The following is a 130,640-nucleotide window of genomic DNA, read 5'->3' as shown; positions in this document are numbered from 1 at the left end:
TCCCTTTGCTCTCTTGTTTCTATCTGAATTTAGAAGACTTTTATATCTTTCCAAATATATATGTAGTTTCCTCTTTATCTCCTTCCCATAAATCTACACAGTTTTCTCTACCCTTAATCCTATTTCCTAACCTTTATTTCTTTATAAATTTAGAAGATTTATTTCCTTCTCACTATATATGTTATTCTCTCTTAAGGTTCTCTCTAAAAATTCCTCCCTTATCTGCTCTTCATCTACATATTGTTTTACCCTCTTATTTCATTCTGAATTTAGAAGAATTTTATATTCATGTATATGTATATATATTTCATCTTTAATCATTCCTGATTGGATTAGAATTCCAAGAACTATAAGGCCTCTTCCCCCATCTAATTCCTCTGTGCCAGTTCTCGATTTCATATCTCATTTGTATAAAATAACAACTATTTTTACCTTTTCCTACATGGTTTTACTTTTTTAGAACCACATCATGCTCAACTCTACTCCAATCTCTCTTTAGAATGACCCAGTTAGTCATGATAGTCTTAGACATATGTTTCATATTTCCACAAACAAAAAGTAAACAGTATGTCCTTACTGAGTCTTTTGTAATTGGTCTTTAACATTCACCATATATTTCTCAGATCTTGCATGTCAAAATTTTTGTTAGTTCAGATATTTCTGCAACAAAACACTGAAAGTCTGGCAATTCATTTACTAAATGTCCTTTATTTTCCATTTAGGATGCTGCTTAACTTTGCTGGATATGATATTTTGAGGTGCAACCCATTTTTTTTGGTTTGTTTTTATTTTTTGATATATATGTGTATACACACACACACACAGATATATATAGATATATAGATATATAGATATATAGATATATAGATATATAGTGTTAAGTCCAGGCTAGGTCCCTGGAGGCCTCAGCATCAGTCAGAGTCAGGATAAGTAAAAGTCCTTGGTCTTTGTGGGGAGAAGCAGGCAAACTGACAAGAGTTTAGCCAAAGATCTCTTCTCGATTCTGGAGTCTAGAAAGAATCTCCCCTTTTCTTCTCTTCATCCTGCCACCAAGTGAGACTGGCTTGTCTCACTCTACCCTCTAATCCTTGCCTGCAATTATCTGTATACACCAAACATTGAGCCAGCACCAAACATTTTTTCCAAACATATATAATAGAGTTATTGTCAAATAGGTAATTAGCCTTAAGTGCTGGGATGTCTGATTCAAGTACACTTTTTCAGAGTTTCAGACCTTTACAATATAATGTTCCAAGAACTGAAGTCTTTAATGTACTGTTGATTGATCTTTTGGATATGCCATATTTAAATTGCTTTTTTTTCTCTTATTGCTCCTAATATTTTCTCTTTGATCTGGGGACTTGAGGATTTGTCTATGACGTTCCTCTAAGTTTTCCTCCTTGGATCTCTTTTTTTTTTCAGTTGTTGAACATTTCTTTAACTTCATAGCTTTTGGCCATCACAAAAAGAGATGGTGTAATTTTTTTTTTTTTTATCATCAACAATCAATTTTTTTCTTTAATTGAATTATTTTAGATATGTCTAGCAGAAGTATAACTGAGTCAAATGGCTTACAATATTTAGTAATTTTTTGTACATATATTGTATCTATTCATAAATCTACTGTTCATCAATGTACTTTCCACTTCTCTAGTCTCAGCAATCTTTAACATTTTCCTTTTTTGTTATCTTTGCTATTAATTTTACTAATTTGAGGAATGCACATTAAAGCAATTCAGACATTTGATCTCATATACTCTATCCTGTGAAGGATAAAATTAACGAGACAACCCCCTAATTATTAGCTTTTCTGCTTCTTGCTCACATAGAGATATCCTCAAATAAGAACTAGATAACTTAATTTGGGGGCAGCTAGGTGGAATAATGGACAGAGCACTGACACTAATCAAGAAGTTCAATTTTAGCTTCAGTCACTTAGCTCTGTGACTCAAGGTAAATCACTTCACCTTGTTTGCCTCAGTTTTCTTATCTTCCAGAGAGACATTCTAGTTAGGTGTCTTATTTGATTATATGTTAGTCATAACTGTGAGGTCAAATTTGCCTCTCTGTATTCAGGATGTCACTTCATCCTTTTAAGCCACAATTTGCACCATTTTACATAGATATCTAAAGATATGGATTGTATAACTGACTCTTTTCTTGGATTTTGTCTCCTGTAAATTCCTAGGCATCTCTACTGTTATTTCTCTCCCAGTATTTTACTTACTCTTTATAGTATCTATATATATTTACCCAGATTTATACTTCCTTTTTTCCATTGCAGCTTAAAGTCATTTTGACTGGATTTGTACAACTCCAGGGTAATATATTATTACAAATCCTCATTTGCATATACTCCATCTCTGGCCAAAAGATTTCTATATTGTAAATTGTTTTCCAGAAATTCAATTTCCATTCTTAAATCTCATCTTCTTTACCATATGTTTCATTTCCCAAATCTGATTTTTACTTCATAAAATGCCTTTAAGTGGCATCAGGGATAATTTAACCTGTGTCCCTCAGGTTTCTTGCCAAGATTTCTTAATCTCTTTCATTGCTTTCAGGATTCATCCTGGAAGTATTGTTTGCATCCATGTGGGTCACTGAAAAATGAGTAGTATCTGTTTTAACAAGTTTTATGAGTTTCTCTGATACAGCTTGACTAAGGGCCTACAGCAACATTTCTGTTTTGGAATTGAAAAACAACTATACCTTATCAGTAAAGGGAAGGAGACAAGGATTTGTTATTGTTTTATGTGCTTTACAAATACTGTCTCATTTAATCATGACAACAAACTTAATAGATAGCTGTAATCATCATTGCCATTATATAGCTGAGAAAACTGAAGTAGAAGAGGTTAAATGACTTGCCCAGCTGGTAAATATATAAGGCAGCAGTTGAACTCAGGTCTTTCTGAATCCAGGCCAATCACTCTATCTTCTTCAACCCCATCTGCCTCTAAATCTCATTACCTGCCACATGATATTCTTACTAGATGATTTCTTTCCTGGGAGCACCTGTAGATACACAATGTTATTCTTGGAGTTTAAGCAGCTGCTTTTTCATCAGAGCAACCAACTCTTCAGGAAGAATCTAAATTTTCTTTCTGAGCTCTATGTATTCTGTGGTTAATTCTACAAAGTATCATTCATTCTTTCTATCCTTGACTTTTTGCCCATTCTACAATGTGTCATACATCAAGATTCTCCTTTGCCTTTTCAAGTACTTATTCTTTTTGGTTTTCTACCCAAAACCTTTCTTCTCATTTTGTTTGGGGTTGTTGTTGGTTTGTTGATATTTTAGTTGCTGTTTTTTAAAGAAACTTTAACTTTTAGATTGTGTTCACTTTAAAATAAATATTCCTCTTTTTCTATTACTTATACTAAAAATTATTCTTCTCTTAAATTCAGATTTTAGTCATTCCTGAATCCCTTCATCTTCTCTTCTATAAGAAATAACTGTCTGTCCTTTGATCATAGATAGCAGTCCCACACATATGAAAGAAGTAGAAATATTTAGTACAGATCATTATAAATTTCTTTCTTTTCCCCATACTTAATAAAGAGCAGAGAGCTTTAGTCACTTAATTTTGTTGATAGAATTTCACAATCAGAACAATTATGGCAAACAACCTATGGGCGACTTAAATTTCCCTCACACTTTTAGCTCTTTAACAGTTAACACTGATATATTTCTTTGACAACACTTAAGACCTTTACAATCACAATCCATTTTCTTTATTTTATTATACTTTTACATAGTCTTACATAGCTAAATGACAAAGTGAATGAAAGATTTAATTTGGAATTAGAAGGAACTGAGTTTTGATCCTACCTCATTTGCTAATTTTAAAGTGCTCTATAAACATCAAGGTGCTGGATAAATGCTAATGATCAAAAATATTGTTTTACTAATTTGTTAACATATTTTGTTCCATAAATTATCTTCAGCCTGGGTCCCAAATTATTCTTCAAATATTCAATCTCTTAACTTCCTCATAATTCCAAAGCTTTCCAAATCACTTCAGAATGCCTTTTCTTATTTTAGTTTGTCTTTCTTCTCCCACCTCCTACACAATGTTATGGACTAAAAGTCATAAATAGAATTATATATGAAATACAAGTATATTGTTTTAAAAAAATGAAACATGAAACCTAAAATAAATCTTTTCTTGTTATTGATGCAAAATGTAAGTAAAAGTATTTCCTGTTGAAACAAGGATTATTTTAAGAAAAACAGTGTCGTAAGTCTGCTAATATCAGTTACTACTATAGGATACCATTGAAATATAAAAGGGGGAGAAAGTGAATGGGAATTCTGAAACAAAAAAGTAAAATATAATCTGTATGATCATTTTTACTAGAGATTTACTATTTACAACTTATAGAATAATAACAATAAATAGTTTTTAAATTTTTAAAGATAATCTTGTTTCCTTAAGATATGTTTTCTGCCTAAAGCTAATATAACTGACAAATCATGAATAGTTTTGTGTTTTTTCCTAGTCCCAATAGGTTAAAATAACTAGCTTGGGATCCAAATACAATTTGTCCTCAAGAATCAACATAAAAAGCAAATCTTTTTATATGTGTTTATATTTACATCAGTATGTGTAATTTAAATTTAGTCACATGAATATGATTATGTGAGTGAAAGAAAATTGGTTAGGAACAGTGATATCCCAAACAGGATAAATAACAGTATCTACTTCACTGGGCTGTTTATGAGGATTAAATTAATTATTTAATTTATTTAATAATAAATTAATTAAGTTAATATTTGTAAAGCACTTAGCACAGAGCCTGGAGCACTATACAAATGCTTGTTCTCTTCCTTGCCTTCCTCAGTTTTCAAATTGTGATATGGGAGGGGTTAAAATAAGGGGCCAAGTAAAGAAGTAGATATTTAGAAAAGTAGAATCCCTTCTTATAGTCCATCTAACACTTTTAAAGTGTTAATAGAAAACACTGTTGATATGTGAACACCTTGACAAGACAAATTCCAAGAAACATATTGGGACATTAACTATATTTCAGAGTTACTTGCTAATAAATTAGAAATAAGTAAGTTAAGGATAGAAGTGTGCTAGAGGAAGCTTAAACTAGAAAAGCCTAATAGTATATTTTCATTGAGAACATTTACACCTCAAAAATTAGGAAATGTCACAAATCAGGGCTTGATTTATTGTTTGTTGATCTTTTAGACTTAAGAAAGTGGTGGAGAAAATTTTAATAATATCCACTGAATTTAAGTCTGTGATGAATTTCTCCCCTCCAGAGAACTTGTTACTAAACTTTTAATAGCATATCACCTGGCTATAGGAGAAATGTAGAAAAAGGCATGTGCTGGTTTGCATTATACTATTCTTAAAAACTAATAAAAGCTCATTTGCTTTCCTTAATTACATGGTAATCTCAACATAATATTCATCATAATCGTTGTCTTAGAATAAGCATATAACAAAAGAAAATTCAGTGTCATATTTCTTCTGTATTTTTGAAAAATGATGCATATTTCCATGAGCCAAAAGTTATCTTATATTCTTGTGAACTGATACTATCTATATTGATTATAAAACCATATACATATTATATGTATGTCTGTATATATATGTAGATAGATAGATACATATATAAATAGATAGAGATATAAACACATATATTGATTCATCCATTAAATAGCATATATATGTCCTATTAGAAAAGTTTTTTTTTTTTAATCCACTGAAGTCCTTTGATAAGTCATTATTATTTATTCTTTATGGTCATCTATAATGATAGGCCCACCCCTTTCTCGCCATCTCTGACAGAAAAGAACCACTACAGGTCAATTTATTTTAATGAATTAAAAAGTGACAAAGGGTCAAATAAATTCTTAACAATGAAATTCAAAGGATAATTCCTTTGTAGTAGGTAGTAATCCACCTAACCCTAGAAAAATTATTTTCTAAATATTCAAAATAAGATGCCTAAACATCAGGTTCTTGCAAATTAATTATTAATATATAGAACAAATATGCAAATATCAGTTATCTTTGCCTAAAAAATAATGAAATAAATGAATTATGAAGCAAAATTCAAGACTGTGATGTGCATTAGACATCAGCAATATATAATCATTAGAGTGTTAGCTATGGAGTATGTAAGGAATGATATTAAATATAACCTCTGACATTTATGACCACTGTGATTATGGGCAAGTCATTTATCTGAATCTCCATTTTCTCAATTTTAAAATAGAGACGATAATTACTATAATAACTACCTCCCAAGGCTGTTATGAAATTGAAGGTAGATAATGTATGTAAAGCATTTTGCAGGCTTTAAAAGCCTCATATAAATGTCAGTTGCCATTTCCTAGAATTTAGCTGCTCTAACGAACAAGAAATAACATGTAAAAATCATGAATAAATTATCAGAATCACTTGATATATTTTTCTTTCATTGGTAAATTACGCATATTTCCATGAGCCAAAAGTTATCTTATATTCTTGTGAACTGATACTATCTATATTGATTATAAAACCATATACATATTATATGTATGTCTGTATATATATGTAGATAGATAGATACATATATAAATAGATAGAGATATAAACACATATATTGATTCATCCATTAAATAGCATATATATGTCCTATTAGAAAAGTTTTTTTTTTTTAATCCACTGAAGTCCTTTGATAAGTCATTATTATTTATTCTTTATGGTCATCTATAATGATAGGCCCACCCCTTTCTCGCCATCTCTGACAGAAAAGAACCACTACAGGTCAATTTATTTTAATGAATTAAAAAGTGACAAAGGGTCAAATAAATTCTTAACAATGAAATTCAAAGGATAATTCCTTTGTAGTAGGTAGTAATCCACCTAACCCTAGAAAAATTATTTTCTAAATATTCAAAATAAGATGCCTAAACATCAGGTTCTTGCAAATTAATTATTAATATATAGAACAAATATGCAAATATCAGTTATCTTTGCCTAAAAAATAATGAAATAAATGAATTATGAAGCAAAATTCAAGACTGTGATGTGCATTAGACATCAGCAATATATAATCATTAGAGTGTTAGCTATGGAGTATGTAAGGAATGATATTAAATATAACCTCTGACATTTATGACCACTGTGATTATGGGCAAGTCATTTATCTGAATCTCCATTTTCTCAATTTTAAAATAGAGACGATAATTACTATAATAACTACCTCCCAAGGCTGTTATGAAATTGAAGGTAGATAATGTATGTAAAGCATTTTGCAGGCTTTAAAAGCCTCATATAAATGTCAGTTGCCATTTCCTAGAATTTAGCTGCTCTAACGAACAAGAAATAACATGTAAAAATCATGAATAAATTATCAGAATCACTTGATATATTTTTCTTTCATTGGTAAATTACGCATTTTGATTTTCATAAAATCTGAAAGTAGACATTTAGAATGTTTTTGAAACATATAATCCCTATTGAGTTTTTTCCAAACTCCATGATTAAAAATAAAAATCAATAGTAATAGGAATTCTATTGATGAAACCATTGTGTATCCTCAACTTATTTCTTCACCTAAGAAGTGGATTGAGTAGAAAGTAAATGCTATAATTTCAACTGATCAGCTTATTTTGTCAAAACTTAATATCCTAGGCCGAGCGAATATAATCAAAATGACAATACTCCCTAAACTAATCTATTTATTTAGTGCTATACCAATCAGACTTCCAAGAAAATATTTTAATGATCTAGAAAAAATAACAACAAAATTCATATGGAATAATAAAAAGTCGAGAATCTCAAGGGAATTAATGAAAAAAAAAATCAAATGAAGGTGGCCTAGCTGTACCTGATCTAAGATTATATTATAAAGCAGCAGTCACCAAAACCATTTGGTTTTGGCTAAGAAATAGATTAGTTGATCAGTGAAAAAGGTTAGGTTCACAAGACAGAATAGTCAATTATAGCAATCTAGTGTTTGACAAACCCAAAGATCCTAACTTTTGGGATAAGAATTCATTATTTGATAAAAACTGCTGGGATAATTGGAAATTAGTATGGCAGAAATTAGGCATGGACCCACACTTAACACCATATACCAAGATAAGATCAAAATGGGTCCATGACCTAGGCATAAAGAATGAGATTATAAATAAATTAGAGGAACATAGGATAGTTTATCTCTCAGATTTGTGGAGGAGAAAGAAATTTGTGACCAAAGATGAACTAGAGACCATTACTGATCACAAAATAGAAAATTTTGATTATATCAAATTAAAAAGCCTTTGTACAAACAAAACTAATGCAAACAAGATTAGAAGGGAAGCAACAAACTGGGAAAACATCTTCACAGTTAAAAGTTCTGATAAAGGCCTCATTTCCAAAATATATAGAGAATTGACTCTAATTTATAAGAAATCAAGCCATTCTCCAATTGATAAATGGTCAAAGGATATGAACAGACAATTTTCAGATGATGAAATTGAAACTATTACCACTCATATGAAAGAGTGTTCTAAATCACTATTGATCAGAGCAATGCAAATTAAGATAACTCTGAGATACCACTACACACCTGTCAGATTGGCTAAGATGACAGGAAAAAATAATGATGAATGTTGGAGGGTATGCAGGAAAACTGGGACACTGATGCATTATTGGTGGAGTTGTGAATGAATCCAACCATTCTGGAGAGCAATCTGGAATTATGCCCCAAAAGTTATCAAACTGTGCATACCCTTTGATCCTGCAGTGTTACTTCTCGGCTTAAATCCCAAAGAAATACTAAAGAAGGGGAAGGGACCTGTCTGTACCAAAATGTTTGTGGCAGCCTTGGTTGTAGTGGCTAGAAACTGGAAATTGAATGGATGCCCATCAATTGGAGAATGGCTGGGTAAATTGTGGTATATGAATGTTATGGAATATTATTGTTCTGTAAGAAATGACCAGCAGGATGAATACAGAGAGGCTTGGAGAGATTTACATGAACTGATGCTAAGTGAAATGAGCAGAACTAGGAGATCATTATACACGTCGACAAAGATATTGTATGAGGATGTATTCTGATGGAAGTGGATTTCTTTGACAAAGAGACCTAACTCAGTTTCAATTGATAAATGACGGACAGAAGCAGCTACACCCAAAGAAAGAACACTGGGAAATGAATGTGAACTATTTGCATTTTTATTTTTCTTCCCGGGTTATTTTTACCTTCTGAATCCAATTCTCCCTGTGCAACAAGAGAACTGTTTGGTTCTGCAAACATATATTGTATCTAGGATATACTGCAATATATTTAACCTATATAGGACCGCTTGCCATCTAGGGGAGGGAGTGGAGGGAGGAAGGGGAAAAATCGGAACAGAAGCAAGTGCAAGGGATAATGTTGTAAAAAAATTACCCTGGCATGGATTCTGTCAATAAAAAAGTTATTATAAAATAAAACTAAATTAAAAAAATAAAATAAATAAATAAAAACAACAACAACAACAACCAAAAAAAAACCTTACTATCCTAATCCATGCTTATTTTCAGGTGATATGGTTGGTTCCTGTGGAGATCCAGGCATTCCTGGTCATGGGTCCAGACAGGAGAGTGACTTTAGGACCAAAAGTGTTGTACGCTTCTCTTGTGAGACTGGTTATATTCTTCATGGCTCAGAAGAAAGGACTTGTTTAGCCAATGGAAGTTGGACAGGAAGACAGCCTGAATGTAAAGGTAAATTCCAGCTGAAGCAGAATCTCTACCAAGATCTCTTATAATTTGTGAATATACAAGTCTGTAAGTAGAACAAGGGAATAATTTATTTTTGTGTTACATATAAGTATGATTTTAACAATTTTATATAAAATATCATGCACAAACATTTAAGTACTTAGTATTTTTTTCTTTGTGTTTGTTCTGTATTTATTGCATTATTCTGCAGCATGTGTGTGTATTTCTATATCTACTATTAGAAAAAAGCTCCTTGGGGGGCACGAGTTGCTTCATTCTTTGCATATAAAACATCTAGCATAATGCCTATCATATAATAAGCCTTTAATATTTACTAAGTTGTCGATTGGTCAATTGATCTATTGTGCACAAATCATAGTGCAAGATGCCAGCAGAGATATAAATGTTAGATTTGATACCATTACTCTTCTCAGTGATCATATATTCTACTAAAAATAAAGGAGAAAAATAAATGGATGAAATATATGAAATTATAGCATATAATAAGTGAACCAGGGGAAAATTCATTGCTGACTAAGGAGGATCAAGGATGCATAAATTCCTGGAGGAGAAGGTATTAGAATTAAGCTTTACAGAATGAGTAGAAATTTTAAGCAAAGGGACAACTTAAACTAAAGCATTTTGAACTTAGACAATAAGAAGCTACTGAAGATTTGTTAGTAGAGCCGTGATATAACTATAATTGTAATGCCAGAGAAACTGAGTCAAGATAGAGATTAGAGAATTTTTAATATTTTATTTGGATTTCTGAGAGGGAGAGATTGTGCTGGGGGCAGAGTGCCCCCAGGGCTGATGTCCAAAGCATCCAGCAGCTAACTTGTGCTTCCCATGAAGTATATATACACACGTGACTCAGCTACAGGGGTAGACTGAGGCAGGGGCAGAATCAGAGCACTGAGAGCGGGAACGGACTATCAATCCAGTTCTGACAGGGTGAGGGGAGGCACAGGACATTCTGATAAGTTGGGATAAAGAACAATGACAGAATGGGGGGGGGGGTGGTAACCATAAATCCTTGATGACTTATAGGAATTAGGAGCCAGGAAGTCTGAACTCCCCTTTATCTTGAGTTTACACATTGACAATTTATAACTTTAGTGTAAGTAGACCTGAGTTATTTCAGTATTAATGAATTGGAGGAGGGGCAGGGTTTGCAACTAAGGGGATTGAGGCAGAACAATTCAGGGAAACTGAGGCAGCACCAATTAGGGAAACTGAGTCAGGACAACAAAAAGGAATTGTGGCACAACATAACTTTGTATATGAAAGGATATTCTGGCCACAATATAGAAGAAGGAATTAAGAGAAATAGAATGAAGGAAGATATGTAAAAGAAGATGTTGCAAAAGACTAGATAAATTGTAATATTGAAATAGCATGGTAACCATGAGACTAAACAGGAGAGCAGAGATTTTGGAGATATTTAAGCAGCTAAAGTAAAGACAGTGACAATTCAAGAGAGTTAAAAATCAAGAATTAAGTCCTCAGGTATTTATTTCCAAGAAGAATTTGCCACTACAATTCATCACAGGATATAACCTCCAGTCTTTTGCAACATAGAACCTTACTTCCAGCAAGTATGGAAAACAAGAATTACTGAGAGACTATTAGAATCCGCAAAGTGATCTTTTTGCCATGTTCAAATAGGTTCCATCAAGTCAATACATACTCACTTACCAAGTGAATCTCCAGATTATCAGGGAGAATGAAACAAACCTTTATACATCAAAGAATGTTTTCCAAGTGAAAAGAAGGATCTAAAGAGGCAGAAGGAAATTCTGACCAGTACTAGGAGTTATAAAAGGGAAAATAGAAAGAGATGAAAGAAAACATAAGATGTGAATTCTTTAGAGGGGAAAGAGTAACTGGGACTTGTAAGAAGATAATTGTTAAAAAAAATTTGAATTTACAAATGCCATCCAGAGATGTCATTCATTAAAAGTCAGAAGAAATCAGTGTTACCAATTAGTTCCTCACTACAGAGCTAGCCAACAGTTGCACTGATATTCGTAATAGAAAAGATTTCTATACTTTCCCAAACCTATGTTCAAGATGTGATCAAGAACCTCGCAAAACTTGTCAGAACTGATCACTACTATCAGCTTCTGGGGATTCAGAGAAGTGGATGGGAGAAAAGGGGAAATACAAATGAATCTAGGAACCATGCTATGGAATGTGAATCAGTGGGCAAGAAACTGACCTTAAGGGCAGATAAGAGCTTTTTATCAGTGTTGTTCATCTAAGGCAGGAGTGGAGAACTTCTGGCCCTCAGGCTGTTTAGGCCCAAGAAATCCTTTGGTCTGGCTCTGTGAGGGCAACCATCAGAACTGATGAGTTGAAAGCTAGGTACAACAACCTCCCACTGCTAAAGTCTTTCAGTTGATAATTTCGTTTGGCCCTCCAATGATGTTATACATATTCAAAAGTGTAATGTCCTCTTCTCTAATAATGCAATTGTTCTCTGTGAGCAGGCTTCTTGGGGAGCTTCTGGAGGCAGCCTTAGTTTCACTCCAGTTCAATAATCACTTCAAATGCAGCCAGGAGTTAAAATCCAATCCTTTATTGTCTCCTTCAAAATAGCCAGATTAGCTTTCTTAGAGGCCTACCTCTCTCCTTGGTTCCAAGATTTCTTGCAGCTTGTCCTTTGCCTATGCCAGCTTCAGACTTTAGCTTTCTCAGATTCCCAAACCTCCAGCTCGCACAAAGGTGATATATATGGAATAAATTGACTCCTCCTCCAAGAGTGGGATTGTGGGTTCTCTCTGGGCTTGTGGGAGCTCCTGGACTGAATCCTGACTCATGAATCTCCCAAAGTGAATCCTGACTTGTGAATCTCTTGGACTTGTGAATCTCCTGGAATGCCTATCGATTCCAGTGACTTAGCACCAACACAAAAGGTCTTTGGCAGGAAAAAGGTTCCACACCCCTGACCTAAGAGCAAGATTTTACAACAAATGAATTTTGGGAGTAAACAACTGGCTAAGAAGATGGTGTCTGTTAAAAAGATTTATTTTTCTGGACTACAGTTTAAAACATAAGAATGTTGAGCTCTGGGCTGGAGACAGAATTCATCAGTGAGGAAACAGTTTCAAATTCTTTATTTTATTTTATTTTTTTTAAATTCTTTATTAAAAGAGATAAATTCCTTAATGGGAAGGGAGGAATACAAAGTGAAATTTACCTAATGTAAAAACAAGATATTAATATTTTTAAAAGACACAGTAAAAATATTAAATAATTATGGAATTATAATACCCCTGATCATATAAACATGGACAGTTCCATGGATAATCCTGTGATAATGCCTACATGAAAGGAAATATGACTCCTGACTGACTAAGAAATCATTGTATTTATGATGCTGTTTATGATGTATATCAAAGCTTCTTGAACTATGGGTTGCAACTTCATATGCTGTAATGTAACTGAATATGAAAAGTCATGAAAGTATGATTGAGTAGTATATCTACTTTATATACCTATAAATGTTTTTTGTTTTTGTTTTTTTAATTCTTGAGTGAAAAGGAATCACAAGTGGAGAGACTTTTAGAAGCCCTTGCAAAAGGGACGTGAAAATCCAGATTACTGGAAAGTCAAAAGAAGGGAGAAGCCAAATTTAAGAGGAGTAATATGAGATTCAGGGCATGAACTTTGAGTGGCACATGTGAGACCCACAGAATTGAGGGGGAAATTGGCTGAATTCCTGCACCCTCAGAAACTTCCTGGAGTAACTTTGTTAGGTGAAATCCTTTTATTGAGCTAAAATTTCCTCTCCTCAAGTCAAAAATACCTCATCCTTGTGGATATTTTACTGTTTAACTCAATTTGTAAGACTTCAGTTCTGAAAGGAGAAAGATAGAATAAAAGAGGGGAGAGAGAGAGAGAGAGAGAGAGAGAGAGAGAGAGAGAGAGAGAGAAAGAGAGAGAGAGAGAGAGAGAAAGTTGAACCAGCTTTTACCTTCACCTTTGAAGTGGCCAGGGAAAATGGCTTTTACTCTGGTCCACAAAATTAGATTATATCCCTAGAATACAATGACACATAATAATTCTAGAACAATACCTCTTTTGATGGTAGGAAAACCATCATAGAGCGACTGCCTAGTCACAACAGCCCATCTATTTTATATGAAGGCAGAAATTGTAATCTTTCTGGAAACAAGACAAGCCAACCTGAATTATATCTATTTCAACATAGACCCTATATAAACATTCCACCTTAGTGTCTGTGACTTGCTTTAAATGCTTGTAAGTGAGAGCTGGTTCATGAGAATAATTTCAAATTAATTCTTGGATATTTTCTTATATAACAGGATATGGTGTCTCATTGATACACAGGGGTATGAGTCAAGCAAGTTATTGGTTAGGATTGGCTTTAAATGGGGTTTACCTATTGAAACTACTGATTACTCTGTAGATAGAGAAAGGGAAAGAGGAAGGAAAGACAATGAGCTTTTATATAGTTTCAATTAGATGTCAGTCATTTTACAAATATCTTTTTGGAACTTTACAGCAACTCTGGAAAATAGTTGAGGAAGTTGAGTCAAACATGAAATAAGTGACATGCACTAGGCCATGCATCTAGTTAGTATTTGAGGACAGATTTGAACTCATATAATCCTGACTCCAAATCTACCACTCTATTCACTGAAGAAACCTAGCTATAATAAAATAGAGGAAACAAATGGTTTAGTCATTAATAGGGAATATCTGGTTGCTGTGGAGTAGAAATGATGGGAATCTTGAAAGGAAATGCACTATGACTTATACTTTTTATTATAAAAGGAGAGGAAAACCACAGTTTGATTTGCAGCCTATTTTTTTGGAGTACAAATTTCAAACAATGAGAAAGTAGGATCGCATGATCCAATATTCAACAGGAGAAATCAACCAAGGATACATAAGATACAAAGAGACGCAAGTATAGTGATAGACAAAAAGGACAGATTTATATTGAAAGACCAATATATATGCACAAAAAACTTATCAACAGAATCAGGTTTTTTTTTTGTTGTTGTTGTTGTTGTTTGTTTTTGGCTGAGGCAATTGGGGTTAAATGACTTGCCTGGAGTCATATAGCTAGTAAGTTTAAGTGTCTGAGACCAGATTTGAACTCAGGTCCTCCTGAATTCAGGGTTGGTGCTATATCCACTGTACTACCTAGCTTCCCCTAGAATTAGAAATTTTAAAAAGACATGTACAGATAAGGTAAACGAGCATGGAAAAACTATCTGAGCACATTAGCTCAAAATGAACTAAGAATTAGCAGAAATCAACGAAATGACTTCTGAAATGGTTAAATGAAGGAGATCTAGGAAGAACTAAGACTGTGACTTGTGTTGGATAAGACAATGGACATTGGCGACAGAAATCAGAAGTCTTCAACTATTATGTGTTTCTATATCTGTGAAGAAGAATAAATTTTGGATTATAAAAGTCAAATAAAGAAGACTAATAAAAATAAGTAAACCTATGATAAGTAATTTTATAGTAATGGAGCCACTGACTTCTTGATAAGTTTAAGGATACAGGTCTTATGATGATGAACTAGATTTCAAGGTACTGAAAGAAAATGGAAGATATTATCTCCAGATCAAAGAGAAAATTTTGCAAAAATGAAGAAACAAAAATGGGAGTTCTGTGGGTGGATCCAAGTGGAAGCAAATGGAAAAAAAAATTATATGAGACATCAAGAATCGGTCAAATAAACTAGGTTAATAGGATCCTAGAAAAGCTAGATATGATAAACCTCTGGACAAAATTGAATAGAGACAGAAATGAATATACATTTTTCTTGATAGTTCATGGCACCTACACAAAATTTGATGATGTATTAGACATAAAAACTCAAATGCAGAAAAGCAGAAAAAGTAAGTGCTTCTTTTTCAGACTACAAAGCAAAATTATATATATATATATATATATATATATATTCAATAAAGGTGCAGGGAAAGAGACTAAAAAACAACTGGAAATGAAATAATTAAATTCTTAAAAATGAGTGTGTCAAACAACAAATCACAGAAACAATCCATAATTTCATCCAAGACAATGACAATAATGAGACAACATACCAAAACCTAAAGGATACAGCCAAAGTAGTTCTAAGGGGGAATTTTATATCTGTTAATAGATACATGAATAAAATAGAGAAAGAGGAGATCAATACATTAAGCATTCCACTAAAAAGCTAGAAAAAGGAAAATTAAAAGGCCCCAATTAAATACAAATTAGAAATTCTGAAACTCAAAGGAGAGAATAACATTGAAATTAAGAAAACTATTGAACTAATTATTAAATTAAGAATTTGTTTTATTAAAAAACAAAATAGATAACTGTTTTGTTAATTTGATTAGAAAATGGAAAGAAAAACAAATCAGCATCAAAAATGAAAAGGATGAAATTAACATGAATGAAAAAGAAATTAAAGTAAAAATTAAAAGCTATTTTGTCCAACTGTATGGCAGAAAGTCTAGCAATCTATCAAAATGAATGTTTACCAAAACATGAAACAGTTATAGTACTGATACTTATGAAAGGCAAAAGAGACAACTTGGATTACATTAAATTAAAAAGTTTTTGCACAAATAAAACCAACAATAACCAACAATATTAAAATGGAAGTATAAGCTGGAAAAAATCTTGACAGCCAGTATTTCTTTTTATTTTTTAATTATAGTTTTTTTATTGACAAAACATATGCATGTATAATTTTTCAAAATAGACCCTTGCAAAAACTTCTGTTCCAACTTTCCCCCTCCTTTCCTCCACCCCCTCCTCTAGATGACAGGTAGTCTCATACATGTTAAATATGATAAAATATATGTTAACTAAAATGTATGTATACACATTCATACAGTTATCATACTGCTCAAGAAAAATTGAATTTAGAAAGAAGGTAAAAATAACCTGAGAAAAACAAAAATGCAAGCAAACAATAACAGAAAGAGTGCAAATGCTGTATTGTGGTCCATATTCATTTCCCAGTGTTCTTTTGCTAGATGTAGCTGGCTCTGTTCATTACTGATCAATTGGAACTGATTTGAATCCTCTCATTGTTAAAGATAGCCACTTCCATCAGAATTGATGCTCATATAGTATTGTTGTTGAAGCATATAATGATCTCCTGGTTCTGCTCATTTCACTTAGCATCAGTTCCTGTAAGTCTCTCCAAGCCTCTCTGTATTCATCATGCTGGTCATTTCTTACAGAAAAATAATATTCCATAACATTCATATGCTATAATTTACTCAACCATTCTCCAATTGATGGGCATCCTTTCAATTTCTAGTTTCTAGCCATTATGAAAAGGGTTGCCACAAACATTTTTGGACATAAAGGTCCTTTTCCCTTCTTTAATATATCTTTGGGATATAAGCCCAGTAGTAACACTGCTGGATCAAAGGGTATGCACAGTTTGGTAACTTTTTGAGTATACTTTCAAATTGCTCTGCAGAATGGTTGAATCCATTCACAACTCCACCAACAATGAAGCAGTGTCCCGGTTTTCCCACATCCCCTCCAACATTTGTCATTATCTTTTCCTGTCATCTTAGCCAATCTGACAGGTGTGTAGTGGTATCTCAGATTTGTCTTAATTTGTATTTCTCTAATCGATAATGATTTGGAACATGTTTTCATGTGACTAGAAATAGTTTTAATTTCTTCATCTGAAAATTGTCTGTTCATATCCTTTGACCATTTATCATTGGAGAAAGACTTTATTTCTTATAAATTAGAGTTAATTCTCAATATATTTTGGAAATGCCTGTATCAGAACCTTTGACTATAAAATGTTTTCCTAGTTTATTTCTTCCCTTTTAATCTTGTCTGCATTAGTTTTGTTTGTACAAAACCTTTTTAATTTGATATAATCAACATTTCCTATTTTGTGATCAATAAATGGTCACAAATGCTTCGCTCTCTACAGGTCTGAGAGGTAAACTCTCTTATGTTCTTCTAATTTATTTATAATCTCTTTATGCTTAGATCATGAACCCATTTTGACTTTACCTTGGTATACAGTGTTAAGTATGGGTCAAGCCCTAGTTTCTGACATAATAATTTCCAATTTTCCCAGCAGTTTTTCCCAAATAATGAATTCTTATACCAAAAGTTGGGGGCTTGTAAAGATCTGAAACTCTTGAGTTAATGCACTGAGGTCGGATAACCAAGCACTTCAGGCTAATTACCAATTGGATAATATCTATAAGCATATGCTTGGAAAATGCCTCTTCCTGCTATCCTGTGCTGGCTCAATAATTGGTGTATACAGAGAACTGTAGGAGGGACTGGGGGGTGGAGTAAGACTAGCCTGGGTCACTTGTGGGCAGGAGATGAAGAGGAGAGGTTGTGGAGATTCTGCATACACCCAATTCACTCCTACCTTTAAAGACCAAGAATAAAGACCAAGGACTTTTGTTTATCCTGACTCTGGCTGATTCTAAGGTATACAGGGTGCTAACTCGGTCTTCACAAGGTCTTTATATTTGTCAAACACTAGATTGCTATAATTATTGACTAGTTTTTGCCGTGAACCTAACCTATTCCACTGATCAACTAATCTATTTCTTAGTCAATACCAAATGGTTTTGGTGACCATTGCTTTATAATGTAGTTTTAGATCAGGTTTAGCTGGGCCACCTTCATTTGATTTTTTTTTCATTAGTTCCCTTGAAATTCTTGACCTTTTGTTCTTTCATATGAATTTGCTGTTATTTTTTCTTGGTCATTAAAATAGTTTTTTTGGGGGAGTCTGATTGGCATAGCACTAAATAAATAGATTAGTTTAGATACTATTGTTATCTTTATTATATTTGCTCAATTTATCTAAGAGCACTTAATATTTTTCCAATTGTTTGGATCTGACTTTACTTGTGTGGAAAGTGTTGTGTAGTTTTGCTCATATAGTTCTTGACTTTCCCTTGGCAGATAGATAACCAAATATTTTATACTATCGATATTTGAAATTCCATTTAAAATAAATGGAAGTTCTCTTTGTATCTCTTGTTGTTGGATTTTGTTAGTGATATATAAAAATTCTGAGGATTTATGTGGATTTATTTTGTATCCTGCAACTTTGCTAAAGTAGTGCATTATTTCTAATAGCTTTTTAGTAGAATCTCTGGGGTTTTCTAAGTATACCATCATATCATTTGCAAAGAGTGATAATTTGGTTTCCTCATTACCTATTCTAATTCCTTTAATCTCTTTTTCATCTCGTATTGCTGAAGCTAGCATTTCAAATACAATACTGAATAGTAATGGTAATAGTGGGCAACCTTGTTTCACTACTGATATTTTTGGGAATGGTTCCAGTTTATCTCCATTACATATGATGGTTACTGATGATTTTAAATAGATGATACTGACTATTTTAAGGAAAAGTCCATTTATTCCTATACTCTCAAGTGTTTTTAATAGGAATGAGTGTTGGATTTTATCAAATGCTTTTTCTGTATGTATTGAGATGAAAATATGTTTTTTTTTTTGTTAATTTGACTATTGATATAGTCAATTATGGTAAGTTTTCCTACTATTCAACCATCCCAGCATTCCTGGTATAAATCCTACTTGGTCAGAATGTATTATCCTGGGCATGATTTTCTGTAATCTTTTTGCTAATATCTTATTTAAGATTTTTGCATCAATGTTCATTAGGGAGATTGGTCTATAATTTTCTTTCTTTTTTTCATCCTACTTGGTTTAGGTATCAGTACCATGTCTATGTCATAAAAGGAATTTGGTAGGACTTCTTCAATCTCTATTTTTTCAAATAGTTTATATAGCATTGGAGTTAATTGTTCTTTAAATGTGTGGTAGAAGTCACATGTAAATCCATCTGGTCCTTGGGATATTTCTTAGGGAGTTGATTGATAGCTTGTTCTATTTATTTTTCTAAAATGGGACTATTTAACTAATTTACTTCTTCCTCTGTTAATTTGGACAACCTATGTTTTTGAAGGTATTCATAAATTTCATTTAATTTATCAAATTTATTGGCATAAAGTTGGGCAAAGTAACTCCTAATTATTGCTCTAATTTCCTCTTTATTAGTGGAAAGTTTTCCCTTTTCATTTTTAAAACTAACAATTTGATTTTCTTCTTTCCTTTTTCTAATCAAATTTACCAAGGATTTATCTATTTTGTTGGTTTTTTTCCTAGAACCAACTCTTAGTTTTATTTATTAATTCAATATTTTTTTTTAACTTTCAATTTTATTAATCTCTCCTTTTATTTTTAGAATTTCAAATTTAGTGTTTGGTGTTTTTTAATTTGTTCTTTTTCTAGCTTTTTATTAGTTGCAAGACTAATTCACTGATTTTTCTCTTTATTTTATGCAAGTAGGCCTCTAGAGATATAAAATTTCCTCTTATTACCACTTTGGATGCATCCCATACATTTTGATGTATCATCTAATTATTGTCATTCTCTTGGGTGAAATTATTAATGGTGCATATGATTTGCTGTTTCACCCATTCATTCTTTAGGATGAGATTATTTAATTTCCAATTACTTTTTGGTCTATTTTCCCCTGGCTTTTTATTGAATGCAAATTTTTATTGCATTGTGATCTGAAATTGTAATAAATTTACTATTTCTGCCTTTCTGCATTTGAATTTGAGGTCTTTATGTCCTAATATATAGTCAATTTTTGTATTGGTTCCATGAACTTTAGAGTGGAAAATGAACTCCTTTCTGTCTCCATTTAATTTTCTCCAAAGATCTACCATACCTAACTTTTCTAGTGTTCTATTTACCTCTTTAACTCCTTTCGTATTTATCTAATTCTGAGAGTGCAAGGTTGAGATCTCCCACTATTATAGTTTTACTGTCTATTTCTTCTTACAGCTCTCTTAACTTCTCCTTTAGGAATTTAGATGCTATTCTACTTGGTGCATATATGTTTAGTATTGATATTGCTTCATTGTCTATGCTACCCTTTAGGATGATATAGTTTCCTTCCTTATCTCTTTTAATTAGATCAGTTTTTGCTTTTGCTTGATCTGAGATTAGGATGGCTTTCCCTACTTTTTTGACTTCACCTGAAGCATAGTAGATTCTGCTCCATCCTTTTATCTTTACTCTTTAAGTGTCACTCTGCTTCAAGTGTGTTTCCTGTAAACAACATATGGAGGATTCTGGCTTTTAATCCAGTCTGCTATCCACCTCCAATTTCTGGGGGAGTTTTCCCCATTCACATTTATGCTTAAAACTATTAATTCTGTATTTCCTACCATCTTGTTACCCCAAATTATGCTTTTCTCTTTCCTAACCCTCTTATCCCCTCCACAGTATTAAAATTATGAGCACCACTTGCTTCATGCAACCCTCCCCCTTTAGAATCCCTCCCTCCTCCATAGAGTCCCTCCCCCTTCCTTAAACTTTTCCCTTACTATTTCTATATTCCCTTAGCCTAACCCTTTCCTTTTTGCTTTTCCCCTCCCACTTTTCAATGAGGTAGAAGAAGTTTCTCTGTAAAGAGAATATTTTCTTTTTGAGCCAATTCTGATGAGAGTAAGATTCACACTATGTTCGATCCCCTCCCTTCTTTCCCTCATGTATACTAGATTTCCTATGACGCTTCATGAGATGTAGTGCCTTCACTTGTCCCCTTTTCTGGTACAATATGTTTTCCACCTCTAAATTTTTTATATTGTAACAGTAAAACTAAATTGTACATATACTTTTTATGTATACCCATAATTGAAACACAGTTCTCAAGAGTTCTTTTTACATTTTTATGTTTCTTTTGACTACTCTATTTGGAGGTCAAACTTTTTGTTTAGCTCTGGTTTTTTCTTTAGAAATAAATGGAATTCACTTATTTCATTGAATGTCCATCTTCTTCCCTGGGAAAAAATGCTCAGTTTGGCTAGGTAAGTTACTCTTGGTTGCATACCAAGTTCCTTTGTCTTTCAGAATATCAGATTACAGGCCCTTTGATCCTTTAATGTGAACGCTGCTAGATCCTGAGTAATCCTTATTTGTGGCTCCTCGGTATTTTAATTTTTTTTCTGGCTGCTTGTAGTATTTTTTCTGTGGTCTGATAGTTCTGGAATTTAGCCACAATATTTCTCAGAATTTTAATTTTGGAATCTCTTTCAGTAGTTGATTGATGAATTCTTTCAATGGCTATTTTACTTTCTGATTCTATGACATGTAGATTGTTCTCTTTGATGATTTCCTGAAAAATAGTGTCTAGGTTCTTTTTCTTCATTATACTTTTCAGGGATTCCAATAACCCTTAGATTATCTCTCCTAGATCTATTTTTTAGGTCTGTTTTCCCAAGTAGGTATGTAACATTTTTTTTCTATTTTTTTATTTTTTTGGTTTTTGCTTGACTGATTCTTGGTGTCTCCTCAAGTCATTCATTTCCATTTGTTCAAGTCTGGTTTTAATGATTTTTTTTTCATTTTTTAAAAATTTCTTTTTGTATTTGTCCAATTGAGTTTTTAAATGAGTTGTTTTGTTTTGTGGAATTTTTTTTTTCCATTTCACCAATTTCATTTTTTAAAAAAGTTATTTTCCTTTTCCAATTCACAAATTTTGCTTTTCAGGAGTTGTTTTCTTTTTCCACTCTATCTTTTAATGAGTTATATACCTTATCCAGACCCTCTTGAAAAGCTTTCCTTTTCTTTCCTCATTTTTCTTCTAGCTCTCTTTTAATATTTTTTTTAAATTTCTTCTATGAGAGCCTTGTGTGTTAGGGAACAGATCATATCCACCTTTGGATTTTCATCTAGAGACACACTGTCTTTAGTCCCCTCAGGGTTTGAAATCTGCTCTCTTTCAGTATAGAAACTATCTATAGTTAGAGCCCTCTTTGCCTTTTTATTCATTTAAAAATAATAATAATAATTTTTAAAAATGCTGCAGTCTGCTTATGGGGTAGTGAGGTATTTCCAAGTTCCCTCTTTAGACAACAGGAAGTGGCAGTGAAGTGGCAGTGGGACAGCAGTGGCTGTGCTGGGATTAGCTGTTGCCTGCTGAAATTATGCTGAGTCCCTCCTGGTGCTGTGTGGGTATGGACAGGTCCCAAGAGGCTCTACCATTTTGAGGCTATAATCTTTACCCTCTGTGTTTATAGCTTCTCTGCTGATCTAATGGCTTGCTGCCAGGGCACAGTAGCCAATACTATTATAGCATTCTCCCCACAGATTTTCTGCTGGCAGAGACCACACCCCGCCTCTCTCTGGTCTGCTCACTGTGAGCTATTCTCCATGGTCTCACTGCTTATCTGCTTGCGCCTGGGCCTGGCCTAGCCCATTCTGTCCCTGCACACCAGCAAAAACAGATCTTTTCTAGCGAATTTTGAGATTATCTTCTGTTGGTAATGTGTTGTACTACCAATATTCATGGGTTCTGACAGTCAAGCCAGGAACACATTGTACATATTAACAGAAAGAATGTCTGATGATCAAGTATGAAATCTTGGTTGCTCTTAGTAGCTCAGCAATCAAGATAATCTTCATAAACTTTGGATGGAAAATTCATCTGCATTAAAAAACAAAAAACAAAAAAAATTGGAAAATGAATGTAAATCTGTACATGCTATATTCACTTCTTTTTTAAGTTTTCTTCCCCTCTCCACTAGCTTTTCCTTTTTGTTCTTATATTTATTTCCTCATTGCCTATTCTAATTCCTGTAATTTTCTTTTCTTATTGCAAAGTCAACATTTCTAGTACAATGTTGAATAATTGTGGTGATAATGGGCATACTTATTTCATCCTTGATTTCATAGCAATGTATCCAGTTTCTTTTCATTACAGATAATGCTTGCTGTAGGATTCAGATAGATACTGCTTATTAATTAAGAAAGCTCCCTTTACCTCTATACTCTCTAGTGTTTTTTAATAGGAATCCATGTTATATTTTGTCAAAAGCTTTTTCTGCTTCAATTGAAATCAGATTTTATTAATTTTGTTATTGATATGGTCTATTGTGTTGATATTTTCCTGATATTGAACCAGTTCTGCATTCATGATATAAATCCCACTTGGTTATAGTGTATTATTCTGCTGAAAAGTTGCTGGAATCACTTTACTAATATATATATATATATTTTTTTAATCTTTGCAACAATATTCATTAGGGAGATTGGTCTGTAATTTTCTTCTCTGTTTTGATCCTTCCTTGTTTAGATATCAATACCATATTTCTGTGATAAAAGAAATTTGAAACTGTACATTCTTTGCCTTTGAAACTATTTACAAATAGTTTACATAGAATTGGAATCAATTGTTCTTTAAATGTTTGGTAGAATTCACTTGTAAATCTATCTGGCCCTGGAGATTTTTTTTTTTTCTTAATTTATTAATGTCTTGTTCAATTTCTTTTTTCTGAAATGGGACTATTTAATTGTTTTTTTTTTTTTTAATTTTAATTTATTTTATTTAATTATTTTAAAAGTATTTAAGTATTTTATTTCCTCTTCTGTTAATCTGGGCAATTTATCTTTTTTGTGAATATTTATCCATTTTTGTTAGATTGTCAGACTTGCTGCCATAGAGTTGGGCAAAATAATTCCTAATTATTGCTTTAATTTATTTTTTTTTGTTGGTGGTAAGTTCACTTCTTTCATTTTTGATGCTGATGATTTGTTTTGTTTTTTTGTTTTTTGTTTTTTCCTTTTTTTTTTTTTGATACAATTAACCAAAGGCTTAACTATTTTATTAGTTTTTTTTTCATAAAAACAACTCTTAGTTTTGTTTATTAGTTCAATAATTTTTTTCATGTTTATTTTATTACTCTCTCCTTTGAGTTTCAAAATTTCTAATTTGATATTTAATTGGGGGGGTTAATTTGTTCTTTTTCTAGCTTTTTTAGTTGTATACTTAATTCATTGATCTCTTCTTTCTCCATTTTATTTATATAGTTATTTAGAGATACATAATTTTCCTTAAGAATTGCTTTGATTGCATCAAATTAGTTTTGGTATACTTTGTCATTATTGTCATTTTCTTAGATGGAATTATACATTGTTTCTGTGATTTGTTGTTTGACCCACTCAATTTTTAGAATTATATTATTTAATTTCCAATTGGTTTTTAGTTTATCTTTCTCTGGACCTTTATTAAATGTAATTTTTATTGCATTGTAGTCTGAAAAGAGCACTTACTATTTCTGCCTTTCTGCATTTGATTGTGATGTTTTTATGCCTTAATACTTGGTCAATATTGTGTAGATGCCATGTACTGCCAAGAAAAAGGTATATTTTTTTCTATCCCTATTCAGTTTTCTTCAGAGGTCTATCATATCTATGATTTCTAGGATGCTATTAACCTCTTTAGTTTCTTTCATGTTTATTTTGTGGTTAGATTTGTCTGATTCTGAGAGGGGTGGCTGAGGTCTTTTATTAGATTAGTTTGGCTGCCTTTTTCTTCTTGTTACTGGCTTAATATCTTCTCTAGGAATTTGCCTTTTCTACCACTCGATGCATACACATTTAGTCCTGTTACTACTTCATTGTTGACAGTACTCTTCCTCAAAATGGACTGTCCTTCTTTATATCATTTAATAAGTCCTATTTTTACTTTTGCTTTATCTGACATCAGAATTGCTAGCCCTGCTTTTTTTTTATTACTTCAGCTGAAACATAATACATTCTCTTTCAGCCTTTTATCTTTACCCTATATGTGTCTCTCTTTGTCAAATGTTTTTCTTTCAAACACCATATTGTAGGATTCTGTTTTTTAAATCCACTCTGCCATTTGCTTCCATTTAATGAGAGCATTCATCCCATTCACATTAACAGTTATGATAGCCAGTTCTTTATTTCCCTCCATCCTATTTTCTCCACAGTATATACTTTTGCTCTCTCTATTCCGTCCTTAATTGTGTGTGTGTGTGTTTTTTTACTCACTCTACTCATTAACCTTTCTTTCTTTCTTTTTTTTTTAATAGCTTTTTATTTACAAGTTATATGTATGGGTAATTTTACAGCATTGACAATTGCCAAACCTTTTGTTCCAATTTTTCCCCTCCTTCTCCCCACCCCCACGCCTAGATGGCAGGATGAGCAGTAGATGTTAAATATATTAAAGTATAAATTAGATACACAATAAGTATACATAACCAAATCGTTATTTTGCTGTTCAAAAAGAATCAGACTCTGAAATATTGTACAATTAGCCTGTGAAGGAAATCCAAAATGCAGGCAGGCAAAAATATAGGGAATGGGAATTCAATGTAATGGTTCTTAGTCATCTCCCAGAGGTCTTTCACTTGGCATAACTGGTTCAGTTCATTACTGCTCCATTGGAACTGATTTGGTTCATCTCATTGCTGAAGATGGCCAGGTCCATGAGAATTGATCATCATATAGTATTGTTGTTGAAGTATATAATGATCTTTTGGCCCTGCTCGTTTCACTCAGCATCAGTTTGTGCAAGTCTCTCCAGACCTTTCTGAAATCATCCTGTTGGTTATTTCTTACCAAATAATAATATTCCATAATATTCATATACCACAATTTATTCACCCATTCTCCAATTGATGGGCATCTACTCACTTTCCAGTTTCTGGCCACTACAAAGAGGGCTGCCACAAACATTCATGCACATACAGATCCCTTTCCCTTCTTTATGATCTCTTTGGGATATAAGCCCTGTAATAACACTGCTGGATCAAAGGGGATGCACAGTTTGATAACTTTTTGAGCATAGTTACAAATTGCTCTCCAGAATGGTTGGATGTATTCACAATTCCACCATCAATGTATCAGTGTCCCTGTTTTCCCAAATCCCCTCCAATATTCCGCATTATCTTTCCCTTGACTTTCTAGCCAGTCTGACAGATGTGTAGTGGTATCTCAGAGTTGTCTTAATTTGCATTTCTCTGATTAATAATGACTTGGAGCATCTTTTCATATGGCTAAATTTGTTTCAATTTCTTCATCTGAGATTTGTCTGTTCATATCCTTTGACCATTTATCAATTGGAGAATGGCTTGATTGCTTATAGAGTCAATTCTCTATATATTTTTGAAATGAGTCCTATATCACAACTTTTGACTGTAAAAATATTTTCCCAGTTTATGTTTCCCTTCTAATCTTATCTGCATTAGTTTTGTGTGTACAAAAACTTTTCAGTTTGATATAATCAAAATTTTCTGTTTTGTGATCAGTAATGATCTCTAGTTCTTCTTTGGTCATAAATTCCTTCCTCTTCCACAGGTCTAAGTGGTAAACTATCCTGTATTCCTCTAATTTATTTATAATCTCATTCTTTATGTTTAGGTCATGAATCCATTTTGAACTTATTTTGGTGTATGGTGTTAAGTGTGGGTCAATGCCTAGTTTCTGCCATGCTAGTTTCCAATTTTCCCAGCAATTTTTGTCAAACAATAAGTTCTTATCCCAAAAGTTGGGATGTCTGTGTTTGTCAAACTCTAAATTGCTATAGTTATTGACTGTTTTGTCCTTTGAAGTTAACATATTCCACTGATCAACTAATTTATGCCTTAGCCAATACCAAATGGTTTTGATAACTGCTGCTCTATAATATAATTTTAGATCTGGTACAGCTAGGCCACCTTCATTTGATTTTTTTTTTCATTAATTCCCTTGAAATTCTTGACCTTTTGTTTTTCCATATGAACTTTGTTTTTATTTTTTCTAGGTCATTAAAATAGTTTTTTGGGAGTCTGATTGGTATAGCAGTAAACAAATAGATTAGTTTAGGTAGTATTATCATCTTTATTATATTTGCTCACCCTATCCAAGAGCATTTAATATTTTTCCAATTGGTTAGATTAGACTTAATTTGTGTGAAAAGTGTTTTGTAATTTTGCTTATAAAGTTTCTGATTTTCCCTTGGCAGATAGATTCCTAAGTATTTTATACTATCAGTATTTACTTTAAATGGAATTTCTCTTTGTAACTCTGACTGTTGGATTTTGTTATATATAAGAATGCTGATGATTTATGTGGGTTTATTTTGTATCCTGCAACTTTGCTAAAGTTGTGGATTATTTCTAATAACTTTTTAGTAGAATCTCTGGGGTTCTCTAAGTATTCCATCATATCATCAGCAAAGAGTGATAATTTGGTTTCCTCATTACCTATTCTAATTCCTTTAATCTCTTTCTCAACTCTTATTGCCAAAGCTAGCATTTCTAATACAATACTGAATAGTAATGGTGATAGTGGGCAACCTTGTTTCACTCCTGATCTTATTGGGAATGGATGCAGTTTTTCTCCATTACATATGATACTTACTGATGGTTTTAAATAGATGCTGCTGATTATTTTAAGGAAAAGTCCATTTATTACTATACTCGCAAGTGTTTTTAATAGGAATGGGAAGGGGGGGAAAGGGGAAAGAAGGGAGAAAAGCATAAACCGAGGTTAACAAGATGGCAAGTAATACAGAATTGGTCATTCTAACCATAAATGTGAACGGGGTAAACTCCCCCATAAAGAGGAAGCGGTTAGCAGAATGGATTAAAAGCCAGAATCCTACAATATGTTGTTTACAGGAAACACACCTGAAGCGGGGAGATACATGCAGGTTAAAGGTAAAAGGTTGGAGCAAAATCTACTATGCTTCAGGTGAAGTCAAAAAAGCAGGGGTAGCCATCCTGATCTCAGATCAAGCTAAAGCAAAAATTGACCTAATTAAAAGAGATAAGGAAAGACACTATATCTTGCTAAAGGGTAGCATGGATAATGAAGCACTATCTATATTAAACATATATGCACCAAGTGGGGTAGCATCTAAATTCTTAAAAGAGAAACTAAGAGAGCTTCAAGAAGAAATAGACAGTAAAACTATAATAGTGGGAGATCTCAACCTTGCACTCTCAGAATTAGATAAATCAAACCACAAAATAAATAAGAAAGAAGTCAAAGAGGTAAATAGAATACTAGAAAAGTTAGATATGATAGATCTCTGGAGAAAATGTAATGGAGACAGAAAGGAATACACTTTCTTTTCAGCAGTTCATGGAACCTATACAAAAATTGACCATATATTAGGACATAAAAACCTCAAACTCAAATGCAGTAAGGCAGAAATAGTAAATGCATCCTTTTCAGACCACGATGCAATGAAAATTACATTCAACAAAAAACCAGGGGGAAGTAGACCAAAAAATAATTGGAAACTAAATAATCTCATACTAAAGAATGATTGGGTGAAACAGCAAATCATAGACATAATTAATAACTTCACCCAAGAAAACGATAATAATGAGACATCATACCAAAATGTATGGGATGCAGCCAAAGCGGTAATAAGGGGAAATTTCATATCTCTAGAGGCCTATTTGTATAAAATAGAGAAAGAGAAGATCAATGAATTGGGTTTACAATTAAAAATGCTAGAAAAGGAACAAATTAAAAACCCCCAGTCAAACACTAAACTTGAAATTCTAAAAGTAAAAGGTGAGATCAATAAAATTGAAAGTAAAAAAACTATTGAATTGATTAATAAAACTAAGAGTTGGTTCTATGAAAAAACCAACAAAATAGACAAACCCTTAGTAAATCTGATTAAAAAAAGGAAAGAGGAAAATCAAATTGTTAGTCTTAAAAATGAAAAGGGAGAACTTGCCACTAACGAAGAGGAAATTAGAGCAATATTTAGGAGTTACTTTGCCCAACTTTATGCCAATAAATTCGACAACTTAAATGAAATAGAAAAATACCTCCAAAAATATAGCTTGCCCAAACTAACAGAGGAAGAAGTAAATATCCTAAACAGTCCCATCTCAGAAAAAGAAATAGAACAAACTATCAATCAACTCCCTAAGAAAAAATCCCCAGGACCAGATGGATTTACATGTGAATTCTACCAAACATTTAAAGAACAATTAACTCCAATGTTATATAAACTATTTGAAAAAATAGGGATTGAAGGAGTCCTACCAAACTCCTTTTATGACACAGACATGGTACTGATGCCTAAACCAGGTAGGCTGAAAACAGAGAAAGAAAATTATAGACCAATCTCCCTAATGAATATTGATGCTAAAATCGTAAATAAAATATTAGCAAAAAGATTACAGAAAATCATCACCAGGATAATACACTATGACCAAGTAGGATTTATACCAGGAATGCAGGGCTGGTTCAATATTAGGAAAACTATTAGCATAATTGACTATATCAATAACCAAACAGATAAAAACCATATGATCATCTCAATAGATGCAGAAAAAGCATTTGATAAAATCCAACATCCATTCCTAATAAAAACACTTGAGAGCATAGGAATAAATGGACTTTTCCTTAAAATAGTCAGGAGCATATATTTAAAACCATCAGTAAGCATCATATGCAATGGGGAAAAACTGGAACCTTTCCCAGTAAGATCTGGAGTGAAGCAAGGTTGCCCACTATCACCATTATTATTTAATATCGTATTAGAAACACTAGCCTCGGCAATAAGAGTCGAGAAAGAAATTAAAGGAATTAGAGTAGGCAATGAGGAAACCAAACTATCACTCTTTGCAGATGATATGATGGTATACCTAGAGAACCCCAGAGATTCTACTAAAAAGCTATTGGAAATAATTCATAATTTTAGCAAAGTAGCTGGCTACAAAATAAATCCCCATAAATCCTCAGCATTTTTATACATCACCAACAAAACCCAAAAGCAAGAGATACAAAGAGAAATTCCATTCAGAATAACTGTTGATACCATAAAATATTTGGGAATCTATCTACCAAAGGAAAGTCAGGAATTATATGAGCAAAATTATAAAAAAGTCTCCACACAAATAAAGTCAGACTTAAATAATTGGAAAAATATTAAGTGCTCTTGGATCGGCCGAGCAAACATAATAAAGATGACAATACTCCCTAAACTAATCTATTTATTTAGTGCTATACCAATCAGACTTCCAAGAAAATATTTTATTGATCTAGAAAAAATAACAACAAAATTCATATGGAACAATAAAAAGTCGAGAATCTCAAGGGAATTAATGAAAAAAAAATCAAATGAAGGTGGCCTAGCTGTACCTGATCTAAAATTATATTATAAAGCAGCAGTCACCAAAACCATTTGGTATTGGCTAAGAAATAGATTAGTGGATCAGTGGAAAAGGCTACGTTCACAAGACAGAATAGTCAATTATAGCAATCTAGTGTTTGACAAACCCAAAGCCCCTAACTTCTGGGAAAAGAATTCATTATTTGATAAAAACTGCTGGGATAATTGGAAATTAGTATGGCAGAAATTAGGCATGGACCCACACTTAACACCATATACCAAGATAAGATCAAAATGGGTCTATGACCTAGGCATAAAGAACGAGATTATAAATAAATTAGAGGAACATAGAATAGTTTATCTCTCAGACTTGTGGAGGAGAAAGAAATTTGTGACCAAAGATGAACTAGAGACCATTACTGATCACAAAATAGAAAATTTCGATTACATCAAATTAAAAAGCCTTTGTACAAATAAAACTAATGCAAACAAGATTAGAAGGGAAGCAACAAACTGGGAAAACATTTTCACAGTTAAAGGTTCTGATAAAGGCCTCATTTCCAAAATATATAGAGAACTGACTCAAATTTATAAGAAATCAAGCCATTCTCCAATTGATAAATGGTCAAAGGATATGAATAGACAATTTTCAGAGGATGAAATTGAAACTATTACCACTCATATGAAAGAGTGTTCCAAATCATTATTGATCAGAGAAATGCAAATTAAGACAACTCTGAGATACCACTACACACCTGTCAGATTGGCTAAGATGACAGGAAAAAATAATGATGAATGTTGGAGGGGATGCGGGAAAACTGGGACACTATTGCATTGTTGGTGGAGTTGTGAACGAATCCAACCATTCTGGAGAGCAATCTGGAATTATGCCCAAAAAATTATCAAATTGTGCATACCCTTTGATCCAGCAGTGTTTCTATTGGGCTTATATCCCAAAGAAATACTAAAGAAGGGAAAGGGACCTGTATGTGCCAAAATGTTTGTAGCAGCCCTGTTTGTAGTGGCTAGAAACTGGAAAATGAATGGATGCCCATCAATTGGAGAATGGCTGGGTAAATTATGGTATATGAATGTTATGGAATATTATTGTTCTGTAAGAAATGACCAGCAGGATGAATACAGAGAGGACTGGCGAGACTTACATGAACTGATGCTAAGTGAAATGAGCAGAACCAGGAGATCATTATACACTTCGACAACGATATTGTATGAGGACATATTTTGATGGAAGGGGATTTCTTTGACAAAGAGATCTGAGTTTCAATTGATAAATGACGGACAAAAGTAGCTACACCCAAAGAAAGAACACTGGGAAATGAATGTGAACTATCTGCATTTTTGTTTTTCTTCCCGGGTTATTTATACCTTCTGAATCCAATTCTCCCTATGCAACAAGAGAACTGTTCGGTTCTGCAAACATATATTGTATCTAGGATATACTGCAACATATCCAACATATAAAGGACTGCTTGCCATCTAGGGGAGGGGGTGGAGGGAGGGAGGGAAAAAAAATTGGAACAGAAACGAGTGTCAATATAAAGTAATTATTAAATAAAAATTTAAAAAAAAAAGAATTTTATCAAATGCTTTTTCTGCATCTATTGAGATGATCATATGGTTTTTGTTAATTTGGTTATTAATATGGCCAATTATACTGATAGTTTTCCTAATATTGAACCAGCCCTGCATTCCTGGTATAAATCCTACTTGATCATAGTATATTATCCTGGGGATGATTTTCTGTAGTCTTTTTTCTAATATCTTATTTAAGATTTTAGCATCAATATTCATTAGGGAGATTGGTCTATAATTTTATTTCTCTGTTTTCAACCTACCTGGTTTAGGTATCAGTACCATGTCTGTGTCATAAAAGGAATTTGATAGGATTCCTTCATTCCCTATTATTATCAAATAATTTATATAGCTTTGGGACCAATTGTTCTTTAAATGTTTGGTAGAATCCTTACTTTTCTGTTGGAATCCTTACTAACTACTAACTAATTAGAGTTGATCTAATCTTACAAGAAGATGTTTTGGCCAGAACCTGAAACAAGGTACTAAGTAGAACTAATCAAGACAAGGCTTGTGTTCTCACCTTTACTCATTGGAGTCCACAAGTATGCTAGCTTCACAAAGTAGACTTTCTACTTTCAGGGAGTTCATACCTCCCTTAAAACTCATTGGGACAGAGAGCACTATGGGAGAAAACCCATAATCCCATTCTCTCAGAAGAGGCAGATAAAAGGCCAGCGATCAGGGATCTATGGCAGAATACATTTTTTCCTCTTGGCTGGCTGATCGCGCTGGACTCGAGAGGAACGACTCTGCTGCAGAGAACATTTTGACAGATTTCAGTGGAGCTACACCAGAAGTCCTCTCTCCGCGGCAAGTTGGTGGCTGGGCTCCCCAGAAGGAGATAAGAGAGACCTTCCATCTCTGTCTTGGTTGGAGGCAGAAGAAAGCAGAGGCAGAGGCTGAAGGACAGAACCTTTGGATTTGGAGACATCCGAAGGGCTCCAAGCCTCTAAACCGGCTGTGCTTTGAGAAGAACAAACTCCAACATTTGAACTCTAACATTTTTCTTCAATCAAGGCTTACCCCCTTCTCTTATCGTTTCCCCTAGTGATTCTGTCTTCTCTTCTCTCCCTTCTCTCCCCTCCCTTTTCTTTTTCTCTTTTTCCTCCTATTTCTTTAGAGGGTGAGATAAATTTATATAGGCAACTGAATGATTAAATTATTCCCTATTAAAGCCAAAACTGATGAGATCAAGTTTTAGCCAATACTCATCTTCCTCTCTTCTTTCCCTCAGTTGTAATGTGCACCTCTTCATATGAACTTATTGTCCCATTATACCTTCCTTTGATCTTTTTCTAGTACAGACCTTTTCCCATCACTTAATATCTTTTTTCTGTGATGTCATCACATTAGAATCCATTCACAAACACTCAATTCATGTGATACCTACCCCCCTCTATCTGCCCTAGTGTACCAGATACAATTCTCAAGAGTTATAGATATTGTTTTCTTATCTAGGGATATAAGCAGTTCAGCTTTTAAATATGTATTTTTTTACATATTTATGATTCTCTTGAATCCAATGTTTATAGATTAAATTAGATTAATTTAATTTATTTAATTTTTTTCAATAGAAATGGTTGAAAATCTCTTACCTCATTAAAGTTCCATCTGCTCCCCTAAAAGATGATGCTGTCTCACTAATAGTTAATTCTTGGTTGTAACTCCAGATCCTTTTCCTTTCCAGAATATGGCATTCTAGGCCCTCCGATCTTTAATTGTAGAAATTTCCAGATCCTGGATAACCTTGACTGTTGTTCCTTGAGACGTGAATTGCATTTGTGTGGCAGCTTACATTATTTTTTTCCTTGAGATTATAGTTTTGGGTTTGTTTTTTGTTTTTTGTTTTTTTTTTTTTTTGTATTTTTTAGTTTTGCAACAATGTTCCTTAGGGTTTTCCTTGTGGGAATTTTCTTTCATTGCTGGATTCTCTCAATCAGTATTTTTCCCTCTGTTTCTAGAATATTGTGGTGATTTTCCTTATTGTCCTCTTAGACAAGCCAGCTATCCAGGCTCTTTTTTGGTCTTGGCCTTCAGGTAGGCCAATAATTTATAAATTTTCTCTTCTGGTCCTATTTTCTAATGAGGTATTTCACATTTTCTTCTATTTTTTTTCATTCATTTTTGTTTGTTTGTTCCTTGCGGTCTCACAAAATCACCAGGTTCCATTTGCTTTGTTCTAGTTTTTAATGTGCAATTTTCTTCAGTTATCTTGTATCTTTTTGTTTGTTTGTTTCTTTTATTCTCCTGTTTAAGGAATTGTTTTTTTCAAATTTTTTTTCCTTCCTTTTCCAAACTATTGACTCTTGCATAGACCCATCATTTCTTTTCTGATTTTTTTCTTCTATCTCTCTTATTTGCTTTTTGAGGTCTTTTATGATCATTTCCAAGAAGCCTCTTTGGACTTCAGACCAATTTATCTCTCTCTTTGAGATTTCTTTTGTGCACATTCTGTCTTATTATGAGTTTGTGTTTTGGTCTACCCTGTCACTATTGTAGCTTTCTATGGTCAAAGTTCTTTACTCATTTTTCTTCCTTTTCTTTTGTTATTTCTTTTTTTTTTTTTTTTAATTTTAAAGATGAAGTTCTGCTTCTGGGGTAAAGGTGGTCTTATCCTAAGCTTCCTGTGTAGCTGAATTTTAGCTTTCAGTATAAGGACCTTTTGTTTTTATAGGGAGTAGCTTTGCATGCTCTGTTTAGGAAACAGTCTGATTTCCCAGAGCTTCTGAGTTGGGATTGGAAGCTTCTTCACTGTTTTATTCCTCTACTGAGCCTGGACTGAGGGTCTTAATTGCTGATTTGCTGGGATTAAGACCCTCTCACTGGTTTTCCTAGAATCTATCTGACCTGGGATGAACACTCTGTACACTCCACTGAGACTGACCTTTTTTGAAGATTTTTTTTCAGTCTATCTTGTGCTGAAGAATGGTTTCATTCCATAAGACTCTGCTCAGAAACTTGGTTTCATCTGTCTTTTTTTTTTTTTTTTTTGAGGGAAACTGCAAGAGCTCAAGCAGCTTCCTGACTTTATTCCACCACTTTGGCTCTACTATAATGAGAATTGTACAGCACTTTTCAGTAGCCACAATAAAAGACTGCAGGACCTAGAATCATATATACTAGCAATTAAAAGAAATAGGTCTGTGACAAAACATATCATAATCCACTTATGCATAATATTGAATGAAAAAAAAAAGGACATTCAATGAAGTTGCAGATTTTCTGGGCTTTCTCTCAATCAAACCCCAACTTAATAGAAAATTTAACATATAAGAGTTAATATCAATAATTTCAAGGAACTTAATGTAGACAAAAAAAGCAGGACTAGTAATCATTAATATTAGAGAAAGTCAACTTTAAAGATTCAGACAAAAGACATTATATATCAGCCACATTATTATTGTTTTAAAGTCATCTTTTACATATGGGTAAATACATAGGGATATATATGTGTCTGAGAATCTGTAGGAATATATGTAGATTTATGTATGTGTTCATATAAACATATGTATATTGTGTGGGTCTGTGGGTTGGTGTGATTGTGTGATTATATATCCATATATGTGTGTGTATGTGTGTGTGTGCTTAACTGCAGCCTTCTTTGAGGATCTGTGCTTAACTGCAGCCTTCTTCAAGGAGATGAAGTGATAAAATGGAAAAAAAAAGGATAAAATAAAAAGTGATCAGCAGAGAAGAAAATAAGAATCTATAAGGAAGCAAAATAAAGATGAACATTCATAAATATAATTATTATTACATATGCTTTCTTGAAATGGAATTTTATGTCATATATTATGAATTCTATCTGATATTCTGCTGGGCACATCACAATCTTTTGTATTGTTTTGTCTTTTAATTTTACTTTCCATTCTTTTTTTATTCTGTTTTTTTTTTTAATTTATTTTGTTCAATAAATTGAAAAAAGGAAAAAAATGGAAAATGGAGGATGGTGTTGCATAACCACTGTTAAGAATCTTTGAAAAAAACTTAGAAATAAGGGAAATGTCATTAGAAGAGAATAGGCTTAATAACCCAGTTTTCAAAAAAAAAAAAAGAAAAAAAAAGAAAATAGTCTTTGCATTAGAGGACAGTGAGATTAGTTTTAATTCTTAACAAGAATTAGAATATATTATTTTATATATATATATTATAAAGAATCAATATGGTTACATCAAAAGCAAGTCATGGCAGATGACATCAGTCAAAAAAATGTGATTGTTGTATGAATTGAGAAGCATTCCATGACTGCAGACAAGGTACTTGTGTTGTATGCTTTCCTGCTGAAATAATATTGAAAATATTGTTTCGCTTATCAAAGAAAAATAATAGTACCACACTCTGAATTACAGATAGCCAATAAGCTAGTCAAAAATAATTTTTTGACTAATTCAAAATTAATCTAAATTCAAACTTTGCTGTGTTTGAGAACAAATGTCCATACCAACCCAGCTTTCTTAAGCTTTTACACGGATTTCTCCCTTACATTTTTGAAGTAGCATTTATAGGATTACTTAATAGAAGACAATCTCACAATATAATAAATTATAATAAATATAACTCATAAATTGTATAATCAAGTAAATATAAACAATAAATCTAACAAAGTGTTAGTTAAAAGTCAATATTTTGCTATTTAAATCTAAAATAATAATCATTTAATCTTAGAAATTCATTGAGTGAATACTTCTCAAAGAGTCATACCTCCTATTTCTCTTAAAGGACAATAATTATCTTAATCCTTTCAAAGGAAAGGGGGAAGAACTATTTTCTGTTCTAAATCCAGTTATTGTGTTTAGTCCAATTGCATGAGTCCTGGATTTTGTTCTTAATTTTAACCCTATGGGAGAAAAAAGAGCTTTTTGAACTATTTTTTTTTGCCTGGCTGTGTGTGCACACGCGCGCGCGCGCGCATGTGTGTGTGTGTGCTTGTGTGTGTGTGCGTGTGTGTGTGTGTGTGTTTTCCCCTGTGAGTGTCTGTGAAGGACTTTAAAATAAACTAGGTGATACAGTGGACAGAGACTTGACTTGGTGCAAAGAAGATCTAAGTTCATTATTGCCATAAACAGTAATGCTGGAGAAACTGAGGCAAGATAGAGATTAGAGAACAATTTAATATTTTATTTGAAAGGGAGAGATTTAATGGGACCAAATGGATTCATGGTTTGATCCCAGGGCTGAATGAGACTATCATCTCCAAGAATTCAGCAGCGACTGTCAGATACAAGATTCTTTTATAGAGGAACAAGAACGATGACATAATGGGAGAGGTACTTGAGATGGGGATGATCTAATGAGGATGACTTAATAGGGAGAGACACCTAGGATGACATAATAGAGGTAGATACCAGGAGAGGCTCCTGATATTCTAGCGATGTCTAAAATGGACAAACCTTTATTCTATCAAACATTAAGAAGGAATGGTTATAACCTGAGACAGAGAAACAATTAGCAAAACTGGGTCAGGACATCAAAAGGAAACTGTGGCATAGCAAAACACTTATTAGTTGAGTGACCCTGATCTAGTCACTTCTCTGCCTCAGTTTCCTTAGAAATCTTAGAAATGGATATAATAAAAGCACCTATATCCTAGCCTTGTGATAAGGATAGATTGAGATAATATTTTAAAAGTACATTTCAGATTTTAAAGTAGTTGAGAAATGATGGTTAACATTAATTTAAAAATGAAAAATATACTTCTTAACACTAAAATCTTTTCAAAATTAAAATTGGCTTCTTCATGAAGTAGTGATTTCCCTTTCATTAAATGTTTCCAAAGACTGGGTAACTACTTGTTGAACAATGTTTACATATGCCTTAGATTGTGGTCACTAAAATTTTGAGATAATTTTGGCAAGATCTATAAACTAGATATGAGATAGGAGGGAGAAGAATACTCATGACTAATCTCAAGGCCATAAAAACACTGAAACCTAGGCAAAAGATAGTCCAAAAGAGGAAGGAATGGTAACAATCATGTTTAGGAATATTGGGCCTTGTTTAGAATGCCCTTATGGTGATATTCTATAAACTGTCAGAGATACAAGTCTGGAGCGCAAAAGAAGTCTGTCTGCATACAGATCATAACTTAGACCATAGGAGTAAGAGAAAAGCAGGGCCAAGGACAAATCATTGGGGAGAAGATTGATGTTAAGGGGTTTTGCAGTTGAAGAACCACCAACAAAAATAGAAAAAGAGCAATTAAAGATATAAAAGAAAAATAATGTTTGAACAATAAATCCTAAAGAAGACTAATTGTCTAATAGGATAGAATGATTAACAGTTTGAAAAACTTCAGAGAAATCAAAGAAGATGAGAAATGAAAAAGTACTATTATTGAGTTAGAGTATTTTTAAATAAAGAACTTATAAAGGTATTTGCTCTGGAACTTCTGAGTACAAAGTCTGTTATATTTTACCCTCATCCTCAAATATTCTCCAATATCCTGAAAGAAGTAAGAGAAAGTGTTTCTCATCTTTGTCAAACTCATATTCAATAAACTGCCATGATTCTCTATTATCGCATGTATCAGATCGAAAATCTTTTGGAATTCAAAGTCCTTTAATATATAGCTTCCTCCTACCTATCTAGTCTTCTTACAACTTAAATGTATGTGTTAGGTCTTTTCAGTTATATCTAACCCTTCATGGATTTTTGTGACTAAGATCTCGAAGCAGTTTGACATTTATTTTAGCTCATTTTATAGATGAGTAAACTAAAGCAAACAAGGCTAAGTGACTTCCCCAGGGTCATATACATACTAAGTGGCTGAGATGAGATTTGAACTTCAAGCCCAGAATTGTGTCCACGGTGCCATCTAGCGTTCATCAAGGTAATTCCTTAATTTTTGTAACTTGAAAAAATTCAGGGGCATAATTTTTCATGGAGAAGCTTTGTTCATTGATGAGTTATCCAACTTGATGAGATTAGAGAGTCTGGATCTTTGCTTATAGGGAGTAATTTCCAGGAAACTAGACATATACTCTAAGAACTTATTGAGAGGACATGATAGTGACCTCATTTAATTTGTCATCAGTGATGAGAGTTCCAGATGATTGACTGACTAAGGCACAAACACATATTCTGCCTATGGTCTATCAAGGTAAGCTGTGAAATGACTCTATTCTTTTACTTCTTTAGTTTTTAATTTTGAGATAAAAGTGTAGTAAAGATAGAGAAGATTTTTACTCTTCCTTATAGCAGGAAAAAATAAAGTATTAGTAGGAACGCAGTTTGACCTGTGTTTATCTAGGCCAATTTGAACATGGAATTCTTAGATCTTCCAATTCCTCATTTCCTCTTTCTTTTATGTTTTCTGAAAATTAGATAGCAACCAGAAATCTCATTTTTTATTTCATTTTTACATATATTTATTATCTCTTTCTCTCTCCTCTATCCTCCCATTATAGTCTCCAAAACATAAAAAAATAAAATAATAAAATTATAACAAAAATGTATCATTCAATAAAACACATCACTACATGTCTCATTCTGCATTTTCGTTTATCACTTTTGGTAGGAAGCAAGTAACAAGTTCTATCTTTAGTCCTCTGGCAATATAATTTATCATTGCATTGATCAGAGTTCTAAAATCTTTCAAAGAGCAACTTTTGAAATAATTATCCTAATAAATGGTCATTTTTAGCCTTCTGGATTACCTCAGAGGTAAATTCCAAGATCCAAAATATCTCCTCCCCCTATAGCCCACTTGGGTACAACCCAGAGAATTTGACCCTCAAGGGATCAAGTTATCTTTGACTTATTATTGTATACATTAACGAATAAAACTATAGAAAATTTTCTAGAACAAATTTTGTATATTATCTACATCTAGGTTTTCCCCAAATGTGAATAATATACTCTCTAAACACTCAGTATACATATGTGTATTGTACAGTATATGGGGTTTGATATACAGGCACCCAATGTAAAATATGAAATGGAATTTTTAAAAATAATTTCCTTCACTATAGAAAATACAGAAGAGAAAAAAGAGAACCCATTACTGTCATCATTTTATCCCAAAAATGTAAGGATATTATGTGAAAGTCCTAAACAGATATTTTTATATTCCTCATAGTCCTTCACTCTCTGAGTAATCCAAAACAGTTATTGTGGATACTTATCAGTATCTATGCAATTCTATATCTTTAGCCCCTTTCTAATGTCTTTAGTCTTCCAGAGTTAGGGCAATGATCCTGTTAATAGTCCTCCTCTGCTTTGAGAAGCAATTTGTTAAGAAAATGGGTGCCTGGTTCTTGATTTTAGAACTTGGAAACCCTCATTCAAGATTACCTTCAAGGTGTGTTAGCAAGGTATGTCATGGCATGAGAAAAAGAAGTCACTGAACTGTTAAAACTATTTTGATAAAACTTACTTGGACAATTCATGTCTGATGCACAGCAGATTGTCTCTCTAATGACCCCAACTTTTTTTTTTCTTTTCATGAAGAATTCAATTGGTTAGAGTAGTCTCTTAAGTGAGTATATGAATCTCTAGAGTAAAAATGGTGTAGATGAGTGAATTGTCTCTATCAACCCCAAATTATTTTCCTTCATAAGTGGATTTCAAATCAGTGTTTTCCAAGTTTATGAGAGGATATAGGGCCCTAAGAAAAAGTGGAATACATTCAGAAGGGAGACAGTAAATTGATTTTGGGCTACAAATCACATTTACTTTCTTTGTTTTAAAATTAAAAATAAAACCAAGATTTTTCTATATTCATTAAGATTTGTTATGGAGGTTTGAATAGGGATTAAGAACCCCTTTGCCTTTGTTTGCCAAAAGGAACAAATTATATATAATCTGCAACCAAATTATGTATTCATTATTCTCAGATTTTCCTGAGGGAACTATAAAATGGGCAGAACTGGACAGAAATATGATTTATGGAACTTACTATTCCAAGGTTGGACCAAGTCAATTTATACTTAGAATATAAGATTTCTAGACCATAGGTAAAGTTAATATTATCTAATATAGTTTTTTTTTTAATAACAAAAAAGGAACATCAGTGAATGTCAGGAGAAGACATAGGCATGTCTATTAAAATTAGCTGTTTGATCATTTCGCATGTAAGATAATTTTTTTTCACCTTTGGGCTCCTGTGAAGGAATTATTCAAATTTTCTCTCTCTATAAAATGTCCAACTCATTTTATTGTCATTTATAAGTTATATGATTTTGGTATTACAGCTGGTCTACTTTGTGCTTTTAAATATCATAAATCAATTTTTCCTATTATTTTTTGTAACCATAGACAAGAGCACTCCTGGTTTTTACTTGGTTCTCCTAATTTTAAAGATGATTTATTTGTTTTCCTTGCTTTATACAAACTTTATTTTTATTAAGATTTGGTTATCTGATTATGTTATAACTTGATTATTTGTACTTAGAATAATTTTCTCCATTTTGCTCCAGTTCCCCATATTACCACTGGAACTAACTCCAGAATATGATACCTTAACTACCAGCTGGGTATTAGGAACTACTATTCCTAATTTTCAGTTGTGTTCAATTTTTTGTAACCACATTTGTGATTTTCCTGGGAAAGATCCTGGAGTCATTTGACATTTCTTTTTCCAGCTAATATTACAGGAAGCTGAGACAAATAGTATTAAGTAACTTAAGGCTCATATAGCCACAGCCAGAGGCCAGATTTGAACTCAGGAAGATGAGTCTTCCTGCTTCCAAGTCCAGTGTTCTATCCCCTGCACCACCTATCTGCCCTGGTATTGGGGGTAGAGGGGGGGGGAGGTCTGATTATGTTGTACAAGTAGGGGGAGAATGTATAAGGTATAACTAGGAATGAATGCTCTATGTATTATCCATATATATTACAATGGATTTCTCTTAGGTTCTTCTTTTATTGGCATTATTGAGGTTCTATATTTAAAGGCTGATTATTTGTATTATTGTAATATTTAGGGCATTTAAGTGGCCAAATGAATAGAGCACCAGGCTTGTAATTAGGAAATCAGAATGGCCAGAGTTCAATTTTGACCTTAGATGTTAATTAGCTGTGTGGCCCTGGACAAATCACTTCACCCTGTTTCTCTCATTTTCCTCATCTGTTAAATGAAGTGGAGAAGGAAATGACAAACTACTCCCTTTTGGAAAGAATTTTTGCAAAGAAAATCCCAAGTGGGGTCACAACAAGTCAGATATGACAGAAATGAATGAACAACAAATTGTAATGTTAAGGAAGGTGTATGGGGGTGGGGAGATGAGGGAAGAATTGATGGGGAATTAAAGAAATGGGAAAATTGCTGTTTCCAGAAGCCTGAATGAGCAAGAAGAAAAATGATTTCTTTTGGATATCTGCTATGTTATTTTTCACATATATATGTATTAGAAAAAACTTAATTAACATATAAACAAGATGATGTTCTGCATTTAGTTGCATTAGGAATTTATTGACATGGGCCAAAGGCCGTGGCAAGATTTGCAAAGGGATTAATAAATTAAAATTCATTTCTTAAGCCTTTAATACTTGTACTAAACATTAATTAGATGATGGGGATACAAATAGAAAAAATTAGACAGTTCTTAATTTTAAGGAGCTCATATAAATTGGAAGAGTATTGCATGTAATAAAGCTCAGCTGCAGAGCAAATGGAAAGGCCTATAATTCCTAAAGATTTATTGGTGGGGTAGAAGGCAAGTCCTAAATTTCCTCAGGTTAAATAAATAGATCAAATGATACAGTGTCAATGGATGGCAGGGAATAGGTAGAAAGGCCTTCAGGTAATTATCAGCTAATCAATCGGGTAAAAAATAAGGTCTAGTGGCCTTCCATCTGGTAAAGAAAGGAGTTGTTGACTTCTATCTCATCCAAGCCTGGGAGCAATCAAACAACTCTGTCAAAGTGGAAAGGCTAGGAAGAGTTTGTCCCAGTTGATTTCTGAGAAATAAAAATAAGTGTAGTATGATCAAAGCTGAACAAAGTCAGATTGAAATTTTGAAATAATATATCATTATATTTTAACTAAAGTATATAAAATAATTTTAGTTATAATTTTAGAGTGGTTATCACATAAAAACTAATAATAAATGATTTGTCCATAGTGAGAAATTTATAATTTATTTGTTTTAGTCTTTCTTTATATTTTCAGCATATAGCACATACTTGTTGCTTCAAAACTGTTCATTGACTTTATATATTGTCTTTTCTAGGAATAATACTAATTAATTTTATCCTTAAAATATACTGTGGCTGCAATAATAAATAAATAATCTAGAAAGTTTTTCTGTTTTAAAAAAAAAATCAATTAAAAACCACAAAATCCAATATTCTGTTTTTGGCTATTAGGTCCATAAGTGGCAATCTTGGTTGGTTTTGGTGTGAAAAGAAAATCAGGTCTCTTTACATAAGAATGGCTTTTATGAATAATATCTGCAAAAGCTGAACTCAGTAGTATGAATCAAACGTATAATGAATCTGAGGTGTTTCTGGCAGTTCTTGTTGCATTGTTGCACTGTGCATTGTGTAACTTCACTGCAGCCTGGACACAATGGTTCTGAACATACAATACATGTACTTTGCATTAAGCATATACACATTCTTCCAGAAACACTTTAGCTGAGATTTGAAACTGGGTAGTATAAAAATTCCTCTGGCAAAAAGAGGTTGTGAGTAGAAAAAGTTTAAGAAGCTTTGCTCCAGGCAATTGTCTGGGAATATAAATTGTAGAGAATCTGCCAAAGCTGCCAACTTTAATTGGTAGGGAAAGTGCCCTCATTCAGAAATTCCATATATTATTCAAATCATTGGTCTAGTTCCTATCCTTATTGTATTATATGTCACTGTAAGGGTATCTAGAAGCTCTTGCCTTTAATGAGTTTACATTCTACTGGTGATGAATGATGTGTGCACAGAAAAGTAAAAATGAAGCATAAAAATATAAAGCACAGGTCATTTCCAGGAAGTGTTCTAGCAATTAGGATAAGGAGAGATTCAGAAAAGCATCCTTTAGAAGGTGGGTCCACTGCATTTTGAAGAATGCTAATTACTTCTATGTGATAGAGGTCTTGGGAGAATGCTTTCCAATTATTAGAGACAGACAGCTTAGCCAAAGGTATCACTGTGTCTTTAGGTGATGGAATTTCATATATAGCAAAATAGCAAGTAGGCCAATTTGGCTGAAATAGAGGGAATATAAAGGTTGCGTAATGTGCCATAAAACTGGAAAATTATGAACAGTTTTAAAAGCCAAGTGTACAATATTATTAGGGTAAGAAAGTTATCAATATTTCAATGGATTATATGACCTTTGAAGTATCTAAGGCAGAGGTTCTCCCAGGTACTAGAGAAGTAATTGAATATAATTTTTAGTATTTACTTTTCTTCACTACCCATTTACTTCACTTGTGAGATGCCACTTGTTTTCCCTAAAAATACCTCCAGAATATTTATTTTTCCTTTATTAATTGTTCGACGACACTTTTGAGAAATAATTTTACAATAAGGAACTAAATTTTATGTCTATACCTCCATCTACTATTTTTTTTACATATAGATTTAAAAACATCCTACTTTGTGCAGAATACTTTGCTCACCTTAGAAACGCAAGAAAACTCATTGTCTAGAAGACACAGTTGCATTATTGTCCTGTTACATTTTCAGTAAAGTAATAGGCAGAAGGCACAGATAATATCCTCTTCTTGTAAAACAAAACAAAACAAAAAGACAAGATTTTAGGTGCATTCAATACAAAAAAAAAAAAAATGGAAAAAAAGTTAAAATACTCTGCTGAGCTAGAAGTATTTCCAAGTCCTTTTAACAAGCTATGGGTTTCTACTTCATCCCAAGACACAAACCACTCTCAGCAAGAGGGATGACCAAAATATAGTTTTTTCCTCTAAAGAAGAATTTGATGGATAATGGGAGTCAGAAGCTGCCTAGAAACAAAAGCCAGAAAATTCTCCATCTGAGAAATGGATACTGGTTCAAAGTAGATGTTCAATCAATTATGAGCTGATGGAAATGAAAAGAATTGCCTACCCCGAAATGAGTTTAACATGTCCCATGTTAGGAGTGATCTTAGGAGTGATCTACCTGCCTAAAATTTAGTTTGCCTGAGTGTATCTGCCTGCCATGTTGTGGGGGCAGGGTAAAGTTATTATCCTATTGCTTCTTCATTCTGTTTCCTGCCTCTTTTCTTTTGCTCAACTTGCATTGCTACTCCAGTCAGTTATCTATTCTATTTGTACCTTCTTTATTTGCTAACTGTACTGTGATAAAAGATTTTGTCAGATAAAGATAATCTGGCTTTTGTTGTATTCTGTATGTTTTTTGTGAAGCAATGAATCATGTAAGGGATGAAACATGGAACCTGTGACCAGCTGCCTTAGTTGAACATCATTACAGCAGCCTAAGATATATTCTGCATTATTAGCAATATTTTAAATTATGTTCTGTATATTTTAATATTTAGTTGTGTGACTTTGGATGAGTCATTTTGGTCTTAGTTTTCTCATCTATAAAATGAGCTAGAGAAGGAAGTGCCAAACCATTCCAGTGTCTTTGGTCAAAAAAAAACAAAAACAAAAAAACACAATGGGGTATGAAGAAACAGACATTACTGAAAAACAACTAAGCAACAACAACAACAACATTCTAATTTTGTGAAATATATCTATATATTATTTAAATGATCATTGGTTAATGGAAATTAACCAGTAGTTAAATTGATCAGCATCTTCTATCCTTAAAACTTTCTACATATATGGAAATATATCAGAAAGATATCTAGTGCTATAGTAAAGCACTGGTCTCAATTAGGAAGACATGAGTTCAAATTTGTTTGCACAAATGCTTACTATGTGTATAATTCAGTCAAATAGTTTAACCTCTATTTGCCTCAGTTTCCTCAAGTATTAAATGGGCATAATAATAGTATCTACCTCAAAGACTTATTGTAAAGATCAACTGAGAGAGTTCTAAAAAATGTTTATCACAGTATCTGATAAATGTTATACAAAGTTTAGATATTGTATATATTAATTATTATATTGTATTTTCTTCCCTCTATAAGTATAAAACTTATTAAGAGTTTATTAAAATGCATTATGGGAATTTAATTACAATTATTTTAGTTTATGTATAGTAAATTTTGTATTCTACCTATTTAATCTTGAAATAGACCTCCTGATCATTTAATAGAAATGTTTCATATCTATATAAATCACATCATGAATGAAAGTTTGTAATATTTAAAAAGCATATTTTTATAGCCCTCCCATATAAGATATAAAATAAAGACTAGCTTCTGCAGAGCTCAGTATTATTACAAAGCTTATCTTCTAATTTTACACTAGGTATAGTTTTAGGATAAGGCACAGAATTTTATAATTCTTTCTTCAAGGATTTTTTGGAGTCCTGAGGCTATGCTGTTGAGTAATTACTGCACCACAGAAGTTTTTCACTCAATTCAACAATAAAAGTCTGAACAAGTAGTCCATAATGCAATTTACATTCTTAGTAATTAAACTAATAAAATCTACATAAATTCATCTTGAATTTCAAGTAATTCTAAAATATGGTGCTTTGTTTATTTTTAGGGTATTTTACAGCTCCTTTGGGTAATTTTTAGTAATTATTTAGTCATTAACTTTTTGTGAGAGCTTCTCTAATTGCTGTGTTACATACACTCTTATCAATTTGTTTTATAGCTGTTCAATGTGGTAACCCAGGGACTACTGCCAATGGGAAAGTGTTCCGTATAGATGGTACAACATTCTCCAGTTCAGTCATTTATTCTTGCATGGAGGGATACATACTTTCTGGATCATCAGTGAGGCAGTGTATAGCCAATGGAACATGGTCTGGATCCTTACCCAACTGTACAAGTAAGTTGAATTTTCAGTAACTTATTTGCAGATCTGTTATTAATAATTTAGGGGAAATGCTTTGATCATTTCTTATCACATAATAGTATGTTTATAAAGAGAAGTATATTCATGATTTAAAAGGTTTTAAAAATGGAAAATACCCCACTTGTGTTTCAGTGTTCAAAGTACCCCATTTGTGTTTCAATATTTTTTTCCTCACAAAAATGTTTATATTAATACCCAAAATTTAAAGAACTGAATCACTTCTTGAAAATTTCTTGAAAATAATTTTTTTGAAATTATTAAGTGCCACTTGTTGTTCAGCTCCAATGTTCAGGACACAATGCTAGAAGATATGTGGATATCAGTATGAATAAGGCATGGTCCCTGATTTCAATAAGCTTATAATATAAAATATAAAGATACCAAATAAAATAACTATGTGATAAATTGACAACAGTAAATTTTTAATAAATACTTTGTTCATATAAGCCATGAAGAAGATGTTACAATAAGACTAAGTTAATAAAGTTTTGGGAAAGTAAATCACTTCAACAATCACTTATTAAGCACCTACAAAGTGTCAAACATTCTGCTTATTGCTGGGAATGCAAAGTCAAAAACATTCTTACCTCTCAAGGATATCATTGTCTAATTGAAAAGAAAACTCTAAAGCTATATTCCTATGACTTATGAAGATAACTTTTTAGAGCCATCATTCCTTTCCCACTGTGCCACTTAACAATTCACAATTTTATTATAAAACCAGTTTACAAAATCTACCATTACAGAGTTATTAACTGATTGAGTTAGTACACAAAAAGATCTTCTAATTCACAGTTTTGTTCTGTGTACTTAATGTTCTGCTGATCTTCAGAGAACAAAGTACAGTTATTCCTACAGAACTTCAAAAATTCTAGTCACAGATACTTCAATTCAGATAAATAAGGTATTAATATATCAAGTACATAGAAAGTTCTTATTTCAGAGAGCTCAAGAAGAGTGAGGATTGAGAAAACAATTAAAAGATTATATAGTAACTTCAGAGAAAATAATTTCATTTGAATAATGAGTTTGGAAGCTGGATTACAAAGATTTAAGGAAAGAGTGGGAGGAAAGGAAGTAGAGACATCTATTTTAGATGGCCTCTCCTTTAGGTAGATGTTGATCTAGATTATTCCTGTGGTACTTTGCAAGTGATTTCCTATAAGCACAGATATAACCATGTTATGAGCCTACTAAAAGAGTTCCAGTGTTTTCCTATTTTCTAAAGCCCTTCACAATCTAATCTCAGTGTAACACATTACTCTCCTTCCTATTCTCTACAATTCACCCAAATTGGTCTTCTCTTTGTTCCACATTTAAAGCACTCCATTTCCTATATCCAAGCCTCTGAACCTGCAGTCTCCCATGCGTAGAACTAATCAACAAACATTTATTAAAGAACTAGTCCATAACAGGAATTTTGTTCTGCAGACCTTGATCAAAAACAAATATTTCTGAGATTGCTTTAGTAAAATCAGTGCTGTTTTGGTTATCAAAGAACATCAATTTGAATATTAATTGTATTTCTTAATCATGTGTGACTTTGTTCATTTAACATCTCTGGGTCTCAATTACTCATTCTTAACTCTACCAAAAAGAATTCCCCACTCGTACAATTAAAGCATTACCTTTTACATAAACCCTTTTCTAATCACCTCTAATTTTTAGCACACTTTCTTCCAAATCAACTTGTATTTATTTTTATTGATTCTTGAGTATATAGGGTGCTTAGGGAGGACTAGCACTTCTGGTGTAAGGGTTTGATCAGTCCCTTTTGGGGCTGCTTATCCACTTTTGCTGTCCATTTGGCACTCATCTCTTACCTGTGATTTCAAGAAGCTGTATCATATGCAGCAGTCATATGCCAGTTAAAATCATCTTGCTTGATGGGCCAAACCAGCTTGTGGGTCAACAGTAGACTTCAAACTCATTGGTGAGTTAGAGGGTTGTCTATTGTAAACATGTGATGACTTAGAGTAGACAATAAAAAACAATTTGGTCCAGGGGTCAAGAAGATGGCTGAAACAGATCCTTTGAAAAACTTAAAGCATGGTCAGACACAAAAGACATCAAGACCATCCATTGCATCCCAAGAAATGGACAGTCATCTTGTCTTTCATGTTGCCACAAGACTTACATGACTTTGGAAGAGAGCATAAAATTGACAGGTTTGTGCAACTCTGCTTTACTTCACACTCAAGTCAAGGTATCACTCCATGATATTACTGATCCTCTTGATAAACAAAGAACTAACGATGTTATGTGCATATTATCTTCCAGTAACAAACTATAAAATTCTTGAGAGTTGGATATGTTTCATTCTTGCCTTTCTGTACCCAGCACTTGACATAGTGCTTATAACAGAGCAAAAAGTTAATAAAAACTGTTTTATTGATCTCTGAGATTCTGCAATTGCTTTAAATGTTATTTCTGAGGTATCCTTAAAGCACTTTTTTATTTCTATTTTTTTTTCCTTACTTTCATCTTGATAGACTTCTGTCTGTCAAGTATTTTTTTTTTCCTATCTCTTTTTTTCTGGCAACTTCTGGGTACGAATAATCTATACAGTGTAATCAAAAATAAAAGATTCAAGAACTTTTCCAGTCAGCAAAACCATTTCATAGGAATGTAGGCAATTGATTTATGGAATCTCAGACACCAGTTGTGTGTTTTTTTTTTTTATTTAATCCAATTTTATTCTGCAAATAGAAATGTGTCAATGTTGGAAAATAAATGAACAGTATTATTTCTGTGCCTGTTCTACTTTGGCATAGCTTTACAAAATAGATTTAGAAATTATCTCTTTTCTCATCAATAATCATAAGGAAAAATCATCAACCATACAAAATTTTAATTAAAAAGAAGTTATAAGTAAGTACTGTACTCAGTGGTGTGGTTTCAGCAGACTGTGTTGAGGGCTGGGGGAAATACCAAGTAGGGAGACTATACTGCATACAATTTTTTTAACTAAAAAGATAGTTCAAAATCTTAATTCCTCATAATTTACACTGATTAGAAAAGGACAAAAGGAATTTTTTCTTGTATCATTTTAGTGGTAAATTAATGATGAAACAATTTAATTTCAAAACTGTAATGTACACATGTATCTAAAGTCTGTATGATGCCTTAATCCTAAAATTTGTTGAATTTAAATATAGTTTATGTTAGACATCTATTTCTTGTTATCTTGTGAATGATTCATGAAAAGATCTCAACAATAGTTGCTGAGTCAGAAGATCCAAATTAAAATCCCAGTTTTGACTTTTACTTGCTATGTGACTAGTAAAATCACTCAATGTTCCAAATTCCATTGTTAAAAAGAGAAGGCTAATATTAGCAATTAATTATATAGGACTAACATAATAGTTTGCAGATTATTTTATGTATATTTTCTCTTTCAATTAAGTGACATGGACAGAGTCACACAGTTAATTAAGTATCAGCAACTAGATTTAAACTGTCACTACTCGAATGTATCATCTAGATGTCTTTTCTGTCTTGTTGTGTCATGTATGCAAAATAAATTATGCAATATAAATTTGAACTATTAGTTCAAAGAAATAATATGATGAATAAATAAATGCATGTTCTACATGCTTTCTCTCATGAGAAAGCAAATAAATATGCCTTCGTTTTGAAAGAAACATAAATTTGACTTCTTTGCACAGATCAGTTTAATTTCATAAAAACATGTATTCTCTCTACTTCATTAAAAATATTATTTGTGGGTCAGCTAGGTGACATAGTGGATAGAGCACCAGCCCTGAAGTCAGAAAGACCTAAGTTCAAATTTGAACTCAGACACTTACACTTTGTAGCTGTGTGACCCTGGGCAAGTCACTTAACCCCAACTCTGCCTAAGGGGGGGGAGTTATTTGTCCTATTTTATCCTTTTAAATTTTAATTTATGATAAAATGATTACACACGAAACTGCAAATCTGTTATGTACTATAATGTCTGAGCTAGCTCTCTGGAGAGGCTCAGGATCAGTCAAAGTTCTTAGTCTTTAGGAGAAGATGTGAAGAAGGCAAACAAGCTGCCACACGGCTCATGAATCCTGGACTCTCGAGTTTGGAGCCTGAAGTCTTGTCTCCTCAGCGTACTGTGGCAGAGAGACTCTTATCTCTCTTCCTTAGCCTTCCAATGCTTGCTTACAATTATCTCACCACCACACATATAGCAAGTGCCAATCATGAGGAGAGGTATCACATTCCCATATCATCTAAGTATATGCTTATAGAACCATTATCTCACATTGAGTAAGTAATTAGTCTGAAATGCTCCACTGTCTTGGATTCAAGTACACCTTTTCAGAGTTCCAACTCTCTACATCTCCAGCTTTCTTTTGTTTTAGAACACAGGTGATTGTGATCACACTCTCCCTGACTTTTCAGGAAAGGGGATGAAAACACCAAAAAGGAGTTAATAATGCCCTCCATCCTGACTTCTCAGGAAGGGAGTTGAAAACACCAAAAAGGAGGTGATCATATCCTTTCTGACTTCTCAGGAAGGGAGATAAAAAATACCAAAGGGAAATGGGGAATCAAACAAGATATTGTTAGTGGGTTTCGGGGCTGAAGGGTCTTATTAGAAACAGGTATATATAAATGTATCAGCATGGGAGATATTACACAAGCACATAGCAATACAGCACACTCTAGCATTGATGACTCTCCCCACAGCCGGTGCAGGCTCAGTATAGTGTAACAAACATGAATTGTACATGCAAGTAGTGATATAACAAACAATATGAACCAACATGGTATTGTAAAATATTTCCAGAAGTCCTAGAAGGAAGGTGTAGAAATAACAATCATATCTCTTTCAGCAAGCAAGAGATAGTCCCAAATCAATCTATTGTCCATTGCTTCACATGTCAGGGCATCCAATGATTCCTGCAGATTTTAAAATCCTGCAACAGTCTTATTATGTCTCATGGGAATCCAATGATCCCTGAAGGTTTTCAAGTCCTGCATCAGTGTCATTAACAATTTGATGTCCATGAGTCAATTGCCATAACTGCCATGCTCTTTCAATGGTGGGCACAGTCAGAAATGGAGTCACCCAGTTTTTCATGGATCTTCTCCTTTGTTTCAAGGGTCCTCTCTGTCACTCTCCAATGAACAAGGTGAAAATGGCTCGTTGGCACCCATCTTATTCCTTTTTCACCTGTAGAGATACAAGCAAATCCTCTTCCCCAAGCAGTTAACCTATCTGGTTCCTTCCATTTACCACTTTCTGGATCTCTCCACATTGCCTGGCTATTATCTAAAGTGTCCAGCTCACACTGGACACTGCCCTTCCAGTATGTAATAAAACCCGTCTGCCAGAGCCAGAGCATCCTTCTCAAAAATCAAGAAGTTAATTACATAAAGACCTAAATTTAGAAGTTCTCTAGGATTACCTGTGGCTCCCTTTTTCTTTTGTTTTTGGGGAGCATCTTGATGTTTCTGTTTCTCCTCTCTTCTACTGCCTGTCCTTGAGGATTAAAAGGTATGCCAGTGGTGTGTAAAATCTGATACTATACACAAAAGAGAACAAAATGTTTAGAAATATATGCAAGTCCATTATCTGTGTTTATCGTTTGTGGCACACTCATGATTGCAAAAACTTGTACAACGAATTCAGTGACCACTAGGGCTGTTTCTTACTGCTGGTATTGCAAAAGTAAATCCTGAAAAGGTGTCTACCACAACATGGATAAAATACAGATGACAAAAAGATTTATAATGGGTCACATACATTTGCCAAATTTCATTGGGTCTCAAACCATGAGGGTTCTTCCCTGGAGGCAGTGTAAGAGCATGAAAAGGAAGGCAAACTGCACAGGCTTTTACTATACAACTAGTTTCCCCTTTTGTTACCCCAAATTGCAAACATAAAGTTCAAGCAGCCTGATACTATTTAGAATGAGATTCCTGGGCTGCCTGAAATAAAGGAGTATTGGCTAACATGGTTAGAAGTCTATCTGCCTTTGAATTTCCATCAAAAATAAGACCTGGAAGTCCACTATGTGAGTGGACATGGAAGATATAAATCTTACCTGGATGCTTTCTCATTTGCTCTTGAAGTTCCTTAAAGAGCTGATATATATTAGAGGCTACAAATTTTATTTGGGCTGTGGCAATTCTTTGTACCACACCTACTTAATAGGCCAAATCAGATATTATATTTAAATCTTCTGGATAATACATAAGAGCTAGTATGATTGCATTCAATTCATTCTTCTGAGTGGACTGAAAAGGAGTTCTGAGTACTCTCTTTATAGTTAAGTCATAAGAGTATATAGCACAAATATTATGTTTGGATGCATCTGTAAAGATAGTTGGTCCTTTAGGAGGAACCTTAGAAACCTTTTCTTCAAGAATCCAATGCCAATTATGTAATAGTCTGGTTATCTTTAGTGGAAACCCATGTGTAAAATTTGGAATTGTGGCCAATAAAATTTGCCACTCTGGGATGGTTTTATAGCATACATTAATTTGTGCATTGGTATAAAAAGTGTATATCTTGTCAGGTCTTATCCCAGATAATTGTATTACTTGTTTAAGGGCCTTCAATAAAATTCTACTCACAAGCATTGAGTAAGAAGTAAGGCTTTGTTCTGATTGTTCTGGAAGGTTCATTCAGTCTATCATACTGTCTCCTTGATGAAGGAGTCCTATGGGTGCCTCTTATGTAGCAAAAACTGATATTTCCAAGGGTTTTTGAGTGACTCTTCCAACCACATTGCATAAAGCCAGTTCAACATCTCTTAAAGCTTCTTGAGCTTCTTTTGTAAGCTGGCATGGTGAGTTTAAAGCACTGTCTCCCCTTAAAATGTCATGTAATGGTTGTAATTGATAGGTAGTCAAGCCTAACACTGGACATATCCATTAGATATCTCCTATCAATTTCTGAAAGTCATTTAAAGTGTTTAGCTTCTCTGTTCTTAAGGAAAGTTTTTGTACTATGAGTACTTTAGGATTTACTTCAATGTACAACTTCTCATTCTTTTTAAACATGTAATAAAGTTGTCTTACAATTTCTTTTTTTTCCCCTTTTCCCCCCTCCCCTTTAGCTGTTCTAGAGATGGCTCCATTAGATGAAGATGTGTGTGTAAGCGTGTGTGTGTGTGTGTGTGTGTGTGTGTGTAAAATTACTCTATAGATATTTCTATTCATTTCTTTCTCTAGATGCAGTTGTGATTAACTTGGGTATTTATAATAGTCAAAATGATTTAGTCATTCAAAGTTGTTCTAAAACAATATTACTGTTATTGTATACAAAGTTTTCTTGGTTATGCTCATTTCACTCTTTATTATTTAATGCAAATCTCACCATGTTTTTTTTTTTCATATAATCAACAAGCTTATCATTTCTTATGGCATTGTAATATTTCATCATAACACATACCACACTATGGTATTCGTCAAATGACAGGCATCACTGCAATTTCCAATTATTTGCTACCACAAAAAGAACTGCTATAAATGTTTTCTTTTCTTTTTTTTTCCTAATAATTCTTGGAAATAGATCTAGTAGTGGTATTTCTGGGTCAAAGACCATAACCAGTTTAATAATTCTTTAGGCATAATTCCAGATTGTGCTCCAAAACTGTTGGATCAGTTCATAATTCCACCAATAGTAATTTAGTATCCCAATTTTTCCACATCCCCTTCAACATTTGTTGCTTTCTCTTTCAATCATTGTAACCAATCTGATAAGCATAAAATCATATTCAAACTTGCATTTCTCTAATCAATAATGCTTTAAACTATTTTTATATGATGAGATAATTTTGATTTCTTCATTGGAAAACTGCTTGTTCATATCCTTTAATATCCTTATCAATTGAAAAATGATTATATTCTTATGGATTTCATGAAGTTCTTTATATAGTTAAGATGAGATGTTTCCCGAGAAAATAGCTATAAAATTTTATCTTCAAATATTTGTTTTTATCTATAAGCTATCTTATGTCCTTTTAAATATTGGCAAAGTAGAAATCTTTTTTAAATAGTAATAATGATTATGAACCATTATCTAGTCTGCAATAATACATTTGACATGAAACAGTAGTTATTTGGCCCCTTCTTAAAGGTAGGGAAAAAAGTGGCTCAAAATATCTAGTCCCCAAGTCAAATAAATGATCTGCATAATTGTAAGAATCTTCTCTGAAGAATGTAGATGAAATTCTTTTCAAATTGTTAGTAACATGATATAATATTTGTATCATATTTTCAGGTTTATACATTCTTTTACATTATTTCATACATTACCTCACTTGATCCTCATAAAGATGTGATATATATATGGAGAATAAGAATTTTCTTTATGGGACTGTAGAATAATAAAACTAGAACTAGTGGGAACCTCAGAGGTAATTTAATACCAAGTCCCTTATTTTATAGAAGAAGAGACTAAGGCTAAAAGAGATTGAATCATCTGGTAAAAGTTAGATCTCTAATAGATGACCGATCAACTAAGACTCAACTCTCTGCTTTGGACTCTAGTCTCAGAGCTCTTTCAAGTATATCTGATCTTTTTTTGGAAATATTTTAGTGAGTTTGACATTTAACTGACCCAAAGTCATAGCAGCAAGTATTCTCTTGAATTTATAGCCTATGAAACCTATGCTTTTCAGATCTTCAGATATAGGCAGAGAATTGATGATGATAATCAGTGTTTGAGTAATGAGGAGTTTTCAGTATGAGACTTAAATGGGTATGTAGTTATAATGAACATGTTTCCAATTTTTTATCTTAGTTAATTATGATGTCTATCATATGTTTCCAACACCACTCCAAAAAATAGATGACCATATTAACCATCTGTTCTCTGATTTTAATTCTTACAGTTATCAGTTGTGGGGATCCAGGTATACCTGCCAATGGAATGAGATATGGAGATGATTATGTAGTTGGACAAAATGTTACTTATATGTGCCAGCCAGGCTATACAATGGAACTGAATGGCTCCAGAATTCGGACTTGTACTACTAATGGCACATGGAGTGGGACAATGCCAACTTGTAAAGGTATGATCTGTTTCTTTATATCTGTAATTGATGTTTGTCATATTTCCTCATATGCTTATACAAGTACATTTAAAAGTATATAAAACTTTTATGATTATCTTTTCTTTTGATTTTTCTTGGCAAAAAGTAATTTTTTTACTAAGAGAAAATTGATATTTTTCTTGTCATATAAAAGTTTTATTTTGAATGTCTTTTCAAAAAAATCCATATAATTATATGGCCTAGTGAAAGATGACTGCAATTATTTACTTTGATTGAGGGAACTTATTATAATTCTTAACAAAGAACTTCAGTCTATTAGTTCTAATTTCAATTTAATTTGATAACTTTAATTTGCTGACAATTGGAATGAATTGCTAAAGATATGGAAAGTACAAAGTCTCTATCTGATCTAAGAACTAATGTGTATTAGACTTAAGATTTCCCATAGAAGTGATGAAGAACTTTCTGCTTTAAAATTATATATGTGTGTTTATATTTGTATATACATATGATGGCTGAGGAGATAATTTCTCTGATGCCATGGCTTAAAAGCTTTATCTTTTAATTTTTAATATTTGAGGAAAGCTTTCAAGTCATTTTGTCATTTTTGAATATGAATTATTGCATTGAATAAGTATAGGATATTATCAGTTACTCAAATTATTTCTCAAATCATTAGGATTTTGTTCATTTTTGTCATTATTTTTGGTATGATAAAATCTAGAGTCATTCATTTGTCTAAAGGATCATGAACTGACAGCTAATTAGCTAGATGACAATGAGGTATTTAATGTATTTATTCTTTTTTCTCTGTATTCATTTTGGCTCAAAATCTTATCTATAACATTCAATGAAAATTTGAATTCTATTGATAAAATAACTTATAGTTGAACAGATTTTTAAAAATTTACTTTTTCTTCTTTTGTAATAAGAGAAACAAAAAATGTTTATCATGGTAACCAATGTTTTCTCATTTTATTTTAAAGAGATTCCATCTCTTTTTTTTTTCCCTACTCTCATTTATTCTTTTCTCTCTCCTCTTTATTGTCCACATCTTGTTAGTTAAATAGGATTAAGGTGATCCATGATCAGTTGTTAAAAACTTCAAATGGCAAAAAGAAAAGAAACAAGGGGAGAAAAGAATTTGTGGGGAAGGGTTCATAATCCATAACATTAATTTTACTCATAAGTATTGCTAAAGAAACTTAGGTATTTTGGTAAAATGCATAATCTCTCTTACTTCAGGGGGTAAAATAAGAAAAAAAAATATCTCAGAGTTACTTCTAAATTCTGGGCTTTTTGCTTGACCGAAGAATACTTGCAGTATATTTATTTAAGAAATATTTCTCTAATATAGCTAAAGGTTATTGTAAAAATAATTTTAGATAAAGCTAATCATTTATCTGATATATTAAAATTTATAGAAGTTCTCTCTGTTTTTCATTCACTAGATGTTAGGCAGCCTGCTTTTTTGTAAGAGAAGCCCTGATAAACACACTATTATAATGCTAAGAAATAGTTGCAATCCCAAAGAAGAAATATTATCAGGGGAATAAAATATGTTACCACCATATTGTCCTCCAAAAAGGTTAAATGAGCACATATGGCTCTTCCCCAGATATTTTATACCCAAGATATTTACAGCAGCTGTGTCTAATTGCTTTTAATGTAATTACAGCTGTTACCTGCACAACTCCTCCCCAGATCTCTAATGGAAGATTGGAAGGAACAAATTTTGACTGGGGATTTAGTATTAGCTACATCTGTTCTCCAGGCTATGAACTATCCTTTCCTGCTGTTTTGACCTGTGTAGGGAATGGAACCTGGAGTGGGGAAGTGCCACAATGCTTACGTAAGTATTTTTTCATGTTTAAAAAAAACTGACCATTTTCTAGGTTAAAAAAAATTGGTGATTTCTAGTTTATAAAAAAGTTGTTATTTTTATCTTTTTTTTTTGATCCTACTAATCTGAAAATAGAATGTGGACATAATTCAGTGATAATGTATATAAAAATAGAGGTACCCTTCCCAAAAAGCAACTTAAATGCTTTTAGCTGACCTCTTTCTACCAAACTGTGAAATTATAGACTAAAATGTGTTTTCGATATGTAAAAATAACTTATATCCTTTAAAAAACACTTTTCACAAGGACAGAAATGTGCTTAAAAGTTAATATCAAGCAAAAGATTGAAATCTGCTGAAAGATTATACTTGACTCATAACACCTTAACTTAGAAAAATAATACAAATAATTTATCGCTAAAAGTTGCTTTAAAAATAAATCCTTGCCAATTTTCCTTTCATTTTTTCATATCATATCTTGTTCTTATTTTTATCATTTGTTATGATAATGACAACAGTGATAGATTTTAAATTGTTGCATATTTTATAAAGTTTATGAATCTGACTTCTTTAATATAGAGATTTATGTATATAGAATGTACAGTTTTTCTTTTAAAGATGTTACTTATTTTACTTACATGAAAGTATCATTATGCATCACTTAGAATAAAACATTTTTCTTTTTAAAAATAGAATATGAATTATGATAGCAATGTTGCTCTTTATGACAGTATACTTTTAATATTCAATTTAGAAGAACCTTAACTGATGTGCATTCATTGATGTTTTAGGTGCATGCCCTATTTTATAACTATTGAGATTGCTTCATTATACTATAAGTTTAACATTATGCAAGGAAGTAGAAAGTGAAGGCACATGAGAAATCAAATTATTAGTTCACCAGGATTTTAATGTAGTGGATTCCCTGTAGGTAAAGGATATTCTTCAGATATGATGTCAAATGACAGTGACTTTTCTTATATTAGGAATAAATAAGTCAAGTGAAATTAACCAATGTTTATTTTTAAATTTTATTTTACTTTAAAAAAAAGAAAGAAAAAGCAGAAAAGGAATAGACAACAAAATGAAACAAAACAAAAGAGAACATTGTCAATTGCCAAAGAGAACATTAGGGAGGATTCAAAATATATAAAAACAAATATCAGTTCAAGAAAATGTATATGTTAGTAGAAGAAATTATATTAATAAATGTCAATCTTTTCTTTACTTCCTTGTAAATTGTTCTTTTGTTCTCTGCTGAGCACTTTTTACTTTTTTTTTCTTTTTCCCCCTTTCATCCATCCCCACCCCAAGCAGGCTAAAATTAAGAAAGGCTAAAATTTGTATATTTATACAAAAACATACATAAATAGATACATATGCATATACCCACATACCTCCTACCCCCCCACACACATCTTTTCTGTGTCTGATCACCCTTTGCTTTAATTCCGCTCCTAACTTGCCTTACTATTACTTAACTTTCCCTCATCCATGGACCCTACCTTATCTTCCCCCATACCCTTTGATTCCCTGTCCACCCATGCCTCCCCCTTATTTCTTTATAGATTTTGGAAAATATTATATCCTTCATAGTATATATGTAGTGTTACTATTTAACCCATTCCCAATGTGAGTAGGTTATCAGAACTATGAGCCTCTCTTAAAGGGGGAGCCCCTCTAATGCCTCTATGTCTATTTTTTCTGTGTACCTTGTTTGTATAATATAATTGCTAATTTTTACCTTAACTCTGCTACAATCTTTCTTTTGAGCTGTCCTATTGTTGATGTCAGTTTTAAACATATGCAATGCATTTCCCATGTTAAAGGAAAAAAAAAAAGTTAACTAATTTGTCTATGTTGAATTCCTTGAAAGTAATCTTTGATATTGGCTCTTAATGTGTTAAATTATCTATCAACTTTGGGTTTGGTTGATAGAAAATCCTAAAAATTTGCAAGTTCATTGAATATCCATTTTTTTCTAATTCAATATTATAGATAATTTTCCTAGATAATGATTTTTTAGCTGCAGGCCTAGTTCTTTTGATTATCAGTAGATATTATTCCATGATCTGCAGTCTTTTATTATGGCTGCTGATAAATCCTATACAATTCTAATTTGTAGCTCCAGAATATTTGAATTTTTTTTTTATTCTTGTTTCTTACAAAATTTTCTCTTTGATCTGGAGGTTTCAAAATTTGTCAATAACATTACAAAGTGATTGCCACAAAGGATCTGGTTGAGTTAGTGATCAGTGGATTTTTTTCTGTTTCTACTTTCCTCTCATGGTCTATCATTCCAGGATGATTTTTTTTTCATTATTTATTTTTTATTTTTTTGCAATATTTTGGTCACAACTTTCAAGCAGTCCAATTATTCTTATATTTTCTCTTCTTGATTTATTCTCCAAATCTGTCATTTTTTTATAAGATGTTTCACATTCTATTTTTTTTCATCCTTTATAGTCTGATTTGTTATTCCTTGTTCTCTCATAGCTTCCCTGGCTTCCCTTTGCCCTATCCTAATTTTTAAAGAGTTATTTTCATCTTTCAGAGTCTCTCCTTTTCTAGATAGTTAACTTTTTTTCATAATCTTGTTTTTCATGGATGCTTTTTTTTTATTTTGTTTTTCCTCAATGGTTCTCATTTGATCTTTAAGTTCTTTTTGGAGTTCTATAAATTCCCTCAGGACAGGGAGCAATTTCACATTAGTCTTTAGGGTAGAAGCTTTTTTTTTTTTTTTTTGTTTCACTTACACAGAAGATAAAATGTCTTCCCTGTTCCTGGTAGTAAGTTTTCTAAGGTGAAGTTCTTCTTTGCTGGTTCATTTTTTTTTTTTTTTAAATAAGAGGTATTAATGTAAGTACCTCTAATCCAGTGGAAGGGAGGGTGTCTCTGTCTTTACTTCAGCTCCTCCCTCTGACTAGGAACTCTAAACCAAGAGCTTCTCCTTCCAACAAGTGCCTTGAAGCCAGCAGCATCCCTGTCTTACTGCCTCTGCATTTATCAGTGTGCTGGTTCCTTCTCTTCCATATGTCCCTGCAGCATGATGAGCCTGGAATTCCTAACATCTAAAGTTGCCTCAGTCTTCCTGGACTCAGACCTAGACTTCACCAAAAGTCCAGGAGGTGAAAGTTTCTGTGGTTCTAATTGAGGTTCCAGCCATATCCAACTATCTGCCTGTTTTCCCAGTATTTCCAATGTTTCTGGGACTAGCCCAAGGTATTTGTACTTCATAGGGGTTAATGCTGTCCCCCAATCTTCAGATATTCTCAGGTCATTTTTCAATTCTTTTTGGGTGGTATCAGGATGACCCCTGTTCTATCCCAAGTCTTCTTGATTTTTCACCAGTCTATGTTCATTCTGAGGCACAAATTTGTTCTATTTGTGGAGAAAGTCATGAAAGCTTGAAATTTACCAAACTACTTTGCCATCTTCCCAGAATCCTCCCCCACCAATGTTTACTGTTTTGTATTTGTCAGATACTGAGCTAAACACTGAATACAAAGAAAACCAAAAACTGACCCCTATTTTCAAGAAACATATCATCTAATAGTGGAGACAAACACTGAAAGACCTATACACAAACAAGGCAGGTACAGTTTAACTTAGAAGTAATATCAGAGGGAAGGCTAACAAGTGTTAGTGAAACAGGGTTCTTATAGATGAATGAATTTCATGTGAGATTTCAGAAATGTCAAAGAAGTCAGGAATCAAAGGAGAGAATTCTAGTCATTGGAGATGAGGAGTAAAAATGCCCACAGTTGGGAGATGAAGAATTATGAGAAAGGAACACCGGATGATGTCAGAATGCCATTGGAATATAGAGTTCAATAGTAAAAGTCAAATGAAAGTAGAGACTTTCATTCAGAGAGGACAGGCAGGTTAGGAAGAAAAATTTATAGAAAATTCAATAGAGAATATGTTTCAAATATATGTGTATATAAATGTGTTCATAATATATATATATATATACTCACACATACGCATGTACAAACATATGTGTATATGCACATACATGCATGTACATACATGCACACACATATAGATTTCTAGATATAATTATATACATATCCCAAAAAATTTAGTGCAAAGTTTAGGCATAATCTTAATAAATCATATGCATACATGAATATATACCTATACATATATACATATACATTACAGTTTCATGTATTTTAAATTCAAATTTAAACATATTATATTTACATTTTAGGGAATTACTATTTTATCCTGGAAGTAATAGGAAGACATCAATGCTTATTGATGTGGGTGGGGTATGTGACACACTCAGACCTTTGCTTTAGGAAGATCAATGGAAGGGAAGGAAGAACAGGGGAAACAGAGATGGAGGAAGGGAGGGGGGAAAGAGACAAACATACAGTGACATACAGAGAGAGAATGAGAGAGAGAGAGAATGAGAGAGAGAGAGAGAGAAGGAAGGAGGGAGGGAGGGAGAGAAACACAGGAAAAAGAAAAGAAGGAGGAGGAGGAATATGGAAAGTTCCTGTTAGAATTAAAAGAAACATAATAATGAAGGAACCTTATCCTAGCAATATCAAGACAACCTCTTCTCTTCTTTAATTGTATTTTATTTGTGAAAGAAAAAAAAAAGTTTTATAAAGCTAAATGGAGCCAAAATTGATGGGGGAATTACTAAGGAAGCAGGCTATGAAAGAGGCATTGCTGATTTGAAATATGTAAAATTGTATTTGGGAATCAGCCAGAGGTATAAGGATGCCACATAGAGAATTAATGACATCTGAACAAAGAATAAAGCAATATAGCGTAGTGAAAAAAAAAATACTAGAAAAGGAATAAAGGGAGCAAATTATAATTCTAACTCTGAAACTACCTAATAGGGTAGAATAGATAGGTGAGGCAGTGGACAAAATGCTGGGCCTGAGAGTCAGAAAGGCTCATCTTCTTGCATTCAAATTTTATATTGTTTATTAGTTATATGACTCTGGGTAAGTCACTTTACCCTGTGTGCCTTAGTTTCATCACCTGTAAAATCAGCTGGAAAAGGATATGACAAACCATAACAGTATCTTTGCCCAAAATAAATCCCAAATGTGGAGTCATGAAGAATTGGATATGACTAAAATGATTGAGTAACACAAGCATTCATTAAGTACCTGCTGTGTGTCAGGTACTATAATAAATGCTGGGAACAAAAAGAAAAGCAGAGCATGGTCTTTGTTATTAAAGAGCTTACATTCTAATGAGGGAGACAACATGCTAACAACCATGTGCATAAAAATATATATACAACATGAATAAAAGGGGATTTTAGATTGAAGGGACTGGAAAAGCTATCTTAATTTCTAACTGTTCTCATTTTCTTTATGTATCGAATGAGATGGCTGAAAGGGATGATTTTGATAGCTTTCTAAATTTAATCATATTATTAATTCTAAAAAAATACCAGACTTTTAATTTAATGTGGCTCTAACCTATGTCAGATTTCTTTCATGGGTAATAAAAAAGAGAAAAGGCCAAAAACATCAAGTCAAAGTCCTTACTTTTACAGTTAAGGAAGTTGAAGCCTAGAGAGGTACAGTTACTTCCCTAAGATCATACAGCAACTATGGTTATTAATGAAGAGAAGCACGATTTTTTCCTGGCTGTAAGCTACAGCTTTTACACCATTCTACTGGAGAGGATAATAAAGAAATCCAGATTTCTAATTTTTGAACATAATTCAGTCAAAAGAAGCATTCTTTTCTAGGGATATTTACATCTTTATGGGGCAAGAAATACTAAGAAACACTAGCATGCATATATTTAATTTTTGCTAACCTCTTCAATAAAACTAAAAAAATTAGAATCATGATAGTCATTTGAAATAGTTGAATATATAGTTACATGACATGTGATATGTGTTCTTGTAACCATGATATCTATATCCTTTTCCACATAGATATATGCATACATGTAAATAAATAAGAAAGCAGTTACTAAACTGAAAGAAAATTATTGTTGAATATTTAATATTTTCTTTGATATTTATCTTATTAATTATATGAAAGTTATTAAATAATAATTTTCTAGTTATTCATTTTTAGTCAGCTGGGTCATTCGGATAATAGATTTGGACTTCAGAGTCAGGAAATCAAATTCAAATCCAGCCTCAGGCACTTATAAGTTGTATGATCCTGAGCAAATGACTTATATTCTGCTTGTCTCAGTTTCCTCAACTTTAAAATGGGGATAATAATACCACCTGTATCATAAGGCTGTTGTGAGAATAAAATTAAATAATATTTGTAAAATGTTGTTAAACCTTTTTTAAATTATATTAGCAAGTTTATTAAAATGTAAATAAATCATTTTGTCATGTTTTATTATTTTTTTTCTCATAGCAAAATTTTGTGGCGACCCTGGAATTCCTGCACAAGGGAAAAGAGAAGGCAAAAGCTTCATCTACCAGTCAGAAGTCTCCTTTAGTTGTAATACCCCTTTTATTTTAGTGGGATCAAGCACCAGAATATGCCAAGCTGATGGAACTTGGAGTGGTTCATCACCACATTGCATAGGTAAAGAATAATACTCAATCATCAGTACTCAATCATTTTGAAATTACTATATGCTTAAAATATAGGTATATTTGGGAGAGGTTGTTAGAGAGACTGTAGATTAGCATAAATTGAGGAAAAAAATTAATGGGAAGAAATAACCCTAGAATACTATGAATTGGTATTGTGAGAAGATTGATATATTTTTCAAATTATTTTGCCAGAAAAAAAAAATACTGGAAATAATCTTATTAATAGATTGCATAATAAGAAGACACACCTAAGTGTTTGGAATGTTGGATTACAGATATTCAGAAATTTTCATGTTTTTGTTCTAAATAAGATTAAACAATATGGAAAAGGAACAAAATTTATATGTAACCAGAGTCTCTTTGATTAATCACCCAGGTGCTGTTAGGTTTATTTATTTGTTTGTTTCTCTCAATAAACCATCTTAGAAAATTCTATACCCCACAGCAAATATAACTTTGCCCAAAGTGTCAGCAAATTCAGGTCAAATCCCAAAGGACATTCTCAATCTTAGGTATTAGTTTCTAGAAAAAAAAAATTTGGCTTCTGTAGTGAAGAAGTGATCTCCTCTAATAGTAAATATAATTCTTATCAATCTGACTCCCTAAATGAACTTTTTCTAAATAAAAAAAATTTCTTCTTTTTCTTTAGTAATAATTAGCTAGCAGATATTAATGTCAAAATGGAATATAATTTCAATGGTTTTTGACCATCAATTTCATTTCTAAGTTCTAAGTTGGAGAATCCTGTGTCAAAAAAATTATGGATAAAGTTTCTGTTGATTTTATTACACTAGAAAATAAAAAGAAAACAGAACAATATACCTTTCTACACATAAGCATTGTGTGTTTATAACTTATCCTTCTCTTAACCCAAAGGCACAGAAGATCATGTATATTTCTGGGAATTATTATTCTTAGTTTCACTTTTCTATATTGTCCTCAAAACAATTGGCACTGTCTAATAAAAAAAATAGGACCTAGTTATAACACCTCATGTGTTTATTTGCCAATTAAAAATCTTCAAAAAAATACCTTAGTAAGCCATATTTGACTGAAAAAGAAAATACTTATTGTTGGCATTGTAGTAACAATTCCATACCCCTCTCTTAAAACTCTGAAGAGCCTCAAAATATATACTTATGTAACCATCAGAAGATAATTATATTTAAATGGACCACTGGTTTCATTTTCTAATCTCTCAGAGCATTACATTTTTGTTTGATTTTAGTTTTACATAATCTATGAAATGTTATCGTGTTAATCATTCTTCCACTGGGTCCACTCAACCACAGTTAATTTAAAATTGAATTGAATGACAGATATAGATTTATTTTAAAATTCAGACATATAATTTGCTTTTAACTTTACTTCAGAGCCCACTCGCACATCATGTGAAAACCCTGGAGTACCACGTCATGGATCACAGAACAATACATTTGGATTTCAAGTGAGTATTTTAAATATCTATTTCAAAAAAATACAAACCTATTTAGAAAGTTTGCTTTTAAAGAAAATGCTTGATTTTTGACAAACCAAACCAAGTCACAAAATTGCTTTTATTTTGACATCTTTTTGCTGGGGAAATGATGTATCTATATTCTTTTATTTTTTTATGAAATCCTACTAGAATAAATTTTCAAAGATTATTTAATCCAGATGTTTGACACAAAGCAAGGACCTACTTTACCCATCTCAAGTTTATATGTAGTCTATCCTTAAAGATCTGATCATGTTAACTTACTAGCAATCTCTGTTACTTAATATTTGTCATTGATAGAAATGGCTTATTTGTCAGACTTCTTTTTTCCAGAGTAAAAAATTCTATTCTTTAAACTTGTTTTTGGAAACACACACACACACACACACACACACACACACACACACACACACACACACACTTTTTTTTTTCTTTCTCCTTACAGGATTTTGTCTGATTTCTACATATGTCTTAATATGTAAAGACAAAAATTGGTTACAATACCAGTTTATAACCTGGAAAATGAAAAGTCTAGCCAATTAGTTTTTCTCAGCTAAAGCTCAGACATATTAAACCTGTTATAGCCTCATTCACTGCAAGTTTTTCTTCTTTTTCAATAACTAAAGTAATTTGGTTTTGAATGTTCCCTTTGTCACTTATATGAATGCTTGTCAACAGTTTACACACCTAAAAATGTCAGACAGCAATTTATATAGATTTAGTTTAGCTTCAGGAGAGAAATTTTCTGCTCAAATAAGAATTAGGAGGAGTGTTAGTTTAGATATTCATAAGTTCAGCTTCACTGACTCTTAAATTCACAAAAAAAAAAAAAAAAAAAATCAGAGAGGCATACCCGGAAGTCATTTTAATTGCATTTCTTCCACTTAGACATACCTTTACAAACACAGAGAGGAATGCCTTATAATAGAAGTTGCAAAAAGGGAGAAGGAGATCTATGTAAGGATAAAAATGTTAAATGAAAAATGTCAGATAAGAAACAAAGATAACTAAAGAAAAATGGCGAAAACATCAGGTAACTAGACAGCTCAGGTAGCATGGAAGTCAATGGGTAGTAGAGACTAGAGATGAATAGATAGAAAAGGGTGTGATCTAAGAAAAATATAAATGGGAAGTTAGCCAGAATAGAGTTTTTTAAGACAATGAGTGAATGAAGACTTACTGTGGATATTCATAAAAGTAATAATGGATTGCTAGTTTGAGACATTCTCTTAGATGTTGTTTTTGATGTGAGAAATTTTTAACACAATTTGACCATAACCTATTATTACACACCATGTAGTTTATTTGTTATATAGAATACTTTAGCATGTTCAGTCATGTGTAGCAGATATTCTTGCTCTGTCTTTTTCCAATTTAACTTTTGGGTAGAGATTTAGCAGCGTTTCCATTTAAGGAATCTAAAGGGAGCCAAAATGCATACAGAATTCAAAAAAAGGAAATAACCAATTTACACATAGCCCAATTATAATCTGTGGCAGAGTTTTCCATAGCATTGCTATTTTGTATGAAATTCAATGTGAGCTTGAAGAACAGCCATTTTAAAAGGAAGCACTCATCAAAGGTGTCATATTGCTATTACTAAGAATAGTTTTTTTTTTTTATTTATCTACAGGTCACTCACAGCATGGACACTGATTTTGTAGCTTTGCCTCCTCCTCTCCCCAACTAATTCCAATATACTTGAATCCTGTTCAGGTGTTAAGAAAGGAGTAAGAGAGTGTCTCCATCTCTGTTTTATCAGTTTTCATAGAAGATTTCAGATTCACAGTTACTTAAAAGCATTTATCAGTTTATCTAAATTCCATGAAATGGATGGCTAGCCAAATGTATTGGACCTCATCCTACAAATGGATAAATCAAAACGGGGATTACATGATTTGCTTTAGTCACAAAGCCAGTCAGTGTCAGAGACTTGGACAGAATACATAGTAGGTTTCTTGATGCCCATGACTGTGGTCTGAAAATTTTATCAAAGAGGAACAAGTGGGATTGTTCGAGACAAATCTCAAGACAAACAAATGTTCAGGACAGAGGATAGCTATATAGTGAAATTAATAGAAAACTTGACAAAACATTTTTAAGTGCTATCAAAAGAGTTAACATTAATTAACATGGGCAAGATAATGACAATTAATATAGAAATGGATTTTTCATATTTCTTTATATATCCTTTAAACCATTTAACCCTTCTCAACTATAGGTCTGGCCTTATAAAAGTAAGAACAACAATAATTATATTATGTTTTACTCCGCCTTAATTGATAAAATCTATGACACTAAAAAGATTCAATAAGCATTCAATAAGAAATTTATTTTAATTCTTTTATTTGTAAACTACTTATTTCCAAAAGTTTTAGCAATGAATCAATCTTTTTAAATTTTAAGTATAGATAGAAATTACATCAACATTTGGCAAACTCTTACCATCCATACATTTAAAAGTGATATGATATAAAAGAGTTAAGAGTTAAGTGTCTCCAGACACTCAATATATATATATATATATATATATATATATTTTAATTTTGAAAATCAAATACATGAAATTACAAAGGAAACCAATTATGTTACTATATAATTGTCAAACTATTTTTTTAAATTCATAGACACAAAATTTTAAAACCTCTGCTTTAATGGAATAACCAGCATGACAAAATAACAGCCAAAAAAGTTATTTGCTACACCTTGCTACAAAATAAAAATAAAAATTCAATGTACGTTAAACTCTGTTAAAGACTAGATAGATGGATGCATGGGTAATTGGATAGCTACTCTGATTGTCAGGTGGGTATGATGCTTTATCATAATCAAAATTAATGAAGCATCTTTTAAAGAACAGCAAACTAAGTTGCTAAAAGAAGGAACAAAGGAAGGATTTAATAGATATTACCTATTAAATATATCTCTTTGGATATGTTCAGTTGTCAGTTGTTAAAATTCAGATTGTGACAATTAAAAAAAATAAATTAATGTGAGGATTCATTTCAATGGAATTAAAATTGTTTATGTAGTATATTGGTTGTTGTTCAAACCACCCAAGTGGGATCATGAAGAATAGCATGTGAATGAAATGACTGGGGAAAAAATAGACCAAATCTACAGGACAATCCTTCCAAGTAACTGAGGACAGCTCAGATAGATTTAGTTTTATGAAATAATCTGAATTACTCACATAATTTATTTTATTCTCTTAAATAGATCAATTATTCTCACTCTTATTCCATATACTTGGATAGCGTTTTGTTTTGTTTTCCCAAGTTAAAAATCCCCATCCAATTCAACTGATCCTTGTAGGAATAATCTCAAATTCAGTATTTTACAGTTCTTTCTTTTCAGGTTGTGATCCAACTTGTCAGTATCCTTCCTAAAATTAGATTGTCTGAACTAAAAGCTATGGTCGCTATGTAGTCTGCCCAGTATTGCTGCATATATATATCTACACGTCTCTTACCGCCCTCTAAGACCACATATTCCATAGGTTATCATATCATATTACACATACTTTTCAGATTATACACTCCTAATATTTTTTTCCTATGAACTGTTTGCTAGTCCTGATTAGGTCTAAACTCCTTAGGTTCTACTCAATACCTTCTTCAATCTGACCAACTCTATCTATGTTTCTTTGAATTTTATTCCTGTGTTTAAATACAGTGATCTGTTACCTTCCATTAATATTCCTATATTTGTACCTTTGCTTATGCTGTTTCATTCACCATAAAAGTCTTTTTCCTTACTCTGTATTCATCTAATTCCTGATCTTTCTTTGAAATTCAGCTCATATTCTACTACCTTATTGAAGTTTTTCTCAGTTTCCCTAGGGGTAGTTCCCTCTTCTGAATGGCTTTAACATGTATAAACTTCATCATTCTGTATGCCTAACATATACCTTACTTGGTATATATTTATTGTTTCTTATGTAATTAAAAGTATACAAAATTTTTATTAGATATTTAGTATACTTTATTTTCTTTTAATATTTAATGTTCTATTTCTTTCTAATTTTCTCAACAAAGACTCATATTTTACAACATTATTTTTCCTCTAAGGTCTAGTGTAGTTTTTCATCCTGGAGATGATGGAATTTTCTTTTCAATGATGCTGGTTTTTTCTCCTGGTATAGGTAGGAAATGTTGTACAATTTCATTGTAAAAAAGGACACCTCCTACAAGGTTCAACAACACGAACTTGCCTTCCTGACCTCACATGGAGTGGAATTCAACCTGAATGTATACGTGAGTATTGGGTGTAGGAAAATTGGCCTAATTTTTATCTTCCTCATATTTGAAAGTAAATTCCAGTAAGTACAATATAGATATCTTTAATTTTCTTGAGATAGTTATTATAAAAATATTCATCACTCAGTTTTTTAATTCATTTATCAGTGCCCAATACCTTTGAAAAAACCTCAAATATAACTTATATATATCAAGTCATTTTTAATTCTGTTTAAAGCCCTTTTAACAATCACAACAATAATTGGCATTTATATAGTAAATTTAGTTTTCAAAGAACATTCATATGTTATCCTATTCAGTCCTCACAAATCTGTGAGCCAAGGACTGTGTTTAGTATTATTCCCATTTACAAATTAGGAAAATGACTTTCAAAAAAGTTGAGTGACTTCTTTTTTTTTTTTTTAAAGTTTGTTATGCTAATAATTTGAAAGTCAATCTACAAAAGATCAGTTTCAGCCTTAAACCTCAAAGCTCTTGAGATTCTAACTGAAATAGGAAGAACATAATCATTTGTTTAGGAATCTAGGGGACCTTTGGATTCAAGGATTTCCCTGAGTACAAATTTCATCTTCTAAAAATGCCCTGGCCTTAATTTGCTTCCTAAGGAAGTTCAAAATCCTAAATAATACCCCATTGTTTGAAATATAAGCAAGACTGTATGTGTGTTTCCCTAGGATTTATATTGATGGTTTGGTGTGATTTTGTTTTGATGGAAGTGGGTAAGAAAAGGGATGACAGGAAAAGAACACTCCCTATTGATGAAGAAGAAGAAACAGGCCCAATGATTTAAGATACTATGTAGAAATAAAGAGCCCTGTTAATTGTTAAGAAAGAAAATCTATTTTAATTTAGTAGAAGATATTTTTCACATTGAACTCAGTGTATAAAAACTTTAGTATTGTAACAATAGAAAAAATATAGTCAAATGTACATGTATTTGGATGTTAACATAATTATATATAGGAAAATCCTTAGAGTAAGGAATCATATTTCACAAATTTGCTATTTTATTTTTATATTGTTCCTTAAGATAGTAGTTTCCAAACAAGTGCATTCATTTTGTTCAAAGTCTTTGTACAGGACCAAAAAGTTAAATTATTCAAAAATGTTAAATGGCTTCCTAAGCTATTTTCCATGGGAAAATGAATTATCCTAATAGTTGGAGAAATTTTAGAGAGGTTATAATTTATGGCTTTTTCTGTCCCTTTACTGAAATTTTCTTATGTTTCTCCTTCCTTCATGTAGCACACAGCTGTAAACAACCCGAAACTCCTGCTCATGCAAATGTTGTAGGAATGGATCTTCCATCCCATGGCTATACACTGATATATACATGTCAGCCTGGTTTTTTCTTAGCAGGAGGAACAGAACATAGGGTTTGTAGATCTGATAGCACGTGGACAGGAAAAGTTCCAGTATGTGAAGGTAATTTCACTTAGTCATGTTCTATGCTAAAATTTTAATAGTTGAAGTATCATAAAAAGTTAATATTAAACAGAAATATTTAATTTATTGCCACATGGCTTTAACTACCAATATAAAAATCATTCCTCAAAAGGAAATTGGGCAGTTTTTTTTTAATGTGATTATTTAGAAGGAACATTTTATTTTACCAATTTCATTGTCAATATTTTTAGAGAGATATAATTGTTGAATATACCATACAAACAAATAACTGCTAGAATTTTTTAAAAATATTGTAACATAATTTAGAGAATATTGTTCACAGAATGATAAACTATTTGGCTACAGCATGTATCAAATCCCATTATTGTACAGAGATAGCTCTCATCAGATCAGGGATTATCCATTACAATGTTAGTATAGATTTATTAATTATGCAAATTTGATGTTTTAACAAATTTAATACCCTCTCAGTACTAAGTATCTTAGTTATTGGGGTACATGACTTAGAGGTAGCTTTACATTTGAGGGAATCTTAGAAAAATGCATAAATAGCTTAATTGTTGATAGAATATTTGTAATGTTGATACATGAATATAATTCATTCTATTAAAGATTGTATTGTGGCCTTAGTTATCTGCAATATGGAATACATTAATTATTATATGTTAAAAGGTTATATATTTAAAATTGGAAGATTATGTATGATTTCTAAATTACTTTAGTGTATATTAAAGTTTACTAGAAATCAAATATCCAAAAAATGGAGATATGAATTTAAAACTGAATAAATAATATATTTACATAATATCAATATTTTGTAAAAAGGTTGGGACAGATTTTCTACATATACATTCCTTAAAAGTATGTTTAAACCATAAAATAAAGTTGTCTGTGGAAATATTGTAATCATTGTTCTCAAGATTTCATAGAAGTCTGTAAATTTGTTTTTGATGTTGTAAAGTGTGCTACATATTTATTATCTTGCTTGATAAAAACATAAACTATAGTATTTAATTTAATGGCACCAAATTGATTTTTTATTGATTTTGTTGATTTTGTTGTTGATGATTATTGATTTTGTTGTTGACTGTACAACAAAATACTTCTGATACATGTTAAAATCATACAGTATTCCTTGAAATAAATAATATTAGAACCAACTACTTTTTCATGAATAACAAAAATGTTCTCATTTGTCTTATAATATTTAGATTATAAAATCTAAATAGATTGATTGGGAAATCCTTTTAAGTGAAAAGGTCTCTTTATTGCTTATGCTTATAGATGATACCATATTGATGGCATCAAACTTTATAAATTAAAAATTCCTTCTATGTCAAAAGTTCTTCCATTTGCTTATATTTGCTAATGACACCATTTTGATCACATTAAACTTTGGAACATGGCAGAGTTTCTTAAAAAAAAAAATCCATAATTATTCACATGAATTAGGCCTAAATATCCATACATAAAAAATCAAAAGGATGCAAAATGACAATTGTCTGGACTTTGTTCTGCAATTTGTAAAGATTACATTTGCAAGGATGTGAAAAAAACTTCACATATTGATGTGAAGTGAATCTGTCGAAAGGGGAAATGATTGGTATTTCAATTTCTTAGAGGGGGAAAAAAACAAACTCCCAAATAATATGCTTACCACTAAGTGTTCTCCTTTTTTTCCTTTCAAAGAAATCTCATTTTTATTGTTGTCTTTTGATTTTTTAAAGAATTTTATTTATTTTGAAATAAAACAAAATAAAACAAGCATTTTCACAATATAGCAGAATATATATGTGAAACTGCAAAGCTATTATGTACAATTTTCTATTTCTTTAAAATGTGTAATAAGGTTGCCATATAATTCCTTTCCTCCCTCCTGTGTTTTCCTTCCTCTATACCTTCCCCCCCCCTTTCCCTTCCTGAGATGGCTATAATTATGAATGTGTGTGTGTGTGTGTGTGTGTGTGTGTGTGTGTGTGTGTGTAAATCCATTTTATGTATCCTTTTATTTATCAGTGCTTTCTCTGGATGAAGTGTCTTCATATGTTTTTTGTTAAGAACTTATTCACTCAAAGTTGTTCTTTAAACAATGTTGTTACTGTATACAACATGTTCTTGGTTCTGCTCATCTTGCTTTTTGTTATTTTGTGCAAGTCTTCATGTTTTCTGAAATTATTTTTAGCATTTTCTCCTCTTAACTGTTTTATTATTATTATTAATTTACATTTTAACTTAAAATATGGCAATTACTAAGGGATAGATATAGTTTTTCAGCAAACCCTTTAGTTTATTTGGCTTTTGAAAATGCATGGAATATAAAAATTCATATAAATTAATATTGAACCTCATCATCTTCATCTTTTGTTATTTTACTACAATCTCAATCCTCTTTGGCCAGAACAAAGTAGGTTTTCTTTTTATGTTTTTACCTATTTTTACTTCATTGATAATCATGTATTTCTTAAGTCTTCAAACAATTTTGGCTGCCTACATAGAATTTACCTAAGGTTACCCTTTTTGTTTTCCTCCTAAAAATGGGAACCTGATTTCCTTTTACTAGATCCTATAATTTGGAGTTTTCCCAAAACTCAGTTCCATATCTTTGTTCCCCCTTTATATTATATCACTTGGGAATCTCATTAGCCACCATGGAATCAATTATTATCTATATATTGAGGATTCTTCTGAAATTCAGTTCCACCTCACTGATTATCTTTAGACATCTTAAATTTAATGTTGCATTGATGTTGCAAGCTCACTATATACAAAAGAAAACTTATCTTTTCCCTCAAACCCTAGTTTCTTTTGTCTATTTGTCAAAAAGCAATTATCAGAATCATCCAAGTTCTCATTTTCATATGATGCTGAAATAACATACTCCCCAAACCCTCTCTCTCCTCACATATTCATAGCCTTTAGTTTTAACACATCATCTCTTGCCTGGAATATTTCAATAGCCTTGCAATTGATTTCCCTGAATCACCCCACCACCCTCCCTGCTCCATGAATCCTCCACTCAGCTGTCAAAGCTATTTTAATACAGCAAAAGTATGAATAAGTCATTTATTACACAATGAATGAGATACTGTGTCATTTAAAATTCTTAACAACCTGTCACCTTTCTAAGTTAACCATCTTTTAACAAATTACTGCCCTCCTAGTACTGTTACAGCCACTCTGGTCTATTTGATGTTCCTTGTTCTAGACATTCTGTCCTGACTGTTCCCCATGCTGGTAATGGTTTCCATCTGCCTCTTCATTTTTATAGTCTTCATTCAAGTTTAAGCTTAAATTGTAGCTTTTACATCAGATCTTCCTATGTCCCTGAAACTTTGTGCCTTTACTTTTGAAATTGATTCCTACCTATTCTTTATATGTTATGTATGTATCCAGTTATTTTAATGTTTGTTATGGGAGCAACCTGCTTATGGCTGCTGGGAATCTAATTCTCACCAGCAGAATAGATCCCTTCATGTGAGAGGATGATAACAATACAAGGAGAGCCAGAGGCAGTTGAGTTCTCTGATCTCTCCCCTCTTCCCTCTTGCTTTTGATTTATTTCATTCCCAATTCATAAGCAATATTTGTGTCAGTAAAGGCTGACTTGCCCCTTAATGATACAGTCCCCTTTTTACTTTTTACAGGCTTTCTGGGTTTTGCACTTAGGCGTGGTCTTTAACAAATGTTGTTTCTCTTATTAAAATGTCAGTTAAAATGTGCATTGTATATAAAAGTTATGAGACCAATAAATAAATATATATATATGTATGTATGTATGTATATATATGTATATATATATATATATATATATATATACATATATATATATATATATATAAAGAATTAAAAAAAGAGAGAATGTGAGCTACCTCATAAAAAAAAAAAAAAAACTAATCTGGAGAATAGATCAAGAAGAGAAAACATAAGAATAAGCAGACTACCTAAAAGCTATGATCAGAAAAAAAAAATAAAGAAAAATGTCCTGAAGTATTAGAGCAGGGGGAAAAGTAAAAAATAATGACAATGATAGTAAGAATAATAATCATAATCTATTGATAACCAACTGAAAGAGATCTCTGGGGAAAACCTACAGAAACATCATAGCCAAATTCCCAAACTCCTAGATCAAGGAGAAAATATTTAGAGCAACAAGAAAAAATAAAATTTGAATATAGCAAAGGCACAATTAGAATCGCAAAGGACATAACAACAGTTACAATGAAAGATCACAAACCTTGGTATTCTATATATTGAAAAATAAATGAATAAAGGTGGTGGCTGAAAATGTCAGTCCCAGCAAAATTAAGCATAATTCTGAATGGAAAAAAAAAAGAGATAGGATTTCAGGGTTTTGTTGTAAAAGACTTGAACTAAATAGAAAATTTGACATATAAGATCCAAGAGAAAAATAAAGTGAGTGTCAAAGATTAATGTCAAGGGGCTCAATAAAGACAAAAGTGTTTTATGTTTTATATGTGGAAATATAAACCATACGTGTAAAATTGTTATTAGTAATTAGGTTGTTTAAAAATGATTAGAATACATATGAGTATGATGTGATTCTACAAAATAAAACCATATAGGAAAAGGTAAAAAAAAATGATAAAAAAAAGATGAGAGATGTAGAACTAACAGGAATCAATTAGGGAGGAGTACAGGAATCTTCTCATTGGGAATGGGTTAAAGAGGGAATGGGTCAAATATAATGCATATATATATATATATATATATATATATATATATATATGTTATATAAAGATCTAAATTTATAGAGAAATAATATGGGGAAGAAATGGGATAAGGGGCATAGAAGGATGGGTATATAAATGAGAATGGGATCAGATGTATAGATTAATAAGAATGTGATAAAGAGAAAGGGCTAGAGTAGAAGGAAATGAGGATAAGAGGAATTCTAGGAGGGGGATAATAGCAAAGCAAGGCAGTAGGTAAAACAAAAGGGAGGGGTTAACAGGGATGGAAAATAAAATATACAAACAAACATAACAATAGTAACCAGGATTAGAATTTATTAGAAAAAATGTAGGAGTATTAATCATTGATCTTACACAGTGATAAAAATAATAGATTTAATCAAAAGAGAAAACTAAGGAAACTATACTATATGTCAGCCACATTAATTATTTTAGACTAATTGAAATAATTAGATAGTATAAGGTTGGAATATTGCTATAGGAGATAATGTATTAGTGGATTTAGTAAAATATGGAAAGACTTGGACTTAGAAAGGATGATGTTATCCACCTTCAGAGAAAAAGAGGACAAAAAAATATGGCTTTATATAGATTAATATAAATGTATATTGCGTGATTATAATTATCTATTTATATACACATACATGGGTATTGCATATTTGTATGCATGTATATGCATATAAAATATATCTGTGCTTAATTGTAGCCTTCTTGGGGAATGTGTGGATGGGGAGGAAAAAAGAAAAAAAAAAAAGAATAAAGCATACACAGTAAGAGAACAAAAGAAAACTTATAAGGAGATCAAGAAAATATGGACAGTTCTGAATCCAATGTATAATAGTTATTACATAGGCTTTCTTGAAATTTATTGTTTAATATTTTGAATCCTCTCATATTCTGTTGTGAATGTGGCATTTTTTCTTTTTCTGTTTTTTTCTTTCTTTTTTTTTTTTACTTTTTTATTTTGTATTTAAGTTTAAATAAATAAATATTTTTTAAAGAATCAAATAGAAGGAAATTTCCAACAATATCTTCTGTAAGAATGAAGAATTTTTATAATATGACAGTATTTTTTTGTAAAGAAGCAAGTCATTCTATTAAATGTTTGCTTATATGTGTGTCTCATTCTGTCATTTCTTTCAATAGCGGGTTCCAAAATTTTGGTGAAAGATCCTAGACCAGCTTTGGGAACACCCAGTCCAAAGTTAAGTGGTAAGTAACTGAAAACCTTGTCTACAAACCATGGTAAACAAATTTTATAGTTAAGAGTTAATGCTGAAGCACTATATTTGAGACTTAGAATGAGAATCTGAATCTTGGCTCTGAGATTTTTTGTCTATATGAAATGTAACAGTATAGCAAATTGAGAGATGAGTTTTAAAGACAACTAGGGATTCTAAGCAGTGAAAGAAATGAAATGTAGTCATGACAGAACCAATAAAAAGGCACAAAGTCATATGTGAGAGAGTAAGGACAGGTTTTTGTTGTTGTTGTTGTTTTAGACCACGCAATATATAAAGGAGAATAATGGATAGTATATCTTAGTCCAGGGGTCCTCAAACTATGGCCCGTTGGCCAGAGTGGCAGCTGAGGGCAATTATACCCCTCACCCAGGGCTATGAAGTTTCTTTATTTAAAGGCCCATAAAACAAAGTTTTTGTTTTTACTATAGTCTGGCCCTCCAACAGTCTGAGGGACAGTGAACTGCCCCCCCTATTTAAAAAGTTTGAGGATCCCTGAATTAGATTTTGTTAGAATCGAGTTGTAAAATGTTTTAAATGCTAAGTAGAGGGATTTTTATTTGATCTTTGAGATAATAAGTCATTGGAATTTGTTGTGGAGGGGAGAAATATGAGAACTTCTGGAAAACAATGTGATAAGTATTTGGAAGAATGATAGTACCAAGGAGAAACTTTAGGTAGAGAGAATAATTTTGAGACTATTACAATCCTCTAGGTAGAAAGATATTGAACTAGGGTGGAAGTTGTATAAGAGAGAGAAGAGAATAGACGGAATAGATGTAGTAGTAGTGATGAAAATGACAAAATTCAGTAATTGACTTTATTGATATTGCCTTCAGATATTTTAATCCTTATATAAATCTGTTCTGTAGAAAGCTATCCTTTCTTAGGAATGATATCTGTTGTTACTGAAATTCCTAAGCTTTCTAATTTGTCAGAAATACAGAGCATTCTCCTTTTCCGGGTATTTGGAATCATTTTATAAGCAACTGTAAATACTATTTTATACATATAAAAAAGAAGGAATACCAACAAGGAGTTTGCTATAAATGCTGTAAGAAAAGCTGAACCTTGGAACAAACTGACTGCTTTAATGTACTTTTATTTCACCTTTGAAAAGATTAAATTCACAATGGAAATTGTAAGTCTCTTGGTATTGTGAAATATTTTAAACTTTTAGTGAAATTACATGTGAATTATTTTAGTAAGAACCGAGACACAGCAGATTGCCCATGAAAAAATTTAAGTTCTGAGAGTAGCAACTGTTTTCTTCTATTTGTGTATCTCCAGTATTTAGCACAGCATTTGACATGTAGTAAGTTCTTAATAAATGATTGATGACTTCACCAATTTATCTCTTTTTTTTCTAAGTAAAAGAATTTTCCATTATTTTATTTAAACAGGAGAATTTTAACCTTCTCATGTGTTATGGTCCCTTTTGGTAGTTTAGTGAAGTTTATGAATCACTTTTCAAGACTATTTCAAATGCATAAAATAAATACATAGATTTTCAAAAACATCTAATTATATTGGTATACAGTTACCAAAATATTCAAAAAACAAGTTTGCATTTCCTCCATCAAGAACCCCTGATTTAGACATTACTTCTATCTAAAGCTGAATATTTATATGATAGAGCTTGCTCGTGCTGCTAGTTTTCAATAAAATCAAAATTCATTTTATATTTTATTCAGTGATTTTTGATGACAATACAATTGTATAAGGCATCTTTCATTCTCTGAAGACAGCATAATTTGGGATTGCTATCTACATTTTAGCACACATAAGAGACTAAGACTACTTATTAAATTAATAAATATAGTGTGGTTTTAATTAATGTCCTTTGGAAAATAATATTCCTACTTACATAATACCAGCATTATTTCAGTTACAGCTTCCTGTGAAATTATGAATCAGCTTTGTGTTGATTTTATAATTTCATTTTCCCAACAATTTGTTAGATTATAAATTATAGTATTTGTCCCACTGATATTAATTTTACTCAAAATAGAACTATTTGTGTTCACCAACATTAGCATTTTGTGAAGCTTAATATATTATAATCAATCATCATTCAATGAATAAATATTTACTTAGTACATTTCAAGTACAAAGTCTAAAGGAGTTGATTGTTATGACTTTTTATGTATCTACAGTTCCTGATGATGTATTTGCCCAGAATTACATATGGAAAGGCTCTTATAATTTCAAAGGCAGAAAACAACCTATGACTTTGACAGTGACCAGTTTTAATTCATCCACAGGAAGAGTAAATGCAACACTAAGCAACAGCAATATGGAATTGCTACTTTCAGGTACCTTATCAGAATTTTAAAGCTTTTTAATGCTTTGATACTTTCATTTTTATCACTTGTCATAATTTTATAATTTCACAATTTATAATTTTATACAATTTTCTAGGTATAAATTTTGTTTGTGATAGAATTTGTGATTCATTTTTATTCAATATTTATTGATAGACTATTAAGTGACCTTTTAAATTTATCCAAACAGAAAATATTTTGAGATAAGTCCCCAAAAGTTTTTTTTTAATGTGGTCAGAAAAAGACAGATTTCATTATAAAATAATTCCTCATTTTCATTATCTGGAATTTGTCTACATAGGATCAAAAAAAAAAAAACATGAAAAGTAAATATTTTAATAAATCATTTAAATACTTGGAAATGTCAGATGTTTGATGCCATTAAAAAGATTAGACATTCTAGTCAGACAATGCTCCCTGAGATATAAATGATGAGGATCATGGCATGGTCCTTAACAAAAATGCCCATAAATGAAAGTTGAAAGGAGATAAGGGCAGGTGGGTAGCTCAATGGATAAAATGCCAGGCCTGCAGTCAGGAAGATGTCTTTCTAATTTCAAATTCAACTTAGACATTTCTTAGTTATGCGACCTTGAGCAAATCACTTAACACTGTTTAGCTCAGTTTTTTCATCTATAAGATAAATTAGAGAAAGAAATAAATAAATCACTCCAATATCTTTTGTTTGTTGTGGGTATGAATTGGAGTTAAGTAACTTGCCCCAGGTCACACAGCTTGTCAATGTTAAATGTCCAAAGCTGCATTTAAACTCAAGTTCTCCTGTCTAAGGAGCAGATGCTCTATCCTATGCGGCATCTATCTGTCCCAACTTTAATATCTTTGCCAAGAAAATCTTCAATGATATCATAAAGAATCAGAAATAACTGAAAAACAAGTAAATAACAAAGAAAGGATATATAATACAGATATAAATAATAACATAACAAATATCTTTTAATGACAGAGATAATAATCAAAGTATTACAATCAGATGGCAATATTTTGCTCACAGAAACTTAATATTATATCTAAAAGAGTCTAAAAGATGATGCAGCCAAAACCAAGATAGCAAATTAGAGGCAGCAACTAAGTTTAGCTCAACATTCTTTTCCAAATAACTTCAAAATAATGTTTTGAATCAAATTTTGGAGTGTCAGAAACAAGAAAAAGGGAGGATGAAACATTTTTTGAGCCTAGCTAAATTTACAATGTTCAGGAAAGATTGGAGTCCATACATATGGCAATAAACAAAAACAGCTTCAGTAGCCCATGGACAACATAGTGATCAGGCAACTGATCAGAAAGAGATTACAGGGTACAGGCCACTCTATTGTTCATACATAGTTCTATTTTTATCATTATTATTCAACTAAATTCAAAATTAAAAAAAAAACTGAATGAAAAAAGAAAGAAAGAAAATGAAACTAAAACAAAACAAAACATTGTCATGTACATACCCAGCAGAACATCAGGGAGGATGCAAAAATATGTAAAAATAAATTTCTATTTCAAGAAAGCATGTATAATAATTAAAGAAACTATATTCATTAGTATCCATCTTTTCTTTGCTTCCTTATAAGTTGTTCTTTTGTTCTCTGTTGAGAACTTTTTACTTTATTCTTTTATCTTTTTTAATCTCCCTACTTTCCCCAAGGTAGCTACACTTAAGCACAAATATTATTATATAAATACAAATTCACACACATGCACAAACCTACACACATATATGTATATACATATACATACATACATGCATAGGCCTACATACATTTATACCCACATATACTCAGACACAAACATGCAGAAAAATATATGCATAAATAGATAGATAGATGGATGCATATGTATTTACCCTTCATACAAAATTCTGAGCTGCAATTCCAGGGTAGAAAGTAGCATTTGTGGCAAATTACAAGAGAGCAGGAGCCCTTGTCATGGTTCTAGGGCCAAGAGAATTGCTACCACGATGATTACATGGGATCAGGTGTCATTTCTAGGCAAAGTCCAGAATGCAGAACTGAAGAGCAATGACTGTCTCTCTTTCCATATCACACCACCTTGGAAGCACCAAAAACTTGCAGATCCCTAAAATTCACTCTGAAATAGCAGCACAAAAAAAACTTAAGCTTAGGACCATGATTCCCCACCAACAGTTGAACAGAGCCTAACTTACATAGAGTTCAAAGTCAAAGAATTGTTTGGAAAAAAATGAGTAAAACATAAAAAATCCACCTAACAGCAGCAACAACAATAACAACAACAAACTTGATCATAAAAACTGCTATGATAACAGAAAAGACTGACATTAACCCATTAGACAATAACATAAAAACAGCTACAAGTAAAGCCTCAAAGAAAAATCTTATTCAGACATAAGCAGAATAAGAATTTCTGAAGCTTTTTTTTTTTAAGTTATAAGAATGATAGAGGGAAAATTGAGGCAAGAAATGAAAATAATGCAAGAAAATCATGAAAATAGAATTTACATATTGGCCAAAGAAACACAAAACATTGGAGAAAATAATATTTCAAAAGATGGATTAGACCAAATGGAAAATGTGATACAAAAATTCACTAAAGAAAAGAACTTTTTTAAAAACAGAATTGACTAAGTAGGAAAAGAGGTACAAATATTTACTGAAGGAAATAATAGCTTAAAAATTAGAATTGGGCAGGTAGACTATAAACGACTCTATGAAGGTTGAAGAAACAATAAAACAAATTTAAAACAATGAAAAACTAGACGAAAATGTGATACATTTCATTGGAAAAACAACTGATCTAGAAAACTGATCAAGGAGAGCAATTTTTTTTTAAATAGCTTTTTATTTACAAGTTATATGCATGGGTAATTTTACATCATTGACAACTCCCAAACCTTTTGTTCCAAATTTTCCCCTCCTTATCCCCATCCCCTCCCCTAGATGGCAGGATGACCAGTAGATGTTAAATATATTAAAGTATAAACTAAATACAAAATAAGTATACATGACCAAACCACTATTTTGCTGTACGAAAAGAATTGGACTCTGAAGTATTGTATAATTAGCCTGTGTAGGAAATCCAAAATGCCGGCAGGCAAAAATATAGGGATTGGGAATTCAACATAATGGTTCTTAGTCATCTCCCAGAGTTCTGTTGCTGGGTGTAGCTGGTTCAGTTCATTACTGCTCCATTGGAACTGATTTGGTTCATCTCATTGCTGAAGATGGCCATGTCCTCAAAATTGATCATCATATAGTATTGTTGTTGAAATATATCATGATCTCCTGTTCCTGCTCATTTCACTCAGCATCAGTTCGTGTAAGTCTCTCCAGGCCTTTCTGAAATCATCCTGTTGGTCATTTTTTTACTGAACAATAGTATTCCATAATATTCATATACCACAATTTATTCAGCCATTTTCCAATTGATGGGCATCTATTCAGTTTCCAGTTTCTGGCCACTACAAACAGGGCTGCCACAAACATTTGTGCACATACAGGTTCCTTTCCCTTCTTTATGATCTCTTTGGGATATAAGCCCAGTCGTAACACTGCTAGATCAAAGGGTATGCACGGTTTGATAACTTTTTGTAACATAGTTCTAAATTGCTCAAGGAGAGCAAATTAAAAAAAAAATTAAACTACTTCAAAAATTATTAGGAAAACAATTAAAGATTCTATTAATAACATCCTGAAAGATATCTAAAATGAAAACTCTTAGAAATGTTGGAGCCAAATTCCAGAGCTCCCATGTTAAGAGAAAATATTACAAGTAGCCAGAAGGAAACTATTCAACTTTTATGGAAAGTGACAGTTAAGATTGAACAGGATTTAGCAGCTTTTACAGAGGATCAGAGGGCTTGAAATGATATTCTGAAAGTCAGATGGTTTAGAATTACAACCAGAAAGAATTTGTACAGCAAAACTGAGTATAATCCTCCAGGATAAATAAATAAGTATTTAATGATATAGAATACTTCCAAGTATTTCTGTTGAAAAGGCCAGAGCTGAAAAGAAAATTTGACATTCAAACAGAAAACTCAAAAGAAGCATATAAAGGTAAACATGTAAGAGTAATCATAACATTCAACAAAGTTAAACATCCTTATATGGGAAGAGGACATGTAATTTCTAAAAATTTTGTCATTATTGTGATGATTACAGTCAATATGGAAGACGTAGATTTAAATCAATTATATCACAAAAAATGTAAATGAGAAAAAGAGGGACGCACTGTGAGAAAAAGCAAAGGAAGCAAAAAAATGGGAATTATGTTCTCACTTTATAGTAGGAGGCATGATAGAGGGTGGTGGGCAATGAACCTCATTCTTATCAATATTTTCAAAGAGGGAATTATACACACATGTACTAATTTGTTATAGAAATCTCTTTTACACAATAGGAAAATAGGAAAGGAAGGAATAAAAGATATGGTATGGTCATGATAAAAGAGAAAATGGATAAAGGGAGACAGTATTAGGAGCTAAAATAATAATAATAATAAAAGGTCTAGATAGCTCAGTGGATAGAACACTAGGCCTAAAGTCAAAAAGGCATGAATTCAATTGCACCCTTAAACACTTAATAGCTGTCTGACCATGGAAAAAATCACTTAACTTTTGTTTTAGGAACATCATTGTTCAAAATATATGGAGAACTGAGTCAAATTTAAAGAATATAAGTCATTTATCAATTGATAAATGAGCAAAGGATATGGATAGGAAGTTTTCAGAAGAAATCAAAGCTTCTATAGTCAAAATGCTCAAAGTTACTATTGATTAGACAAAAGTAAATTAAAATAATTCTTAGGTACTACCTCATACCTATCAGAAATAACAAATGCTGGAGAGGATGAGGGAAAAGGGTTTAACTAATAAACTTTTGGTGGAGTTATCAACTAGTTCCACCATTCTGAAGAACAATTTGGAACTATGCCCACAGGTGAAAAATTTCAGCATAAATTTTAATCCACTACTAGGTCTGTACAGCAAAGAGATCAAAGGAAAATAAAAAAGACCTATATGTACAAAAATACTTAAAACAGCTCTTTTTGTAGTGGCAAAGAATTTAACATTGAGGGGATTGATGCTCATCAATTGAGGAATTTCTAAACAAGTCATGGCATATCATTGTGATGGAATACTGTTGTGCTTTAAGAAGTGACAATGAGAACAATTTCAGAAAAAAAAATTACCTATGAACTTAAATAGAATGAATTGAGAAAAATTAGGAAATCTTTGTGCATGGTAACAGCAATAATGAAACAATGAATTGTAAAGGAGTTAACTACTTTGATCAAGATAATAATCTAAAACAATTACAAAAAATTCATCATAAAAATATCCAGAGAGAAAATTAATGAATTAGCTGCAAATTAAACTGTAATCTCCCTGACAGTTTTTTTTTTACTTTTTTAAATTTTGAATTATATCATTTATAAAAGTTAACATTTTTTTTCCTCCTGTGGACTTTAGATTGCATTTGATCTTAGAGGATGTGTATGTATATACATAAGGAGCTTTTATAAAAAATTATTCCATTTTTCATATAAGACATTTTTCCATATTAGCCATATTGCAAAAAAAAAAAAAAAAAAAAAAAAAAGTAAAACAAACAAACAAACAAAAAAACCCTTTTAAAGTACATTCCTAATATGTTTCTCATAATAACCCTGTCTGGTGTATGATATTATCACCACTTAACATATGAAGAAACTTAGGCTATGTCTTGTACAAAGTCACACAATAAGACTTTGAGGGAAGATTAACTTGAATTTAATGAGTAAGCAATAATATTTCATTATATTCTGAATTCCTCAGTGTACTCAAATAGATAATTTCATTTAAACTCTCAGTATTTAAACTCTCATTTAGTCATTGACACTGGAATAGTATTTATAAACTTCTTTTTTTTTATTTATTCAAAACAAGGCAAGGTATTTTAGTAGTTTTGCAAATAATTCTCTTATAAAATTGCTACTGATGAAAGAAGTCCAAAAATTGGGAAAATAAAATTATTTTAAAACACAAAGTCCTTCAGGTCATTAGTAGCATTACTATATCTTGGATCGTCAGTGCTACCAGTGATTAGGCAGTATAAAAAATTTGTATTTTGCAATGTATGTATGTACATTAAATTAATTTAACTATTGTTTGCACTGGGAAAAAAATGCCATAAATAGAAAATCACAAAGTTTGGCAATAGACAGTTTGTTACTTGACAATTCTAATTATTCTAGGCACTGTGAAACTCAGTTTTCCAAAAGATGCAAGGAGAACAAATCTTTGGTTTTGTCATAGGAGTATGTACACTTAGTTTTAATTCAAAAGAAATCCCTAAAATATGATTCTATGCTTTATAAATAGTGATATCATTAATGATATCATTCACATATAATTATAATATATATAATATATAATATATAAATATAATATGATATATTCACAAATAATGATCACATTCATGGAAAAGATATAATTCTTACTTTTTTACAATACATTAAATACTTTTTGAAATTCAAATTTTGGGGTTATTTTGTTGATAAAGAATCAAATGAGAGGTCGGAGAATCAATAGTAGATGATACTTTTAATAACATGAATCATATTTTTAAGTTTCCAAAATTAAAATAAAAGCACTTGCAAATAGCAAGAATCTATGTGTAAAGAAAGAAGCTCAATTGATCCATATTTAGTATCAATATGTGATGAATGTAGAATTATTGAGGATTGGGAAATCTTTGTGCATAGTAACAGCAATGATGAAATGATAAATTGTAAAAGACCTGACTACTTTGATCAAGATAATAATCCAAAACAATTTCAAAGAATTCATCATGAAAACATCCAGAGAGAGTGGTGGATATAGAATTATTAGATATGTGTATAAATCTTGATTCTGCCACTTGTTACTTGTGTAACCTTGGGAAATTTTTCTTAATGTCTTTGAAATGAAGAAGTTAGGATAGATAGTACTCTAAGATTCTTCTTCTAAATTCTGGGGTCCTACTAAATGAACTCCAACAAAGTATTTATAACTTTTTGGGATTCAGAATGTATACATGAAAACATTTTAGAGATCATAATTTAGATGTAGGGCCAGTATATGTTTACACACATAAAAATTTAAAAAGAAATTCTCATATGAGATTACATCAGAATTGGGATAATAGAATCTTAGTGAAAAACTCTGAATCCAATAAGTCAACAGTTATTTTTGAACATTGGCACTGAGGTTCCTTAGTTGTTTTATCTTACATCCTCTCTTTTTGTATATTCTCTCTTCCAACTGAACTGAATTCTTCGTTATTCCCTAGATATCTCCTTTGCTTTCTTGACTTTGAGTCAGTGTCCAAGCTATATTTTTCTCATCCTTTGGAAACCAGCTAAAATTCTATTTCTTTCATGAAACTCTCTATACTCCCTTCTCAGTAGTGATTCCTGATACCCTCTCTGAACCTCCTATAGCATGATTACATGAGTACTTCACTTTTCACAAAATGATGCTTTGTACAAAGCTATATCTGTGTCATCTTCAATATTTAAGTACAAGAACTTCCTTGTTTTCCTGAAATGCACCCAGCCTCATTTTAATGCATTTCATAAGCATTTGTTGAATGAATTGCTACTGGATATTTTTGTAGCAGCAAATATATCATGAACTTTTTCTATGAATAACATCTATAATTTAAAGAGAAAAGATAAGTACACAAAAATAGTTAAAGATACAAAAGCAACTAATAATAGTACAAACATTATTTAATTCTTAAAAGCTAAACTATAGTAATATGAGTGTCCACAAAAGGCAGAAAGCACTGAAGTCTAGACTAATTGGTGAAAGCTTAATGGACTAGTTAGGACTTATTTCCATCTCTCACCTATAATCTGTAATGTTTGATGTTTTGAGCAGTTTAGACATAAATAAAATTAACCCTAATTATTTTTTTTTGTTAAATGTTCTAAAATGCATTTATATTTTCCAGGGGTTTATAAAAGCCAAGAAGCTCGCCTAATGCTACATATCTATTTTATTAAAGCACCAACTCATACTTCAGTGAGCAAAATGAAGGAGGAAAATTGGGCCATGGATGGTTTTGTAAGTATTTTTATATAAATGCTATTTGTTAGCTTTAGGTTGATCTGCCACGTCCTTGTTCGACCAGAATTTTTTTTTTTGAAGCAAATCTTGAGGTGCATAAATGTATAAATGAAATAATATGTTAGATGTGTATTGAAGGGAAAAAATAAGTTCTATGTGCTTTAATGGAACATTTGTATAGGTAATGGAAATGAAATTGGTGACCCCTGTAGAGAAGAAAAGAGAGAGAGAGAGAGAGAGAGAGAGAGAGAGAGAGAGATAAGGAATTGATCATAGTACACAGGAAATATTGTAGAACAGGATAAGTTAGGTAGGACATGTAAGTAACCAATTCAATTCTGTGACTTTCTCTACTTATAGTCAGTGCAAGAGGAGCAAAGAAATCAGATGTGTGTGAGAATTCTGGATTGACAAGGTAGTGCATGGTCAAGAAATCATGACAAAGCTACCTGTAGACAGGCTTTTGCTTTTGATTGAACAGGATAGCTCAGGAAATATTCTTCATATCTGGAAGTCCCAATAGTAAATAAAGTGATAGGTCAGTGGCTTGGTCAGAGATGGCTTCAGGCAAAATTATAAATTTGATAAAATTTGCTTTTGGCAAATTTCCCTAAGCCTCCTATCTCGGAAACTGTATCCTTTATTTCCCTCAAGCATTCTTTACCCTCATGTTGCACCAATGTTATTTGTAATGGGAAAAAAAAAAAAAAAAAAACTAATCTAATAAATTCATTTACGGTAAAGAGTAATTAAGACTTTATTTCTGAAGAGTATTTGAGTTTGAAAAGGGTAGAGCATACAGAGGGCAAAGTTTAACACAAAAGAATTGTTAATTTTGGATTAGTCTCATATAAAAGGAGGATAATTGAGAGGTTGGAGTACTTTCTTAACAGCCTAATTTACATAATTTAGGAGATTGTACTCCTCAGAACTTGTAACTAATACTTGTTTACTTCCTTAGCCAATCATCTGTAAAGGGCAATAAAATAAATTTATCCCATACTCTACATGATTGTTGGGAAATCAAATAAAATTATGCATATATAAATAGTTAGAAAAATGTACCACACAAATATAAAATATCATTTTTCATTGAAACTGCCATGGGACTCTCCATATTGTCCCATGAAGTCATTGCTTTTAGAGATTACAATTCTGATTTACAAATTTAAGCACTGGAATTTATTTTTCTAATTTCAAAGGGATTTGAAAACCAGATATTTTCTATGCTCTGAATGATAGCATTTTTAAAAATAATATTTAAAATGCTGTATTGCTTAAGGCTAAGATATACAGTGGAATAATTTTGCACAGAATTTGTCATTTCAGCATAAAAGCTAAGTATTCACCAAGATCAGATAAAAGTAGCTATGGCCCCAAAACTCTTCCAGATTTAATTTTCTCTCTCCTTAATTGTTTAAGGTTTCTGCAGAACCTGATGGAGCAACTTATGTGTTTCAAGGATTTATTCAGGGTAAAGATTATGGGCAGTTTGGACTTCAGCGATTAGGTAATTGTTTATTTTAACTCTTTTGTACTGTGAACATTCTAGAAAAAATGCCATGGATTCTATATATTAAATACGTGTGTGTGTGTGTGTGTGTGTGTGTGTGTGTGTGTGTGTAGTAGGGGTTGAATATATATATATAAACATGTATATGTGTATATATATATATATATTAACATGTATATGTGTATATATATATATTAACATGTATATGTGTATATATATATATATATGTTCAACCCCTAACATGTATATATATACATGTATATATATATATATATATATATATATATATATATATATATATATATATATATATATGTTCAACCCCTACTTTTTAACCATAATTCTAATAAACATCACATCTTTTTCTTCAGCAAATAAAAAGAAGGAAATGTGAAATTGATAAAAATGTTAAAAAATAAATCAATTAATTTGTTTCTCAAGAGCAGTAATCCCTCCTTTCACTTTGAATATTGTTGCAATTTTCTTACTGCTTAGGTAATGTAGTGGCACTTAGATAATAAGCTCATAGTATCTAAGAGGGAAAATAACTTTGAGTAATGTCCCCCTTCTGAAAGAGCTTAGTGCTCTTCAGTTATGCTAATTTTTTGTGGTGAAAGGTACTTGTAATTTCCAAGTTGAATTTGTCACTTTCATTTACCAAAATTGTCTGAGAAAATGCATATGCACTCTAATATTAGTGCTCCAGTGGATTTGTTAAGAATTTCTGTGGCATACAATATTATATATATCTCAGGTGATATTATCTATTTTTCTTCTTTTCATCATTCTATTATCTCTAGTCTAAATGTGAAACATAAATTTTATTTTGAAGTGAGCCTTTACCTTGTGAATTCTTATACTTTCATTTTTCTCCTTAAAACACAAATCTCTGAATTATTTGTTTATAATGAAAGAAATGTTAGTTTTTAATTAAAAGAAACAATAGAAACTTAGTCTTGTATCAAATCTTAATTAACAATATTTTTTTGAATGTATTTATTTTTCAAGAAGAAAAAACAAACTCTCAGAATGATTAGGGAACAATTTTAAATGTCTTTATAGAAAATAATGGTATACACAATTGTTGAAACTAGGTTAAAACTAATTTAAATTGTATATTAAGTGAAACTGTAATATGTACAAGTATTTGTGCTAAATGTATACACAAGAAAGCCAATAGCTTGAGTACAGATAGACTATCATTGGAGCAGAAAATGATTGTCAGTATTCAGATGAAGCTTTTAGGGTAAAGAGATGTTATACATTTGTCAAGCTTTCATTTTCTTTTGTAGGACTGAACATGTCAGAAGGTCCTAATACTACCAACCAACCACATGGTACCAATAGTAGTTCTGTGGCCATTGCTATCCTTGTGCCTTTCTTTGCCCTTATTTTTGCCGGTTTTGGATTTTACCTTTATAAACAGAGGTAAGTATCTTTTTTTGCTAGTTTGGATTTTACCTTTATAAACAGAAGTAGATCATTAGTTCATTTCTACCCTCAATCTCTGAAATACTTTTCCCTTATATCCATCCATACACACACACACACACACACACACACACACACACACACACACACACTCTTTTTAGAAGTACTAAGTAAAATGAAATGAATGTTAACTTTAACATACTCTTTATGTACCTGAAAGATAGGGGAAATTTTGTGGAGTCTTTTCCAGTTGCATATTGAAACATTGTGAAATAGAGCATCCTAGTACAAATTAAAAATGATTGTCTCTAGGAAATATTACAAATTCTCACTTTGCTGAGAGAAGAGCCATTTGGATTTTTTATCGTTATTCTTTATTTCTCTGCATGAGAAAATTACACTCTCTTCATTAAATATAGGTCTGACATGATAAGACATAGAAAAAGAAATCAATGAATTTGAAATTAGATGATCTGGATTCATATATCTTAAAATGTGGAAACTGGGGCAGAAATTAAGTGACTTGTTTTGGGTTAACAAAGTTAATAGGTGTATAAGGCAGGATTTAAAGACCAGCTTTCCTGACTTCAGGTCCATCTCTCTACTAAGCCACTTGACTGATTTAAAAATTATTTGTTTTGAATATAAAGGGAATCAAAATATTTTGTACTTTTTAAAATGTGCCAATTGTGTAAAATTTAGTGATTACATTGTTCAGATATTAGCAAAAGAAAGTTCCACCTCTGGCCTCAGATATGCTTTGAACAGAAGAAAATGATGTTGATACTGACTTATTGAAAGTGAAAGTTTAAAAGAGAAATCATATGGATAGGTCTAACTGCAGAGAAAAATTAAATAAATATAACAAGTCATTTCTTGTCATCTAAATATAAATATAAAAATAATAAATATAATAAGTCATCTCTTCATGGGAAGAGAAGTGTATTAAAGGAAGGGTGGTCAAGGTAATCCATATTAAAAATACATAAGAAGAGCCATTAGAACATCTTATCAGAACTTAAAAGCAACTATTGTGAATAACAGGTTTCAAGAATTGAAAGGCAATTTTTAATATCAAAATTTTGAAAGTATTTTATGCTATTATTTTAAGCATTCTAGAATGTGCATTATTTTTCATTTTTATCATAGGGTATGTGAAATGCTTGCAATGTAAAAATAATCAAAATAGCTTAAAAGGCTTATATTTAAACAATAAAATATAACTCAAACTATATTAAAATTAAAATATGAGACTGTGGTCTCCTGAAGGCTTAAACAGTAGTGTCTAAACTTGTTCACCTAACGGGCTATTCAATGTAGGGTATTCTATCACAAGAGAAGAGCAAAGTTCCAACTAACACCTTTTACCAGGAAACCTCCCAAATTTTACTCCTGTGAAATAATAGTAAATGTCTTAGGATTAGAAAAAAAGGAGAACAGCAGGACAACTCTAGTCAAAGGTATGATATAAGAATCAATGAAGTAAGCTTTGAGAACCAGGGAGAGCATTCAGGCCAAATGTTATAGTATATATATGAATATAGTAACTAGTAATGTTTTTATTTCATGATCCTATCTCATTAGATAAAACCATTTGTGTAAAGTAGAGAATTATATGGGATCTCAGGAGACATCTAGTCCAACTCTAACTAAAGAATTAATACCCATATACAAAATTTATTACTACTTTGATCTCTTAATATTTCTCCTAAAATGTGTAATACAGTACTCCTAATGTGTTCTGACTAGGTCACACACAATGGTACTATCACTTCTCTCACTTTTTATATAATAATACAGCTTAAGGTAACTTTAGCTTTTTAAAATGTTATCAGGAATTTCAGAAAACATTTTTCACATTAGCCACTTTCTAAGTATTTTTCACACATACCATATTGATTTTTTTAATATGGGATTTATACTTCTTTAAATTTTATGTCATTACTATCAGTGCTTAGTATAGTACCTATAGCATTTAATAAATACTAGCTGACTGCTCTTACAATTCCTTTAAGATCTATTTTTGTCATACAATACACTAATAACACTGCACAATTTGGTCTCATTTGAAAGTTTGATAAAGGTACTGTTTATGTCTTTATTATTTATTATTATATTCTGTGTTATATATGTTATACATTATATTAGTATTTACCATATGTGTTTTCTATATTTATTATGTATTATATTATATATAATAATACATATATAATTATGATTGTAATACTTATTAAAGTCATTGAACTAAAGAAGGCCAAATACAATACAATAGCATACCACTTAATAGTTAACATAATGTTAATAGCCAATATTTTGATAGTGCTTATTTGTGTGCCAGGCAATGTGTTAATGGCTTTACACTTATCATCTCATTTGATCTTTACAAGAGTCCTGGGAGGTAAGGGCTACTGCTATCTTAATTAAAAATTTATCAAGTGTTAAGGACCATGCCTAAGTGAAGGGCCAGGTGAGTTCTCTGAAAGCCTCCACAGCTGTGAATTATGACACTTGAAGGATTTGCAAAACAGCCTTTACTTAAGCAGATATTCCTTGTGGATTGGGAATGAAATAAATTGGAGGCAAGAAAGAAGAGAAGGGAGGTCAGAGAATAGCAACTGCCTCTCAATCTCCTTATATCATCATCATCCTCTCACATGAAGAGATCCATTCTACAGGTCTGAGTTAGACTTCCAGCAGCCACTGGCAGGTGGCTCTCATAATACAACAATCAATTACTTAAAAACTGGCTTATCATCACTGTGTGATTGCTTGTAATACAAGTACAAACCAGAAGTACTGTTTCTACCTTCAAGAAGATTGTGTTCTAAGAGAAGAACACAGCAGATAAAGGGGAGCAGGAAGGTACAAGGACAGTACAGGAACAGAGTCATGGTCAGGAAATAGTCAAGACTTAATACAGAAGTCAAGTTCCAAAAATGAGATAAAGATCACCTATCAGAGCCCTGGAACCTAAGGCCAGAATCTAGAAGATTCAGGTTGATACTGATGCATTAATTATTACTCATTAGGACCTATTTAACAGTAAATGTTCTGTTGTTCTGATCCCTCATTGTTTTAGGAGCAATATTATCACAGTGTGTATCTTTCCACCTCATGAAAGACATTCAGCAAACTATTTAATGGTGTCCATTATATTACCTTGCTCCCCATCTTGAAAAAAAAAAGTGAAGAACTACTGAGCTAGTCTGCCTAGCACTCTTAGTAAACTCATTCTGTCTTTTAGTCTATTTATCTAATGGCTTTCTTCCCATTTATGAAACTCCTGACATTTTTTGCCTTATTGACTCTATATCTTCCCCATTCTCCAGGATTTTACCATGATCATCAGCAGAACTTTTAACTAATGTCAGAAATAGCATTTGAGTAACTTCAAGGGAAATCTCTTTGGCCAACTGGCATTGGATTTATTAATTATTTTTATTCTCTCCTTTCTAATCTGAAGGTGACTCTACTTGATAGACAAAAGAGTAGCAAAATGAAAATTGTCTACTCACGACTTTTGATTTTGTCATCTTCCCATCCACCCTAAGCAACAATTCTACTTTTGTTTTTAATTGTCCCTACTTGTATTAAAATATTTAAAAAAATACTTCTTAATGTATTTATCCCATGTTTCAGAACCTAAGAATTAGCCTCTTTGACACTACTCTTAAAGATTTTTTTATATTCATTTGCAAATAATTGCTTTGTTTCTACTTTTTATATATGTATTTTTCATGTCTACTTTTAAATTATTATAAAGCAGAATATTTGTAAAATAAATTAAAGAAGCCAAAATCATTAAAATTTGTCAAACTACAGCCTATATCTGAAATACAGCATTGGGAGAACACATATTGTTTAAAAGGAAAAGAAGAATAAAAAGGGTGAATGGAGTATTTTGCATCAGTTGCATAATTGCCTATGGGCAAAGGATAGGCTTCTCCAGGTCTGCAGATAGGAAAAATTGAATTCAAATCCAGTCTTGGTCTTAGGAAATTTATTAACTATGTCACCAAGGACAATTGCACCTGTGCTTTCCTGTAAAAATGGGATAAATAACAGAACCTATCTTATAGCAAGATTATTGTGAGGTTCTAATGAAACAAAACTTATAAAGCACTTAGCACAATATCTGCAATATATTAGGTATTATGTAAATGCTTTTTTTTCTCTCTCTGTCTATGCAGAAATAATAAATCTAAGAGGAAAGTATGATGATTATTTGGATAAGGATCATTTATTCAGTGCATTTGAATCCATAGCTTCCTTCAAGGTTTACTCTAGATATTTGTCCAACAAATGGACTTTCTGATTCTACCAGTTGTTATCACACACTCTCCCATATCATTTTGCATTTATGTTGCCAATACTTTTAATTAACTTATATGTAAATATGTTGTATACCTTCTACATCTCACCTTCCTAGAGAATCTAAGCTTCTTGAGGTTAGGGCCTGTTTTTCATTTAATGTTTTTACTTCACTTTTTACTTTTTCTTTAATTTTTTAATTCATTTATTCTATAATACCTAGTATAAGGTATTGATAATGGTAAATGCTTAATAAATGTTTGAATGAATAAACAAGTATATAAAATGAGCTATTATTATTTTAGAAAGCTATAATCTTCAAGTCTCAAATTTTATTCTTATTTAAAATGATATATTAATAGATTTTACTGGATATTATATCTAAAATTAAATTTCAAATTACTAGTCACCCACAATAAATAATTCACTTTAATTGTATATGTGTGTATATGTGATTCAAGTGTGTGTACTTGTGAATTTCATTTTTAGGAAAGAATTATAAATATCTTTCTTTCTTTGACCTTAAAGTTCTCATTTCCCCTTTTTTCTTTTATTTAAGCACTTAATAATTTGTGAAAGAATGAGACTAAATATTAGTGGAATGTTCCTTCATCTGCTATTTTTTATAGAGGAAACCTCAACTAATCACAATTTTTTAAACTCATTTTCTCTTCCACAGGACTGCACCTAAAACACAGTATACTGGATGTTCTGTACATGAAAATAACAATGGCCAAGCAGCTTTTGAAAACCCCATGTATGATACCAATGCAAAATCAGTCGAAGGGAAAGCAGTACGATTTGACCCCAACTTGAACACAGTCTGCACAATGGTATAATGTGTTAACACTTTGGCTTCTTCAGAAGTTTGGAAATGGAAACACAATACAGTGCACATTTAGGCCACTGCTAAACAAATTAAAGCACACTTTTCAGGATTTACTGGGTCACCTTTTCCTGAGGAATGATAGAGAAGAGTGTTTTTTGTTTCGTTCTTTTTTTTTTTTTCATAAACTGGAACATGACTCTTCTTCATGTTTACCATGGAGAGTTTTACAGAGAATCAGCTGCACTCTGTGAGTGCTTACTCACAGTTTATTTGCTTTTTTAAAAAAGGAGATTATTCTAAAACATAAACTTATTTGCATATATTGGAGGAGCATCCACTATCGGTATTTCTGTGCTTTATAAACTATATTAGAGGGACTGGGTTAAAAAAAAAAAGATATAGGATAGAAAATAAGAGCTATACTTACAAGAGACAATAGGTCACTGACTTCTCTTTAACAGTCATGAGCTACATCAATCCCATGAGTATGTACTTTGTACCACTTTATTGGCTATTCATCTTTGTTAACCAAATATTTCCCACATATTTGTTTTGAAGATCATGACATGACCTTGAAATTGCTTATAGAATTATTTTATGCCACAGTTGAAAAACAAGGTTTTATGCTCTTGTTTCATTTCTCACTGTTTTCAGTTCCTCAATATTATATCAGCATTCCTGTCTTAGGTTGACAGTAATAATTTCTAAAAGGGCAATGAGATCATGCTACTCCTATTCATAGCCCCAGTGTTCAATTATTAGTTTATCAGTGAGTATTGGGGTAGTATGAGATTTCTTACTCTATTGTGCTTTTAGAACCTGACAAAACATGTTAAATGAATTTTAAGAGTTATAATTATACAATACTCCCAAAATGACTGTCTTATTAAAGTTCCCACTTTTGAAAGACCAAGTAGTACATGTTAAACTGTTATAAACTGTTATATTGATACACTAATACTTCCATATTGAAGTCTCTATCAGAATCATTTTCTATTTTATTACCACATAAATAATATTATTTTACTACTTCTATGTTTAATAAGGACATGTACATATTATCTGTGAAATGCACAGAGTTTGAATACATATTTTGGTTTCATTTCCCAACAATGATAATTAGAATATTTATTTATAAAGGTCAAGCAATAGAAATCTGGTTGTTGTTTTTTTTTTTCTTTTTTCAAGCCACAATTTCATCAAGGGTTGCTGTATTAGCAAAATTTCCCAACTCCTTGTCCTAATGGGAAAGTTTGGGACATGGTAGAGTGATTTCCATTTCATAGAAGGAAATCTATTCTTCAGCTTGATGGGTAGTCTTTTCAAATGGGCCATACAATAACCCCAGTTTCTTTTTTTAGTGGGCCATTGTCTTCCCTTCATGGCATGTTATATTTCATTAGCTACAAATCTGTACCCAGTGCAAACTATTTGTTACTCTCCCTTTCCAATATAAATAATAACTCTGTGAAAATCAAAACTTTTCATACCATGATACAGAGTGCCTACCAAAAATCATTGCACCCAGGACTGCTGCTTGGATTTCTACAACACTTAATGAATTTCGTACAAACCACTTTGAAACCTATTGTTTTGAAAATTCATATGAATCTCTCAAAACTGTATTCTACTGATAGGATGCTGTTTTATATTTTATGCCATCAGTTATTTATTCTTGTTTATTCAAATGACTGCAATAACAATGATTCATTCATTAATGTTAAGGTTAATACATTTAAGACCTTGTTTAAACAATGTTTCTTCTGCAACTGGCTACTCCTCTTATATTAATGCATACACTTTTGTAAAGAAGTATATTTTTATGAAAAAAAGAATTTGTAAAAGTATGATGTAAATTTTCAGTGCAATGTAAACAAAATAAAATGGATAATTGCTTTTTTTTACAATACTGTGTGTTCTTTTTTAATTGTTCATCTGACTTAAAGAACACAGTTAAAATGAAGAAATATAGAATATTAAAGTTAAGAGACTATTGTATTTCTCAATACTAGCAATGCAATAGTGAAAAATAATTTATTTTTCATTTTCCTACATCTGTTACCTTGACACACATTTGAAGTGATTGGAGACATTATGCAAGTAATAGCAGGATGAAAATCAAATATCTATATATTTCAGCAATGCAAATATTCATTCATGGATATCTATTTTGATATTCAAAATATCAAAGATATCAAAATTCTGTATCTCTCCTTCAACAAAATACTTTCACTTTATTGCTGAGGACCTGAAATTCACATTTTGAGTCATGATAAATAGGCTGACATGCAAACCTTACTCAATTTTCCAATGTAATAATAGCTGATATATACTGTTTTGCATTTTACAAAGAATTTCATATAAACTATGAAATTTGAACATTATAATAACTTTCCAAGTTTGACAATAAAGGTATTATCTCCATTTTTCAGATGAGAAAACTGATGATTAAAGAAATTAACTGATTTGCCAAAGGTTAGACAGAAAGTTAGTAGACTTAAGCGGCAGAATATGAACCTTTGATTATTCCTGATTCTCTTCTTTCCATGATCTAATCTATTTTCCATCATACTATACCATCTCCTTCAAGTTCATTAATAAGCACAATGACTATGACTTTATAATAAAAAAATTAGTAAATTTCCTGGAATTTCTTATTGTGTGTAGTGGTTTATTATGATCAAGTAATAACTATATTTGTGAAGTATTTCACATAGTGCCTGGCATAGATTAGGTGCTTAATGAATGTTTATTCCCTCTTTTCTCTCCTCTCCTCCAAGTGTAAATTGCACTTACATTTTTAAATACTTTGTAAATGCATTATATAAATCTGGCATTAGTTTTTCTTTCCAATTATTTTTTGGGGAGGAACTTTTTTATTTCTTAATTTCTTCTTAAAATTTTCTTTCATATTTAAATTCACATGCAGAGATTCATAAACCATGTAATCAAAGCCAAAGTACTTCTTTCTTATTCTTATGTCTATATAAAACTGGTCTTCTTATTGTCACTGTACTTCTTTTTAAACCTTCAATTCAAATAAACCTACTGTTTTTCACTTTTGCATTTTGTTCTTTTCATTCCTGTTTTTATTTTTATTCCTTTTGATTTTGTTCTTTATTTTATCTTTTCTTTCATTTCTAAGGCTGCCCGCTGTTTTTCTCTTTTTTCTTATATGCTTTTTAAAAAATTATTTTACTCTATTTTCAGTTCCCCTATTATTTTGAATTTGATTCTTTACAGGGATGGGGGGAGGTCTGTGGCTCCTCTAAAGCCCAACTTCTTAAACTGTGTGTTATGACCCCATATAGGGTCTTGTAACTGAATATGGAGGTTGCAAAATTAGAATCTATTATAAACAAATATTTGATTTGTAAACCTATTTTATATATCTAAGGAAAACTGTTCTTATGCTCATTATCAAATGTTATAAAAACATGTATGTATCTTAAGAATTTCTAGGCAGTTGCTGAGAGGGTGCTCAGACATGGATTTCTCATACCAAGGTAGTCTCATAATTATGTGAAAGATAACATTAAAATTCAGTGGTTTTGGTTTGCACCTATATTTCCAGAAAGAATTCTCCCAAACATTAACAAACAGAATTAGAGTAACAGAAATATTACCTAATTGCATGTATACACATACACATACACAGACAAATCAGTTTACTAAAATGCCAATCTGCTAAACTAAACTGCCAGGTTTAAAATAAAATGAATTATTTTTGAAGAGGGTAACAGTTTGATCTCTAAAAATCAAGGACATGCATGAGGGTGAGAAATAATTTAGAAAGGGAAGCTAGAAATCCAAACATATTGACTGTTCTTATTCAAAAGTATTGGCAGGAAAAACTTGGAAAGTAAGAGAATATTGATTTAAGAAGGCATACATACTGCAAAATCTAAGAAATATCTCACAATTTTCTTGAGTTTAGTGTAATGATGTAATTTAAGAGCAGTTTTGAAAGTTACAGCAGAAAAGAAATGACCAATGGGCATTAAACTGGTGGTTTTGTTTGTTGGTTTTGTTTTGTTTTGTTTTAGCACGTGACATAATGGGGCTAGCAACTCTTCAGGCTACTGTCCCAGGCCTCAATAAATTCATACATTAACAAAAAAAAAATTATCATCCTTAGCAACATAACTCATAAAATGTTGACTTTTGGAACCCTCAATGGAAGATTTAAGGAAAGATATGGGGGAAAAAATCATAGCAAATAAGAAGATATGAGGACTTTGCTAACTGAAATGGTGGAAAAAAGTTATATCCATGAATTCAGGGTACCCTCTAAAACACAAAGTAAACAAAAATTCAAATAGATATCATAAAATCATCAAGGTAAAAATATACCTCTAAAAGGTTAAAACCTTGGTTGTGACCATTTCCCAGCAATGAAAATAAGCACTGAAAACCCTGCTCAATTAGGCAACATATGGCTATATGAATGAAAAAAAAAAGTTTTAAAAGTCTGCTTTTTAATAATGTCTTTGATACTCTAGATTTAATGTTTCTCCTTCAGGTAGAGAGAGATATTGATCTCCTAATAACAGAGGGAGAGAGAAAGACAGAGACCGAGAGACACACAGAGAGAGACACACACAGACACAGAGAAATAGAGACCGAAACAGACAGCGAGAGAGAAAGACAAACAAAACAGAAAGAGAGAGAAACAGAAAGAGGATGGGGGCAGGGAGGAAGGGAGAGAAAAAGACAGACAGAGAGACAGAGATACAGTGAGAGGGGGGATTATGCAGGGAACAATGGGGGATGGGGGACAGGGGCACAGGAGAGAGGGAGAGAGAAACAAAGAGAGGGAGAAAGAGAAATCTTGTTAAAGATTAACACATTAACACATGTTTTATTTTTATATAAGCAAATTGTAACAGCACAATTCAAGTCCTAAGGGCATAGAAGATAGAATAGATAAGTTTCAATATAGACAGTAGGGAGAAAAAGTTAAGAAAAATAAGATACTTTCTGGAAATGGTAGACATAGGAAGGATACTGTTTTAGGGACTTTTGGGAGTTGTAAGAAGATAAAGACACTTATTAAGGCACCTAAAGTAGACTAGGGAAAGATTTAAAACAACTTTGTCTTCTAGTTTTGCCTAGGACCAGTTTGGCACTCAAGAATGCAAAGTAAGTTTCATTGAAATTTGAGTATATTGAGGTTGAGTAGATGATAATGTTCTTTAGTCTTTCAATGATATGATAAAGAAGGCAGAAAGACTAGATTTAAGTTGACATATGTGAGAGAGTAAAATGCAATTTATTAGAACAAATGGAATTGTTACACATCTATGCATTCAAAAATTATTTTTAGGTTTGCTATGTGCAGTAGAAAAATTATGGTATTTTCAAAGGAAAATAGAAAATGGATGTTTAAATTTTCAAGAGGAATTTTTATTGTTAATCTTCATTACATGATGACATTTTGTATTCTTAATAATAAAAATTAACATCTGAAATTGTCATCAACTTATTGCGGTAAAGTTAAAAAAATATAAAATAACAAGCATCTATGGGTATATAATCTATTTATATGTTGAGGAATTGCATCTCAAAAGTCATGTCTAATTAACTGAGTTTTGACATTCTAAGAAATTTGTGCATTTGGTCATAAAAGTTGAAGAAAATTAGTACTATGATTTCAATTATATAGGCATTTTCTTTTTTTTTTAAATTATCTACAAAGAGTCTTTATTATGGTATAATCAGAAAACCATTATTACTTATTCAAAACCTTGTTGACTTTTTCATGGTAGTTTGCCTTAAATGATCATATATATAAAATAGCTGTGTCTACATGTTGCCAAAACATCTGAATGAGAAGTGAAAAAAAAATCAAGCTTATCATTAGATGCCTAATCCCCATGTTTAACAAATTCTCATCTATTTGGATTTATTGAATATTCAACATAATTTTGATTTCATTTATGACCCACATATTTGAGTGGACATTACATTAGTCTTATACTGACCCATAAAGGTACCTCACTAATCACTCAACTTGCTGTACCAGAATAAATCTATTTTTAAAGAATGACTTAAACATTTTTTTCTAATTTATTTTTCCAATCATGAAGTGATAAAATGGAATCTTTTTACAATTATAACTCTAGAAACAAAAGGGAGCTCAGAGGTCAATTGATAAAACTTTTTTCATTTTACAAGTGGAAACTGAAACCTAAAAAAATTAGATGATTTGCCCAAGATCAAAAAAGTATTAATAGTCAGAGGAAGAATTTGAACCCAAGCATTTTAATTCCAGTGCCAGAACTCTTTAAAACTTTTCCACACTATTTTAAGATAACCATAGATTTTTATTGCCTAACAAAAAAGACAAATCTTGAAGGTGTCATTTTAATAATGATTTTGTCTTAAAGTCAATGAAGGTAATAAATGTCCTTTCAGAAAGCTAAAGTCCCTTCCCCTGCTCGAAGTACTGTTTACTCTTCATTTGGAGAAAACATATTACTTTTTTTTTGCAATTAGAAAACAATGTAATTTAGGTGGTGTTAAGAGTTCAAATGTTGGAGTTTGTTCTTCTCAAAGCACAGCCGGTTTAGAGGCTTGGAGCCCTTCGGATGTCTCCAAATCCAAAGGTTCTGTCCTTCAGCCTCTGCCTCTGCTTTCTTCTGCCTCCAACCAAGACAGAGATGGAAGGTCTCTCTTATCTCCTTCTGGGGAGCCCAGCCACCAACTTGCCGCGGAGAGAGGGCTTCTGGTGTAGCTCCACTGAAATCTGTCAAAATGTTCTCTGCAGCAGAGTCGTTCCTCTCGAGTCCAGCGCGATCAGCCAGCCAAGAGGAAAAAATGTATTCTGCCATAGATCCCTCATCGCTGGCCTTTTATATGCCTCTTCTGAGAGAATGGGATTATGGGTTTTCTCCCATAGTGCTCTCTGGCCCAATGAGCTTTAAGGGAGGTGTAGAAAGTGTACTTTGTGAAGCTAGCATACTTGTGAACTCCAGTGAGTAAAGGTGTGAACACAAGCCTTGTCTTAATTAGTTCTACTTAGTACCTTGTTTCAGGTTCTGGCCAAAACAACTTCTTGTAAGATTAGATCAACTCTAATTACTTAGCAGTTAGTAAGGATTCCAACATCTCCCCCTTTCTTTTGTTTTAAAACATAGGGGGTTTCTGAGGGGGTACACATAAATCCATCAATATGGGCCAGAACTTTGTAACAGATATACATGGTATACATAAATCCATTAATATGGGAAGCATTATACATAATTTACATGAGCACATAGCAATATAACACAGGCTAGTAGTAATGTAACAAATAACAAGAATCAATCTGAAAATTTACACATGTCCATAAGTCCTAGAAACAGTCCAATAGGATTCCATTGTCCATTAGTTCATGTGCCAGGAATCTAATAATTCTTGTGAGCACAATCAGCAACAGAACCACCTGATATTTCTTGGGTCTTCTCCTTTGTTTCAAGGGTCTGCTCCATCTTTCTGCGATGGACAAGGCGAATGCGGCTCGTAGGCACCCATCTGATTCCTTCTCCACCTGTAGAGATGCAAGCAAATCCTCTCCCCCAAGCAGTTAGCCTATCTGGTCCCTTCCATTCACCACTTTCTGGGTCTCTCCACATCACCTGGCAATTATCTAAAGATAGTGGAGCTGCTCGCACTGGACACTGCTCTTCTGGTGGGTTATAAAACCTGTCTGCTGGAGCCAGTGCATCTTTATCAAAGATTAAAAAATTAATGGTATAGAGAACTAAATTTAGAAGTTCTCTAGGGTTACCCGTGGCTCCCCCTTTCTTTTGTTTTTGGAGGAGTGTCTTAATGTCTCTGTTTCTTCTTTCTACTATTGCTTGACCTTGAGGATTGAAGGGTATGCCAGTAGTGTGTAGAATCTTATACTGTGCACAAAAGTGTTCAAAATGTTTGGAGGTATATGCCGGTCCATTATCTGTTTTTATTTCTTGTGGCACACCCATAATTGTGAATGCTTGAATGAGGAATTCAGTGACCACTCGGGCTGTCTCTTTTGCTGCTGGTATGGCAAAAGTGAATCCTGAAAAGGTGTCTACCACAACGTGGATAAAAGACAGATGACCAAAAGATTTATAATGGGTCACATCCATTTGCCAGATTTCATTGGGTCTCAAACCACGAGGGTTCTTCCCTGGAGGCAGTGTAGGAGCGTGGAAGGGAAGGCAAGCTGTACAGCTTTTTACTATGCTCCTAGCTTCTTCTTTTGTAATCCCAAACTGTAAACACAAAGCTCGAGCAGCCTGATGGTATTTAGAATGGGATTCCTGGGCCTCCTGAAATAAAGGTGTACTGGCCAACATAGTTAAAAGGCTATCTGCCTTTGAATTTCCATCAAAAATAGGACCTGGAAGTCCACTATGTGAGTGGACATGCAGGATATAAATCTTTCCTGGATGCTTTCTCACTTGCTCTTGAAGTTCCTTAAAGAGCTGATATATATTAGAAGCTGCAAATTTTATTTGGGCTGTGGCAATTCTTTGTACCACACCTACTGAATAGGCTGAATCAGATATTATATTTATGTCGCCTGGGTAATAAGTGAGAGCTAGCATGATCGCATATAATTCGTTCTGCTGAGTGGACTGAAAAGGAGTTCTGACTACTCTTTTTACGGTTAGATCATGAGAGTATACAGCACAAATATTTTGTTTGGCTGCGTCTGTAAAAATGGTTGGTCCTTCAAGAGGAACCTTAGAAACCTTCTCCTCAAAAATCCATTGCCAATTATGCAGTAGTCTGGTTATCTTTAATGGAGATCCATGTGTAAAATTTGGAGCCATGGCCAATAAAATCTGCCACTCTGGGATGTTGGAATCCTTACTAACTGCTAAGTAATTAGAGTTGATCTAATCTTACAAGAAGTTGTTTTGGCCAGAACCTGAAACAAGGTACTAAGTAGAACTAATTAAGACAAGGCTTGTGTTCACACCTTTACTCACTGGAGTCCACAAGTATGCTAGCTTCACAAAGTACACTTTCTACACCTCCCTTAAAGCTCATTGGGCCAGAGAGCACTATGGGAGAAAATCCATAATCCCATTCTCTCAGAAGAGGCATATAAAAGGCCAGCAATGAGGGATCTATGGCAGAATACATTTTTTCCTCTTGGCTGGCTGATCGCGCTGGACTCGAGAGGAACGACTCTGCTGCAGAGAACATTTTGACAGATTTCAGTGGAGCTACACCAGAAGCCCTCTCTCCGCGGCAAGTTGGTGGCTGGGCTCCCCAGAAGGAGATAAGAGAGACCTTCCATCTCTGTCTTGGTTGGAGGCAGAAGAAAGCAGAGGCAGAGGCTGAAGGACAGAACCTTTGGATTTGGAGACATCCGAAGGGCTCCAAGCCTCTAAACCGGCTGTGCTTTGAGAAGAACAAACTCCAACATTTGAACTCTTAACAAGGTGGTTTACAAATTAGAAAGTTAAATATAGACAAGAATGTCATAATAATTGAATTTTAAAACAATACTTACTGTGTGTGAAGTAAATAATTTTCTTCCTTCTCATTTTTATTATCTTACACTTATACCATTTGATGGAGTTCAAGAAATGGTTCTGTGACAAGATGTATTTCTATTATTCTTTTGTGTTTATTGTTCTGTGGATTATTAAACAAATCAGAGTGGATAAATTATAGCTTCTGGACTGAATTCATACTGCTACTAAATGGTATTTTGTTTATTTGTTTAGCTATTAAGCTGAAATGGTTTTTAAACTTTTGATCAGCTAGAGTTGGACATTGGACCATATTTTACTGATCCTACTATAGAAGGGGGAAAAAGGCTATTGTTCATAATTGAATAAAATAATTGGATTATAAAATCATTTCTGGGCTCATGGAGAATTATGTAAAAGACAGCTCCTGAAAAAGACAGGATAATTGGAGTGATATACCTTTAATCCTATTCCCACATGATTTTGATTAATTTCACTAAAGATAAAGATAATTTAATATGTAGATAGCTATTAAAACATTATAATTAAATGTTTGTAGGTCACTACTGTTTGATCGAATGTGGGCAACTTTATTCCACTCTTTGAGTACTGACTCATTTGTCAAATTCTCAAGGATATTTAGGATTCAATGTTTAGGAATTTGCTTTCTATTATTTTATGGAGAATATAAAGCTTCTAAAATTCTGGACATCTGATTATGTCTTATATATGTGGACTGGGTATTTTTTCCATAAACTTGCAGGAAATTTTCAGTTTTCACTGGTTTCTTTAACAATAAACTTTCTGTAATTTCTATTGACTAAAATCCTATATCACTGTCATCAACTTGTGTTTCAGTAAATGAACGTGCATCACTCTGCTATTTACCCACTGCTTTTTTATTGACAAACTATTGGCTGAATTCATAGGGGTGTTACCCATGAATGGGATTGTTTTTATTGTTGATGTTTTAAATGTTAATATTGTTGTCATTAGACAGAGTCATTGATGACATCTCTAGATAGAGTATAGAACTTGGATTAAGGAATACCTAAATTAAAATCCTGCCTGACACAGTGACTATGAGTCTGAGCAAATCACTTAAACTCTTTGTGCTTCAATTTCTAAATCTATAAGATGAGGGCAATAATAATATCTCTTTGAAAGGGTAGTTTTGAAAATCAAATGAATAAAAGCATTTTTCAAACTCTAAAGTGCTATATAAATGCTAACTATTAGTATTAGTTAATAATAATAATAGTAGCAGTCATAGTAGTAGTAGTATTTCCACCTTAATAATAACTACTAGCACTCTTGCTTCCCTGATACAATGATGATGATTGAGGATAATGATGATGATAATGCTGTAAAATTTACAATGTGCTTCATATATATTATGTCACTAAGACATCATAACAACCATGTAAAATTCGCAATATTTATTATCATCCTTTCTTGGAGTGGAGACTGACAGATTTTCTAATACCCATGATCATGTAGTATCTGAAGTATTTTTAAATGTGGTGTCTTCTTGACTGAAACTACAATGTTTTTTTTTTTTTTTTTTTTTTTTGCCTTTTGCCACAATGATCCCCTAAAAGTTTTTGACAATTCAGGGTTACTTTTATGTCTTGATGAAGTACCAGAAAAAGATTTCAGTGGAGCTGTTGTGCAATATCATTTTATCCTGACAAAATGTGATTAACTTCACGTAGGTTTTTTTTAATTTTATTTATTTTTAATGCATATTAAATAATTAATCATGTTAGGAGAGAAAAATCAGAACAAAAGGAAAAAAAATGACAGAAAAAATAAAGAAAAAAGAAGTAAACATAATACATGTTGATTTATATTCAGTTTCCATAGTTCCTTTTCTGAATGTAGATGGTATTCTCTATCCAAAGTATATTCACATTGCTTGGGATCACTGAACCATTTAGAAGAAACAAGTCTTTCATAATTGATCATCACACATTCTTGCTGTTATTGTGTACAGTGTATTCCTGGTTCTGCTTGTTTCACTCAGAATAAATTCATGTAAATCTTTTCAGGCCTTTCTAAAATCAGTTTACTCATCATTTTTTATAAAACAATAATATTCCATTACCTTCATATGCCACAACTTATTCAGCCATTCCCCAACTGATGGGCATCTACTCATTTTCCAAATCTTTACTACCTCAAAAACAGCTGCTATAGGGGCAGCTATGTAGTTAAGTGAATAGAGCACCAGCCCTGAAATCAGGAGGACCTGAGTTCAAATGTGACCTCAGACACTTAACATTTCCTAGCACTGTGACCCTGGGCAAGTTACTTAACCCCAATTACCTGGGGGGAGGGGGAGAGAAGGGGGAAGCTGCTACAAACATTTTTGCATATGTGGATCCTTTCCCCTCCTTAATTATCTCTGTAAGATATAGACTCAGTAGTGGCACTACTGGATCAAAGGGTATGCATAGTTTTATAGCCTATTGAGCATAGTTCTAAATTGCTCTCCAGAATGGTTGGATCATTTCACAACTTCATGATCAATGCATTAGTGTCCCAGTTTTCCCACATTCCCTCCAACATTTATCAGTATCTTTTTCTATTGTGTTGGACAGTCTAAGATGTGTGACATGGTATCTCAGAGTTGCTTTAATATGCATTTCACTAATCAAAAAAAATGCTTTCCAGCATTTTTATATGACTATAGATGGCTTTAATTTTGTCATTTGAAAATTGTCTGTTCATATCCTTTGACCATTTATCAATTGGGGAATGACTTGTATTCTTATAAATTTGACACAGTTCTTTACATATTTTAAAAACAAGACCTTTATCAAAACACTAGATGTAAAAATTTTCCCCCTAGTTTTGTACTTCCCTTTTAATCTTGGTTCTGTTGGTCTTGTTTGTGCAAAATCCTTTTAATGTAATTTAATCAAAAGTGTTCATTTTGCCTTCACAATGTTCTCTATTTCTTCCTTGGTCATAAATTCCTCCCTTCTAAAAAGATCTGATAGGTAAATTATACCTTGCTCTCCTAATTTGTTTATAGTATCACCCTTGAGATCCAAATCATGTACCCATTTTGAGCTTATTTTGATCTGGGGTGTGAAATAGTTTACCCAGCAAATTTTTGTCAAATAATGAATATTTATCCCGAAGGCTAGAGTTTGGAGTTTTATCAAATTCTAGATTACTATAGTAAGTGATTATTGAGTCAACTTTATCTAGCCTATTCCACTGATATACCACTTTATTTCTTAGCCCGTACCAAATGATTTTGATGGCTGCTGCTCTATAATATAGTTTTAGATCTGGTATTGCTAAGACACCACCCTTTGTGGGTTTTTTTTTTTCATTAATTCTATTGATATTCTTGATCTTTTGTTCTTCATAAATTTTGTTACCATTTTTTCTGGTTATATAAAATAATTTTTGGCAGTTTCTTCACAAAGTTAATAATGAGATGTAGAAGTATCTAGAGTATGAAATAGAAAGTGTCTCATTATGAAAACATACAAAAAAGAAAGATCTTGTATATTATATATATATATGTATATATATATAATTAAATTTTATATATTACATATATATAAATTATTTTACAGCACATGGAATTAGGTAATATAAAAATATAGCAATTATTTTTTATCATCTAAAAGCTGACCTAAAAACTCATTGAGGATAAACCACTGAGGAGGAAAATACATATTGTGCAAACTATTGTTTGAAATTAGATGACCAGCCTATTGAGATAGTATAAGAATTCATTGACACTGAGATTCAGGAACACTGATTTAGGTCCAGAATTGAAAAAAAGAATGGAGTAGTTTGTATAACATTTGAAAATATGTCCAAGCCTTCAAATGTTTCTAAGTTGGTTTTCAGCACAAACTTAACATATTTTAATGCCTGGAGTCTCTTGGAATATTACAATATATAAAAAACTAAAGATGTTGGTGAGCCAAAGGGAAATTGGGAGTAGGCTACAGTAATTTCCAATACTGATCTCCCCAATTTCTTTTTTGTTTATTTTATGGTTAGTTTAGTCTAATTGTGAGAGAGGAAGGTTGAGTGGTTCCCCACTAATATAATTTTCTTATCTATTTCTTCCTGTACCTGGCTTACTATTTTTTCTAAAAATTTGTACATTCTATCATTTGGTACATATATATTTAATATTGTCATAACTTTATTATATGTGGTACCTTTTACCAACGTCTCTTTTTCATTATATCTATTTTTACTTTTGCTTTATCCAAGATCAGAATTGCTACCCTGCTTTTTTTGTTTGTTTGTTTCAACTGAAGCATACTAGATTCTGCTCCAGTTATTTTCCCTTACTCTCTATGTATCTTTCTGTTTCAAATGTGTTTCTTGTAAACAACATGTTGTAGGATTCTGTTTTGTAATCCACTTTACTATTTGTTTTTCTTTTATGGGAGAGTTCATCCTATTCACATCCACAGTTATAATTACCAGGTCTGTATTTCCCTCTATCCTACTTTTTCCCCTGTATATGTCTTTGTTCTCTCTTTCCACCCTATCCTTCTTTAGTAGTGTTTTGTTTTTAACCCACCCCACCCTCTACTTGCTCTATCTTTTATCATCATCCTCCCTTCTGTTAACCCTTTTTCCTATTGTTTCTGCCCTCTCTTCTATCCAGCCCCACCCTTTTCTTTCCTCTTTCTCCTCCTAATTCTTTACAGAATGAGATAAAATTCTGTACTCAAATGAATGATTAAGCTATTCCCTCTCTGATCCAAAACTGATGAGATTAACCTTCGGACAATGCTCATCCCCCTTCCTTCTCTTCCTCTATTTTAATAGGTCTTTATGTCTCTTCAATTGATCAAATTTGTCCCATTGTCCTTCTCCTTTCTTCTTCTCCTAGTAAAGTCCTTTTTTCTATCCCTTAATGTCTTTTTCTTTGCTATCATTACATCAGAGTTTATTCACAACCACACTCTCTACTCATGTGATGCTGTCTCTAATTGCCCCAATAACAGATTCAGTTCTCAAGAATTACAGATAGCATTTTTTCCACCTAGGGATGTAAACAGTTGAACCTTTAAATAATGTGTGTGTGTGTGTGTGTGTGTGTGTGTGTGTGTGTGTGTGTATGTATGTTTGTATTTCACTTATTTATGCTTCTATGCTTTCTTTCTATGCTTCTCTTGACTCTTGTGTTTCAAGATCAAATTTTGGTTCTGTTTTTTTTTTTTTTTTTTTTTTTTTTTGACTCTTGTGTTTCAAGATCAAATTTTCTGTTTGGTTCTGTTTGTTTGTTTGTTTGTTTTTTCCCAACAGAAATAATAGAAAGTTTCTTATTTCATTGAAGATCCATCTTGTCCCTTAAAAATGATTCTCATTCTATCTGGGTAGTTAATTCTTGATTGTAATCCCTTTGGCTCCCAGATTATAGTACTTCATGCTCTACAATCCTTTTTTTATAGAAGCTGCCAGATCCTGGGTGATCTTGACTGTTGCTCCTTGATACTTAAATTGCTTTTGTCTGGTAACTTGCAGACTATTTCCCCCTCTGGTTCTAATATATCAAGGGAGTTTTCCTTGATGATATTTTGACGAATGTTATCTACTATCTATAATGCTCTCTATTACAAAAAATGTGATGGAGAGAGACATTTGCATCCAGAAATAGGACTATGAGGCTTTTTATGTATCATAATACAGCATTTTCACCTTTTTTGTTTCTGTTTGCTTAATTTTTTCTCATTTTTTTCCCTTTTTGATCTGATTTTTCTTTTGCATCATGATAAATGTGGAAACATGTATAAAATAATTGTATATTTAATTTACATTGGATTACTTGCTGTATAGGAAAGGGGGTAGGGAGAAGGGAGAAAGAAAAGTGTAAAACACAAGGTTTGCCAGGACGAATGTGGAAAGTTATCTTTGCATGTATTTTGAAAATAAGAAAGCTATTATTTTTTTTAAAAAATGCTTATACCTATGGTGATGCAGTGAGTTGTGACCCTGACAATAAGGAATAACAACAACAATGTGACAAGTCTGATTTATAGCAGTACTTTGTGACTGAAACATGGTGACTACAGGTGTTTATCTAAACTTAGAGACCACCTGATGCTGGGTGTGAAACAATTCTGGGATTTTGCTGTGGCTGAAATCCTCTAGAGGGTAAGTGCACAGAATTGTTGTTATGCCAAATTTAGGGCCCAGCTTACTTACTGTTGCCTTAGGTCTAGAAAACAGGGTGTCTGATAATATCTTGACAATTTTCAGTTGTTCTTCTTAAAATAACCAATAGTACTGCTAGTAAAATTTTTGTCAAGAGATGTGATTTTTTTTTCTTGTCATTAATCTCTTTCGGGAGTTTTAGGAATGAGATTACTGATTCAAATCTATGCAAGTGCATATAAGATGTACTATATAATCCATATTGTTTGCAAAAAGGTTGGATCAATCCATTACTGGTAGGGTATAATAGCATGCCTATTTGACTACAGCCACTTCAGTACAATTTTTCAACTTTTATTATGAAAAATTGTTTAGAGATACTTACCAAAGAAAGTTATTCTTCAAAATAGATTTCAGATATGCAGGATCTAGTTTAATGTATTTTAATTTGTGTGTATACATATACATATATATATATATATATATATATATATATATATAATCATGGACTGATTGAAAGATAGTTGGATGACTGAAATGTCATTTAAAAACTGCCATATTTTATTCATTTTGGGATTTTTATGTGGTAATAGACTGCAAAATTACAGAATTGTAGATTGTAAAACTGAAATGAACTGATGGTATCATATAGCCAACCCTGTACTTGATTCTGAATCTAAGACCCATAAAAGGTCAAGTGGCTGCCTAAGTAAACAAGTAGCATCCCTAGGGTTTGAATTCAGGTCCTCTAACTTCATACATAACAAGTCAACAAGCATTTATCAAGGGTTTACTATGGACTAGCCACTATATTCTTTCATTTTATCTATTAATTGTTTGGGAAAATATATTCAAAGTTGCAAATAATAAAATTAGAAATAAACTTTGGGAATCCTACTCATTTATAAGTGGAACCACAGAGTCAGAAAGACCAGAATCCAAATCCAGAGTCAGATATTTACAAGTCATGTTACCCTATGCCAGTTATCCTTTCTGTACCTGTTTCCTCATATATGAAAATGAAGCTAATAATAGAACTCACCTCAAAAGTTGTGAGACTCAAATGAGGTAATATATGCAAAGTGTTTTGAAACTTTAAAATACTACATACATAATATACTATTACAATATTATGCATATATGATATAATATGATGTTAATATTCTACATTATATAATAAAAAATTCTATATTAAAGCATTATATTATATATGATATATTACTGTATTATTTCTCATTGTTTATTGGAATGAATTTGGAAACACATAGGTTTTCTGTAGATGGCATAAATATATAAAATAATGTATGTTGAAGATTTAATAATAACAATAATAGCTAGCATTTTTACAAGGTGTCCTTAGACAAAACTTAATTTTAAGATAAAAAAAGTTTAAATCTTTTGGTATATCCTGTTCAGTGCTTTGAAATTTGTAAAGTATTTTTTACAGATGTGCTTCCTTGACTTAAACATGTACTTATGAATTTTTTGTAAATTTCAATTATAAAATGTAGTCTGTTTATGTATACTGATGAAATTAAAATTCTGAAGAAAATAGTGATTTAAAAGGCTCATCCACATATGATTTTAAAGAGCATATTATGAGGTGAAAAATACATATATGCTCTTAACAGTTTTTCTTCCCTTTGCCCATAATTGTTTATATTTGAAGTCAAACATTGAGATAAAAAGATATAGGATTTTTGAAATGCATTTTTGGATGAAGTATGAAACAAATACATTATTAATAGATTAGCTATTGTATGTAAATTAGCTTCAGACAGACAAGACACAGAACCAGGAACACATTGTACATAGTAATGCAAGAATGTGTATGATCAATTGTGAAAGACTTAATTCTTCTGAGTAGTTCAATGATCCAAGGCAATACTAATCAACTTTGTATAGAAAGCACCATCTGCCTCCAGAAAAAGAACTATAGAGATTAAATATAAATCAGCACATGCTATGTTCACTTCTTTTTTCTGTTTTTTTTTTCTCTCCCATGATTTTCCCCTTTTTTTCTGGTTTTCATATCCCAACATGATTCATAATGAAATGTTTATTAAAAATAAATATAGAAAATAAAAGGAAAAAAAATAAATTGTGGCACCCAGAATTCAATACAATTTTAATGATGATGTCTCCTAAGGGTAGAATATATTAGGATTTTCACTTCCATACTCCTGGAAGCAAGTAATCAATCAATCAATCAACATTAAATAAGGGCCTACTAGGTGCCAGGCACTGTGCTGAGCTCTTGGGATATAAAAAAATAAAATAAAATACAGTTCCCTTATATACATGTATACATACACGCATATATACAAACACACATACACACACACATACACACACACACACACATATATTAAGCTCTTTCTCTACATATATGTGTGTGTGTCTGTATATTAAATAAAATTTATATGATACATAAGAAATAATCAGAAGGCACTATAATTTCAGGGAAGTTGAGGAAAACTTTGTTTATAAAGTAAAATTTTTATTTGGGACTTTAAAGAATGCCAGGAAGATTAGTAGTCAGAGCACAGGAGGAAAAACATTACAGTAATTAGAGACAGCCAGAGAAAATACACAGAGATAAGCAATGAAGTGTCTTTTTTTGGTTTTTGGTTTTTGGTTTTTGGTTTTTTGGGGTTTTTTTGGTACAACCAGGAGGCCAGTGTCTTTGGATCAAAGACTGTAAGTGCATATGGGGGAGCAATGTGTAAGAAGACTGGAAAGATAGGAGGAGACAAAACTATGAAGGGCTTTCATTGTCAAAAAAGAACATTTAAAAAAAAATCCTGGAGGCAACATGGAGCCACTAATGTTTATTGAGTAGGGAAGGCATGACTTGATGGGTCTTGTGCTTTAGAAGAAAAAAAGGATCTTTTTTTTTTAGTGCTCCTCTTAAAGGATCTGAAGATTGAATTTAATTCTTTTTTTTTCTTTGTTAATTGTTTTATTTTTATAGGTATACATGTATATTAACTTTTCTTTTTTTCTCAAAAGGTCTTTTTTCTTTTCTTTTTTATAAAGCTTTTTATTTTCAAAACACATGCATGGATAGTTTTCAACATTCACCCTTGCAAAACCTTGTATTCCAATTTTTCCCTCTGTCCTTTTCCCTCATCCCCTCCCTTGGAGAGCAAGAAATACAATACATTTTAAATGCGTACATATTTGCATAATTATTTGCATTTAATTAACACATTATTGATTTATATTGAGCTTTCATCAAGACCTGCATTTTCTTGAAAATAATTACTATTTATCCATAATTTTCCTCTCTTATACTTGTAAAGATGATTTTTTTTTTTTGGTGCATGCACAAGTACTTTACCTTTATTGTTATTGAATTTTATTTAGATTAATGTTTGTCAAAATATATTTGGTTCTCCATTCTTTCATCCACTGTTACATATCACACTCCCAATTTTGTGTCATCTGTACTTTTATTCAAGTCATTGATGAAAATGTTAAAGCACATAGAGTCAAGCCAAATCCTTTGGATATTTCCACTGAAGTTCTATTACTACATTCACAATGAACCATTAATAATTAATTTTTAATCCAAATATAAAACCGGTTCTGGATCTTATGTCTAATCCCTGTGTCTCAACTTCATAAAAATAGTATGAATTATTTTATCAATTTTTGTTGGTGATTTGATTATTGATTCCATAATATTCCAATGTAGTTTATACTTGAGGAAAGAGAATATAAAGCCTTGGTAGTAAAAATTAAAGAAAAGAATGGGATTTCTGTCAAGTGACAAAAGAAAGAATATCCTTTAAAATAATAATAATTTTAATTATAAAAAGCAATGTGGTTTCTCTTTCATTTCAAAGAAGATCTATGGCATCACAAGGTGATGTCTTGAATTTAATATAAATTGCATTTAAATGAGATAAAGTTGCACAAAGTCATGAACCTTGCATTCTCCTCCAGAGGCATCAAAATTCAATGGCAAGACAAAATCAAGAAAATCAGTAATAGTCTGGGGTGAAGTGGATAATCTTGGCATCTTTAATGCCTGATCGTGCTCTAAGGTCTCTCCAGTAAGTGCCTGTTTCAGCTACCCTTATAGCATTGAGAAAAATTGTTCTTATTTACCAATTCTGCTGTGAAGGGTGCAAAGTTTTTATGTTTTGGGGTACACATCCTCCTGAATCACCCACAATTTTAAAATCTGTTGATTACACTCAAAACAGTTTTAGCCCATCATTTGAGAAGGTTTTATGAAGGTTTGCTTGTCCTTTTTTTTTTTTCTTTTAGAAAATTTATTTTATTTTTTCTAATTACAGGATAGTTTTCAACAATCAAGTTTAATGAGATTTTGAATTTCAAATCTTTTTCTCCTGCACCCCCTAAGATTGGAAGTAATTTGATATAGATTATACAGCAACCATGTAAACATATTTCCACATTAGTTGTGTTGTGAATGAAGAAACAGAACAAAAACGAATCTACTATCCCCACACTCAAAAAGATTATAAAAATGAAATTAGTATGCTTTTATCTGCATTCTAATTTCATAGTTCTTTCTCTGGATGCCAATAATATTTTTCCATTACAAGTGTTTTGGAATTTTATTGGATCATTGTATTGCTGAGATCTAAATTTATCATAGTTGATGATCTCACAATGTTGTTACTCTATATAGTGTTCTCCTCATTTTATTTACTTCATTCAGCACTAGTTCATATAAATATTTACAGGTTTTTCTGAAATCCACTTGCCCATCATTTTTTATAGCATAATATTATTCCATTGCATTTTTTACAATATGCTTTCTTCAAACATCACCTAATTGATGGGGATCCCTTCAACTTCCAATTCTTTGTCACCTCAAAAAGACACACTATAAATGTTTTAATGATCTTTTTGGGATACAAACCACTATTCCTATTGCTGGATCAAAGGGTATGCCCTTTGGCAAATTTCAAATTGTTCTCTAGAATGGTTGAATCAAGTTACAATTCCACCAACAATATCTTAGCGTCCCAATTTTCCAACACCTTCTCCAGCATTTGTCTTTTTTTTTCTGTCTTGATATTTAATCTAATAGGTATGAAATGGTAACTCAGAGTTATTTTAATTTGCATTTATCTTATCAGTAGTGATTTACAGAATTTTTTAATGATTGTAAATAGCTATGATTTCTTTTTAAAAATTTTATTAAAGCTTTTTGTTTTCAAAATAGATGCATGGATTATTTTCAACATTCACTTTTGAAAAACCTTGTATTCCAATTTTTTCCCTCTTTTCTCTCCATCCCCTCCCCTAAATTCAATATGTATTTAACATGTGCAATTCTTCTATACATATTTCCACAATTATCATGCTGCATAAGAAAAATCAGATCAAAAAGGAAAAAAAAAAACAATAAGAAAGAAAATAAAATGAAAGCAAACAACAACAAAAAGAATGAAAAAAAAAAAAAAAAAAAACTATGTTACGATCCACACTCAGTTTCCACAGGCCTCTCTCTGCATATTAGCTGGCTCTCTTCACAGGAACATTGGAACTGGCCTGAATCATGTCATTGTTGAAAAGAGCCACATCCACCAGAAATGATTATCATATAATTTTGTTGTTGCCATGTAAAGGGATCTCCTGGTTCTGCTCACTTCACTTAGAATCACTTCATGTGAGTCTCTCCAGGCCTCTCTGAAATCATAGTGCTGTTCATGTCTTCTTTTTTTTTTTTTTTCTTTCTGAGGCAATTAGGATTAAGTGACTTATCTGGGATCACACAACTAGGAAGTGTTAAGTGTCTGAGGCCAGATTTGAACTCAGATCCTACTGACTTCAGGGCTGGTGCTCTATTCACTGCGTCACCTAGCTGCCCCTCTGATCATTTCTTATAGAACAGTAATATTCCATAAGATTAATATATACAACAACTTATTCATTCATTCTCCAACTTATGGCCATCCTCTAAATTTCCAGTTTCTTGCCACTACACAAAGGGCTGCTACAAACATTTTTGCAGATGGGGATCCCTCTCTTTTATTTATTATATCTTTGGGATACAAGCCCAATAAAAATATCGGTGGATCAAAGGGTATTCTCAGTTTGATAGATCTTTGGGCATAGTTCCAAATTGCTCTCCAGAAGAGGTGAATCACTTCACAATTCCAACAATATATTAATGTCCCGGTTTTCCCACATCTCCTCCTACATTCATTATTATCTTTTCCTGCCATCTTAACCAATATGAGAGGTCTATAGTAGTATCTTAGAGTTGTCTTAATTTGTATTTCACAGATCAATAGTGATTTAGAGAGATACTTTTAATATAAGTAGAAATAGTTTCAATTTCTTTGTCTAAAAATCATCTGCCGTATTCTTTGACCATTTATCAATTGGAAAATGCTTAAATTCTTGTAAATTTGAGTCAATTCTCTATTTTAGAAAAGAAGCCTCTATCAGAATCCTTGTATGTTAAATTTTCCCCCACTTTATTGCTTACCTTCTAATTTTATCTGCATTGATTTTGTTTGTGCAAATTTTTTAAACTTAATATAATCAAAATTATCCATTTTGTATTCAAGAATGTATTCCAGTTTTTCTTTGGCCACAAATTCCTTCCTTCTCTATAGATCTGAGAGGTAAACTATCTTTTCTTCTAATTTGCTTATAATATCACTCTTTATGTTTAAAACATGAACCCATTTGACCTTATCTTTATAAACAGTATTAGGTTCGGGTCAATTACTAGTTTCTGTAATAATGATTTCCAATTTCCCCAACAATTTTTGTTAAATGGTGACATCTTATCCCCAAATCTGAGGTCTTTGGGTTTGCCAAACACAAGATTACTATAGTCATTGACTATTTTGTCCTATGAACCTAACTTATTCCACTGATTGACTACTCTTATTTCTTAACCAGTACAAAATTGTTTTGTGACTGCTACTTTATAATATAGTTTTAGATGTGGCACAGCTAGGCCACCTTCATTTGCATTTGTTCATTGATTTCCTTGAAATTATTGACCTTTTGTTCTTTCAGATAAACTTTGTTATATTTTTTTCTAGATCTGTAAACTAGTTTCTTGTTAGTTTGGTTGGTATCACACTAAATAAGTAGATTAATTTAGGTAGTATTGTCATTTTTATTATATTCACTTGACCAAGCCAAGAATACTTGATATTTTTCCAGTTGTTTCGATCTGTGTGGAAAGTGTTTTGGAATTGTTTCTGACTTTGCCTTGGCAGGTAGACTCCCAAGTATTTTATATTGTCTACAAGATTTAAATATTGTCTCTTTGTATCTCTTTCTGTTGGACTTTGTTGGTAATATATAAAATGGTGATGGTTTTTGTGGATTTATTTTCTATCCTGCAACTTAAAAAGTTGTGAATTGTTTCTAGAAGTTTTTTAATTGATTCTGCAAGTAGCCCATCATATCATCTGCAAAGTATGATAATTTGGTTTCTTTGTTACCTACTCTAATTCTTTTAATCTCTTTTTCTTTTCTTATTGCCAAATCTAAACTTTCTCATATAATTTTGAATAGTAATAGTGATAGTGGGCAACCTTGTTTTACCCCTAATCTTATAGATAGTTCTACTTTATTCCATTACATATGATGCCTACTGATGATTTTAAATAGATGTTACTGATCATTTAAAAAGAACATTCCATTTATTTCAAAATTTCTAATGTTTTTAATAGGAATGGGTGTTGGATTTTATCAAATTCTTTTTCTGCATCTATTGAGATAATCATATGATTTTTGTAAATTTGGCTTTTGACTTAGTGAATTATGGTAATAGTTTTCTTAATATTGAAACAACCCTGCATTCCTGGTTTAAATCTTACTTGGTCATGGTGTATTATCCTGGGGATGACGTTTTGTAATCTCTTTGCTAATATTTTACTTAAGATTTTTTCATCAATATTCATTAGGGAAATTGTTTGATCATTTTCTTGCTTTGTATTGACTCTACTTGATTTAGGTATCACTACCATATCTGCTTCATAAAAGGAATTTGGTAGGACTCCTTTTTTCTCTCTTTTTCCAAATATTTTACGTAGTATTGGAATGAATTCTTCTTTAAATATTTGGTAGAATTCACATATAAATCCATCTAGCCCTGGAGAATTTTTCACTTTTTCAATTTCTTTTTCTACAATGGAACAATTTAAGCAATTAATTTCCTCTTCTGTTAATCTGGCCAATCTCTATTTTTGTAATTATTTATCCATTTCACATAGATTATTGGATTTCTTGACATATAGTTGGGCAAAATATTTCCTTTTTTACTCTAATTTATTTTTATTGATGGAAATTCACCCTTTTCATTTCTGATACTAAAAATTTTATTTTCTTCTTTCCTTTTTCTTATCAAATTAACTAAAGCTTTGTCTATTTTGTTGTTTTTTTCATAAAACCAACTTTATATTGTTTACAAATTTGATAGATTTCTTACTTTCAATTTGATTAATCTCTCCTTTTATTTTTAGAATTTCAAATTTGGTATTTATTTCAGGTTTTTATGCAAAGTTGTGGGATTCTGCCAAGAGGGAATACCAAGGCCACCTTGACCTTTGGTGCACAATAAGTTTTCTGCCATGTTGCATTAATGCCCTTGTTGAGCAAGGAGCAAGGATTTGTGATTATGGAAACGAGTAAGCCGAGGGTCACAGCCAGTGGTTATGTAAGTAGGAATGCCTGGACATCTCATCTGTATGTGAGTTGCTGAATTGACAGATTGGCTCTCCTCCTATTGGCAGATGCTATGCATATGCAAAACCCACGAGCTGCTTCTCTAAATGGTGATTGGGGATTGCCTACTATTCACATGCTGATTATGCTTGCAAAAATGTGTATCAACAAGGCTGTATGTACAACATGATAAACTGGAGCTCTTTTTATTCTATGAGTCTCCTGCCTCATTCATCTAGCCTCTAAGATCAAAGAGCTCATATGCTTTGAGCTCTTAAAAGATGGCTGCAACATTTTTAATTTGTTCTTTTTCTAGCTTCTTTAGTTGCATATCCAATTAATTGATCTTCTCTTTCTTATTTTATGCAAGAAAGGACCTAGAGATATAAAACTTCTCCTAAGAATTGCTTTGACTACATTTCATAAATTTTGGTATGTTGCCTCATTACTGCCATTGCCTTGGATAAAACTATCAATTGTATCTATGATTTGTATTTCATCTACTCATTTTTTTTAGAATTAGATTATTTAGTTTCCAATTAATTTCTGAATTCTTTTTCCCTGAACTTTTATTGCATGTAATTTTTTTTTACATCATAATCTGAAAAAATTGTATTTATTATTGCTGCCTTTCTGCATTTGATTTTGAGGTTTTTATGTTCTAATACATAATCAATTTTTGTATAGGTTCCATGTACAGCTAAGAAAAACATATGTTTCTTTCTTTCTCTATTCAATTTTCTACAAGTTCTGTCATTTCTAACTTTTCTAGAATTCTATTTACCTTCTTGACTTCTTTTTTATTTATTTTATTCTGAAAAGGTTGAGATCCTCCATTAATTTAATTTTGCTTTCCACTTCTTTTTTGCAACTCTCTTAACTTCTCCTCTAGGAATCTGGATGCTATACCAAATAGTATACACACACACACATACCACATACACACACATACATACAAACACACACACACACACACACACAAACACACATATATATACATTTAATTACTGATATTACTTCATTTTCTATGGTACCCTTTAACAAGATGTTGTTTTCTTTCTTGTCTCTTTTAATTAGATCTATTTTTAAAATTTTGCTTGATCTGAGATCAGGATCACTACCTTTACTTTTTTTTTTTTTTTTTTTTTAACTTCAGCTGAAGCATAATAGCTTCTGATCCACCCTTTTACCTTTACTCTGAATGTGTCACTTTGCTTTAAATATATTTCTTCTAAACAACATACTGTAGAGTCCTGGCTTTTGATCCAGTTTGCTATCCACTTCCATTTTATGGGAGAGTGCATCCCATTCACATTCACTGTTAAAATTATTAATTCTGTATTCTCTGCCACCTTATTTTGCCCCAGTTATAATTTTCTCTCCTTCCTTTCCCCCTTTTCTTCCTCCCCAATATTTTGCTTCTGACCACCCCATCCATCAAACAGCCCTCCCTTTTTTCAGCCCCTTCCCTTTCATATCCCTTTCTTTGTCTACTTCTGTTCTCCTTTCTATTAGTCTCCCTCTTTTCTTTCCCCTTTCCCCACCTACTTTCCTATAGGGTAAGATAAGTTTCTTTATGAAAGGCAATATGTCTGATATTTTCTCTTTGAGCCAAATCTGATGATTAAGATTCACACAATGCTCTGCTCTCTCTTTTCTTTACCTCAATTGTAATAGGTCTTTTTTGCCTTGTCATGAGATGTGATTTAACCTATTCTAACTCCATTTTCCTCTTCTTCCAGTATAATCTCCTTTCCTCCTTAAGTTCCTTTTTTATATCATCACAATAAAATTGAATTATACTTGTGCCCTCTCAGTTTACCCATAACAGAGATACAGATTTCAAGAGTTAAATATATCATCTTCTCATATAGGAATGTAGAGTTGTTTTTTTTTTTTTTATTTTAAAAGAAAACTATTTTTTTTTCTTTCCTAATTACCTTTTTATGCTTCCTTTGAGTTCTATATTTGAAGGTCAAATTTCCTGTTCAACTCTAGTTTTGTTTTTTTTTTTTAATTAAAAAGAAATGAAATTTGTCTGTTTCATAGAATGTCCATCTTTCCCCCTTGAAAGATAATTTTAATTTTAGTTGATTCTAGGCTGCAATCTAAGTTCCTTTGCCTTTGGGGGGGATCAGATTCCAGGCCCTTTGATGTTTTAAATTGGAAGCTGCGAAGTCATGGGTAATCCTGATTGTGGCTTCTTGATATCTGAATTGCTTTCTTCCGGATGCTTGAGATATTTTTCCTCTTGATTTGATAAATCTAAAATTTAGCTACAGTGTTCCTTGAAGTTTTCATTTTATGGTCTCTTTCAGGAGGTGATAGGTGAATTCTTTCAATAGCTATTGTACTTTCTCATTGTAGGACATCAGATCAACTTTCCTTGATGATTTCTTGAAACATGATGTCTACACTCTTTTTTTCATTAAAGTTTTCTGGTAGTCCAATAATTCTTAGATTATCTCTTCTGGATCTATTTTCCATGTCAGTTGTATTTCTAATGAGGTATTTTACATTTTCTTCTTTTTTTTTTCTTTTTAGGGGAATGTTTATTTGACTTATTATTGAACTCTCATTGAGTTTTTCACTTTCATTTTTTCAATTCTAATTTTTAGTGAATTATTTTCTTCAGTTAGCCTCTTTTGTCTCCTTTTCCATTAAATGGAGAGTTTTGTTCATTCATTTTTTTTTTCCATTTCACAAATCTTGTTTTTCAATGAATTGGTTACTTTTTCAAATCTATTGTGCATGGAGTTATATACACTTTTTTCCATTTCATGAAATCTATTTTGTAAAGAATCGTTTGCTTTTTCCATTCTGTCAAATCTATTTTGTAAGGAGTTATGTGATTTTTCCATTTCAATAAATTTATTTTTCAGTTTTCTTCAGATAATGTCTTTGTACTTTTCCAAACTCACTTGCAAAGTTGTCATTTTTTCCCTTATTTTTGTTCTCTCATTTAATATTCTCTTTAATTCTTCCAAGAGAGCCTTGTGAGATGGGGACCAACACATATCATCTGTTGGGTCTTTAACTGGAGACAATTTGCCTTTATTATCTTAAGTGTTTGATGTCTGTTCTTTTTCTCTATAAAAGCTATCTCTGGTTTGATTTTCTTTTGCTTTTTTCTTATTTTTTAAAAGGCTAATGTCTTCTCTTAGGGCAAAGGAGAGATTGTCCCAAGCTTCCTTTACAGGCAACAGCAGTTTTATGCTGCCTTGCGCTAGTGCTGCTGACTTCCTTCCAATGCTGGATGCATGTGGCCAAGTCCTGATTATTCTGGAATTCAGAGGTTTACTATTTGCCTTTTGCATTTGCATTGGATGTCTCACAGCTAATCTGCTGATCCACTGGCTTTTAACCACAGATGACCAACATTGTTGTATTTTGGTTGAACCTCCCAGTAGATTTCCTGGAACATAGATGCCACACTGCCTTGGGTTCCTGCCCTGAGCCAAGGCTCAGCCACCTCCTTGCTTGCCTGATTGAAACAGACCTTTTCTGAATTTCTTCTAAAATATCTTCTGCTGGAATTTTTTTTACATTCCAAATATTTGTGGGCTCTGTCACTCCAAAACCCATTCAGATGCTTGATCTGGTATCTGATTGACTCCAAGAAGACTCAGATAAAGAACTGTCTACTCTCATCATCTTGGCTCCACACCCCTCCCTCCCTTTCCCTTCTACAGCTTCTTTGAGTCATAGGTGCAAGTTGGGTGAAGGTAGACCCAAGTGGATGAGCAGCCCTGAAAAATATACAGTAAGCCTTTACACCAGTGGTAATAATCTCCTCTGACAATCCGTAAATCCCTGCAAAGTCAGATAAATGCTTGAGAATAGAGCTAACAAATAAAGGAATAGTGAAAAGACTATGTTAAATTTAGTTCTTATGGGTAAAAGTAAAAACAACAAATTAAAAATATATGAAGAAAAAAGTTGAAATATTAACTTTTAAATGTAGCTCTATTGTATCCCCACCTATTATTCCTCTAATGAATAGTGAAGGAAAGAGACTCAATGGATGAAATAATTTCTGAAATAAAATTCCATCTGAAATAGTATGTGGGAGAAGTTCTCTCTAAAGATATGAATGCAAATTACCCCCTGTGTTTATTTATTATTCTCGTAGTACTGATTCTCCTGTTATGTGATTTATGTTGTAGTCCATATAATTTTCACAAGAGCTGACGATTACATACTTTCCAAATTATTAATTGCTATCATCTACTGATAATAAAAAGTAGTTGCAATTACATAGGATTTTTTTTTAATCCCTTAGAAGCATTATGACCATATTGGAAAATTATGATATGCATAATCCAATTGCAATAACCAATTCATTTCATTAATTTGAAGGACTATTGAGGAGCCAAAAACAGATATAAGATTAGGGCATTAAATAAGTTTTGCTCTTTTACTTTTGGATAAACTGCAAATAATATATTGTTTTCAATGTCATCATGACACTTTAACTATCTTCTTAACTTTACATAGAGAGTTGGGAGAAAAAATGTTCCTTAAATCATCCTTTCTCATAAATAGAGCACATATTGCAATGATGTCTTCATGTTTGATGTAGCAATGGGGATTTAATCTTAACAGATAATACAGAAAACATCAAGTCACAGTGCTTGTCTTTGTCAGAACAATCAACAGATTTACTGTAAAGGTTGGTCCTGTATATGATTATACCACAATGGCAGTAAGTTTTATATTACTTAGTTGCAAGTCACTTTGTGTAGACTGACTACAAGAATGAAAAATTGCAAGATAACTTCAGTAAATATTTGGAGTTTTGGCAGTTACTGAAAATTCAGCTAATTTGCACTTCTTTTGGCAGAACATTGTATAAATGATGTCCAAGACATTACTCATTGTTTGAGAGTACCATTTGTGGTTGACAGAACTATTAACTTTAGAGGTCATTTTATAGTTACTGGATGTCTTTTGGCTGAGGCACATGAAGATGTGTGTGTGTGTGTGTATGTATTTTTTTTTCTTTTTGAAATAACTGATGCTATATAGTATTGACATTTTAGGAAGGCATAAAGAGAGCAAGAATGGCAAAGTGACATGTTGAGAATACTGGACGCAGAATTAATAAGACCTAAGTTCAAATCTCATCTCATATTTACTGGTTGTTTAACTTTGAAGAAGTTATTTTGCCTCATTATGCCTAAATATCTTTATCTAAAAAATGGAGACTATTTAGTGTTTCCTAAGTTACCAAACTATTCTAAATATCTGGGATATTTGTTAAGAATAGAATTTAGAAAGTTATTTGTATGATTGAATTTGTACTCATTGTTCATTCAAACCTGTTGTTTCACGACGTCCTATATGATTTATTACATTATATTACAAATTGCTTTTTTTTCCTTTCTTTTTTTAATAATTATAACTTTTGATTGACAAAACCCATGCCTGGGTAATTTTTTACAACATTATCCCTTGCACTCACTTCTGTTCTGACTTTTCCCCTCCCTCCCTTCACCCCTTCCCCAAGATGGCAAGCAGACCTATACATGTTAAATATGTCACAGTATATTCTAGATACAATATATGTGTGCAAAACCAAACAGTTCTCTTGTTGCACAGGAAGAATTGGATTCAGAATGAAAAAAATAAGCCAGGAAGAAAAACAAAAATGAAAGCAGTTTGCATTAATTTCTCAGTGTCCTTTCTTTGGGTGTAGCTGCTTCCGTCCATCATTGATAGATTAGAACTGAATTAGATCTTCTCTTTGTTGAAGAAATCCACTTTCATCAGACTACATCCTCATACAGTATGATTGTTGAAATGTATAATGATCTCCTGGTTCTGCTCATTTCACTTAGCATCAGTTCATGTAAGTCTCTCCAAGCCTCTCAGTATTCATCCTGCTGGTCATTTCTTACTGAAAAATAATATTCCATAACATTCATATACCACAATTTGCCCAACCATTCTCCAATTGATGGGCATCCATTCATTTTCCAGTTTCTAGCCACTACAAACAGGGCTGCCACAAACTTTTTGGCACATACAGGTCCCTTTCCCTTCTTTAGTATCTCTTTGGGTATAAGCCTAGTAGTAGCACTGCTGGATCAAAGAGTATGCACAATTTGATAACTTTTTGGGCATAATTCCAGATTGCTCTCCAGAATGGTTGGATTCATTCACAACTCCACCAATAATGCATCAGTGTCCCAGTTTTCCCACATCCCCTCCAATAGTCATCATTATTTTTTCCTGTCATCTTAGCCAATCTGCAGGCATGTAGTGGTATCTCAGAGTTGTCTTAATTTGTATTTCTCTGATCAATAATGATTTGGAACATTCTTTCATATAAGTGGAAATAGTTTCAATTTCATCATCTGAAAATTGTCTGTTCATATCCTTTGACCATTTATCAATTGGAGAATGGCTTGATTTTTTATAAATTAGAATCAATTTTCTATGTATTTTGGAAATGAGGCCTTTCTCAGAACCTTTAGCTGTGAAGATGTTTTCCCAGTTGGTTGCTTCCCTTCTAATCTTGTTTGCATTAGTTTTATTTGTACAAAGGCTTTTTAATTTGATATAATCAAAATTTTCTCCTTTGTGATCAATAATGGTCTCTAGTTCATCTTTGGTCACAAATTCCTTCTTATTCCACAAGTCTGAGAAGTAAACTATCCCATGTTCCTCTAATTTATTTATAATCTCGTTCTTTATGCCTAGATCATGGACCCATTTTGATCTTATCTTGGTATATGGTGTTAAGTGTGGGTCCATGCCTAATTTCTGCCATACTGATTTCCAGTTTTCCCAGCAGTTTTTGTCAAATAATGAATTCTTATCCCAAAAGTTAGGATCTTTGGGGTTGTCAAATATTAGATTGCTATAGTTGACTATTTTGTCTTGTGAACCTAACCAATTCCACTGATCGACTAATGTATTTCTTAGTCAATACCAAATGGTTTTGGTGACTGCTGCTTTATAATATAGTTTTAGATCAGATACAGCTTGGCCGCCTTCATTTAATGTTTTTTTTTTTTTTTTTCATTAATTCCCTGGAGATTCTCGACCTTTTGTTCTTCCATATTAATTTTATTGTTATTTTTTCTAGATCATTAAAATATTTTCTTGGAAGTCTGATTGGTATAGCACTAAATACATAGATTAGTTTAGGGGATATTATCATCTTTATTATATTCACTCAGCCTATCCAAGAGCACTTAATATTTTTCCAATTATTTAAGTCTGACTTTATTTGTGTGGGAAGTTTTTTTTTTTTTTTAATTTTTCTCATATAATTCCTGACTTTCCTTTCGTAGATAGATTCCCAAATATTTAATACAGAGTAAAGGTAAAAAGCTGGAGCAGAATCTACTATGCTTCAGGTGAAGTCAAAAAAGCAAGGGTATGTTGGAATCCTTACTAACTGCTAACTAATTAGAGTTGATCTAATCTTACAAGAAGATGTTTTGGGCAGAACCTGAAACAAGGTACTAAGTAGAACTAATTAATACAAGGCTTGTGTTCACACCTCTACTCATTGAAGTTCAATGAGTTCACACCTCCCTTGAAGCTTGTTGGGCCAGAGAGCACTATGGGAGAAAACCCATAATCCCTCTCTCTCGTATCCCACAATTCCTCCCTCTTGGATAAAAGAAACAGACAGAAGCTCTCGTCAGATTTCAGTAGAGTTACGCCAGAAGCCCTCTCTCCGAGGCAAGGCAGAATATTTTCCACTTGGCTGGCTGGTGGCAGAAGAAGTGTTCTTCAGAGAGGAAGACGCTACAAGTCGAGATTTCAGCGGAATGACATGAAGAGTTGGAGCTGGCTGGAGGCTGAAGAAAGCAGAGCAGAGGCTGAAGGACCAGACCTTTGGATTTGGTGACATTCGGAGAGAGCTCTTGGAACCAAGCAGAGAGATAGGCCTCTAAGCTAACCGGGCTATATTGGGATAATAAAAGATCTGAACTTTTATCACCTGGCTGCGTTTTGAGAAGAAAAAGCTCAACAAGGGTAGCCATCCTGATTTCAGATCAAGCAAAAGCAAAAATTGATCTAATTAAAAGAGATAAGGAAGGGCATTATATCTTGCTAAAGGGTAGCATAGATAATGAAGCAATATCAATATTAAACATATATGCACCAAGTGGTATAGCATCTAAATTCTTAAAAGAGAAATTAAAAGAGCTGCAAGAAGAAATATAATAGTGGGAGATCTCAACCTTGCACTCTCAGAATTAGATAAATCAAACCACAAAATAAATAAGAAGTCAAAAAGGTAAATAGACTACTAAAAAAGTTAGATATGATAGATCTTTGGAGAAAACTGAATGGAGACAGAAAGGAGTACACTTTCTTCTCAGTAATTCATGGAACCTATACAAAAATTGACCATATATTAGAACATAAAAGTCTCAAACTCAAATGCAGTAAGACAGAAATAGTAAATGCATCATTTTCAGAGCACAATGCAATGAAAATTACATTCAATAAAAAGCCAGGGGAAAATAGACCAACTAAATACTAAAGAATGATTGGGTGAAACAGCAAATCATAAACATAATTAATAACTTCAAGTAAGAAAATGACAATAATGAGACATCATAACAAAATGTGTGGAATGCAGCCAAAGTGGTAATAAGGGGACATTCTAGAGGCCTACTAGCATAAAATAGAGAAAGAGAAGGTCAATGAATTGGCCTTGCTACTAAAATTGCTAGAAAAGGAACAAATTAAAACCCCCCAGTCAAACACTAAACTTGAAATTCTAAAAATAAAAGGAAAGAACAATAAAATTAAAAGTAAAAAAACACATTACTGAATTAATTAATAAAACTAAGAGTTGATTCTATGAAAAATCCAACAAAAATAGATAAACTCTTAGTAAATCTGATTTAAAAAAGGAAGAGGAAAATCAAATTATTAACTTGCCACTAATGAAGAGGAAATTAGAGCAATAAATAGAAGTTACTTTGCCCAACTTTATGCCAATAAATTCAACAACTTAAATGAAATGGAAGAATACCTTCCATAATATAGCTTGCCCAAACTAACAGTCGAAGAAGTAAATACCCTAAACAGTCCCATCTCAGAAAAAGAAATAGAACAAGCTATTAACCAACTCCCTAAGAACCAGGGACCAGGACCAGATGGATTTACATGTGAATTCTACCAAACATTTAAAGAACAATTAACTCCAATGCTATATAAAGTATTTGAAAAAAAAGGGATTGAAGGAATCCTACCAAATTACTTTTATGACACAGACATAGTACTGATAACTAAACCAGGTAGGTTGAAAACAGAGAAAGAAAATTATGAACCAATTTCCCTAATGAACATTGATGCTAAAATCTTAAATAAAATATCAGCAAAAAGATTACAGAAAATCATCCCCAAAATAATACATTATTGTTGGAATCCTTACTAACTGCTAAGTAATTAGAGTTGATCTAATCTTACAAGAAGTTGTTTTGGCCAGAACCTGAAACAAGGTACTAAGTAGAACTAATCAAGACAAGGCTTGTGTTCCCACCTTTACTCAAGGGAGTCCACACCTTAAAGCTCTTTGGGCCAGAGAGCACTATGGGAGAAAACCCATAATCCCATTCTCTCAGAAGGTTCACATATAAGGCGAGACAGCCATTCCAGAATACATTTTTTCCTCTTGGCTGGCTGATTGCGCTAGACTCGAGAGGAACGACTCTGCTGCAGAGAACACTTTTGACGGACTTCAGTGGAGCTACGCCAGAAGCCCTCTCTCCGCGGCAAGTAGGTGGCTGGGCTCCCCAGAAGGAGATAAGAGAGATCTTCCATCTCTGTTGGAGGCAGAAGCAAGCAGAGGCAGAGGCTGAAGGACAGAACCTTTGGATTTGGAGACATCCGAAGGGCTCTAAGCCTCTAAACCGGCTGTGCTCTGAGAAGAACAAACTCCAACATTTGAACTCTTAACACATTATGACCAAGTAGGTTTTATACCAGGAATGCATGCTTGGTTCAATATTGGGAAAACTATTAGCATAATTGACTATATCAATAACCAAATTAACAAAAAGCATATGATCATCTCAATAGATGCAGAAAAAGCATTTGATAAAATCCAACATCCATTCCTAATAAAAACACTTGAGAGGATAGGAAAAAATGGACTTTTCCTTAAAATAGTTAGGATAATATATTTAAAACAGTCAGTAAGTATCATATGCAATAGGGAAAAACTGGAACCTTTCCCAATAAGATCAGGAGTGAAACAAGGTTGCCCACG

General features: G+C 32.2%; 1 protein-coding gene across 1 annotated transcript; it reads left to right on the top strand.

Annotated features, from left to right (window-relative positions):
* The first annotated feature begins 9,529 nt into the window (after nt 1–9,529).
* On the top strand, nt 9,530–98,020 carry CSMD3 (CUB and Sushi multiple domains 3). Its single transcript, XM_051971002.1, has 14 exons — nt 9,530–9,707; nt 46,932–47,108; nt 55,976–56,155; nt 57,816–57,989; nt 64,345–64,518; nt 65,903–65,976; nt 70,151–70,262; nt 71,511–71,690; nt 77,531–77,596; nt 79,782–79,940; nt 87,914–88,026; nt 89,452–89,539; nt 90,835–90,970; nt 95,964–98,020. The coding sequence occupies exons 1-14, from the start codon at nt 9,530–9,532 to the stop codon at nt 96,121–96,123; spliced, it is 1,971 nt and encodes a 656-aa protein (XP_051826962.1). The 3' UTR covers nt 96,124–98,020.
* Nucleotides 98,021–130,640: the final 32,620 nt, after the last annotated feature.

The sequence above is a fragment of the Antechinus flavipes genome, chromosome 1, assembly GCF_016432865.1.
Source record: "Antechinus flavipes isolate AdamAnt ecotype Samford, QLD, Australia chromosome 1, AdamAnt_v2, whole genome shotgun sequence".
NCBI classification, from domain to species: Eukaryota; Metazoa; Chordata; class Mammalia; order Dasyuromorphia; family Dasyuridae; genus Antechinus; species Antechinus flavipes.
The sequence above is the reverse complement of the archived record's forward strand: the minus strand, read 5'-3'. Positions and strand labels throughout refer to the sequence as shown.

Coding starts and splice junctions, on each gene's coding strand:
- CSMD3 (XM_051971002.1), top strand. CDS start 9,530: ATGGTTGGTTCCTGTGGAGATCCAGGCATTCCTGGTCATGGGTCCAGA. Junction 9,708..46,931: donor AAGACAGCCTGAATGTAAAG/GTAAATTCCAGC, acceptor TTTGTTTTATAG/CTGTTCAATGTGGTAACCCA. Junction 57,990..64,344: donor GGAAGTGCCACAATGCTTAC/GTAAGTATTTTT, acceptor TTTTTCTCATAG/CAAAATTTTGTGGCGACCCT.